Source organism: Arachis ipaensis, chromosome B3 (genome assembly GCF_059453495.1).
Source record: "Arachis ipaensis isolate K30076 ecotype BB chromosome B3, ASM5945349v1, whole genome shotgun sequence".
Classification (NCBI taxonomy): domain Eukaryota; kingdom Viridiplantae; phylum Streptophyta; class Magnoliopsida; order Fabales; family Fabaceae; genus Arachis; species Arachis ipaensis.
Window position 1 is genome coordinate 101719883 of NC_142438.1, and position 144179 is coordinate 101864061.

General features: G+C 38.8%; 5 non-coding genes and 1 pseudogene across 5 annotated transcripts; 3 read left to right on the forward strand and 3 right to left on the reverse strand.

Moving 5' to 3' along the window:
• The first annotated feature begins 6775 nt into the window (after nt 1–6775).
• On the forward strand, nt 6776–6883 carry LOC148571818 (small nucleolar RNA R71). Its single transcript, XR_015880463.1, has one exon. It is a non-coding gene; the product is annotated as a small nucleolar RNA R71 (small nucleolar RNA).
• Nucleotides 6884–11373: 4490 nt separating this feature from the next.
• On the reverse strand, nt 11374–117914 carry LOC148571819 (uncharacterized; annotated as a pseudogene).
• Nucleotides 61083–61189, forward strand: LOC148571820 (small nucleolar RNA R71). The gene has a single exon (XR_015908539.1). It is a non-coding gene; the product is annotated as a small nucleolar RNA R71 (small nucleolar RNA).
• On the reverse strand, nt 66975–67082 carry LOC148571821 (small nucleolar RNA R71). Its single transcript, XR_015880346.1, has one exon. It is a non-coding gene; the product is annotated as a small nucleolar RNA R71 (small nucleolar RNA).
• Nucleotides 85285–85388, forward strand: LOC148571822 (small nucleolar RNA R71). The gene has a single exon (XR_015908524.1). It is a non-coding gene; the product is annotated as a small nucleolar RNA R71 (small nucleolar RNA).
• On the reverse strand, nt 98918–99025 carry LOC148571823 (small nucleolar RNA R71). Its single transcript, XR_015907895.1, has one exon. It is a non-coding gene; the product is annotated as a small nucleolar RNA R71 (small nucleolar RNA).
• Nucleotides 117915–144179: the final 26265 nt, after the last annotated feature.

The following is a 144179-nucleotide window of genomic DNA, read 5'->3' on the forward strand; positions in this document are numbered from 1 at the left end:
AATCCCACCAATGAATTACATAAGTATCTTTATTTTATTTTATGTTTTATTTATCTTTTAATTTTCAAAACCGCATAACCATTTGATCATTCTCATCTAGTGCGTTATGGAAGGCAAGGACTTGTACCTTCTGGTATGCGAAATTGCTACTCAGGTTGTGAATTGTTGTTCGAAATTGATTCCCTGGAAATGGCACCAAAAACGGATGCACAGGACCATGGTCTAAACATGTCTTCACAACTTCGCATAACTAACCAGCAAGTGCACTGGGTCGTCCAAGTAATACCTTACGTGAGTAAGGGTCGAATCCCATGGAGATTGTCGGTATGAAGCAAGCTATGGTCACCTTGTAAATCTCAGTCAGGCGGATATCAAATGGTTATGAAGTTTTCGAAAATAATATAATAAAATAGGGATAGAAATACTTATGTAATTCATTGGTGAGAATTTCAGATAAGCGAATGGAGATGCTTTCGTTCCTCTGAACCTCTGCTTTCCTGCTATCTTCATTCAATCAGTCTTACTCCTTTCCATGGCTGGCTTTATGTGATACATCACCACTGTCAATGGCTACTTTCGGTCATCTCTCGGGAAAATGATCCAATGCCCTGTCACGGCACGGCTAATCGTCTAGAGGCATCACCCTTGTCAATGGCTTCATCTTATCCTCTCAGTGAAAATGGTCAACGCACCCTGTCACAGCACGGCTATTCATCTATCGGTTCTCGATCATGCTGGAATAGGATTTACTATCCTTTTGCGTCTGTCACTAACGCCCTGCAATCGCGAGTTTGGAGCTCGTCACAGTCATTCAATCATTGAATCCTACTCAGAATACCACAGACAAGGTTTAGACCTTCCGGATTCTCTTGAATGCCGCCATCATTCTAGCTTACACCACGAAGATTCCGATTAAGAGATCTAAGAGATACTCATTCAGTCAAAGGTAGAACAGAAGTGGTTGTCAGGCACGCGTTCATAGGGAATGATGATGATTGTCACGTTCATCACATTCAGAGTGAAGTACGAATGAATATCTTAGAAGCAAAATAAGATGAATTGAATAGAAAACAGTAGTACTTTGCATTAATCTTTGAGGAACAGCAGAGCTCCACACCTTAATCTATGGAGTGTAGAAACTCTACCGTGAAAATACATAAGTGAAAGGTCCAGGCATGGCCGAGATGGCCAGACCCCAAAACGTGATCAATAGATCAAAAGATAATCCAAAGATCCAAGATGGTCAAAAAGACGTCTCATACAATAGTAAAAGGTCCTATTTATAATAAACTAGCTACTAGGGTTTACATGAGTAATTAATTGATGCATAAATCCACTTCCGGGGCCCACTTGGTGTGTGCTTGGGCTGAGCTTGAGTGTTGCACGTGTAGAGGTCCTTCTTGGAGTTGAACGCCAGTTTTTGTGCCAGTTTGGGCGTTCAACTCTGGTTTTGGATCCTTTTCTGGCGCTGGACGCAAGATTTGGGCAGAAAGCTGGCGTTGAACACCAGTTTACGTCGTCTATTCTTGGCCAAAATATGAACTATTATATATTGCTGGAAAGCCCTGGATGTCTACTTTCCAACACGAGTAGAAGCGCGCCATTTCGAGTTCTGTAGCTCTAGAAAATCCACTTTGAGTGCAAGGAGGTCAGAATCCAACAGCATTAGCAGTCCTTTTTCAACCTCTGAATCTGATTTCTGCTCAAGTCCCTCAATTTCAGCCAGAAAATACCTGAAATCACAGAAAAACACATAAACTCATAGTAAAGTCCAGAAATGTGAATTTAACATAAAAACTAATGAAAACATCCCTAAAAGTAACTAAATCCTACTAAAAACATACTAAATACAATGTCAAAAAGCGTATAAATTATCCGCTCATCACAACACCAAACTTAAATTGTTGCTTGTCCCCAAGCAACTGAAAATCAATTAGGATAAAAAGAAGAGAATATACTATAAATTCCAAACTATCAATGAAACATAGCTTCAATCATATGAGCGGGACTTATAGCTTTTTGCCTCTTGAATAGTTTTGGCATCTCACTCTATCCATTGAGGTTCAGAATGATTGGCATCTATAGGAATTCAGGGTTCAGATAGTGTTATTGATTCTCCTAGTTCAGTATGATGATTCTTGAACACAGCTTCTTTATGAGTCTTGGCCGTGGCCCTAAGCACTTTGTTTTCCAGTATTACCACCGGATACATAAATGCCACAGACACATAATTGGGTGAACCTTTTCAGATTGTGACTCAGCTTTGCTAAAGTCCCCAATTAGAGGTGTCCAGGGTTCTTAAGCACACTCTTTTTTTTTTTTGCTTTGGACCTTGACTTTAACCGCTCAGTCTCAAGTTTTCACTTGACACCTTCACGCCACAAGCACATGGTTAGGGACAGCTTGGTTTAGCCGCTTAGACCAGGATTTTATTCCTTTAGGCCCTCCTATCCACTGATGCTCAAAGCCTTGGGATCCTTTTTATTTGCCCTTGCCTTTTGGTTTTAAGAGCTTTTGGCTTTTTCTGCTTGCTTTTTCTTTTTCTTTCTATTTTTTTCGCCTATTTTTTTTCTTTTTTTTTTCTGCAAGCTTTGCTCTTTGCTGCTTTTTCTTGCTTCAAGAATCATTTTTATGATTTTTCAGATTATCAAATAACATGTCTCCTAGTCATCATTCTTTCAAGAGCCAACATATTTAACATTCTTAAACAACAACTTCAAAAGACATATGCACTGTTTAAGCATACATTCAGAAAACAAGAAGCATTGTCACCACATCAATATAATTAAACTAAGTTCAAGGATAAATTCAAAACTCATGTACTTCTTGTTCTTTTGAATTAAAATATTTTTCATTTAAGAGAGGTGATGGATTCATAGGACATTCATAACTTTTAGACAGAGTAACTAATTACTAATGATCATGTAATGAAGACACAAACATAGATAAGCACATAACATAGAAAACGAAAAACAGAAGAAATAAGAACAAGGAATGAATCCACCTTAGTGATGGTGGCGTTTCCTTCTTGAGGAACCAATGATGTCCTTGAGCTATTCTATGTCTCTTCCTTGTCTTTGTTGCTCCTCCCTCATTGCTTTTTGATCTTCTCTTATTTCATGAAGCATGATGGAGTGCTCTTGATGTTCCACCCTTAGTTGTCCCATATTGGAACTCAATTCTCCTAGGGAGGTGTTGATTTGCTCCCAATAGTTTTGTGGAGGAAAGTGCATTTGAGGCATCTCCGGGATCTCATGGTGATGATCTTCATACGCCTCTTGAGCTCCATGAATGGGCTCTCTTGCTTGCTCCATCTTTTTCTTAGTGATGGGCTTGTCCTCTTTAATGAGGATATCTCCCTCTATGTCAATCCCAGCTGAATTGCATAGGTGGCAAATGAGGTGAGGAAAGGCTAACCTTGCCATAGTGGAAGACTTGTCAGCCACCTTGTAGAGTTCTTGTGGTATAATTTCATGAACTTCCACATCTTCTCCAATCATGATGCTATGGATCATGATGGCCCGGTCTATAGTAACTTCAGACCGGTTGCTAGTGGGAATGATTGAGCATTGAATAAACTCCAACCATCCTCTAGCTACAGGCTTGAGGTCCAATCTTCTTAGTTGAACCAGCTTGCCTTTGGAGTCAATCTTCCATTGAGCTCCTTCTACACATATGTCCATAAGGACTTGGTCCAACCTTTGATTAAAGTTGACCCTTCTAGTGTAGGGGCGTTCATCTCCTTGCATCATGGGCAAGTTAAACGCCAACCTCACATTCTCCGGACTAAAATCTAAGTATTCCCCCCGAACCATTGTAACATAGTTCTTTGGATCCGGGTTTTTACTTTGATCATGGTTCTTGGTGATCCATGCATTGGCATAGAACTCTTGAACCATTAGGATGCCGACTTGTTGGATGGGATTTGTTAGAACTTCCCAACCTCTTCTTTGAATTTCATGTCGGATCTCCGGATACTCATTTCTTTTGAGTTTGAAAGGGACCTCAGGGATCACCTTCTTCTTGGCCACAACATCATAGAAGTGGTCTTGATGGGCTTTGGAGATGAACCTTTCCATCTTCCATGACTCGGATGTAGAAGCTTTTGTCTTCCCTTTCCCCTTTCTAGAGGATTCTCCGGTCTTAGGTGCCATCAATGGTAATGGAAAAACAAAAAGCTTATGCTTTTACCACACCAAACTTAGAATTTTGCTCGCCCTCAAGCAAGAGGAGAAAGAATAGATGAAGAAGAAGAAGAAATGGAGGAGAGGGAGAAAGTGATGTGGTTCGGCCAAGAAGGGTGTAGAGGGGTTGTGTTGTGTGAATTTGAAGAAGAATGGAGGGCTTTATATAGGGAAGGGAGGGGGGGAAGGTTTCGGCCATATGGGTGGGTTTGGGTGGGAAATTGGTTTTGAATTTTGAAGGTAGGTGGGGTTTATGAGGTAGGTTTATGGGGAAGAGTGGATGGATGTGAGTGGTGAAGAGGTGATGGGGAAGAGAGATTGAGGTGATTGGTGAAGGGTTTTTGGGGAAGAGTGTTTATGGGGTTGTGTGAAAGAGAGTGGTGAGAAGAAATGAGTGGAGGTAGGTGGGGATCCTGTGGGGTCCACAGATACTGAGTGGATCCTGTGGGGTCCACAGATCCTGAGGTGTTCAAGGATTTACATCCCTGCACCCATTAGGCATGTAAAAATGCCTTTGCACACAACTCTGGGCGTTCAGCGCCAGGTTGGTGGCCATTTTGGGCGTTCAACGCCCATTTGTGTGCCATTTCTGGCGTTGAACACCAGAACCATGCCTGTTCTGGCGTTCAGCGCCCAGAAGCTGCCCATTTTCGGCGTTCAGCGCCAGAACCATGCTCTGTTCTGGCACTGAACGCTAGACAGATGCTCCTCCAGGGTGTGATTTTTCTTCTGCTGTTTTTGATTCTGTTTTCAATTTTTCTATTTATTTTGTGACTCCGCATGATCATGAACCTATAAAGACATGAAAAACAATGAAAATAAAAATTAGATAAATAAACATTGGGTTGCCTCCCAACAAGCGCTTCTTTAATGTCAATAGCTTGACAGTGGGCTCTCATGGAGCCTTACAGATGTTCAGAGCATTGTTGAAACTCTCCAACACCAAACTTAGAGTTTGGATATGGGAGTTCAACACCAAACTTAGAGTTTGGTTGTGGCCTCCCAACACCAAACTTAGAGTTTGACTGTGGGGGCTTTGGTTGACTCTGCTTTGAGAGAAGCTTTTCATGCTTCCTCTCCATGGTTGCAGAGGGAGATCCTTGAGTTTTAAACACAAGGGAGTCCTCATTCCATTGAAGGACTAGTTCACCTCTGTCAACATCAATCACAGCTCTTGCTGTGGCCAGGAAAGGTCTTCCTAGGATGATGGATTCATCCTCTTCCTTTCCAGTATCCAGGACTATGAAATCAGCAGGGATGTAAAGGCCTTCAACCTTTACTAATACGTCCTCTACTTGTCCATATGCCTATTTTCTTGAATTGTCTGCCATCTCTAATGAGATTTTAGCAGCTTGCACCCCATAGATTCCCAGTTTCTCTATTACAGAGAGGGGCATGAGGTTTATCCCTGAACCAAGGTCATACAGAGCCTTAAAGATCATGGTGCCTATAGTACAAGGTATTATGAACTTTCCAGGATCCTGTCTCTTCTGAGGCAATGTCAGTTGATCCAGATCACTTAGTTCATTGATGAACAAGGGAGGTTCAACTTCCCAAGTATCAATGCCAAATAATTTGGCATTCAGCTTCATAATTGCACCAAGAAACTTGGCAGTTTGCTCTTCAGTAACATCCTCATTCTCTTCAGAAGAGGAATACTCATCAGAGCTCATGAAGGGCATAAGGAGGTTCAATGGAATCTCTATGGTCTCTAGATGAGCCTCAGAGTCCTTTGGTTCCTCAGAGGGAAACTCCTTATTGATCACTGGACGTCCCAGGAGGTCTTCCTCCTTGGGATTTGCGTCTTCCTCTCCCTCTTTGGGTTCGGCCATGGTGCTTATGTCAATGGCCTTGCACTCTCCTTTTGGATTCTCTTCTGTATTGCTTGGGAGAGTACTTGGAGGGATTTCAGTGATCCTTTTACTCAGCTGGCCCACTTGTACTTCTAAATTTCTAATGGAAGACCTGGTTTCATTCATGAAACTCACAGTGGCCTTAGATAGATCAGAGACTAGATTTGCTAAATTAGAAGCATTTTGTTCAGAGTTCTCTGTCTGTTGCTGAGTGGATGATGGAAAAGGTTTATTATTGTTAAACTTGTTTCTTCCACCATTATTAAAGCCTTGTTGAGGCTTTTGATCCTTCCATGAGAAATTTGGATGATTTCTCCATGATGAGTTATAGGTGTTTCCATAAGGTTCACCTAAGTAATTCACCTCTGCTATTGCAGGGTTCTCAGGATCATAAGCTTCTTCTTCAGAAGATGCCTCTTGAGTACTGTTGGATGCAGCTTGCATTCCATTCAGACTCTGAGAAATCATATTGACTTGCTGAGTCAATATTTTGTTCTGAGCTAATATGGCATTCCGAGTATAAACCTCAAGAACTCCCTTCTTCATAGGCGTCCCATTGTTCATAGGATTCTTTTCAGAAGTGTACATGAACTGGTTATTTGCAACCATGTCAATGAGTTCTTGAGCTTCTGCAGGCGTTTTCTTTAGGTGAATGGATCCACCTGCAGAAGTATCCAATGACATCTTAGATAACTCAGACAGACCATCATAGAATATATTCAGGATGGTCCATTCTGAAAGCATGTCAGAAGGACACTTTTTGGTCAGTCCTTTGTATCTCTCCCAAGCTTCATAGAGGGATTCACCTTCTTTTTGTCTGAAGGTTTGAACATCCACTCTAAGCTTGCTCAGCTTTTGAGGAGGAAAGAACTTGGCTAGGAAAGCCTTGACCAGCTTATCCCAAGAGTTCAGGCTATCCTTAGGTTGAGAGTCCAACCATATTCTAGCTCTGTCTCTTACAGCAAATGGGAAAAGCATGAGCCTGTAGACTTCAGGATCTACTCCATTAGTCTTAACAGTATCACATATCTGCAAGAATTCAGTTAAGAACTGAAAAGGATCTTCAGATGGAAGTCCATGAAACTTGCAGTTCTGCTGCATCAGAGAAGCTAATTGAGGTTTCAGCTCAAAGTTGTTTGCTCCAATGGCAGGAATGGAGATGCTTCTTCCATGTAAATTGGAATTAGGTGCATTAAAGTCACCAAGCATCCTCCTTGCATGATTATTATTTTTGGCTGCCATCTCCTCTTCCTGTTCGAAAACTTCTGAAAGGTTATCTCTGGATTGTTGTAATTTAGCTTCTCTTAATTTTCTTTTCAGGATCCTTTCAGGTTCTGGATCTGCTTCAACAAGAATGTTCTTGTCCTTGCTCCTGCTCATATGACAAAGAAGAGGGCACAGAAAAAATAATAATAATAGAGTTCCTTTATACCATAGTATAGGGATCCCTTTGTGAGTGGAAGAAAAGAGGGAGATAAAGAATGTAGTGTAATGGAAGAAACACAACTGTGAGGAGGGTAAAGATGTGAGATGAGATGTTAGTAGATGAATAAATAAATAGAATAAGATGGGAGAGGGAGAATTTTTCGAAAATAATTTTTGAAAAAGGGTTAGTGATTTTCGAAAATAGTTTTTTTTGAAAAAGGTTAGTGTTTTTTTTTTTTCGAAAAATTTTAAAATCAAAAATAAAAATAGTTAGTTAATAAAAAAGAAATTTTTGAAAAAGAGGGAAGATATTTTCGAAAATTAGAGAGAGAGAGTTAGTTAGGTAGTTTTGAAAAAGTTAAGAAACACACAAAAAGTTAGTTAGTTAGTTGAAACAAATTTTGAAAAGATAAGAAGTTAGGAGGTTAGAAAAGATATTTTGAAACCAACTTTTTGAAAAAGGTAAGATAAGAAGATATTTTAGAAATTAGTTTTGAAAAAGATTTGATTTTTAAAATCTCAATTAATGACTTGATTCATAAGAAATCACAAGATATGATTCTAGAACTTAAAGTTTGAATCTTTCTTAACAAGCAAGTAACAAACTTCAAATTTTTTGAATCAAAACATTAATTGATTATATTATTTTCAAAAATTTGATATAAAAATAAGAAAAAGATTTTTGAAAAATATTTTTGGAATTTTCGAAAATAACTAAGAATTTTGAAAAAGATTTGATTTTTGAAAAATATTTTGAAAAAGATAAGATTTTCAAATTGAAAATTTGATTTGACTCATAAGAAACAACTTGATTTTAAAAATTTTTGAAAAAGTCAACTCAAATTTTCGAATTTGATGAGAGAAAAAGGGAAAGATAATTTTTTGTTTTTTTTTTTTTTTGATGAAGAGAGGGAAAAACAAGAAAAATGATGCAATGCATGAGAATTTTAGATCAAAACATGTGATGCATGCAAGAATGCTATGAATGTCAAGATGAACACCAAGAACACTTTGAATGTCAAGATGAACATCATAGACACAATTTTGAAAAATTTTTAATGCAAAGAAAACATGCAAGACACCAAACTTAGAATTCTTTAATGCTTACGCACTAAGAATTCAAGAATGCAGATGAAAAACACCATACAACACAAAACAAAAAATCATAAAGATCAAACAAGAAGACTTACCAAGAACAACTTGAAGATCATGAAGAACACTATGAATGCATGAAATTTTCGAAAAATGCAAGATGCACATGCAAATGACACCAAACTTATGACATGACTCATGACTCAAACAAGAAACACAAAAAATGTTTTTGATTTTCTAATTTTTTTGGATTTTTTCGAAAATTATATGAAAAAGAAAAAATAAGGATTCCAAAATTTTTAACATGAATTCCAGGAATCTTGCATTCTTAGTCTAAAGCTTCAGTCCAGGAATTAGACATGGCTCACTAGCCAGCCAAGCTTTCAATGAAAGCTCCGGTCCAAAACACTAGACATGGCCAATGGCCAGCCAAGCTTTAGCATGTAAATCAGACATGACATGCCTGACATACCCTACAGTCGTATAACAGCTGATGGTTGGAAGCCTCAGTCCAAACGAATTTAGACATGGCTTTACAGCCAGCCAGGCTTCACATGCTTCATGAAACACTAGAACTCATTCTTAAAAATTTTGAATGAAATAAAAAAAAAATACATTTTTGAAAACATTTTTTTTTCGAAAACTGATGAGAAAATTTTGAAATATTTTTGAAAAATTTTTGAAAAGAAAACGAAAAGAAAGTTACCCAATCTGAGCAACAAGATGAGCCGCCAGTTGTCCAAACTCAAACAATCCCCGGCAACGGCGCCAAAAACTTGGTACGCGGAATCGTGATTACACTTTAATTATGTAAAGTTCATTGCTCTTTCTTTCTCCAGCAACGGCGCCAAAAACTTGGTATGCGAAATTGCTACTCAGGTTGTGAATTGTTGTTTGAAATTGATTCCCTGGCAATGGCACTAAAAACGGATGCACAGGACCATGGTCTAAACATGTCTTCACAACTTCACATAACTAACCAGCAAGTGCACTGGGTCGTCCAAGTAATACCTTACGTGAGTAAGGGTCGAATCCCACGGAGATTGTCGGTATGAAGCAAGCTATGGTCACCTTGTAAATCTCAGTCAGGCGGATATCAAATGGTTATGAAGTTTTCGAAAATAATATAATAAAATAGGGATAGAAATACTTTTGTAATTCATTGGTGAGAATTTCAGATAAGCGAATGGAGATGCTTTCGTTCCTCTGAACCTCTGCTTTCCTGCTATCTTCATTCAATCAGTCTTACTCCTTTCCATGGCTGGCTTTATGTGATACATCACCACTGTCAATGGCTACTTTCGGTCATCTCTCGAGAAAATGATCCAATGCCCTGTCACGGCACGGCTAATCGTCTGGAGGCATCACCCTTGTCAATGGCTTCATCTTATCCTCTCAGTGAAAATGGTCAACGCACCCTGTCACGGCACGGCTATTCATCTGTCGGTTCTCGATCATGCTGGAATAGGATTTACTATCCTTTTGGGTCTGTCACTAACGCCCTGCAATCACGAGTTTGGAGCTCGTCACAGTCATTCAATCATTGAATCCTACTCGGAATACCACAGACAAGGTTTAGACCTTCCGGATTCTCTTGAATGCCGCCATCATTCTAGCTTACACCACAAAGATTCCGATTAAGAGATCTAAGAGATACTCATTCAGTCAAAGGTAGAACGGAAGTGGTTGTCAGGCACGCATTCATAGGAAATGATGATGATTGTCACGTTCATCACATTCAGAGTGAAGTACGAATGAATATCTTAGAAGCGAAATAAGATGAATTGAATAGAAAACAGTAATACTTTGCATTAATCTTTGAGGAACAGCAGAGCTCCACACCTTAATCTATGGAGTGTAGAAACTCTACCGTGAAAATACATAAGTGAAAGGTCCAGGTATGGCTGAGATGGCCAGCCCCCAAAACGTGATCAATAGATCAAAAGATAATCCAAAGATCCAGGATGGTCGAAAAGACGTCTCATACAATAGTAAAAGGTCCTATTTATAATAAACTAGCTACTAGGGTTTACATGAGTAAGTAATTGATGCATAAATCCACTTCCGGGGCCCACTTGGTGTGTGCTTGGGCTGAACTTGAGTGTTGCACGTGTAGAGGTCCTTCTTGGAGTTGAACGCCAGTTTTTGTGCCAGTTTGGGCTTTCAACTCTGGTTTTGGATCCTTTTCTGGCACTGGACGCCAGATTTGGGCAGAAAGCTGGCGTTGAACGCCAGTTTATGTCGTCTATTCTTGGCCAAAATATGAACTATTATATATTGCTGGAAAGCCCTGGATGTCTACTTTCCAACGCAAGTAGAAGCGCGCCATTTCGAGTTCTGTAGCTCCAGAAAATCCACTTTGAGTGCAGGGAGGTCAGAATCCAACAGCATTAGCAGTCCTTTTTCAACCTCTGAATCTGATTTCTGCTCAAGTCCCTCAATTTCAGCCAGAAAATACCTGAAATCATAGAAAAACACACAAACTCATAGTAAAGTCCAGAAATGTGAATTTAACATAAAAACTAATAAAAACATCCCTAAAAGTAACTAAATCCTACTAAAAACATACTATAAACAATGTCAAAAAGCGTATAAATTATCCGCTCATCACCTTCCACGGTTCATCAGGAGGTACATGGCTAGGGTTCATGTCCGAGGCACTCTGCCATTTCCTTATCGAATTACCCAGATGGCCTACCGAGCTCAGGTGCCTTGGGAGCTTGAGGATGAGAAGCCACCGGCTGCTGACTGCAAAAAGATTATTCCACACGGCAAGCGGTTCAAAACTCTAGGCCACAGACCACCTTCTCTTACTGCCTCTACTGACGTGGCCACATCCTCCGCAGCACCTTCAGCGCCTGCTGCACCTCCCACATCCACAGCACCTTCACCCGCTTCCTAGCCAGTCTACCATCTAGTGCACCGCCTCTTTGAGCGCATTGATCAGATGGAGCGCCACACTCAGCGGCGTATTGAGCAGTCTGAGTGTCGCAAAAAGCGATGTGATGAAGAGAATTTTTGACGGTTTAAAATTTAGCTAATGGAGTCTCGTTGTAAAGTATAGTTTCCAAACCAATCAATAATCCTTTCATGCAAAAATTTAGGTTGTCACATGTACAAACCCCAATAAGAATTAACCGAAGTATTTGAACTCCGGATCATCTCACAAGGAATTGCAATGAAGTGTATGCTTATTGGCTATGAAGGATGTAAGGGGGGGTTTTGGTTGATTAGAGGGGCAATAAAATAAAAAGACAAGAAAAGTAAATTGAGCAAGTAATTAAAGAAAGCAAGTAAAAAAGAGAGACATTCATGGCAAGAATTGAGATCATAGGCTTTCTATCCTAGTCATGCATGATTAATTCGCCTTATTTAGTTAACTCACACATCGGGAGACTGTCAAACAAGACTAATTAATCATGTCACAAATATAAACAAGAATTTATCTCATTACGTCAACTCCAACAAATAGGGAGAAAGTCTAACGAGACTAGCTAATCTCAATCCAAAAGTCCTAACCAACTTACTAATTAAATTAGCAAAAGATTAGCGTCAATGGAAACAATACTAGCTAACAACTCTAGATCACCAACATAAGTTGGGTTTTCATGACTCAACATTACCCAATCACTCTTTCCAAGCCAAGAATGCTCAAAATCTACTCTAACATCCTTCCAAGCATTTTATCAAACACTTGGAAGGCATAAAAGGAAAGCATAATAAATGGCAAAAAATAGTAAAATCTACCAACTATAATTTGCAAGAAAAGTAAATCAATAATTCAAATTAACAATAAAAGAACATCAAACATAAAATTGCATTAAAAGAAATCAAGATCCAACAAGATTCATGAACATAAAAGCAACAAAATAAAAGAAATGACAAGTAAAACTAGAAGAGTAGAGATATAACAACAAGAAATTAAAAGGAGAAACTAAATCAAAGCAAGAATTAAAACTTGGATCCAAGAAGAATTAACTAAAACTACCCTAAAATCTAGAAAGAGGAGAGAACCTCTCTCTCTCTCTAGAATTCTACCCTAAAACATGGTGAAAACTAAACTATGACTACTTTTTTCATTCCCCCTTCAATCCTTGGGTTCAATAGCATCAGAAATGGGTTGGATTGGGCCCAAAATGAGCTGCAAAATCACTGGGGGCGATTTCATAAAAGTGGGCCACGGACAGCATCGGCGCGCGTGCGCAAAGTGCTCGTGCGCGCCACTGAACGTGAAGCAACATATATCGAATTTTATATTATTTCGAAGCCCCGGATGTTAGCTTTCCAACGCAACTTGAACCGCCTCATTTGGACCTCTGTAGCTCAAGTTATAGTCGATTGAGTGACAAGAGGTCAGGCTTGACAGCTTTACGGTTCCTTAATTTCTTCATGAGTTCTCCCACTTTGTATGCTTTTCTCCTCACTTCTTCCATCCAATACTTGCCTTATGAGCATGAAATCACTCAACAAACACATCAAGGCATCAAATGAAATTAAAGTGAATTAAAATCATCAATTTTAGGGCCTAAAAAGCATGTTTTCATATTTAGGCACAAATCAAGGGAGAATTACAAAGCCATGCTAATTCATTGAATAAATGTGAGAAAAGTTGATAAAATACCCCAAAATAAGCACAAGATAAACCACAAAATCAGGGTTTATCAAATCTCCCCACACTTAAACTAAGCATGTCCTCATGCTAATATCAAGAAAGAAGCAAAGGGACATCAACATTTGAGTTGTCACAATTAACAAACCCTAATGAAAATTAACCGAAGTATTAAGACTCCGGGTCGTCTCACGAAGAGTTACAATGAAATGTATGCTTATTGGCTATGAAGGATGTAAGGGGGGTTTTGGTTGATTAGAGGGGCAATAAAATAAAAAGACAAGAAAAGTAAATTGAGCAAGTAATTAAAGAAAGCAAGTAATAAAGAGAGACATTCATGGCAAGAATTGAGATCATAGGCTTTCTATCCTAGTCATGCATGATTAATTCGCCTTATTTAGTTAACTCACACATCGGGAGAATGTCAAACAAGACTAATTAATCATGTCACAAATATAAACAAGAATTTATCTCATTACGTCAACTACAATAAATAGGGAGAAAATCTAACGAGACTAGCTAATCTCAATCCAAAAGTCCTAACCAACTTACTAATTAAACTAGCAAAAGATTAGCGTCAATGGAAACAATATTCCATAAGTCCTAATCAACTCACTAATTAAATTAGCAAAAGATTAGCGTCAATGGAAACAATACTAGCTAACAACTCTAGATCGCCAACATAAGTTGGGTTTTCATGACTCAAGATTGCCCAATCACTCTTTCCAAGCCAAGAATGCTCAAAATCTACTCTAACATCCTTCCAAGCATTTTATCAAACACTTGGAAGGCATAAAAGGAAAGCATAATAAATGGCAAGAAATAGTAAAATCTACCAACTACAATTTGCAAGGAAAGTAAATCAATAATTCAAATTAACAATAAAAGAACATCAAACATAAAATTGCATTAAAAGAAATCAAGATCCAACAAGATTCATGAACATAAAAGCAACAAAATAAAGGAAATGACAAGTAAAACTAGAAGAGTAGATATGTAACAACAAGAAATTAAAAGGAGAAACTAAATCAAAGCAAGAATTAAAACTTGGATCCAAGAAGAATTAACTAAAACTACCCTAAAATCTAGAGAGAGGAGAGAGCCTCTCTCTCTCTAGAATTCTACCCTAAAACATGATGAAAACTAAACTATGACTACTTTTTTCATTCCCCTTCAATCCTTGGGTTCAATAGCATCAGAAATGGGTTGGATTGGGCCCAAAATGAGCTGCAAAATCGCTGGGGGCGATTTCATAAAAGTGGGCCACGGACAGCATCGGCGCGCGCGTGAAAAGTGCGCGTGCGTGCCCCTGAACGCGAACCAACATATATTGAATTTTATATTATTTCGAAGCCTCGGATGTTAGCTTTCCAACGCAACTGGAACCGCCTCATTTGGACCTCTGTAGCTCAAGTTATGGTCGATTGAGTGCGAAGAGGTTAGGCTTGACAGCTTTACGGTTCCTTCATTTCTTCATGAGTTCTCCCACTTTGCATGCTTTTCTCCTCACTTCTTCCATCCAATACTTGCCTTATGAGCATGAAATCACTCAACAAACACTTCAAGGCATCAAATGAAATTAAAGTGAATTAAAATCATCAATTTTAGGGCCTAAAAAGCATGTTTTCATATTTAGGCACAAATCAAGGGAGAATTACAAAACCATGCTATTTCATTGAATAAATGTGAGAAAAGTTGATAAAATCTCCCAAAATAAGCTCAAGATAAACCACAAAATCGGGGTTTATCAAATCTCCCCACACTTAAACCAAGCATGTCCTCATGCTAAGAATAAAGAAGGACAAGAAAAGGGTATGAACATTTATTCAATGCAAGTAAACTATGTAAACTTATCTACATGCATGCAACTAAATGCAAAATGATTCTACCTACTTGGTTAAAAGTAAATCAATCCCCAAGAACATATATGAACAAGTAGGGCTAAGTAGTATGATGACTCATGAATCCTACCAATTCAAACATCAAAATGAAGTACAAGTAGATATGCAAGAAGAAAAGCTCATGAAAGCCGGGAACAAGAGATTGAGCATCGAACCCTCACCAGAAGTGTATCTGCTCTAGTCGCTCTAGTGTATAGGGTCGATCACTCAATTCTCTTCTACTCATGCTTTCCATGATTTGTTTTTCATCTAACAATCAACAATTATTCAATGCATGCATACATTCATCATGAGGACTTATTCATAGGTTGTAATGGGGCTAAGGTAAAGGTAGGGATGCATATGGTCAAGTGAGCTTGCAATTTGGATCTTTGATTAACCTAAGCTCTCACTAAACACATATAACAACCTATACAATTCTAATACAATACCTAGCTACCCATGATTCCCACTTTTTCACATACTCATGCATTCTTTTTAATTCATATTCCATATGCATTGATTTTTATTGAACTTTACTTTGGGGTATTTTTGTCCCCTTTTTATTTTTTTTCTCTTTTTTTCTTTTCCTATATATATATATATATTTTTTTTTCTTTTTGTTTACGTTTTTTTTTCACACATTTTTTTTAAAGTATATACAAACGTATCAATGCATATGGTTTTACATATTTAATGCATAAGCATGTACCCAAGTCCCAAAATTTTCAATCAAAAATATAAAATACACTTTTACCTCAACCAATGTCCCAAGTTTCCCATACCCAAATGGTACACACCCTCACTAGCCTAAGCTAATCAAAGATCCAAATTAAGGATATTTATTGTTTTTCACTTAAGGGTAGTGATGTGCTAATATTAAGAACAAAAGGGATTCAATAGGCTCAAAATTGGCTAACAATAGTTGATAAAAGGTAGGCTATTTGGATAAGTGAGCTAAATGAAATGATGGCCTCAATCATATAAATGCATGTACATATAGAATAATGGACATAAAGAATCAAACAAATCAAAGATTACAATCATAGAAAGAGAACAATGCACACAAGAATGAAAATAAGTGGTTATAAGATGTAACCACACCATAAGGCTCAAAACTCACATGCTTGTGTTCTTAGCTCAAAAACCATGTTCCAAAATAAATTCTTCAAGCAAGTTCAACAAGAAATTTTTTTTTTCAAATTGGTAGGGTGACCTAAAAAAACAATTTTTCTTGGAAAAGAAATCATCACCCTAACCAAGTAGTCCTAACATAAAAAGAAGTGGTAAAATATGTACAATTTCTAACTAGCATGCAACCTATCATGCAATGCAACAACTAACTAACAAGGACAAAAATTAAGAATTGGTGTTGAAAAAGGAAGTTGTTACCCATGGAGATCGGTCGGACGACCTCCCCACACTTAGAAATTTGCACCGTCCTCGGTGCATGCAAAGGAGAGCAAGGTGGACGGGTTGCTACAATTGATGAGCTCCTTCAAAAGGTTGTGCGGATGAACTTGTTTGTTGCCCCATTTGAAGCTTTTCATTTCTTTTCTTCTTGGTGGCCAACCTAAAAGGAGAGAAAAAGAAAGAAAATTATGCCTACAACAAAGATATCAAAGCAAATAGAACATAGGCGGGGGCTAATGCCAAAGAAGAGTAAAGTTCGCACTACATGTTAGCTACGCATGTAAGTGAGAGATCAATATAGGCAAAGGGCATATCAATTAATACTTGATGCAAGAACAAGTTATAGCATGAAGAGCATATTGAGCGTCAAGCTTAATCAATAATTGACACAAACAAGATTAGTGGTAAGCATGAGAGCATTTGGTCCCATCCTAACTCAATGATGATGAAGTATAAAAACAAGGGATCATGAGTCAGGAAGGACTAAAGCACCAATCTTGTGTGTAGAGAAAATATTACAATTAATACCAAACAAGTCACAAAGCACCAAGATTAACCAAGAAATTCTCAACAATTGAGTAAAAGAATCCAACATCATTATTAAAATAAGAAACTTAGAAAAGAAAATAAGAACAAGCTATAAAAAAAATTAAAATGCAATAGGTGATAATAGGCAAATACAATAAAAGAAAATGGAAGAAAATAAATTTTTCTTTTTTTTATTTTTTATAAATTTTTTTTTTAAAAAAATTTTCAAGAGAAGAAGAAGAAGAAAAAAGAAAAAAAGAAAAAAAAAAGTAGAAAGAAAGAAGAAGAAAAGAAGAAAGAAGGAGAAAGGGGAAAGGAGAAAAACAGGGTGCAAATCCGTGCATATGCGCCATGCGTGCTTAGGCACGGATGCAGCAGGTACAATCCGCACGCGTGCGCCATGCGTGCTTGGGCGCGGATGCGACAGGGACAACCGGCGCGTGCGCGCCATGCGTGCTTACGCGCGGATCGCCTGGCACAAAGTAGGCATAAAGTGGGCACAACTCTCTGGTTTTTGTACCAGGAGTGTGATATGCACCACCCGCGCCCGCGCGCACTGCGCGCTTGGGCGCCGATTCCCTTTTTTTTTTTTTAAAGAAGCACAGACACAGAATTTAATACTCTCCTAATCTATAAACATTCTAAAGCAAGCAAAATTCAAATTTAACAACAAATCTTTTTGGTTTTTTTTTTTTTGAAAAATTTTTAAATACACTAAAAACAAAACTTATACTACAAGCAAAATGCAATCTAACTACAACTATTCTAAGCAAAGCATGAATGCAATAAACAACCTACCAACAAAAGCAAAATGCATAAGAGTATATAAAATAAGAAAAACTACCTACAATGGCAACTCCAATCACTTTTTGACCAAATCTAAAAGAGAGTGGAAAAAGTTTACCATGGTGGGGTGTCTCCCACCTAGCACTTTTAGTTTAAGTCCTTAAGTTGGACATTTGGGAGGCTCCTTGTCATGGTGGCTTATGCTTGTATTCATCCTTGATCCTCCAAGAATGCTTGCTCCTCAATTGGTTGTCAGAATTTCCAACCATTTCCACCAAGCTTGGATGAAATTCTTCCCAAGATATGAGCTCCCAAAATTGATCTTCATATATTCCCGGATCCCAAATCTTGTTTTTGCACCCATCTTCAAGTTGATCATCATAGCTCCAATTGGGTAGTTTAGCCTTGGAATTCTCAAAGAAGCCTCCAAACAACTTCCTAGACCCATGAAATTTGGTTCTACACCAACCATTGCCATTCAACTTTGAGCATGCAACCATTATGAACTTAGAGTGATGTGTCCAACCACTACACAACTCTCTCCTACTCTTAACTCCACAAAGAGCTCTAAGTTGCCCATCATTTTCAATCAAACCATATTCAAGTGGGAAAGTAAACATTAGAGATAAGGATTTTACCCACTTGAATGTTATGTTGGATGGTGACTTAGGAAGGGATATCTCTAATGGTCTTGTAAGTTCCATTCCTTTGTGCTCTTCTTTGACTACCTCCATCTCTTTACAACTTTCCTTAACTTCAACCTCTTCCTCTTGGTGGCTTGCTTCCAATTCAATTTCTTCTTTATTGCTCACCAAGGGCATGAGAGGTTGTGCAACTTCTTCTTTGGTCTCCATGTCAAGCCCAATGGGAAGGGATTCAATTGTACATAGGAATTCCTCAATGATTGAATCCATCTCTTGGTCAACCTCTTCAAAGTTTTCCACCATGATATGCCTTGGAGGTTGTACACCCTCCTCAACATCAATATCAAGCTTCTTGGAAGAAGGCTCTATGACTTTACATTCCCATGGACTTTCATGCAAAAATTTGAGTTGTCACAATTAACAAACCCTAATGAAAATTAACCGAAGTATTAAGACTCCGGGTCATCTCACAAAGAGTTACAATGAAATGTATGCTTATTGGCTATGAAGGATGTAAGGGGGGTTTTGGTTGATTAGAGGGGCAATAAAATAAAAAGACAAGAAAAGTAAATTGAGCAAGTAATTAAAGAAAGCAAGTAATAAAGAGAGACATTCATGGCAAGAATTGAGATCATAGGTTTTCTATCCTAGTCATGCATGATTAATTCGCCTTATTTAGTTAACTCACACATCGGGAGAATGTCAAACAAGACTAATTAATCATGTCACAAATATAAACAAGAATTTATCTCATTACGTCAACTCCAATAAATAGGGAGAAAGTCTAACGAGACTAGCTAATCTCAATCCAAAAGTCCTAACCAACTTACTAATTAAACTAGCAAAAGATTAGCGTCAATGGAAACAATACTAGCTAACAACTCTAGATTGCCAAAATAAGTTGGGTTTTCATGACTCAAGATTACCCAATCACTCTTTCCAAGCCAAGAATGCTCAAAATCTACTCTAACATCCTTCCAAGCATTTTATCAAACACTTGGAAGGCATAAAAGGAAAGCATAATAAATGGAAAGAAATAGTAAAATCTACCAACTACAATTTGCAAGGAAAGTAAATCAATAATTCAAATTAACAATAAAAGAACATCAAACATAAAATTGCATTAAAAGAAATCAAGATCCAACAAGATTCATGAACATAAAAGCAACAAAATAAAGGAAATGACAAGTAAAACTAGAAGAGTAGATATGTAACAACAAGAAATTAAAAGGAGAAACTAAATCAAAGCAAGAATTAAAACTTGGATCCAAGAAGAATTAACTAAAACTACCCTGAAATCTAGAGAGAGGAGAGAGCCTCTCTCTCTCTCTAGAATTCTACCCTAAAACATGATGAAAACTAAACTATGACTACTTTTTTCATTCTCCTTCAATCCTTGGGTTCAATAGCATCAGAAATGGGTTGGATTGGGCCCAAAATGAACTGCAAAATCGCTGGGGGCGATTTCATAAAAGTGGGCCACGGATAGCATCGGCGCGCGTGCGCAAAGTGCGCGTGCGCGCCCCTGAACGCGAAGCAACATATATCGAATTTTATATTATTTCGAAGCCCCGGATGTTAGCTTTCCAACGCAACTAGAACTGCCTCATTTGGACCTCTGTAGCTCAAGTTATGGTCGATTGAGTGCGAAGAGGTCAGGCTTGACAGCTTTACGGTTCCTTCATTTCTTCATGAGTTCTCCCACTTTGCATGCTTTTCTCCTCACTTCTTCCATCCAATACTTGCCTTATGAGCATGAAATCACTCAACAAACACATCAAGGCATTAAATGAAATTAAAGTGAATTAAAATCATCAAATTTAGGGCCTAAAAAGCATGTTTTCATATTTAGGCACAAATCAAGGGAGAATTACAAAACCATGCTATTTCATTGAATAAATGTGAGAAAAGTTGATAAAATCCCCCAAAATAAGCACAAGATAAACCACAAAATCGGGGTTTATCACGATGCTATGAGCATCTGAAGCTGATGATGAGGACTAGACATACTGACATCCCCTCCAAGCCTGACACACCATCGGAGCACTCTGAGAAAGCGGAGGAGGATGAGCAGGATGAGGAGGCACAGGTGGAGGACCAGTAGCATCCACAGCAGGAGGAGCCTCAGCTTGAGCAGCCGGCAAAGCTACAGGCACCTACACAGCCAGTGCCCACAGAGCCAGCAGCACACCCTTCAAGAGGAGATGATCCCTCACACCCGGCTTGTATAGAGCATCGAGGACGATGCTGTGATCTAAGTGTGGGGAGGTCGCCATCTCTGGCGGATTCTATTATGGTGAACTATTTCATATTTTTATCCTATTTTGCTTTATTTTGTATTTTTTCTTTATTTCATTTTATTTTTTTTCTTTTAGCACTTGCACATTTTATTTTATTGTACTTCTGTTTATTTTTCACTTTGTTACATTTTGCACTTTGGGCTATATATACCTCTGATATTTAGCTTGAATTGCACATTTAGCCTGTTAGTTGTGATATAGGAAAACATGGATTATTAAGTTTAGTTTGCCCTTTTAGCATATGAGAAATTGATTTTATAGAAAATAGGGAGTAAACTAGAAATTTTTAGCTCTTCATAATCACAACATCTCAGTTAGCATATATAATAATAATAATAATAATAATAATAATAATAATAATAATAATAATAATAATAATAAGTGTTGGTCAATTGATGACATTTTCAAGAAATGTATTTATTTTTAAAAAAGGCATTTAAGATTCACATTGATTTGAGTTAAAACCTTTTGGCAACTTGCATGATATATATAATTGGAATATGGTTTTTGAGCCAAAGAACACACAATCCGTGAGTTTTTGAGCTTAATTGTATGGTTGCATTATTTAACCATAATATTTTATTCTTGTGTGTTTCTTCACCATGATTGCAGGCTTTACTTTGTTCCATTCTATATGTCCACTATTTAGTGTATTTGCATGCATACATATGATTGAGGCCATTATTTGTCATTAGCTCACTTATCCCAATTAGCCTATCCTTTCAATCAACCTTGTTTGCCACTTTGAGCCTTTTAATTCCCATTTATTCTGTATTTTACCACATCACTAGCCTTAAGCCTTAAGATAGAGATTGTGTATCAATTAAGTGTGGGAAACCGTGGGAACTTGGGTTGATAAGAAAGTATTGAATTTTATTGATAATATGTTGGGAATTTGGGTGCATACTCATGGGAGACCAGAAAGACCATGTGCATTGATATGCTATGTTTATTTTTATGTTCACAAAAAAATTCAAATAAATAAGTAATTAAATAAGGGGATAAAATTACCCCAAATGTTAAGTTTAAATAAAAGATCAATGCATATGTGGTGAAATTAAAGAAAATTTGGTACATGAGTATGTGATGCAAAAGTGGGAATTATGGGTAGCTAGGCATGATTTTAGAAGTACATAGAGTATGTGTATGTTAGGTGAGAACTTAGGCTAGTCAAGGATTCAATTTATAGCTCACTTGGCCATACATATATCCTCACCCTTACCTTAATCCCATTACAACCTTGAAAAGACCTCATGATGTTTGCATTTGTACATTAAATAGTTGTTGATTGGTTAGATGAAGAACAAAGTCTTAGAAAGCATGACTAGAGAAGAGTTGAGTTGGTTTAACCCCAAACACTGAGTGATTAGAGTGCATATACAAATCCAGTGAGGGTTCAATGGCTCATCTCCATATGTCCATATTTGATCATTGCTTGTCTTACAAGTTTGTGAACTCTTTTGTTTAACTCAACTCAATTATGAATGTGTTTTAATATGATTTAGCCCTTGATTGTGCATATATGATTTCTTGAGAATTTGACTCAATTTGACCACATGTATGCTTATATATATAGATAGATGGTAATTAGAATAGCATGATACATGTAGGTAGCTCACATTTAAATAGGTTGCATTGCATAAGTTCCACCATTCTGCCTTCACTCTTTCGGTTTTCCTGAGCTTAGCATGAGGACATGCTAATATTTAAATGTGGGGAGATTGATAAACCACTATTTTATAGTTTATCTTGTGCTAATTTGCGTGGTTTTTATCAATTCTTTGCTCACTTATTCATATAAATTGCATGGTTTTACAAATTCTTCCTAATTCTGTGATATAGTTGAAAACATGTTTCCTAGACCTTTAAACTGTCAAATTTTAATTATCCTTTATTACCATTCGATGTCGTAATCTGTATGTTGAGTGCTTTCAGGCTTTATAGGGCAGGAATGACATAGAGGATGGAAAGGAAACATGCAAAAGTGGAAGGAACGCGAAAAATGAAATTTTGAGAAGCTGCCAGCGACGCGCACGCATGGGTGACGCGTACGCGTGCCTAGCGCAGAAGCCAAGCGATGCGTACGCGTGACTGACGCATACGCGTGACAAGGAATTTCGCCAAATGCGCACGCGTGACCTACGCATACGCGTGACATGCGCCACGTGCAGAAAGTTGCAGAAAGTACATGGAGCAATTTTTGGGCTCCTTTTCGGCCCAATTCCAAGCTCGAGAACACAGAATAGAGGCTGCAGAATGGGGGGAATCACACATCATTCATTCATTCATCAATTATTCACAATTTTAGGTTTAGATGTAGTTTCTAGAGAGAGAGAGGTTCTCTCCTCTCTCTATGTTTTAGGATCCCTCTTAGTTTTAGGTTTATTTCTATTCAATTCCCGGTTCAATATTCTTTTAATTTAGTTTCTCCTCTACTTTTATTAGTTCTAGAACTTTAGCTTATCTATCTCTCTTATTGGTTTACTTATTTCCCCAATTTGGTATATGAACCTTTCATGTTAGAATTGATTTTATATTTAATACAATTTGAGGTATTTCAGATTTATGATTGTTTTTATGTTATTGATGCTTTCAATTGGTTGTTTGAATTTTACATTCCCTATTATTTTTCTATATTTTTATGTTATGCCTTCCAAGTGTTTGATAAAATTCTTAGGAATGTTTTAAATTAGCTTTTTACATTATTAGCTTGAATTGATTAATTGGATATGCTTGAGTTATCAAACTCCTTTGTTGATGGTTAATTGAAAGTTGCTGGTTGATTTGGATCCCTCTAAAGCTAGTCTTTCCTTAGGAGTTGACTAGGACTTGAGGAATCAAATTGATTCATCCACTTGACTTTCCTTCATCGTTAGAGGTTAACTAAGTAGTTGCAATGGACAATTCTCATCACAATTGATAAGGATAACTAGGATAGGACGTCTAATTCTCATACCTTGCCAAGAGTTTTCTTAATTATTAATTTACTTTCATGCAATTTATTTTTCTTGTTCCTTATTCAAAAACCCTAAAAAGATAATCTTCCATAACCAATAATAAATACACCTCCCTGCAATTCCTTGAGAGATGACTCGAGGTTTAAATACTTCGGTTTATTTTTATTGGGTTTGCTTAAGTGACAAACAAGTTTTTGTATGAAAGGATTCTTTGTTAGTTGAGAAACTATACTAGCAATGAGAATTTATTGTGAATTCTTTACTAGCAAAATTCCGATCATCAGACCCCAACAAGTTGATATCTGATTTCCTGCAGATCTGTGATACTATTAAGACGAATGGAGTGAAACTCGAGGTTTACAAGCTCATGCTCTTTCTTTTTGCTGTAAGGGACAAAGCAAAGCTATAGCTGGATTCTCAGCCTAAGAAGAGCCTAGACACATGGGACAAGGTGGTCACTGGATTTTTGACCAAGTTCTTTCCACCCCAGAAGCTAAGTAAGCTTAGAGTGGAAGTCCAGACCTTTAGACAAAAAGAGGGAGAGTACCTCTTTGAGGCCTGGGAGAGATACAAGAAGATAATCAGGAGATGCTCTCCTGACATGATTTTAGAATGGACCAGGCTGGAAATTTTTTATGATGGCCTCTCTGAAATGGCCAAGATGTCACTGGATCACTCTCCTGGTGGTTCACTACACATGAAGAAGACTGCTGAGGAGGCAACCGAGCTTATTAAAATGGTTGCTAATAACCAATACATGTAAACTTCTGAGAGAAACCCTGTGAACTCTGAGACCACTCAGAAGAGAGGAGTCATGGAAGTGGACACACTGGATTCCATATTGCCACAGAACAAGCTCATGTCCCAACAGATCAACATGATCTCTCAGTACTTGACCAGGATGTAGTTTTCAAATGTCAATACACAGGATGCGTTCTATGACATGACTGGGAGTTATATTCAAGGGAACATTTGTGACATTACTCAGAACACCATGGAGGAAGTAAATTACATGGGGAATTCCTCCAGAAATCCCAATAATGATCCCTACACAAACACTTTTAATCAGGGATGGAGTAATCACCCTAACTTTGGGTGGAGAGAGCAACAGAGGCCTCAACAAGGCTTCAATAACAATCAGGGTGGAACCAATCAAAATAGGTTCAACAACAAATAGTTCCAATCCTCTCAGCAGCAGATAGAGACGCCTCAGTAAAGCCTCTCTGACTTAGCCACAATAGGTTCTAACCTCTCCAAGATCACGCATAGCTTTATGCAAGAGACTCGATCCTCTATTCGAAACTTGGAGATACAAGTGGTCAGCTGAGCAGCCAGATACCTGAGAGACCTTCCAATACTCTTCCAAGAAACACAGAGGTAAATCCAAGGGAGTAGTGCAAGGACAAGGAGGCCAAAACCAAGGAGGAATATGCTGCTGGGGAATTGAAGGAGAACAAGTCTCAAGAAGAGACTGAGAGTGTACTCGTGAATGCCCCAATAGATATGAAGAAGCCTGAATTACAACACACTGTGAATGTGCATGAGGAGACAAAGGATGAGCAACTTTCTCAGTTCTTGGCAGTCTTCAAGAAGTTACAAGTTAACATTCCTTTTGCTGAGGTGGTAGAGAAGAAACCCCTCTATATGGCCTATCTGAAAAATTCAGTTTCTGAAAAGAAGGCCCTGAAGGGAGATGAAACTGCAGTATTAACTAAAGAGTGCAGTGCACTAGTGTAAAAGAAGCTACCTCAGAAAATGCCAGATCCCAGAAGCTTCTTGATTCCCTACACTATAGGGACCATTACATTTGAGAAGGCACTATGCGACCTTGGATCAAGCATAAATCCTATTCCTCTCTCTGTAATAAAGAAGCTGGGGATCCAAGAGGTGTAGCCCATGAAGATCTCACTGGAGATGGCAGACAAGTCCCTAAAGCGGGCATTTGGAATGGTAGAGAACGTCCTTGTAAAGGTTGAAGACCTTTATCTCCCTACAGACTTCGTGATACTTGACACTGGAGAGGACAAGAACGACTCTATCCTCTAAGGAAGGCCCTTTCTAGCCACTGGGATGGCCTTGATTGATGTCGAGAGAGGAGAGTTAGTTCTGAGGTTATGGGAGGACCATATAATGTTTAAGATGCCCAACCCTTACTCTCTCTCAAATAAAGGAGGTACTACAATACAGCACTTAGTATTTTAACCTTCTCTCTCAGTGGAAAGCCATAAAAAACCCATAGACATCAAACCTAAGTTTGGTGTTGGGCATTCACCACCAACCATTGAGGAAGGAGGCACTAAGAAGAAAGTACCCAAGGGCTGGAGGAACAAGAAGATTCCAATTGAGGACTTCTCACCTGGCATGAGAGTTGTCTTCACAAGAAGTTTAGTCATACCATATACTGTGAACCAGATCCTGTCTTTGGAGTGTGTTGAACTGATTCATGAGAGCACAGAAAAGAAGTTCACCATGAGGGGTGAAGATCTAAGAACCTATGAACCTCCGTAAAAGGAACTGTCCGTCAAGCTAACGACGGTAAAGAAGCGCTTGTTGGGAGGCAACCCAACCATACGTATCCTAGAGCTTACTTTTACTTTCTTTTATGTTATTTTTGTTTATTTGAATTTGATTTCATATCATTTTATTTTCTATTGATTTTCATAGTTTTTCTCATTTTTTTAACGTTTGTGATCATCTGTAGTACTTAGAATAGAAATAGAAAAGCACAGCAGGACAAACAGAATACCATGGAGGATACCCCTGTTGGCATTGAACGCCAGATCTAACGTTCAGCGCCAGAGGGGGGATGCAAAGTTGGACATTAAATGTCCAAATGGGAGTGGCCCCAAGCCAAATTTTTATCCCCCTAGGGCGTTCAACGCCGATTCTTGGCGTTGAATGCTCTAAAAAAAATTTGGGGATCCCCCTCTGGCGTTCAACACCAATACTGGCGCTGAACGCCCATGGGGGAGGCAGCAAGGGAGTTCGAATTTTGAAGCTCCCTCTATCTATTTTTTGTCCTTTCTTTACTTTTTCTTTTCTTTCTTTTTGCTCGGGGACGAGCAAAGTTTTTAAGTTTGGTGTTGGAAGCTCTCCACTTTTTGCTTCTTATTTCTTACCTCCATGGCACCAAAAACCGACGAGCCCTCAAGGAAAAGAAAAGGGAAAGCCCCCGCTTCTGCTTTCAAGCCATGGGAGACCATAAGATTCCTCACCAAGGCCCATCAAGACCATTTTTATGACGTGGTAGGGAAGATGAGGGTGATTCCCAAGGTCCCCTTCAAGCCGAAAGTTGATAAGTACTTGAAAATCTTATACGAAGTTCTAAGACGGGATTGGGAAGTTCTGGCCAATCCCAAAACCAAGGTGGGAGTATTAATGGTGTAGGAATTCTATGCCAATTCCTGGATCACAAAGAAGCATGATACAAGCGTGAATCTGGAGCCAAAAAACTGGCGCACCATGGTCAGAGGACAAATGATAGATTTTAGCCCTGACAGTGTGAGGGTGGCAGTACAGTTGCCAGAGCCACGTAATGACCCTCACTCATACATTCGAAGGGTCAACATTGACCAAAGGTTGCATCAAGTTATTGCTGATATTTGCATGCCTAGAGCTCAGTGGAGGAGGGATGCTCAAGGTCAGCCTTACCAACTGGGTAGGCTTGACCTCAAGCCAGTGGCTAGGGGATGGTTGGAGTTTATCCAACGTTTGATATTCCCTATGAGTAACCGCTCTGAGGTTACAGTCAAGCGGGTAGTGATGATTCACTGTATTATGCTCGAAAATGAGGTGGAGGTACATGAGGTGATCCCACAGGAGCTTTACATAGTAGTTGATAACCCTCCACTCAAGCAAGGCTAGTATTCCCTCATCTCATTCACCACTTATGTGCAGCAGCTGGAGCTCACATAGAGGGAGATACCCTGATTGACAAGGAGAGATGATGCACCACTATTTCGTGGTACATTTTATGCTAAATTGAGTGGATTTTATCAACTCTTCTCACATTTATTCAAGAAATAGCATGTTTTGTAATTCTCCCTTAATTTGTGCTTAAGTATAAAAACATGCTTTTTAGGCCTTTAATTTGCTACTTTTAATTCACCTTTGATTCTACTAGATGCCTTGATGTGTTTGTTAGTGAATTCGGGTTGAAAAGGCTAGGAATATATCAAAGGAGTGAAGAGAAAAGCATGCAAAGTGGAGAGATCATGGAAAATCAAGGATTTGGAGTGCATTCATCGACGCGCATACGTGAATATGAAATCGCATGGAAATGTGTACGCGTGACATAACGCGTACGCGTGGAAAGTAAAAATGCCAATCGACGCGTACGCGTGACCCATGCGTACGCGTCACTACTCGCACGTGACCTCATTAAAGTGAAAATGTTGGGGGTGATTTTTGAGCTTCCCAGGCCCAGATCCAACTCATTTTCTGGGCCTATTACATGAAGAATTCAAGAGGAGTCAGGGGGGAGCACATAGTTTTAGTTTTATCATGCTTTAGTTAGTTTCTAGAGAGAGAAGCTCTCTTTTCTCTCTAGAATTAGGTAAGATGTAGATTTGGATTTCTTAGATCTAGGTTTAATCCATACTTTGATTTACTTTTCCTTTCTAATTTCTTGTTCCTTTATCTTTGCTTTCCTAGTTTAGTATCTTACTCTTTGTATTTGTTTACCTTGTTGTTGATGCACTCTTGTTTCTTCTATTTTTCTTTAATGCAATTTATGTTTGATTTCTTCCATTATTGACTTGAGTTGTTGTTGTTGTTGTTTCCCTTGCTTTGGGTAGTTGTAGATTTATCTTTCTTGCAATCTTATCTTACTTTCCTTTTATGCCTTCCAAGTATTTGATTAAATGCTTGGAAGGATGTTAGAGTAGATTTTTGTGTTCTTGGCTTAGGATGGTAACTTAGGTAAATTTGAGTTACTAATGTCCAAGTGTTGATAATTGGTGTCCATTGACTCTAGCTTCCACTAAGTTAATTAGTGAGGTGGCTAGGACTTATGGATTAGGATTGATGTAGCTCATTTGACTTTTCTTCACTTGTTAGAGGATGACTTAATGAGATTGATCCTTACAATTATCATGTTGTGGTTAGTAACAAGGATAAAGATCTTTAACCATCAATGATGGGTGGAAATCAAATTCCACACCAAAATTCACCGGCAAGTGTACCGGGTTGCATCAAGTAGTAAAACTCACTTAGAGTGAGGTCGATCCCACAGGGATTGATGGATCAAGCAACTTTAGTGGGTGATTAGTCTAGTCAAGCTAACAGTGGTGAATTTGATGAAAATTTGATAACAGAATGTAAAGTAAAGGGAATTTAAAGTTGCAGAAGGTAAATTGCAGTGAAAGTAAAGAACATAATGTAAATTAGCTGAAGCTTAAATGACAAGGAAAGTAAAATTGCATCAGATCTCACTTGCAGGAAGTAAATTGACAGAACCTTAAAGAACAAGGAATGTAAATTGCATCAAATGTAAAAGGGGCTGGGTGCTAGAAATTAAATGAAGCAGTAGATCTTGGAACAATTGCAGAGGAATTAAATGTGCAGGAAATGTAAATCAAGCTCACAGCAAACTCAAACATAAATTGCAGAGGAATTAAATTGCATAAAAGTAAATTGAGAGCAATGAGAACAGAAATCAATGAGAACATAAGATTAAAATCAAGCTCATGTAAATTGAATTTTAAAATTGCAGAAAGGGAAATTCGTAGCAGAGAAGGAATTTGAAATTTGCATAAGCCAATTTGAATTCAATACTTGAAATGTAAAAGTGCAGAAAATAAAAGTGTTTCGAAGAGAACTTCCTATTCTACCCTACTCCTATTGCTCTCTAGCAGAGCCAGCCTTCCTAATGAAATGGAATTAATGCCTTTATATAGGCTTTACAAAATGAAAATGAAATTGAAATTAAAAACAATTTACAATTTAAATGAAATTCCTATTCTAACTATCTCTTGTGCCTTTGAATAATGATAATGGGCTTTTCTTGCTTTGGATTTGAAGAAGAGTGGATCCGGATGGCTTGGTTCAAGTGGCATGGGTCAGGGTTGCTTGGTTCAATTGAGTCAAGGTGTGTGGGAACCTTCCAGGGGAGCGCTCCGCTTGAATTCTTGAGTGCTACTCCTCCTTGTGTGCCTCGTCCGTGTCATGGCATTCACCTAGCGCTCACATTTTGAGTGCTACGCTCACTCTTTGAGCGCTACACTTTATTACTTCCTTGGGCCAGCTTTGAACCCAGCTATCCTTGCCAAGAGAGCACAAAAATGCTCACACTTGTGAGCATAGTGCTCACTTCTTTGAGCGCTCCTTGCGTGGGCCTTAGTTGAGCGCTCCTTGCTTTCCTCTTGGTGCCCCTCTTCGAGCCTTGGTGAGAGCACTTGTTTGGTTGGTTTTTGGATCTTAAAGATGCCTATCACTTATATTTTAATTTCATGCCAAATATAGACTGCTATATATCATTGCAAAGCTCTGAATGTCAGCTTTCATTGCAACTGGAAGCGCATCAATTAGACATTTGTAGCTCAAGTTATGGCCCTTTGAAGAAGGCATGGTCATGCTGTCACAAGGCTTAAAGAAAAGCCCGAAAATGCTCACACTTGTGAGCATAGCGCTCACTTTTTTTAGCGCTTAGCCTTTGTTTCTTTCATTCATTGGCTTTAATACTCAAATGTTTCATGGTCATGGTCCACGCTTTCAAAAGCGTGGCCTAAGGTTTTAAAGTGTGCTAAATCTTCAAAGTGTGCCCAAAATTCCTCTTTTCTTCTTTTTAGCTTTTGTGCTTTTTTTGCTTCTTTTTCTTCTTATTTCCTACAAAGTTTATAAAATCAAAAGATCAAAGAAATATATCATTTAAGCACAAAAGAATACATAATTAAGCACTAATCATCAATTTCTTGTATGAAAAAACATAGAAAATATGACATGATGACATGTCATCACAACACCAAACTTAAACCTTGCTTGTCCCCAAGCAAGAAAAGAATCATGCAGTAGAGATTGACAATCCAAGGTAAGAAAAATAGCAACTCAATGTTCATGGTTGGCTAGTTTTCTATGCATTCCACAATCACAAAAGAAATATAAATGATTGATGCTCCTATCTAGCTCATTATATGAAATCTTTTCCTTATATTTCTTCCTTGAAACAAGCTTTTCATTTTCTTATTAGCTTCTCCTTTTGGGTGCTTTGCCCCATGAATTGATAATAAAGCTACGACTTCTAAATGATTTATTTTCAAGTATTACCACTTGATACATAAGCACTACAAGCATTTAATTAGAGGTCTTCTTTAAGCTCGTTTGTTTCTTTTCTTAACTCTTTAATCATTGATGCTCAGAGAATTGAGCTTTGAGGGAGTGCATTTGTACTTGAGTCTAACCTTGACTCTAAGTGTTTTGTTTTCAAGCTTTTTGCTTGATATATAAACACCACAAGTACTTAACAATTGAATTGTCATTGGTACTCAGAGCCTTCAGCTTTCTCATTCTTTCCCCTTTTCTTTCTTGCCTCAATTTGCAATTGCTTCTTCAAGGTTTTCATGATTTCAAAAGATTTCACAAAATATCCTAGATGAAAACTTCAATTAAATACATTCAAATGCAATTGAGCAACAATTAATCATTCTAGCCTTCCAATACTTGTATGCACATGCTAAGTTCTTCTTTAATTCTTTGTTTGTTTATGATCATGATACTTTATTACTTTTGAATTCACAAAACTCAAGTTGGTAGTCATAATGTCACAGCAACATGTTACAAATCAAGATTCAGGCTATGCTTATTCATACCACACATGCATACGGAGAAGATAAAGACAATCATGCAATTTAAAGTGCTGGAAACAAAGGAAAGGAAAAGAAACTTTACAACCTTGTAATTCATCTTCTCTATTGTTGTCATTTTCCTCCCATTCTTCCTCTTCCCTTGCCAAACTCAGAATGCTTGTTCATCCTCAAGCAACAATTAGAACAATGGCTATGGGGCTAAGATGGATCATGAATGTCTTTGGTGCGCAGAAATTGTGATTACACTTTGATTATGTAAAATTCATCGCTCTTTCTTTCCCTGGTAATGGCGCCAAAAACATGATGCCAATACCATGGTTCACAACTTCGCACAACTAACCAGCAAGTGCACTGGGTCGTCCAAGTAATACCTTACGTGAGTAAGGGTCGAATCCCACGGAGATTGTTGGTATGAAGCAAGCTATGGTCACCTTGCAAATCTCAGTCAGGTAGGGTTAAATGTGATTGGATTAGATAATTAAAAGATAAATAATAAAGGATAGAAATACTTATGTAATTCATTGGTGAGAATTTCAGATAAGCGAATAGAGATGCTTTCGTTCCTCTGAACCTCTGCTTTCCTCCTATCTTCATCCAATCAGTCTTACTCCTTTCCATGGCTGGCTTTATGTGATACATCACCATTGTCAATGGCTACTTTTGGTCTTCTCTCGGGAAAATGATCCAAATACCCTGTCACGGCACGGCTAATCGTCTGGAGGCATCACCCTTGTCAATGGCTTCATCTTATCCTCTCAGTGAAAATGGTCAACGCACCCTGTCACGGCACGGCTATTCATCTGTCGGTTCTCGATCATGCTGGAATAGGATTTACTATCCTTTTGCGTCTGTCACTACGCCCTGCAATCGTGAGTTTGAAGCTCGTCACAGTCATTCAATCATTGAATCCTACTCAGAATACCACAGACAAGGTTTAGACCTTCCGGATTCTCTTGAATGCCTTCATCATTCTAGCTTATACCACGAAGATTCCGATTAAGAGATCTAAGAGATACTCATTCAATCGAAGGTAGAACGGAAGTGGTTGTCAGGCACGCATTCATAGGGAATGATGATGATTGTCATGTTCATCACATTCAGGTTGAAGTGCGAATGAATATCTTAGAAGTGAAATAAGATGAATTGAATAGAAAACAGTAGTACTTTGCATTAATCTTTGAGGAACAGCAGAGCTCTACACCTTAATCTTTGGAGTGCAGAAACTCTACCGTTGAAAATACATAAGTTAATAGAGGGTAAGCATGGCCGAATGGCCAGCCTCCCATGGAGGTCTAGAGATCTAAAAATGATCAAAAGATATCAAATACAATAGTGAAATGTCCTATTTATAATAAACTAGCTACTAGGGTTTACAGAAGTAAGTAATTGATGCATAAATCCACTTCCGGGGCCCACCTGTTGTGTGCTTGCGCTGAGCTTTAACTTTCCACATGCAGAGGCCATTTGTGGAGTTGAACGCCAGGTTTTGATCCATTTCTAGCGTTCAACTCTGGTTTTTGATCCCTTTCTGGCGCTGAACTCCAGAATTGGGCAGAGAGCTGGCGTTGAACGCCAGTTTGCGTCATCTAAACTTGGGCAAAGTATGGACTATTATACATTGCTGGAAAGCCCTGGATGTCTACGTTCTAACGCAATTGGAAGCGTGCCATTTCGAGTTCTGTAGCTTCAGAAAATCCACTTTGAGTGCTGGGAGGTCAGAATCCAACAGCATCAGCAGTCCTTCTTCAACCTCTGAATCTGATTTTTGCTCAAGTCCCTCAATTTCAGCCAGAAAATACCTGAAATCACAGAAAAACACACAAACTCATAGTAAAGTCCAGAAATGTGAATTTAACATAAAAACTAATGAAAACATCCCTAAAAGTAACTAGATCCTACTAAAAACATACTAAAAACAATGCCAAAAAGCGTATAAATTATCCGCTCATCACAACACCAAACTTAAATTGTTGCTTGTCCCCAAGCAACTGAAAATCAAATAGGATAAAAAGAAGAGAATATACTATAAATTCCAAACTATCAATGAAACATAGCTCCAATCAAATGAGCGGGACTTATAGCTTTTTGCCTCTTGAATAGTTTTGGCATCTCACTTTATCCATTGAGGTTCAGAATGATTGGCATCTATAGGAACTCAGAGTTCAGATAGTGTTATTCATTCTCCTAGTTCAGTATGATGATTCTTGAACACAGCTTCTTTATGAGTCTTGGCCGTGGCCCTAAGCACTTTGTTTTCCAGTATTACCACTGGATACATAAATGCCACAGACACATAATTGGGTGAACCTTTTCAGATTGTGACTCAGCTTTACTAAAGTCCCCAATTAGAGGTGTCCAGGGTTCTTAAGCACACTCTTTTTTTTTTTTTGCTTTGGACCTTGACTTTAACCACTCAGTCTCAAGTTTTCACTGGACACCTACACGCCACAAGCACATGGTTAGGGACGGCTTGGTTTAGCCGCTTAGACCAGCATTTTATTCCTTTAGGCCCTCCTATCCACTGATGCTCAAAGCCTTGGGATCCTTTTTATTTGCCGTTGCCTTTTGGTTTTAAGGGTTATTGGATTTTTGCTCTTGTCTCTTGGTTTTACGAGCTTTTGGCTTTTTCTGCTTGCTTTTTCTTTTTCTTTCTATTTTTTTTTTCGCCTTTTTTTTTTCTGCAAGCCTTGTTCTTTGCTGCTTTTTCTTGCTTCAAGAATCATTTTTATGATTTTTCAGATTATCAAATAACATGTCTCCTTGTCATCATTCTTTCAAGAGCCAATATATTTAACATTCTTAAACAACAACTTCAAAAGACATATGCACTGTTCAAGCATTCATTCAGAAAACAAGAAGCATTGTCACCACATCAATATAATTAAACTAAGTTCAAGGATAAATTCAAAACTCATGTACTTCTTGTTCTTTTGAATTAAAACATTTTTCATTTAAGAGAGGTGATGGATTCATAGGACATTTATAACTTTAAGACAAAGTTACTAACTACTATTGATCATGTAATGAAGATACAAACATAGATAAGCACATAACATAGAAAACGAAAAATAGAAAAAATAAGAACAAGGAATGAATCCACCTTAGTGATGGTGGCGTTTCCTTCTTGAGGAACCAAAGATGTCCTTGAGCTCTTCTATGTCTCTTCCTTGTCTTTGTTGCTCCTCCCTCATTGCTTTTTGATCTTCTCTTATTTCATGAAGGATGATGGAGTGCTCTTGATGTTCCACCCTTAATTGTCCCATGTTGGAACTTAATTCTCCTAGGGAGGTGTTGATTTGCTCCTAATATTTATGTGGAGGGAAGTGCATCCCCTGAGGTATCTCAGGGATCTCTTGATTTGCAGCCACATGTTCTACCACTGAGCTATAGACCCTTGAGATGAATCTTTCCATCTCCCATGACTCGGAGGTGGAAGCCTTTGTCTTCCCTTCCCCTCTTTTAGAGGTTTAGGTGCCATCAATGGTAATGGAAAAACAAAAAGCTTATGCTTTTACCACACCAAACTTAGAATGTTGCTCGCCCTCGAGCAAAAGAAGAAAGAATAGAAGAAGAAGAAGATATGGATGAGATGGAGGGATGTGTGTATGGATGTGAGTGGTGAATAGAAAACAGAAGGGATGGTCATGAATGGAAAAAGAGAGGGTGAGGTGGGTAGGGATCCTGTGAGGTCCACAGATCCTGAGGTGATCCTGTGGGGTCCACAGATCCTGAGGTGTCAAGTATTTACATCCCTGCACCAACTAGGCATGTAAAATGCCTTTGCACACAACTCTGGGCGTTCAGCGCCAGGTTGGTGCCCATTTTGGGCGTTCAACACCCATTTGTTGCCATTTCTGGCGTTGAACGCCAGAACCATGCTTGTTCTGGGCGTTCAGTGCCAGGATGCTGCCCATTTTGGGCGTTCAGCGCCAGAACCATGCTCTGTTCTGGCGTTGAACACCAGACAGGTGCTTCCTCCAGGGTGTGATTTTTTTCTGCTGTTTTTGATTCCGTTTTTAATTTTTGTATTTATTTTGTAACTCCACATGATCATGAACCTATAAAGACATATAACTAAGAAAAATATAGTTAGATAAAAATTGGGTTGCCTCCCAACAAGCACTTCTTTAATGTCAGTAGCTTGACAGTGGGCTCTCATGGAGCCTCACAGATGTGCAGAGCTTTGTTGAGACTCTCCAACACCAAACTTAGAGTTTGGATGTGGCCTCCCAACACCAAACTTAGAGTTTGACTGTGGGGGCTTTGTTTGACTCTGCTTTGAGAGAAGCTTTTTCTGCTTCCTCTCCATAGATGCAGAGAAAGATCCTTGAGTTGTAAACACAAGGTTGTCCTTATTTAATTGAAGGATCAATTCTCCTCTGTCCACATCAATCACAGCTCTTGCTATGGCTAGGAAAGGTCTTCCTAGGATGATGGATTCATCCTCTTCCTTTCCAGTATCCAGGACTATGAAATCAGCAGGGATGTAAAGGCCTTCAACCTTTACTAACGCGTCCTCTACTTGTCCATAAGCCTGTTTTCTTGAATTATCTGCCATCTCTAATGAGATTCTAGCAGCTTGCACTCCATAGATTCCCAGTTTCTCTATTACAGAGAGGGGCATGAGGTTTATCCCTGAACCAAGGTCACACAGAGCCTTAAAGATCATGGTGCCTATGGTACAAGGTATTATGAACTTTTCAGGATCCTGTCTCTTCTGAGGCAATGTCAGTTGATCCAAATCACTTAGTTCATTGATGAACAAGGGAGGTTCAACTTCCCAAGTATCAATGCCAAATAATTTGGCATTTAGCTTCATGATTGCACCAAGAAACTTGGCAGTTTGCTCTTCAGTAACATCCTTATTCTCTTCAAAAGAGGAATACTCATCAGAGCTCATGAATGGCATAAGGAGGTTCAATGGAATCTCTATGGTCTCTAGATGAGTCTCAGATTCCTTTGGTTCCTCAGAGGAAATCTCCTTATTGATCACTGGACGTCCCAGGAGGTCTTCCTCCTTGGGATTCACGTCCTCCTCTCTCTCATTAGGTTCAGCCATTTTGGTTATGTCAATGGCCTTGCACTCCCCTTTTGGATTCTCTTCTGTATTGCTTGGGAGAGTACTAGGAGGGATTTCAGTGATCCTTTTACTCAGCTGGCCCACCTGTGCTTCCAAATTTCTAATGGAAGACCTTGTTTCATTCATGAAACTTACAGTGGCCTTGGATAGATCAGAGACTAAGTTTGCTAAGCTAGATGGATTCTGCTCAGAATTATCTGTCTATTGCTGAGTAGATGATGGAAAAGGCTTGCTATTGCTAAACCTGTTTCTTCCTCCATTATTAAAGCCTTGTTGAGGCCTTTGATCCTTCCATGAGAAATTTGGATGATTTCTCCATGATGAGTTATAGGTTTTTCCATAAGGTTCACCTAAGTAATTCACCACTGCTATTGCAGGGTTCTCAGGATCATAAGCTTCTTCTTCACAAGAAGCCTCTTGAGTACTGTTGGATGCAGCTTGTACTCCATTCAGACTCTGAGAGATCATATTGACTTGCTGAGTCAATATTTTGTTCTGAGCCAATATGGCATTCAGAGTATCAATTTCAAGAACTCCCTTCTTCATAGGCGTCCCATTACTTACAGGATTCCTCTCAGAAGTGTACATAAACTGGTTATTAGCTACCATGTCAATGAGTTCTTGAGCTTCTGCAGGCATTTTCTTTAGGTGAATGGATCCACCTGCAGAAGTATCCAATGACATCTTTGATAATTCAGACAAACCATCATAGAATATATCCAGGATGGTCCATTTTGAAAGCATGTCAGAGGGACACTTTTTGGTCAACTGTTTGTATCTTTCCCAAGCTTCATAGAGGGATTCACCATCTTTCTATCTGAAGGTTTGAACATCCACTCTAAGCTTGCTCAGCTTTTGAGGAGGAAAGAACTTGGCTAAGAAAGCCTTGACCAGCTTATCCCAAGAGTTCAGGCTATCCTTAGGTTGAGAGTCCAACCATACTCTAGCTCTGTCTCTTACAGCAAAAGGGAAAAGCATGAGCCTGTAGACTTCAGGATCTACTCCATTAGTCTTAACAGTATCACATATCTGCAAGAATTCAGTTAAGAACTGAAAAGGATCTTCAGATGGAAGTCTGTGAAACTTGCAGTTCTGCTGCATCAGAGAAACTAATTGAGGTTTCAGCTCAAAGTTGTTTGCTCCAATGGCAGGAATGGAGATGCTTCTTCCATGTAAATTGGAATTTGGTGCAGTAAAGTCACGAAGCATTCTCCTTGCATTGTTGTTGGGTTCGGCTGCCATCTCCTTTATTTGTTCGAAATTTTCAATCAAGTTGTCTCTGGATTGTTGTAATTTAGCTTCTCTTAATTTCCTCTTCAGAGTCCTTTCAGGTTCTGGATCAGCTTCAACAAGAATACCTTTTTCTCTGTCCCTGCTCATAAGAAAGAGGAGAGAAAAAGAAAAGAAGAGGAATCCTCTATGTCACAGTAAAGAGGTTCCTTATTGTTAGTAGAAGAAAAGAAGAAGAGAAAAATCTGAACTCAGAAAGAGAGAGAGAGGGTTTGGATTTTTGGTGGGTGAGGGAGAGATGTTAATAGAGAATAAATAAATAGAATAATATGAGAGAGGGGAAATTTCGAAAATAATTTTTGAAAAAGAGTTAGTGATTTTTGAAAATAGTTTTTGAAAAAGGTTAGTAGTTTTTTTCGAAAATTCAAAATAAAAATAAAATAATTAGTTAATTAAAAAGAAATTTTTGAAAAAGGGGGAAGATATTTTCGAAAATAGAGAGAGAGAGTTAGTTAGGTGGTTTTGAAAAAGGTAAGAAACAAACAAAAAGTTAGTTAGTTAGTTGAAACAAAAATCAATTTTGAAAAGATAAGGAGTTGGGAGGTTAGAGAAGATATTTTGAAATCAAATTTTTTTTGAAAAAAGATAAGATAAGAAGATATTTTTGAAAAGATATGATAGAAATTAGTTTTTGAAAAAGATTTGAATTTTTAAAATCACAATTAATGACTTGATTCACAAGAAATCACAAGATATGATTCTAGAACTTAAAGTTTGAACCTTTCTTAACAAGCAAGTAACAAACTTGAAATTTTTGAATCAAAACATTAATTGTTATTGTTATTTTCGAAAATATTGATATAAAAATAAGAGAAAGATTTTTGAAAAATATTTTTGGAATTTTCGAAAATAACTAAGAAATTTGAAAAAGATTTGATTTTTGAAAAAGATTTTGAAAAAGATAAGATTTTCAAATTGAAAATTTGATTTGACTCATAAGAAACAACTTGATTTTAAAAATTTTTGAAAAAGTCAATCCAAATTTTCGAATTTGATGAGAGAAAAAGGGAAAGATATTTTTTTGATTTTTGAATTTTTTTATGATGAGAGAAAAACATGAAAATGATGCAATGCATGAGATTTTTAGATCAAAACAATGAATGCATGCAAGAATGCTATGAATGTCAAGATGAACACCAAGAACACTATGAAGATCATGATGAACATCAAGAACATATTTTTGAAAAATTTTTAATGCAAAGAAAACATGCAAGACACCAAACTTAGAATTCTTTAATGTTTAGACACTAAGAATTCAAGAATGCATATGAAAAACAAGAAAAGATACAAAACATGCAAATGCAAAGATCAAACAAGAAGACTTACCAAGAACAACTTGAAGATCATGAAGAACATTATGAATGCATGAGAATTTTCGAAAAATGCAAGATGCACATGCAATTGACACCAAACTTATAACATGACTCAAGACTCAAACAAGAAACACAAAAATTATTTTTGATTTTTATGATTTTCTATATTTTTTTTTGTATTCTCTTTTAATTTTTTTTCGAAAATCATTTTGAAAAAAAGAAAAATAAGGATTCAAAGTTTTTAATATGAATTCCAGGAATCTTGCATTCTTAGTCTAAAGCTTCAGTCCAGGAATTAGACATGGCTCACTAGCCAGCCAAGCTTTCAATGAAAGCTCCGGTCCAAAACACTAGACATGGCCAATGGCCAGCCAAGCTTCAGCAGATACCTCTCATGCATACAACAGCAAATTTTATTGGCAACAACTAGCTTGCTCTTGTGATGATGGTTTGGAAGCCTCAGTCCAAAAGAGTTTAGACATGGCTTTGCAGCCAGCCAGGCTTCAACATGCTTCATGAAAAACTAGAATTCATTCTTAAAAATTCTGAATAATTTTTTGAAAACAAAAGAAAACATTTTTGTTTTAAAATTTTTTTTTTCGAAAACAAAGGAGAAATTTTTGAAAAATTTTTGAAAACTTTTTGAAAAGAAAACAAAAAGAAAATTACCTAATCTGAGCAACAAGATGAACCGTCAGTTGTCCAAACTCGAACAATCCCCGGCAACGGCGCCAAAAACATGATGCCAATACCATGGTTCACAACTTCGCACAACTAACCAGCAAGTGCACTGGGTCGTCCAAGTAATACCTTACGTGAGTAAGGGTCGAATTCCACGGAGATTGTTGGTATGAAGCAAGCTATGGTCACCTTGCAAATCTCAGTCAGGTAGGGTCAAATGTGATTGGATTAGATAATTAAAAGATAAATAATAAAGGATATAAATACTTATGTAATTCATTGGTGAGAATTTCAGATAAGCGAATAGAGATGCTTTCGTTCCTCTGAACCTCTGCTTTCCTGCTATCTTCATCCAATCAGTCTTACTCCTTTCCATGGTTGGCTTTATGTGATACATCACCATTGTCAATGGCCACTTTCGGTCTTCTCTCGGGAAAATGATCCAAATGCCCTGTCATGGCACGGCTAATCGTCTGGAGGCATCACCCTTGTCAATGGCTTCATCTTATCCTCTCAGTGAAAATGGTCAACGCACCCTGTCACGGCATGGCTATTCATCTGTCGGTTCTCGATCATGCTGGAATAGGATTTACTATCCTTTTGCGTCTGTCACTATGCCCGGCAATCGCGAGTTTGAAGCTCGTCACAGTCATTCAATCATTGAATCCTACTCAAAATACCACAGACAAGGTTTAGACCTTCCGGATTCTCTTGAATGCCACCATCATTCTAGCTTATACCACGAAGATTCCGCATAAGAGATCTAAGAGATACTCAATCAATCGAAGGTAGAACGGAAGTGGTTGTCAGGCACGCGTTCATAGGGAATGATGATGATTGTCACGTTCATCACATTCAGGTTGAAGTGCGAATGAATATCTTAGAAGTGAAATAAGATGAATTGAATAGAAAATAGTAGTACTTTGCATTAATCTTTGAGGAACAGCAGAGCTCTACACCTTATTCTATGGAGTGCAGAAACTCTACCGTTGAAAATACATAAGTGAATAGAGGGTAAGCATGGCCGAATGGCCAGCCTCCCATGGAGGTCTAGAGATCTAAAAATGATCAAAATATATCAAATGCAATAGTGAAATGTCTTATTTATAATAAACTAGCTACTAGGGTTTACAGAAGTAAGTAATTGATGCATAAATCCATTTCCGGGGCCCACTTGGTGTGTGCTTGGGCTGAGCTTTAACTTTCCACGTGCAGAGGCCATTTGTGGAGTTGAACGCCAGGTTTTGATCCATTTCTAGCGTTCAACTCTGGTTTTTGATCCCTTTCTGGCGCTGAACTCCAGAATTGGGCAGAGAGCTGGCGTTGAACGCCAGTTTGTGTCATCTAAACTTGGGCAAAGTATGGACTATTATACATTTCTGGAAAGCCCTAGATGTCTACTTTCCAACGCAATTGAAATCGCGCCATTTTGAGTTCTGTAGCTCCAGAAAATCCACTTTGAGTGCAGGGAGGTCAGAATCCAACAGCATCAGCAGTCCTTCTTCAACCTCTGAATCTGATTTTTGCTCAAGTCCCTCAATTTCAGCCAGAAAATACCTGAAATCATAGAAAAACACACAAACTCATAGTAAAGTCCAGAAATGTGAATTTAACATAAAAACTAATGAAAACATCCCTAAAAGTAACTAGATCCTACTAAAAACATACTAAAAATAATGCCAAAAAGCGTATAAATTATCTGCTCATCAGTCTTACATAATGAAATGTTAGTAGTACATGTGTTCTAAGAAAGCAAAATTAAAGATAACAATCAAGGCACAAGAGACAGAGACATTGTGATTGCAAACATAAGAGGGTGTGCATGATACATGACATAAAAGATAAGTGGCACACCAAACTTAGTGTGACACTTTCACTTAGAATTGATGCAAGTATCTAGTAAGGATTGGAACCAAATTTTGTTGGATAGCAACACCAAACTTAGAATGCAATCGTATGTCAATTTATTTGAACTAAAACTAAGCAAATGAAACTGTTATATGTTAAGTACAATCACCAAGCCAAGAATCTGTCATGAATAAGGATCTCTTGGTGATGTATTAAAAAAACAGTTACTAAAAGAAAACATTAAAAACAAGTAAATGACTAAAACAAAGAGAAAACTAAAATTGTCCAACTAAGAAGAAAAATAATAATGCAAAGAGGCATTCTGATTATGCAGACAAGTGGTGTTGCTGAATGAATTGCATAGAAAATTAAGTGGCACACCAAACTTAGAATCTTAGTGTGACACTTTCATTTTTTATGCAATCATCCAGAAAGATTGAAAACAAATTGTTGCAGGGCAACACCAAACTTAGGATGTAATCATATGCCAATTTATTGAAATTTAAACAAAGCAAAGAAAGAAAATAAACTTAGCAAAGAAATGAAATGTTACCTAAGGTTGGGTTGCCTCCCAACAAGCGCTCTTTTAGTGTCATTAGCTTGACATGTTGTTCTTCACTTTTTTCCTCTTCTTCTAGTTTGTTAAGAGGAATGACTTCAAGGAGGGAGAGGATTTAGCTATTGCCCCCTGTCTTGGTCTCTCCTCAGAAAGCTTTCTTTTGTTAATGGCTTGATTGAGCTTGCTTGCTGGATCAGGGGTGGGATTGGTGCTCTTGTTAGTTGCCTTCACTTCTTGGTTATCAGTACTTGGTGGTTGTGTGATTGTTAGAGTGTTTTCTTCATCAAGAGCCTCTTGAATTGGTGGTTCAATGATCCCTTCATCTATGTAATTCCCTGCTCCACTTGAGTTTGGACTTTGTTAATTGTCCTTCTCACTTTCTTGTTCTTCCACTTCCTCTTTTACTCTCGACATTTATTTTAATAATACTTTGATAGAAGAGGTTTATTTTTCTTCCCATGATTTCTTCATCTCCTCTTCAGATCTTTCAATCACAGATTCAAGTGTTGAGCATCTTTGGTTCAGGGAAGTTTGTAAGGGTTGTGAGTTTTCATGTTCTCTTGTCATCTCAAGTGCAGTTTCAGTTTCAACCACCTCATTCTTCACTGAAAGGTTGCTTGACACAGGGACCTCTTCATCTTGCCTTTCCACTTCCTCCTTCACATCCACTAATTGTTCTTCATCTTCCTTGCTTAACAGTTCTGAGTGTTTCCTGATTTTCTCCAAGTGCTCCTCCATCTTTTGGAGGAGAATTTCTTGTTCTCTCCATGATTGTTCTTGCTTTTCCAATAATTCTCTGGATTTTTGAAGGGGATCCTTAACTGCTAGCTCAAAAGATGAAGATTGAGAGAAATTTTTTGGATATGGATGTGTTGTGGTGAGGTTGTTTTGAGTGGTATGGAATGAATCTGGTGAGTTGTGGAATGAATTTTATGAATGTTGAAATGAGTCTTCTGTGTAGTGAAATGAATCTTGTGGTTGATGAGATGAGTTATATGGATCTTGGAGGAAACTTTGTGTTGAGGCAAAATCAAGTGATGGAAAGTTTTCAAGTGAAAAATTGGGAGGTGAGGTTGGGCAATTTTGCATAAATGAGTTGAAGGTTTGCTCAAGTGAAGATGTCTCTTGATGAACAACGTATGGATCACTAAGATTTCTTTGATTTTGACTCTCCCAGCCACAATATGAGTAGTTGTTAGACTCATCAAAATCTGGATCATATTGTGTCTCTGGGAGGTGTCCCATTTCAACTGATTGTTCACTCTCTTGTTGACATGTCCAGATACCATGAGGGTAATGACACAAATCACGTTCTGGATCATATCTTATGTGAATTGCTTCATCATCTATCATTTCTTGGTGATATTCCCATCCATCATAATGACTTGAATCATTTTGTGGTGGTGGAAAATATCCCATATGATTCTCTTGCTCATCTTGTGGTTCTGAGACATATCTCCATGGATTGGAGTGCTCAGGATCTGTAATTTGTTGGTGATATTTCCAGCCATCATTAGAAATTGGTGATGGTGGGTAATTGATGAGAGGATAATTTATACTCTTTTTGGCATTGTTTTTACATAGTTTTTAGTATGTTTTAGTTACTTTTATTATATTTTTATTAGTTTTTATTCAAAAATCACATTTCTGGACTTTACTATGAGTTTGTGTTTTTCTGTGATTTCAGGTATTTTCTGGCTGAAATTGAGGGACCTGAGCAAAAATCTGATTCAGAGGTTGAAAAAGGACTGCAGATGCTGTTGGATTCTGACCCTCCTGCACTCGAAGTGGATTTTCTAGAGTTACAAAAGCTCAATTGGCACGCTCTCAAGTGCGCTGGAAAGTAGACATCCTAGACTTTCCAGCAATATATAATACTCCATACTTTGCCCGAGATTTGATGGCCCAAACTGGCGTTCAAAGACAGCCTAAAACATCTTGACGTAAAATGCCCAAACTGGCACCAGAATTGGAGTTAAACGCCCAAACTGGCACTAAAGCTGGCGTTTAACTCCAGGAATAGCCTAAGCACACACCAAGTGGGCTCCGGAAGTGGATTTCTGCACTATTTGCAGTTAGTTACTCATTTTCTGTAAACCCTAGGTTACTAGTTTAGTATAAAAACTACTTTTAGAGATTTATTTTACATCTTATGTTCGTGTTTTGATCATTGTTCACGTTTGGAGGCTGGCCTCACGGCCATGCCTAGACCTTTTTCACTTATGTATTTTCTACGGTGGAGTTTCTACATCCCATAGATTAAGGTTTGGAGCTCTGCTGTTCTTCATGAATTAATGCAATTACTACTGTTTTCTATTCAATTCACGCCTACTTCTTCTCCAAGATATACTCTCGTACTTAATTCAGTTAAGTTAGAATGAAGGGGTGACCCGTAACAATCACCCAATCTTCGTTACTCGCTTAGCCAAGATCGCGTGCCTGACAACCACAAAGCGGTCTACATGATGTTCAATGTAGTTATTGGACGACAGCCGGAGTATATTCTCTTGGATATCTAATACACGGACCGAGTCCGTGAGATTAGTATCTTCGTGGTATAGGCTAGAATAATTGGCAGCCATTCCTGGGATCTGGAAAGTTTAAACCTTGTCTGTGGTATTCCAAGTAGGATCCGGGAAGGAATGACTGCGACAAGCTTCAAACCTGCGAATGTTGGGCGCAAGTGACACTGTGCAAAAGGATCAATGGATTCTATTCTGATGCTAGCGGGAACCGACAGATGATTAGCCATGCGGTAGCTGTACCTGGTATTTTTCATCCGAGACGAAAAATCCGACAGTTGATTAGCCGTGCAGAAATTGTAGAGGACCATTTTCACTGAGAGGATCCTACAGCTTGCCATGGAAGGAAGTAACGCATCGTTGGAAGAAGGCAATAGGAAAGCAGAGGTTCAGAAGCAACAAAGCATCTCCATACCCTTATCTGAAATTCCCACCAATGAATTACACAAGTAACTTTATCTTATTTTATGTTTTATTTATATTTTAATTATCAAAACCTCATAACCATTTGAATCCACCTGACTGAGATTTACAAGATGACCATAGCTTACTTCAAGCCGACAATCTCCGTGGGATCGACCCTTACTCACGTAAGGTTTATTACTTGGACGACCCAGTGCACTTGCTGGTTAGTTGCGCGAAGTTGTGAGAAAAGTGTGAAATAACGATTCTGCGTACCAAGTTTTTGGCACCGTTGCCAGGGATTGTTCGAGTTTGGACAACTGACGGTTCATCTTGTTGCTTAGATTAGGTAATTTTATTTTATGTTTAAACTTTTTATTTTAATTTTTGAAAAATTCAAAAAAAAATTAATAAATATATTTCTTCTTCAGAATTTTTAAGAATGAATTCTAGAGTTTCATGGGATATGTTGAAGCCCGTCTGGCTGTTTAGCCATGTCTAATCTTTTTGACTGAGGCTTTCACTTCTCATTGACATGCTTGTATGTTTTATACTAAAGCTTGGCTGGCTATTTGGCCATGTCTAATTTTTTTGGACCGAAGCTTTCACTCAAAGCTTGGCTGGCCATTTGACCATGTCTAATTTTTTGGACCGGAGCTTTAGACTAACATTGCATGATTCCTAGAGTTCTTATTAAAAATTTTGTATTTCTTTTAGTCTTTTTCCAAAATAATTTTCAAAAAATCCAAAAAAATTTTATAAAATCATAAAAACCAAAAATATTTTGTGTTTCTTGTTTGAGTCTAGTGTCAAATTTTAAGTTTTGTGTCAATTGCATCTTTTTAATTTTCTTAAATTTTCAAAAAATATATGCATTGTTTTCTTCATTGATCTTCAAGTTGTTCTTGATGACTCTCTTTGTTTGATCTTTAATTTTTCTTGTTTTGTGTCTTTTCTTATTTTTCATATGCATTTTTGAATTATTAGTGTTTAAAGTTTAAAAAATTTTTAAGTTTGGTGTTTTGCATCTTTCTTTTCTTAAAAATTTTCAAAAATATGTTCTTGATGTTCATATTGACCTTCAAAGTGTTCTTGGTGTTCATCTTGACATTCAAAGTGTTCGTGCATGCATTATTAGTTTTGATCTTAAATTTTTATGTTTTGTGTCATTCTTATGTTTTTCTCTCTCCTCATTAAAAATTCAAAAATAAAAAAAAATATCTTTTCCTTATTTTGCTCATAATTTTTGATATTTTAGATTGATTTAGTCATAAAGTTTTAAAATTTAGTTGTTTCTTGTTAATCAAGTCAAAATTTCAAATTAAAAAAATTCTATCTTTTTCAAATCTTTTTCAAAATCAAATTTTTTCAATTTCCTTTCATGTTTTTCGAGAATTTTAATTTTAATTTTCAAAATCTTTTTCTTATTTTATTTCATATTTTCGAAATTAATGCTAACAATTAATGTTTTGAGTAAAAAATTTTCAAGTTGTTACTTGCCTATTAAGAAAGGATCAATCTTTAAATTCTAGAACCATATCTTTTAGTTTCTTGTTAGTCAAGTAATCAACTTTAATTTCAAAAATCAAATATTTTTAATTTCCTTTTGAAATCTTTTTCAAAATAGATTTCAATCATATCTTTTTCAAAACTTAATGTCAAAATCTTTTTCTAACCTCTTATCTTTTCAAAATTGATTTTCAAATCTTTTTCAATTAACTACTTGACTTTTTGTTTGATTTTAAAAGTTTACTAATTCTTATCTTTTTCAAACCACCTAACTACTTTTCTCTCTCAAATTTTTGAAAATCACTAACTCCTTTTTCAAAATTCTTTTTAATTAACTAATCGTTTTAAATTCTAATTTTATTTTATTTCTTTTAATATTTTCGAAACTAACTTAATTAATTAAATAAAAATAAAAATATTTTTTTATTTTAATTTTCGAATACTCCTTCTCTCTCATCTCTTTCTATTTATTTATTTATTTACTAACACTTCTCTTCTTCTTATAATTCGAACCCTCTCCCTCTCTCTGTGTTCGAATTCTTCTTTTCCCTTCTTCATTCTATCTCTTCTATTCTTCTACTCACATAAAGGAATCTCTATACTGTGACATAGAGGATTCCTATTCTTTTCTGTTCTCTTCTTTTTCATATGAATAGGAACAAGGATAAGAACATTCTTGTTGAAACTGATCCTGAGCCTGAAAGGACTCTAAAGAGGAAGCTAAGAGAAGCTAAAGCACAAAACTCTGGAAAGGACCTAATAGAAATTTTAGAAAAAGAAGAAGACATGGCAGCCGAAAATAATAACAATGGTGGAGATGCAAGGAAGCATCTCAATTCCTGCAATCGGAGCAAAGAACTTTGAGCTTAAGCCTCAATTAGTTTCTCTAATGCAACAGAATTGCAAGTTTCATGGACTTCCATTGGAAGATCCTCATCAATTCTTAGCTGAGTTCTTATAAATCTGTGACACTGTTAAGACTAATAGGGTTAATCCTGAAGTCTACAGACTTATGCTTTTCCCCTTTGCTGTAAGAGACAGAGCTAGGACATGGTTGGACTCACAACCTAAAGAAAGCCTGAACTCTTGGGAAAAGTTGGTCAATGCCTTCTTGGCCAAATTCTTTCTACCTCAAAAGTTGAGCAAGCTTAGAGTGGAAGTCCAAACCTTCAGACAGAAGGAAGGTGAATCCCTCTATGAAGCTTGGAAAAGATACAAGCAATTGATCAGAAGGTGTCCTTCTGACATGTTTTCAGAATGGAGCATCTTATGTATATTCTATGATGGTCTGTCTGAATTGTCTAAGATGTCAATGGACCACTCTGCTGGTTGGTCTCTTCATCTGAAGAAGATGCCTGTAGAAGCCCAGGAACTCATAGAAATAGTTGCAAATAACCAGTTCATGTACACTTCTGAAAGAAATCCTGCGAATAATGGGACAACTCAGAAGAAAAGAGTTCTTGAGATTGATACTCTGAATGCATTATTACCTCAGAATAAAATATTGACTCAGTAAGTCAATATGATTTCTCAGAGTCTGACTGGAATGCAAGCTGCATCCGTCAGTACTAAGGAAGCTTCCTCTGAAGAAGAAGCCTATGACCCTGAGAATCATGCAATGGAAGAGGTGAATTACATGGGAAAATCCTATGGAAATACCTATAACCCTTCATGGAGAAATCACCCTAATTTCTCATGGAAAGATCAATAGAAGCCTAATCAGAGCTTCAATAATAATGGTGGGAGAAATAGGTTTGGCAATAGCAAGCCTTTTCCATCATCTTTTGAGCAACAGCTAGAGAATTCTAAGCAGAGCCACTCTAACTTAGCAACCATAGTCTCTGATTTATCTAAGACCACTCTTAGTTTCATGACTGAAACAAGGTCCTCCATTAGAAATTTAGAGGCACGAGTGGGTCAACTGAGTAAAAGAATTACTGAAACTCCTCCTAGTACTCTCCCAAGCAATATAGAAGAGAATCCAAAAAGAGAGTGCAAGGTCATAAACACGTCCAACATGGCCGAACTTGTAGAGGAGGGAAAGGCAGTGATTTCCACTGAGGAAGGCCTCAATGGACTTCCACTGACCACTAAGGAGTTCCCTACTGAGGAACCAAAGGAATCTGAGGCTCATATAGAGACCATTGAGATTCCACTGAACTTACTGTTGCCATTCATGAGCTCTGATGAGTATTCTTCCTCTGAAGAGGATGAAGATATTATTGAAGAGCAAGTTGCTCAGTATCTAGGAACAATCATGAAGCTGAATACCAAGTTATTTGGTAATGAGACTTGGAAGGATGAACCTCCATTGCTCATCAATGAACTGAATACCTTGGTTCAACAGAAATTACCTTAGAAGAAACCAGATCCCGGAAAGTTCTTAATACCTTGCATCATAGGCACCATGAACTTTAAGAAGGCTCTGTGTGACCTTGGTTCAAGTATAAACTCATGCCACTCTCTGTAATGGAAAAACTAGGGATCTTTGAGGTACAAGCTGCAAGAATCTCACTAGAGATGGCAGACAATTCAAGAAAACATGCTTATGGACTTGTAGAGGATGTCTTAGTGAAGGTTGAAAGCTTTTACATCCCTGCTGACTTCATAATCCTAGACACTGGAAAGGATGAAGATGAATCCATCATCCTTAAAAGACCCTTTCTAGCCACAGCAAGAGTTGTGATTGATGTGGACAGAGGGGAGTTAGTCCTTCAATTGAATGAGGATCTTCTTCTGTAACCATGGAGAGGAAGCATGAAAGGCTTTTCTCAATACAGAGCCAAATGGAGCCCCGACACTCAACTTCTAAGTTTGGTGTAGGGAGGCCATCATCAAGCTCTGAATCTCTGTGAAGCTCTCTAAGAGCTCACTGTCAAGCTATTGACATTAAAGAAGCGCTTGTTGGGAGGCAACCCAATGTTATTTAACTATATTTATTTATTTTCTATTGTTATTTTATGTTTTCTTTAGGTTGATGATCATGTAAAGTCATAAAAACAGCTGCAGAATTAAAGCAAAATGAAAAACAGCATAAAAAATAGAACACCTTAGAGAACAGGCTTACTGGCATTTAAACGCCAGTAAGGATAGCAGAATGGGCGTTTAACGCCCAGCCTGGCAGCATTCTGGGCGTTAAACGCCATAATGGGCCAGAATGGGCAGCACTCTGGTCGTTTAACGCCAGAAATGGGCATCTGGCTGGCGTTAAACACCAGAAATGGGCAGCAGACTGGCGTTTAACGCTAGGAAAGGTAGCAGAGTGGTGCACGAATTGTGAATCACACTTTTCACAACGCGTACAACTAACCAGCAAGTGCACTGGGTCGTCCAAGTAATACCTTACGTGAGTAAGGGTCGAATCCCATGGATATTGTTGGTTTGAAGCAATCTATGGTTATCTTGTAAATCTTAGTCAGGAAGTCAATTATGTTTATCAATTGAATTGTGAGTAACCAGTAGAGCATAAATTAAAAGTTACTTGTTGTGCAGTAATGGAGAATATGTTGGAGTTTTGGAGATGCTTTGTCTTCTGAATCTCTGCTTTCCTCTGTCTTCTTGTTCACGCACGCACGTTCCCCTATGGCAAGCTGTGTGTTGGTGGATCACCGTTGTCAATGGCTACCTTCCATCCTTCCAGTGAAAACTACGCTCACGTGCTCTGTCACAGCACGGCTAATCACCGGTTGGTTCTCGATCCGGTTGGAATAAGATTTACTATCCTTTTGCATCTGTCACTAACGCCCAGCCTTCAGGAGTTTGAAGCTCGTCAAAGTCATTCAATCCTTGAATCCTACTCGGAATACCACAAACAAGGTTTAGACTTTCCGGATTCTCATGAATGCTGCCATCAGTTCTAGCTTATACCACGGAGATTCTGATTAAAGAGATCTCAGAGATACTCATTCAATCAGATATAGAACGGAGGTGGTTGTCAGGCACACGTTCATGGTTTGAGGAAGGTGATGAATGTCACTGATCATCACCTTCATCACAGTTAAGCGCGAATGAACATCTTAGATAGGAACAAGCGTGTTTGAATAGAAAACAGAAATACTTGCATTAATTCATCGAGACACAGCAGAGCTCCTCACCCCCAACAATGGGGTTTAGAGACTCATGCCGTCAGAGAATACAAAGTTTAGATCTGAAATGTCATGAGATACAAAATAAGTCTCTAAAAGTTGTTTAAATACTAAACTAGTAGCCTAGGGTTACAAAATATGAGTGGACTATGATGGATGATGCAGAGGTCCACTTCTGGGGCCCACTTGGTGTGTGCTGGGGCTGAGATTTAAGTGAATCACGTGCAGAGGCCATTTGTGGAGTTGAACGCCAGTTTTTATGCCAGTTTGGGCGTTCAACTCCAGTTTTTGATCCTTTTCTGGCGCTGGACGCCAGAATTGGGCAGAGAACTGGCGTTGAACGCCAGTTTACGTCGTCTATCCTTGTCCAAAGTATGGACTATTATATATTGCTGGAAAGCCCTGGATGTCTACTTTCCAACGCAATTGTAAGCATGCCATTTCGAGTTCTGTAGCTTCAGAAAATCCACTTTGAGTGCAGGGAGGTCAGAATCCAACAGCATCAGCAGTCCTTTTTCAGCCTGAATCAGATTTTTGCTCAGCTCCTTCAATTTCAGTCAGAAAAATACCTGAAATTACAGAAAAACACACAACTCATAGTAAAGTCCAGAAATATGAATTTTTCCTAAGAACTACTAGAAATAGACTAGAAACTAACTAAAACATACTCTAAACTATATGAAATTATCCCCAAAAAGCGTATAAAATATCCGCTCATCACAGAGCTGGTGTTAAACGCCAGAATTGGCACACTGAGGGTGTTTGAACACCAGAATGCTGCAGGGAGCAGAATTCCTTGATATCTCAGGATCTGTGGACCCCACAGGATCTCCACCTACCCCACCTCTTCTTCTCTCCTCTTCACACCTTTCTATAACACTCTTCCCCAAATACCCTTGACCAATCACATCAATAACTCTTCCCTAAATAACCCTCCTCACTACCTCAACTTTCACACATCACAAACACTTCTTCCCCCTTGGCCAAACCACTCACCTCCCTCCATCTCCTCTATTTCTTCTTCTTCTACTCTTTTCTTTCTTCTTTTGCTCGAGGACGAGCAAACCTTTTAAGTTTTGTGTGGAAAAAGCTCTACTTTTCTATTTTTCCATAACCATTAATGGCACCTAAGGCCGGAGAAACCTCTAGAAAGAGAAAAGGGAAGGCAATTGCTTCCACCTCTGAGTCATGGGAGATGGAGAGATTCATCTCAAAAGCCCATCACTAAAAAGAGGATGGAGCAAATAAGAGAGCCCACTCATGGACCTCAACAAGAGCATGAGAAAATTTTTCATCAAGAAATCCCTGAGATGCCTCAAGGGATGCATTTTCCTCCACACAACTATTGGGAGCAACTCAACACTTCTTTAGGAGAATTGAGTTTTAACATGGGGCAACTACGGGAGGAGCAACAAAGGCAAGGAAGAGACATAGAGGAGCTCAAGCACTCCATAAGATCTTCAAGAGGAAGAACTAGCCGCCATCACTAAGGTGGACCCGTTCTTTGATTTCTTTGTTCTTATTTTTTCTTTTTTTCAAAAATTATGCTTTATGTTTTGTCTATGTTTGTGTCTTTATTACATGATCATTAGTGTCTAGTGTCTATGTCTTAAAGCTGTGAATGTCCTATGAATCCATCACCTCTCTTAAAAGAAAAATGTTTCTATTTGCAAAAGAACAAGAAGTACATGATTTTAAATTCTATCTTGAAATTAGTTTAATTATTTTGATGTGGCGGCAATACTTTTTGTTTTCTGAATGAATGCTTGAACAATGCATCTTTTTGAATTTGTTGTTTATGAATGTTAAAATTGTTGGCTCTTGAAAGAATAATGAAAAAGGAGAAATGTTATTTGATAATCTGAAAAATCATAAAATTGATTCTTGAAGCAAGAAAAAGCAGTGAATAGACAAAGCTTGTGAAAAAATATGAAAAAAATGCGAAAAAAAAAGAGAGAAAAAGAAAGAAAAAGAAAAAGCAAGCAGAAAAAGCCAATAGCCCTTTAAACCAAAAGGCAAGGGTAAAAAAAGGATCCAAGGCTTTGAGCATTAATGGATAGGAGGGCCTAAAGGAATAAAATCCTAGCCTAAGCGGATGAATCAAGCTGTCCCTAACCATGTGCTTGTGGCATTGATGAGCGGATAATTTATACGCTTTTTGGCATTGTTTTTAGTATGTTTTTAGTAGGATCTAGTTACTTTTAGGGATGTTTTTATTAGTTTTTATGTTAAATTCACATTTCTAGACTTTACTATGAGTTTGTGTGTTTATCTGTGATTTCAGGTATTTTCTGGCTGAAATGAGGGACTTGAGCAAAAATCAGATTCAGAGGTTGAAGAAGGACTGCTAATGCTGTTGGATTCTGACCTCCCTACACTCAAAGTGGATTTTCTGGAGCTACAGAACTCCAAATGGTGCGCTTCCAATTGCGTTGGAACGTAGACATCCAGGGCTTTCCAGCAATATATAATAGCTCATACTTTGCTCGATTTTAGATGACGCCAAAGGGCGTTGAATGCCAGTTCTACGCTGTAGTCAGGAGTTAAACACCAGAAACACGTCACGAACCAGAGTTGAACGCTAGAAACACGTTACAAATTGGCGTTCAACTCCAAGAATGACCTCTCCACGTGTAAACTTCAAGCTCAGCCCAGGTACACACTAAGTGGGCCCCGAAAGTGGACTTATGCATCAAATACTTATTTCTGTAAACCCTAGTAACTAGTTTAGTATAAATAGGACTTTTTACTATTGTATTTAGATATTTTTGGATTATCTTTTGATCTATTGATCACGTTTGGGGGCTGGCCATTCGGCCATGCCTGAACCTTTCACTTATGTATTTTTCAACGGTAGAGTTTCTGCACTCCATAGATTAAGGTGTGGAGCTCTGCTGTTCCTCATGATTTAATACAAAGTACTACTGTTTTTCTATTCAATTCAACTTATTCCGCTTCTAAGATATCCATTTGCACCCAAGAACATGATGAATGTGATGATCGTGACAGTCATCATCATTCTCAACTTATGAACGCGTGCCTCACAACCACTTCCGTTCTACCTTAGATTGAGTGGATATCTCTTGGATATCTAATACAGGGGACCGAGTCCGAGTTATTAGCGTCTTCGTGGTATAATTTAGAACCCATGGATGGCCATTCCTGAGATCCGAAAAGTTTAAACCTTGTCTGTGGTATTCCGAGTAGGATCTGGAAAGGGATGGCTGTGACGAACTTCAAACTCGCGAGTGCTGGGCGTAGTGACAGACGCAAAAGGAGGGTGAATCCTATTCCAGTATGATCGAGAACCTCCAGATGATTAGCCGTGCCGTGACATAGCATTTGGACCTTTTTCACAGAGAGGATGGGACGTAGCCATTGACAACGGTGATGCCCTATATAAAGCTTGCCATGGAAAGGAGTAGGAATGATTGGATGAAGACAGTAGGAAAGCAGAGGTTCAGAAGAACGAAAGCATCTCTATACGCTTATCTGAAATTCTCACCAATGAATTACATAAGTATTTCTATCTTTATTTTCTGTTTATTTATTATTATTATTCGAAAACTCCATAACCATTTGATATCCGCCTGACTGAGATTTACAAGACGACCATAGCTTGCTTCATACCAACAATCTCCGTGGGATCGACCCTTACTCACGTAAGGTTTTATTACTTGGACGACCCAGTGCACTTGCTGGTTAGTTGTATCGAAGTTGTGACAAATTATGAATTAATATTAGAGCACCAAGTTTTTGAAGCCATTACCAGGGATCACAATTTCGTTCACCAAGTTTTTGGCGCCGTTGCCGGGGATTGTTCGAGTTTGGACAACTGACGGTTCATCGTGTTGCTCAGATTGGGTAATTTTCTTCTTATTTTATTTTCAAAAAGTTTTCAAAATTTTTCAAAAATATTTTCTTCTTTTTCGTTTTTCCCAATTAATATTCGAAAAAAAATATTTTCAAAAAAAAATATATTTTTCTTCAGAATTTTTAAGAATGAATTCTAGTGTTTCATGAAGCATGTAGAAGCCTGGCTGGCTGTAGAGCCATGTCTAAATTCATTTGGACTGAGGCTCCCAAGTCATCATTACAAGAGCAAGCTAGTTGTTGCTAATCAAATTTGTTATTGTATGACTGATTTGTATCTTCTAAAGCTTGGTTGGCTATTAAGCCATGTCTAACCCTCAGATTGGAGCTTTAGACTAAGAGTGCACGGAAAACTTGATGCACGGAAAACTTGTCTCATAACAAATTTCCTTCGGCAAGTGTACCGAATTTGTCGTCAAGTAAAAACTCACAATAGAGTGAGGTCGAATCCCACAAGGATTGATTGATCAAGCAACTTTAATTAGAGGAATGTTCTAGCTGAGCAAATCCAGGATTTGAGTTTAGAATTGCAGAAAATAAAATGGCGGGAAAGTAAATGGCAGAAAAAGTAAATGCTAGAATTAAAGAACTGAAAGTAAATGACTGAAAGTAAATTGCAGAATTGTAAATGAGAATGGGGGAATCGCTCATAAGAGTAAATAACAGAAATTAAAAAGAATGGGTAAGATCAGAAATGGGGAGTTCATTGGGCTTAGGAGATGTTGCATTCTCTGGATCAATTTCATTTTTATATCTTCCTCAATCAATGCACTCATTGATCTCCTTGGCAATCTTAAGTGATTGAATTACAATTTCTTGTAATTCAATCTCTCAAATCTTGATCAATAGCCAATTCCTTGGTCAATTACTCATGAGAAGAGATGAAGTATGATCACTGATTATACCACATGCATTTCCCAAATCAAGTGTTGAGAGGATTATAGTCACATATCCATCCAAACCCAATTTGGTCCAGCATGAGAAAGCATTTCTAGCTTGATCTCTTCATTCCTCTTTCAAGGTTCAGAAGAGATCCAAGTATGAATAGCTTCTTTTCCAAGATAACTACCCAATTGAATGAAGATCGAAAGCTTTCAAGTAAAATCAAGAGAAAAGATAGAAGAAGAATAATAAAAACTAGTATTGATCCATCAAATTACAACAGAGCTCCCTAACCCAATGAAAGGGGTTTAGTTGTCCATAGCTCTGGAAAATGAAAACAAAGATGGAGAATACATGATGAAAACTAGAAGTGTAGAGAAAGTAAATACAGAGAGTAATTCTATGCCCAGAGGCTCCCTATATTCTCCAACTCCCTAATTAATTCAAAGCTACTCCTATATATACTACTCTTCTACTCTTCTAGTTGGTTCTTCAAGTCTTGGGTCTGGGCATTTGGATCTTGAGTTTGAAGCAGTTATCTTCTTCATTGGGCTTGGCTTTACTTGCAGAGAGAAATTGTAAAGTGGGCAGAGACTTTTGCTCAGGACGTTAGTGGTGTTAACGTTCAGTGAAAATATGGGTTCGAGAACGTTAGTGACATTCAACTTTTTCACTAACGTTCCTTACCCAAGTAAGAGCCACGTTAACCTCAACGTTAGTGGCACAAACGTTGCCACTAACGTTGCCCCTTTGTCCTTCGCGCACGTTATTGGGACTCAACTTTCCCAATAACGTTGAGAAGCCTCCCCCTTCCCTACGTTAGAGTCCACGTTAACTTAGTTAATGTGGCTCTTTTTAACGTAGGCTTGCCAACCTTCGAGAACGTTAGTGACACTTAACATTGTCACTAACGTTCCAATGTGCCCCTTAGCTCCCACGTTAGAGTCCACGTTAACTAGGTTAACGTGGCTTTTAACGTGGCCATGCTAGCCATCTCCAACGTTAGTGACAAAGTTGAGTGTCACTAACATTGGCTCAACATTCCCTTATCCACGTTAGCTTCCACATTAACTAAGTTAACGTGGCTCATGGTGGCATGTGTGGGCTCCTTCCAACGTTAGTGACAATGTTGGGTGTCACTAACGTTGGCGTCACCTCCCTTCTTCACGTTAACTCCCACGTTAACTTGGTTAACGTGGGAGTTAACGTGGCCTAGTGTGACTTGGCCAACGATAGTGATAATGTTGAATGTCACTAACGTTGGCTTCCCCCCTTTCTTCTTAACGTTAGAGGCCACGTTAACTAAGTTAACGTGGACTCTAACGTGGCCACTTATGAGCTTCGTCCAACGTTAGTGATAATGTTAAGTGTCACCAACGTTGGCTCCATTTCCTTTCTTCCACGTTAGAGTTCACGTTACTTAGTTAACGTGACTCTTATCGTGGGCAATGATGGCTTCGAGAGCGTTATTGGCAATCACTTTTCTCATTAACTTTACAAGTTACTCCCATTCCACGTTAGTGTTAACGTTAGTGTAACTAACGTAGCCACTAATGTGGTTCTTCTTTGCTTCCTTTGTCCTGAAATCAAGCAATAAAGTGCATCAAAGTTCTAGTCCTAGTCAATGGAAATGCAACATCCAATTTGTCCTTAAATTCATGCAATATCCTCATGAAATCATGTAAAGTGCACAATGTATGCTTGAATCAAGATGTAAGTGAATATCTACCCAAAACTAGCTTATTTCCTAAGGAAATGCATGAAACTACCCTAAAAACAGTAAAGAAAAGGTCAGTGAAACTGGCCAAAATGCCCTGACATCACAACACCAAACTTAAAGCTTGCTTGTCCCTAAGCAAGTACTGGAACAAGAGAATGATGAATGGAATGCCAAGAGAAATGAGTCATTCTTGTGGAAGTTATGTCCCTGGTTTTATGGTGGTTTCATGCATAGCAACTTAGGTTCATTCCTGGCTTTCAGACCTTTATCATGTCCTAGAATACTCACTGTGATTGCATCCCATGAAACTTTTATTTAGTGATCCTTTTTGTTGTTATTTCAGGGCTTATTTGTGTTTTTAGGCTAAGTGTTCTGTAAGGGGGCAACTCTTTAAAATAAGCTTTCAGCCAACACTCCCGAACCAGTTGGTTCAAGGTGCTAGGTGTTGAAGCACCCCTAAGGACTTACTTGCTCAAGTCTCTCCCCCATACATACACACCACAGGCATATAGTTTATTTATTTTATTTTCTTGAGACCTTGGTGTCCAGCACCTCTTTGGGTTACTAAATGCTCTGTAGTGAGGGTTACTCTTGATTGTGGACTTTCAGCTGATAATCCCGAGTTAGTTAACCCAAGTTACCAAGTGATAAGGCACCCCTAAGAGCTTATTCATCCAAGTAGATCCCTCACACAGGAACACCACAGACACATGCCTCAAGATTAAAACCATTGGTGCCTAGCCTTATTGCTTACTCTTTTTCTTTTATTCCTCAACTTTGATTGTTCTTTCCCTTTTTCTTATTAGGATCTTCTTATTTAGCTAGTCTCATGGGGTGTGTTTCAAGCATAGCATTCCTGATAGATAGTTGTCTTCCCACCTTATGGTTGAACCAACTTAGCTAACTTATGACCATACCACAAACTCATGAACTTATTCCATAGTATGAACTCCTCTCTGGTCTTTAAAAGCACTCATTCTCTTTTCGTTTGATTTAAAGGGACAAACATACAAGTAAGCAAAGTAAGGATGCAGTGACATAGAGACCAGCAAACATAGACCTTTTCAACAAAAACTTAAAAGACAAAATTTAAAAAAAAATTTAAACTAACATGGAAGCAAGTTCTATTTCATATAAGATCTTCCTTATTTAGAGCATAGAGAAAGATGGACCAAAGAAGGAACTCCACCACCTTTTACTCATGTGGTTGCCCATGCTCTCCTTCTTGCTTGTCCTCCTAATGTTTTTCTTGATTGCTTGTGCTCCCACTTCCCTTGCCTTTTCCAAGCAGCTTTTTCCAGAAACCACCATCTTCTATCTTCTTCTTGAGTGTTTCCTTCTGCTGTTTCACCTTCCTCTCTTCTTGTTCTACAAAATCTTTTTGGACCTCATCATATGTAGGGATGGCATAGTGTAGATGATGCATATTACTGGACATGTAGTTCAACTTGGCTTGAGTGTTGACGTTGAAATTCTCCCTATGTAGTTGCCGCCCTTCATTAAGTACAGTGAACTCATTGAATGCTTTCATCTGGGCTATTTGTCGCTAATTGAATTCCTACAAATGCTTATCTTGACGTTCTTGCCTCTTAGTAACTTGGTGGATGGTTTGAGTGAGCTGGGAGTATTGTTCCTGTTGTTGCTCCATTTGTTGTTTCTGCCACTCTTCTTGTTGGCTCATCCGGTTTAGTATTTGCTCTTGTCCTTCCATATGTCTCATCCCCAAATCTTCAATAGCTCTTAGAAGGTGATTCATATTCAAGTCGGCTGGGTAAGGATGCTCTCCTTGTTGATATTCTTCCTGATGAGATTCCTCTTGGTGAGCTCCTTCTTTTGCTTTTAGTTTCCCTATTTGTGGCCTTCTTTGTTGCTGAGCAAGTGTAGTATAGGCCATACGTTGGGTTGTCATTAGCCTCCCAGGGTTCACCCAGTCTGGATTGCTGTCCTCAAAGACCACCTTGGCCTTTGTGCACAATCGGAGAATGGTGCTGGGGTACCAAAGCCTGGCACCTGATTCAAGCTTCTCAGCTGAATCTTGAATTCCCTCAGCTATAAGTTCATGCACATTGATTTCTCCACCTTGTACTAGGCAATGTACCATATTTGCTCGATTAATATTTACCTCTAAATTATTTGCGGCTGGGAGAATAGACCTCCTCACGAGTTCAAACCACCCCTTGACTTCTGGGCTAAGGTCTCCCCTCTTGATGAATCGGGGTCTCCCATCTCCATACCTCTCCCAGTCAGCTGCTATAACATAGATATCAGTCACAATCTCAGTGAGCTCATCATTGTCTTGGCTTTTACTTATCCTTGCATGATAGCTGGGCTCATCAAAATGTGGTGATTTCAGGTGAAGAGTTCTTATTATAGCATTTGGGCTGAAGTCCACCTCCTTTCCTCTTACATAGCTTTTGAAGATTGGGGCCCTTGTTTTGTCTTCTCTGACCACATTTGCGTAGAACTCTTTGATGAAGTTTGCATTGATCTTCCCCTCTGGATTGGTGAGCATTTGCCACCCTCTTTCTTCAATCTTTTCCCGAATCTGTGGGCATTCATCTTCATTGATTTGGAAGGTTAACTTGGGCAGTATCTTTTTGAGCTTTATCCGCTCGAATTCTCGTTCATGGAAGGCAGTCTTGAATCTCTTCTCGTCGAAAGGGATGTTCTCCATTGGTTCCTTCCTCTTCTGCCTCTTGGAGCTTGATGATGCCATGAACGAATTTAAAGCAACAAGGGTGTAGTGAAGGGAAGAAATGTGGGATTTAGAGAGTGGGAAGTTGAAGAACTAGTTGCTGGAAAGTGAAGTGCAAGGGGTATGAATTTCGAATGTGGAGATGGTGCGGATTGGATCCACTTATATAGAGAAGTGATGAAGAGATGAAAGGTGTGGATTGATGGGGTTGGTATATGATGAACGGATGGGGTTTTGTATGATGTAAGCACGAGGATTACCAACTTTATGATGGAGTTGGTTCAGTTTCCAAGTTTGTTCTTCCTCCAATGTTGCATGGCAACCATTCCCAATTCATTCCCCCTTGAGGCACGTGTGTAGTACCCTCTTCATGAAGTGGCCGAACCTTTCTCATTAAATTGTCCAATCAATCTCCTTCAATGCTCCTTTCGTTTCCCTATAAAGATCAAATAAGAAAAGTAAGAAATATCAAAAAAATCAATTTAAATTTTGCGGCTAGAATAATAAAGAGAAGAAAAGATTTTGTTTATTCATGAACTCCAACTAACTAACTAACTGTGTATCCTTATATGCACATTGGTGGCACCATGGGGTGACACCAAACTTAGTTTGGAGCACTGTGATGAAAAGTTCTGTTCAAAGCTCCAAGACTAGCATGCTCTCAGTTGCATTCATGCTTTCTTGGCATGCTTTGAACACCAAACTTGTTCTTCACTATACACTGCAATATAAGGACTTCACCAAGTTTTTGTCAAGTTTGGGTTGGAATTCATGAATATTGACTTATTCACTAGTAAAAGCTAATAAAACATGGGTTGCCTCCCATGAAGCGCTTCTTTAGCGTCACTAGCTTGACATTTCTCCTTCATCAAGGAGGTTGATAATGCTTCAAGTCCTCCCCTCTTGCCTTGGACTTATATCCTTGGACTTCATCAGCAGAGCATCTACATTGTTTAGCTCCATTACTCCTTTTGTGTTCCCTCTTTCGGAAGCATAGAAATAGTCATTCTCTGCTACTGTTTCAATGACATCTATGGCCTCCTCAATGGTCTTCTTCTTGTTCAAAGATCCTCCGGATGAATGGTCTACGGCCTTCTTTGACTCATAAGAGAGCCCTTCATAGAAAATGTGCAGCTGCACCCATTCATTGAACATATCGGGTGGGCACCTCCTTGTTAGGTCTTTAAACCTCTCCCATGCTTCATATAGAGTCTCACCATCTTGTTGCCTGAAAGTTTGGACCTCAGCTCTCAGCCTATTGATTCGTTGAGGAGGGTAAAATCTTGCTAAGAATTTGTTCACCACATCTTCCCAAGTTGTCAAGCTCTCCCTTGGGAAAGACTCCAGCCACTTGGCTGCGTTATCCTTGAGTGAGAATGGAAATAAGAGCAGTCTATAGGCATCAGGATGAATACCATTAGACTTCACTGTGTCACATATTCTCAGGAAGGTGGTTAGATGTTGATTGGGGTCCTCTTGGACACTTCCTCCGAACGAACAGTTGTTCTGAACAAGGGTGATGAGCTGTGGTTTTAGTTCAAAATTGTTGGCATGGATGGTTGGCTTTTGAATGCTACTTCCACAGTTTCCTGGGTTTGGATTGATGTAAGAGCCTAAAACTCTTCTATCCTCCCCAGCATGATTTGCTCGACCTCTTCCGCCATGGTTGTGAGCCTCTTCCTCACGATGGTTTTCCATGTTTTCTTCCATGTTTGGTTCAAAGTATTCCTCAAAGTGTTCCTCCTTTTCTTCAGCACCAACTACACGTTTTTCTCTTGCCTCCCTCCTTAGTCTAAGGAAGGTTCTCTCAGGTTCAGAATCAAAGGAAGTTGAAGCCCCGCTTCTTCTCCCTTTCATACAACCAACAAGTACAAGCAAAGAGAACAGGTGCAAAAAATATTTCTGTCAGAATTACTGTTAGTGTGAGTGATGCAATATATCAAACAGTTAGTGGGTTAGTGAGATGAATGGTAAATAACAAAGAAAAAGTAAGGGGAATGGAAGAAATTAACTAAAACAGGAAGTAAATGACTCAAACAGAAAATTAAATCAAACAAAAATAAATGCTCAATCTAGTTATCCTCCAATCTAATAATTGTTGATGCACAATCAATCCCTGGCAACGGCGCCATAAACTTGATGCACGGAAAACTTGTCTCATAACAAATTTCCTTCGGCAAGTGTACCGAATTTGTCGTCAAGTAAAAACTCACAATAGAGTGAGGTCGAATCCCACAAGGATTGATTGATCAAGCAACTTTAATTAGAGGAATGTTCTAGTTGAGCGAATCCAGGATTTGAGTTTAGAATTGCAGAAAATAAAATGGTGGGAAAGTAAATGGCAGAAAAAGTAAATGCTAGAATTAAAGAACTGAAAGTAAATGACTGAAAGTAAATTACAGAATTGTAAATGGGAATGGGGGAATTGCTCATAAGAGTAAATAACAGAAATTAAAAAGAATGGGTAAGATCAGAAATGGGGAGTTCATTGGGCTTAGGAGATGTTGCATTCTCCGGATCAATTTCATTTTCATCTCTTCCTCAATCAATGCACTCATTGATCTCCTTGGCAATCTTAAGTGATTGAATTACAATTTCTTGTAATTCAATCTCTCAAATCTTGATCAATAGCCAATTCCTTGGTCAATTGCTCATGAGAAGAGATGAAGTATGGTCACTGATTATACCACATGCATTTTCCAAATCAAGTGTTGAGAGGATTATAGTCACATATCCATCCAAACCTAATTTGGTCCAGCATGAGAAAGCATTTCTAGCTTGATCTCTTCATTCCTCTTTCAAGGTTCAGAAGAGATCCAAGTATGAATAGCTTCTTTTCCAAGATAACTACCTGATGAGCGGATAATTTATACGCTTTTTGGCATTGTTTTTAGTATGTTTTTAGTAGAATCTAGTTACTTTTAGGGATGTTTTCATTAGTTTTTATGTTAAATTCACATTTCTGGAATTTACTATGAGTTTGTGTGTTTTTCTATGATTTCAGGTATTTTCTGGCTAAAATTGAGGGACTTGAGCAAAAATCAGATTCAGAGGTTGAAGAAGGACTGCTGATGCTGTTGGATTCTGACCTCCCTGCACTCAAAGTAGATTTTCTGGAGCTACAGAACTCGAAATGGCGCGCTTCCAATTGCGTTGGAAAGTAGACATCCAGGGCTTTCCCGCAATGTGTAATAGTCCATACTTTGCCCAAGTTTAGACGACGCAACCTGGTGTTCAACGCCAGCTCTCTGCCCAATTCTGGAGTTCAGCGCCAGAAATGGATCAAAAACCAGAGTTGAACGCCAGAAATGGATCAAAACCTGGCGTTCAACTCCACAAATGGCCTCTGCACGTGGAAAGTTAAAGCTCAGCCCAAGCACACACCAAGTGGGCCCTGGAAGTGGATTTATTCATCAATTACTTACTTCTGTAAAACCTAGTAGCTAGTTTATTATAAATAGGACATTTCACTATTATCTTTTGAACCATCTTTGAATCTTTGGATCATTTTTAGATCTCTAGACCTCCATGGGAGGCTGGCCATTCGGCCATGCTTACCCTCTATTCACTTATGTATTTTCAACGGTAGAGTTTCTACACTCCATAGATTAAGGTGTGGAGCTCTGCTGTTCCTCAAAGATTAATGCAAAGTACTACTGTTTTCTATTCAATTCATCTTATTTCGCTTCTAAGATATTCATTCGCACTTCAATCTGAATGTGATGAATGTGACAATCATCATCATTCCCTATGAACGCGTGCCTGACAACCACTTCCGTTCTACCTTCGACTGAATGAGTATCTCTTAGATCTCTTAATCAGAATCTTCGTGGTGTAAGCTAGAATGATGGCGGCATTCAAGAGAATCCGGAAGGTCTAAACCTTGTCTGTGGTATTCCGAGTAGGATTCAATGATTGAATGACTGTGACGAGCTTCAAACTCGCGATTGCTGGGCGTAGTGACAGACGCAAAAGGATAGTATATCCTATTCCAGCATGATCAAGAACCGACAGATGAATAGCCGTGCCGTGACAGGGTGCGTTGATCATTTTCACTGAGAGGATAAGATGAAACCATTGACAAGGGTGATGCCTCCAGATGATTAGCCGTGCCGTGACAGGGCATTTGGATCATTTTCCCGAGAGAAGACCGAAAGTAGCCATTGACAATGGTGATGTATCACATAAAGCCAGCCATAGAAAGGAGTAAGACTGATTGGATGAAGATAGCAGGAAAGCAGAGGTTTAGAGGAACGAAAGCATCTCTATTCGCTTATCTGAAATTCTCACCAGTGATTTACATAAGTATTTCTATCACTATTTTATTAATTATTTTCGAAAACCCCATTACTATTTTATATCCGCCTGACTGAGATTTACAAGGTGACCATAGCTTGCTTCATACCAACAATCTCCGTGGGATTCGACCCTTACTCACGTAAGGTATTACTTGGACGACCCAGTGCACTTGCTGGTTAGTTGTGCGAAGTTGTGAACCATGGTATTGGCATCATGTTTTTGGCGCCATTACCAAGGAAAGAAAGAGCGATGAATTTTACATAATCAAAGTGTAATCACAATTTCTGCGTACCAAGTTTTTGGCACCGTTGCCGGGGATTGTTCGAGTTTGGACAACTGACGGTTCATCTTGTTGCTCAGATTAGGTAATTTTCTTTTTGTTTTCTTTTCAAAAATTTTTCAAAAATATTTCAAATTTTCTCACATGTTTTCGAAAAAAAAATGTTTTCAAAAATATATTTTTCTTCAGAATTTTTAAGAATGAATTCTAGTGTTTCATGAAGCATGTGAAGCCTGGCTGGCTGTAAAGCCATGTCTAACTTCATTTGGATTGAGGCTTGCAATTTGTTATCAAGAGCAAGCTAGTTGTTGCTAATCCACCTGCTGCTGTTCCTGATTTACATGCTGAAGCTTGGCTGGCCATTGGCCATGTCTAGTATTTTGGACCGGAGCTTTCATTGAAAGCTTGGCTGGCTAGTGAGCCATGTCTAATTCCTGGACTGAAGCTTTAGACTAACATGGCAAGATTCCTGGAATTCATATTAAAAATTTTGGAATCCTTATTTTCCTTTTTCAATTAATTTTTGAAAAATCCAAAAAAAATTAGAAAATCATAAAAATCAAAAATATTTTTCTGTTTCTTGTTTGAATCTTGAGTCATGTTATAAGTTTGGTGTCAATTGCATGTGCATCTTGCATTTTTCGAAAATTCATGCATTCATAGTGTTCTTCATGATCTTCAAGTTGTTCTTGGTAAGTCTTCTTGTTTGATCTTTGCATTTGCATGTTTTGTGTCTTTTCTTGTTTCTCATATGCATTCTTGAATTCTTAGTGGCTAAGCATTAAAGAATTCTAAGTTTGGTGTCTTGCATGTTTTCTTTGCATTAAAAATTTTTCAAAATTATGTTCTTGATGTTCATTATGATCTTCATAGTGTTCTTGGTGTTCATCTTGACATTCATAGCATTCTTGCATGCATCACATGTTTTGATCTAAATATTTCATGCATTGCATCATTTTACTTATTTTTCTCTCTCATCATAAAAATTCAAAAATAAAAAAAAATATCTTCCCCTTTTTCTCTCATCAAATTCAAAAATTTGGATTGACTTTTTCAAAAATTTTTAAAATCAAGTTGTTTCTTATGAGTCAAATCAAATTTTCAATTTGAAAATCTTATCCTTTTCAAAATCTTTTTCAAAAATCAAATCTTTTTCAAATTTCTTAGTTATTTTCGAAAATTCCAAAAATATTTTTCAAAAATCTTTTTCTTATTTTTATATCAAATTTTCGAAAATAACAATAACAATTAATGTTTTGATTCAAAATTTTTAAGTTTGTTACTTGCTTGTTAAGAAAGATTCAAACTTTAAGTTCTAGAATCATATCTTGTGATTTCTTGTGAATCAAGTCATTAATTGTGATTTTAAAAATTAAATCTTTTTCAAAAACTAATTTCAATCATATCTTTTCAAAAACATCTTCTTATCTTACCTTTTTCAAAAAAAAAAAAAAGTGATTTCAAAAATATCTTTTCTAACTTCCTAACTTCTTATCTTTTCAAAATTTGTTTCAACTAACTAACTAACTTTTTGTTTGTTTCTTATCTTTTTCAAAACTACCTAACTAACTCTCTCTCTCTCTCTCTAATTTTCGAAAATATCTTCCCCTTTTTTCAAAAATTTCTTTTTTATTATTTTAATTTTTTATTTTTATTTTCGAAAAACCACTAACCTTTTTCAAAAACTATTTTCAAAAATCAACTAACTCTTTTTCAAAAATTATTTTCGAAATTTTCCCTCTCTCATCTTATTCTATTTATTTATTCATCTACTAACATCTCTCCCTCACCCACCAAAAATCCGAACCCTCTCTCTCTCTTTCTGAGTTCAGATTTTTCTCTTCTTCTTTTCTTCTACTAACAATAAGGAACCTCTTTACTGTGACATAGAGGATTCCTCTTCTTTTCTTTTTTTCTCTCATCTTTCTTATGAGCAGGGACAGAGAAAAAGGCATTCTTGTTGAAGCTGATCCAGAACCTGAAAGGACTCTGAAGAGGAAATTAAGAGAAGCTAAATTACAACAATCCAGAGACAACTTGATTGAAAATTTCGAACAAGTAAAGGAGATGGCAGCCGAACCCAACAACAATGCAAGGAGAATGCTTGGTGACTTTACTACACCAAATTCCAATTTACATGGAAGAAGCATCTCCATTCCTGCCATTGGAGCAAACAACTTTGAGCTGAAACCTCAATTAGTTTCTCTGATGCAGCAGAACTGCAAGTTTCATGGACTTCCATCTGAAGATCCTTTTTAGTTCTTAACTGAATTCTTGTAGATATGTGATACTGTTAAGACTAATGGAGTAGATCCTGAAGTCTACAGGCTCATGCTTTTCCCTTTTGCTGTAAGAGACAGAGCTAGAGTATGGTTGGACTCTCAACCTAAGGATAGCCTGAACTCTTGGGATAAGCTGGTCAAGGCTTTCCTAGCCAAGTTCTTTCCTCCTCAAAAGCTGAGCAAGCTTAGAGTGGATGTTCAAACCTTCAAACAAAAAGAAGGTGAATCCCTCTATGAAGCTTGGGAGAGATACAAAGGACTGACCAAAAAGTGTCCTTCTGACATGCTTTCAGAATGGACCATCCTGGATATATTCTATGATGGTCTGTCTGAGTTATCTAAGATGTCATTGGATACCTCTGCAGGTGGATCCATTCACCTAAAGAAAACGCCTGCAGAAGCTCAAGAACTCATTGACATGGTTGCAAATAACCAGTTCATGTACACTTCTGAAAGGAATCCTGTGAACAATGGGACGCCTATGAAGAAGGAAGTTCTTGAAATTGATACTCTGAATGCCATATTGGCTCAGAACAAAATATTGACTCAGCAAGTCAATATGATCTCTCAGAGTCTGAATGGAGTGCAAGTTGCATCCAACAGTACTCAAGAGGCTTCTTGTGAAGAAGAAGCTTATGATCCTGAGAACCTTGCAATAGCAGTGGTGAATTACTTAGGTGAACCTTATGGAAACACCTATAACTCATCATGGAGAAATCATCCAAATTTATCATGGAAGGATCAAAAGCCTCAACAAGGCTTTAATAATGGTGGAAGAAACAGGTTTAACAATAATAAACCTTTTCCATCATCCACTCAGCAACAGATAGAGAACTCTGAACAAAATACTTCTAATTTAGCAAACTTAGTCTCTGATCTATCTAAGGCCACTGTAAGTTTCATGAATGAAACAAGGTCTTCCATTAGAAATTTGGAAGCACAAGTGGGCCAGCTGAGTAAAAGGATCACTGAAATCCCTCCCAGTACTCTCCCAAGCAATACAGAAGAGAATCCAAAAGGAGAGTGCAAGGCCATTGACATAAGCAAAATGGCCGAACCCAAAGAGGGAGAGGAGGACGTGAATCCCAAGGAGGAAGACCTCCTGGGCGTCCAATGATCAATAAGGAGCTTCCCTCTGAGGAACAAGGGACTCTGAGGCTCATCTAGAGACCATAGAGATTCCATTGAACCTCCTTATGCCATTCATGAGCTCTGATGAGTATTCCTCTTCTGAAGAGAATGAGAATGTTACTGAAGAGAAAACTGCCAAGTTTCTTGGTGCAATCATGAAGCTGAATGCCAAATTATTTGGTATTAAAACTTGGGATGATGAACATCCCTTGTTCACCAATGAACTAAGTGATTTGGATCAACTGACATTGCCTCAGAAGAGACAGGATCCTGGAAAGTTCATAATACCTTGTACCATAGGCACCTTGATCTTTAAGGCTCTGTGTGACCTCGGTTCAGGAATAAACCTCATGCCACTCTCTGTAATAGAGAAACTGGGAATCTATGGGGTGCAAGCTGCTAAAATCTCATTAGAGATGGCAGACAATTCAAGAAAACAGGCTTATGGACAAGTAGAGGACGTGTTACTAAAGGTTGAAGGCCTTTACATCCCTGCTGATTTCATAGTCCTGGATACTGGAAAGGAAGAGGATGAATCCATCATCCTAGGAAGACCTTTCCTGGCCACAGCAAGAGCTGTGATTGATGTGGATAGAGGAGAATTGATCCTTCAAGTAAATGAGGACAACCTTGTGTTTACAACTCAAGGATCTCTCTCTGCATCCATGGAGAGGAAGCATAAAAAGCTTCTCTCAAAGCAGAGTCAACCAAAGCCCCCACAGTCAAACTCTAAGTTTGGTGTTGGGAGGCCACAACCAAACTCTAAGTTTGGTGTTGAACTCCCATATCCAAACTCTAAGTTTGGTGTTGGAGAGTCTCAACAATGCTCTGAACATTTATGAGGCTCCATGAGAGCCCACTGTCAAGCTATTGACATTAAAGAAGCGCTTGTTGGGAGGCAACCCAATTTTTATTTATCTAACAATATTTTTCTTAGTTATATGTCTTTATAGGTTCATGATCATGTGGAGTCACAAAATGAATATAAAAATTGAAAACGGAATCAAAAATAGCAGAAGAAAAATCACACCCTGGAGGAGCATCTGCCTGGCGTTCAACGCCAGAACAGAGCATGGTTCTGGCGCTGAACGCCCAAAATGGGTAGCATCCTGGCGCTGAACGCCCAGAACAAGCATGGTTCTGGCGTTCAATGCCAGAAATGGCCAACAAATGGGCGTTGAACGCCCAAAATAGGCACCAACTGGCGCTGAACGCCCAGAGTTGTGTGCAAGGGCATTTTACATGCCTAATGGGTGCAGGGATGTAAATCCTTGACACCTCCGGATCTGTGGATCCCACAGGATCGTCTCAGGATCTGTGGACCCCACAGGATCATCTCAGAATCTGTGGACCCCACAGGATCCCCACCTACCTCCACTCACTTCTTCTCACCCCTCTTTCACACAATCCCATAAACACTCTTCCCCATCACTTCTTCACCACTCACATCCATCCACTCTTCCCCATAAACCTACCTCATAAACTCCACCTACCTTCAAAATTCAAAACCAATTTCCCACCCAAACCCACCCATATGGCCGAAACCTTCCCCCACCTCCCTCCCCTATATATAGCCCTCCATTCTTCCTCATTTTCACACAACACAACCCTCTCCTCTCTACTTGGCCGAAACACACTTCACCCCTCTTCTCCATATTTTCTTCTTCTTCTTCATCTATTCTTTCTTTTATTGCTCGAGGGCGAACAATATTCTAAGTTTGGTGTGGTAAAAGCATAAGCTTTTTGTTTTTCCATTACCATTGATGGCACCTAAGATCGGAGAATCCTCTAGAAAGGGGAAAGGGAAGACAAAAACTTCCACCTCCGAGTCATGGGAGATGGAAAGGTTCATCTCCAAAGCCCATCAAGACCACTTCTATGATGTTGTGGCCAAGAAGAAGGTGATCCCTGAGGTCCCTTTCAAACTCAAAAGAAATGAGTATCCGAAAATCCGACATGAAATTCAAAGAAGAGGTTGGGAAGTTCTAACAAATCCGATCCAACAAGTCGGCATCCTAATGGCTCAAGAGTTCTATGCCAATGCATGGATCACCAAGAACCATGATCAAAGTAAGAACCCGGATCCAAAGAACTATGTTACAATGGTTCGGGGAAAATACCTAGATTTTAGTCCAGAAAATGTGAGGTTGGCGTTTAACTTGCCTATGATGCAAGGAGATGCACGCCCCTACACTAGAAGGGTCAACTTTAATCAAAGGTTGGACCAAGTCCTTATGGACATATGTGTGGAAGGAGCTCAATGGAAGATTGACTCCAAAGGCAAGCCGGTTCAACTAAGAAGATTGGACCTCAAGCCTGTGGCTAGAGGATGGTTGGAGTTCATTCAATGCTCAATCATTCCCACTAGCAACCAATCTGAAGTTACTGTAGATCAGGCCATCATGATTCATAGCATCATGATTGGAGAGGAAATAGAAGTTCATGAAGTCATCTCTAATGAACTCTACAAAATAGCCGAAAAGTCATCCCCCATGGCAAGGCTAGCTTTTTCTCATCTTATCTGCCATCTATGTTACTCAGCTGGAGCTTTCATAGAAGGAGACATTCCTATTAAGGAAGAGAAGCCCGTCACTAAGAAAAAGATGGAGCAAGCAAGAGAGCCCATTCATGGAGCTCAAGAGGCGCAAGAAGCTCATCACCATGAGATCCCGGAGATGCCTCAAATGCAATTTCCTCCACAAAACTATTGGGAGCAAATTAACACCTCCCTAGGAGAATTAAGTGCCAACATGGGACAACTAAGGGTGGAACATCAAGAGCACTCCATCATCCTTCATGAAATAAGAGAAGATCAAAAAGCAATGAGGGAGGAGCAACAAAGGCAAGGAAGAGACATAGAAGATCTCAAGGACATCATTGGTTCCTCAAGAAGAAAACGCCACCATCACTAAGGTGGACTCATTCCTTGTTCTTACACTCTCTGTTTTTCGTTTTCTATGTTATGTGCTTATCTATGTTTGTGTCTTCATTACATGATCATTAGTAGTTAGTAACTATGTCTTAAAGTTATGAATGTCCTATGAATCCATCACCTCCCTTAAATGAAAAATGTTTTAATTCAAAAGAACAAGAAGTACATGAGTTTCGAATTTATCCTTGAACTTAGTTTAATTATATTGATGTGGTGACAATGCTTCTTGTTTTCTGAATGAATGCTTGAACAGTGCATATGTCTTTTGAAGTTGTTGTTTAAGAATGTTAAATATGTTGGCTCTTGAAAGAATGATGACAAGGAGACATGTTATTTGATAATCTGAAAAATCATAAAAATGATTTTTGAAGCAAGAAAAAGCAGCAAAGAACAAAGCTTGCAGAAAAAAAAAGAGAAAAAAATAGGCAAAAAAAAAAATATAGAAAGAAAAAGAAAAAGCAAGAAGAAAAAGCCAATAACCCTTAAAACCAAAAGGCAAGAGCAAATAAAAAGGATCCCAAGGCTTTGAGCATCAGTGGATAGGAGGGCCTAAAGGAATAAAATCCTGGCCTAAGCGGCTAAACCAAGCTGTCCCTAACCATGTGCTTGTGGCGTGTAGGTGTCAAGTGAAAACTTGAGACTGAGCAGTTAAAGTCAAGGTTCAAAGCAAAAGAAGAGTGTGCTTAAGAACCCTGGACACCTCTAATTGGGGACTTTAGCAAAGCTGAGTCACAATCTGAAAAGGTTCACCCAATTATGTGTCTGTGGCATTTATGTATCCGGTGGTAATACTGGAAAACAAAGTGCTTAGGGCCACAGCCAAGACTCATAAAAAAGCTGTGTTCAAGAATTATCATACTGAACTAGGAGAATCAATAACACTATCTGAACTCTGAGTTCCTATAGATGCCAATCATTCTGAACTTCAATGGATAAAGTGAGATGCCAAAACTATTCAAGAGGCAAAAAGTTAAAAGTCCCGCTCATATGATTGAAGCTCTGTTTCATTGATAGTTTGGAATTTATAGTATATTCTCTTCTTTTTATCCTATTTGATTTTTAGTTGCTTGGGGACAAGCAACAATTTAAGTTTGGTGTTGTGATGAGCGGATAATTTATACGCTTTTTGGCATTGTTTTTGGTATGTTTTTAGTAGAATCTAGTTACTTTTAGGGATGTTTTCATTAGTTTTTATGTTAAATTCACATTTCTGGACTTTACTATGAGTTTATGTATTTTTCTATGATTTCAGGTATTTTCTGGCTAAAATTGAGGGACTTGAGCAAAAATCAGATTCAAAGGTTGAAGAAGGACTGCTGATGCTGTTGGATTCTGACCTCCCTGCACTCAAAGTGGATTTTCTGGAGCTACAGAACTCGAAATGGTGCGCTTCCAATTGCGTTGGAAAGTAGACATCCAGGGCTTTCCAGAAATATATAATAGTCCATTCTTTGCCCAAGTTTAGACGACGCAAACTGGCGTTCACCTCCAGCTCTCTGCCCAATTCTGGAGTTCAGCGCCAGAAATGGATCAAAAACCAGTGTTGAACGCCAGAAATTGATCAAAACCTGGCGTTCAACTCCACAAATGGCCTCTGCACATGGAAAGTTAAAGCTCAGCCCAAGCACACACCAAGTGGGCCCCGGAAGTGGGTTTATGCATCAATTACTTACTTCTGTAAACCCTAGTAGCTAGTTTATTATAAATAGGACATTTCACTATTATCTTTTGAACCATCTTTGAATCTTTGGATCATTTTTAGATCTCTAGACCTCCATGGGAGGCAGGCCATTCGGCCATGCTTACCCTCTATTCACTTATGTATTTTCAACGGTAGAGTTTCTACACTCCATAGATTAAGGTGTGGAGCTCTGCTGTTCCTCAAAGATTAATGCAAAGTACTATTGTTATCTATTCAATTCATCTTATTTCGCTTCTAAGATATTCATTCGCACTTCAATCTGAATGTGATGAACGTGACAATCATCATCATTCCCTATGAACGTGTGCCTGACAACCACTTCCGTTCTACCTTCGACTGAATGAGTATCTCTTAGATCTCTTAATCAGAATCTTCGTGGTGTAAGCTAGAATGATGGCGGCATTCAAGAGAATCCGGAAGGTCTAAACCTTGTCTGTGGTATTCCGAGTAGGATTCAATGATTGAATGACTGTGACGAGCTTCAAACTCGCGATTGCTGGGCGTAGTGACAGACACAAAAGGATAGTAAATCCTATTCCAGCATGATCGAGAACCGACAGATGAATAGCCGTGCCGTGACAGGGTGCGTTGATCATTTTCACTGAGAGGATAAGATGAAACCATTGACAAGGGTGATGCCTCCAGATGATTAGCCGTGCCGTGACAGGGCATTTGGATCATTTTCCTGAGAGAAGACCGAAAGCAGCCATTGACAATGGTGATGTATCACATAAAGCCAACCATGGAAAGGAGTAAGACTGATTGGATGAAGATAGCAGGAAAGCAGAGGTTCAGAGGAACGAAAGCATCTCTATTCGCTTATCTGAAATTCTCACCAGTGATTTACATAAGTATTTCTATCCCTATTTTATTAATTATTTTCGAAAACCCCATTACTATTTTATATCCGCCTGACTGAGATTTACAAGGTGACCATAGCTTGCTTCATACCAACAATCAACGTGGGATTCGACCCTTACTCACGTAAGGTATTACTTGGATGACCCAGTGCACTTGCTGGTTAGTTGTGCGAAGTTGTGAACCATGGTATTGGCATCATGTTTTTGGCGCCATTACCAGGGAAAGAAAGAGCGATGAATTTTACATAATCAAAGTGTAATCACAATTTCTGTGCACCACTATCCAATTGGATGAAGATCGAAAGCTTTCAAGTAAAATCAAGAGAAAAGATAGAAGAAGAATAATAAAAACTAGTATTGATCCATCAAATTACAACAGAGCTCCCTAACCCAATGAAAGGGGTTTAGTTGTTCATAGCTCTGGAAAATGAAAACAAAGATGGAGAATACATGATGAAAACTAGAAGTGTAGAGAAAGTAAATACAGAGAGTAATTCTATGGCCAGAGGCTCCCTATATTCTCTAACTCCCTAATTAATTCAAAGCTACTCCTATATATACTACTCTTCTACTCTTCTAGTTGGTTCTTCAAGTCTTGGATCTGGGCCTTTAGATCTTGAGTTTGAAGCAGTTATCTTCTTCATTGGGCTTGGCTTTACTTGGAGAGAGAAATTGTGAAGTGGGCAGAGACTTTTGCTCAGGACGTTAGTAGTGTTAACGTTCAGTGAAAATATGGGTTCGAGAACGTTAGTGACATTCAACTTTTTCACTAACGTTCCTTACCCAAGTAAGAGCCATGTTAACCTCAACGTTAGTGGCACAAACGTTGCCACTAACGTTGCCTCTTTGTCCTTCGCGCACGTTATTGTGACTCAACTTTCCCAATAACGTTGAGAAGCCTCCCCCTTCCCTACGTTAGAGTCCACATTAAATTAGTTAACGTGGCTCTTTTTAACGTAGGCTTGCCAACCTTCGAGAACGTTAGTGACACTTAACATTGTCACTAACGTTCCAATGTGCCCCTTAGCTCCCACGTTAGAGTCCACGTTAACTAGGTTAACGTGGCTTCTAACGTGGACATGCTAGCCATCTCCAACGTTAGTGACAAACTTGAGTGTCACTAACGTTGGCTCAACATTCCCTTATCCACGTTAGCTTCCACGTTAACTAAGTTAACATGGGAGTTAACGTGGCTCATGGTGGCATGTGTGGGCTCCTTCCAACGTTAGTGACAATGTTGGGTGTCACTAACGTTGGCGTCACCTCCCTTCTTCATGTTTACTTCCACGTTAACCAAGTTAACGTGGGAGTTAACGTGGCCTAGTGTGACTTGGCCAACGTTAGTGATAATGTTGAATGTCACTAACGTTGGCTTCCCCCCTTTCTTCTTAACGTTAGAGGCTTAGTTAACGTGGACTCTAACGTGGCCACTTATGAGCTTGGTCCAATGTTAGTGATAATGTTAAGTGTCACTAACGTTGGCTCCATTTCCTTTCTTCCACGTTAGAGTTCACGTTACTTAGTTAACGTGACTCTTAACGTGGGCAATGATGGCTTCGAGAGCGTTATTGGCAATCACTTTTCTCATTAACTTTGCAAGTTACTCCCATTCCACGTTAGTGTAAACGTTAGTGTAACTAACGTAGCCACTAATGTGGTTCTTCTTTGCTTCCTTTGTCCTGAAATCAAGCAATAAAGTGCATCAAAGTTCTAGTCCAAGTCAATGGAAATGCAACATCCAATTTGTCCTTAAATTTATGCAATATCCTCATGAAATCATGTAAAGTGCACAATGTATGCTTGAATCAAGATGTAAGTGAATATCTACCCAAAACTAGCTTATTTCCTAAGGAAATGCATGAAACTACCCTAAAAATAGTAAAGAAAAGGTCAGTGAAACTGGCCAAAATGCCCTGGCATCACAACACCAAACTTAAAGCTTGCTTGTCCCTAAGCAAGTACTGGAACAAGAGAATGATGAATGGAATGCCAAGAGAAATGAGTCATTCTTGTGGAAGTCATGTCCCTGGTTTTATGGTGGTTTCATGCATAGCAACTTAGGTTCATTCCTGGCTTTCAGACCTTTATCATGTCCTAGAATACTCACTGTGATTGCATCCCATGAAACTTTTATTTATTGATCCTTTTTGTTGTTATTTCAGGGCTTATTTGGGTTTTTAGGCTAAGTGTTCTGTAAGGGGGCAACTCTTTAAAATAAGCTTTCAGCCAACACTCCCGAACCAGTTGGTTCAAGGTGCTAGGTGTTGAAGCACCCCTAAGGACTTACTTGCTCAAGTCTCTCCCCCATACATACACACCACAGGCATATAGTTTATTTATTTTCTTTTCTTGAGACCTTGGTGTCCAGCACCTCTTTGGGTTACTAAATGCTCTGTAGTGAGGGTTACTCTTGATAGTGGACTTTCAGCTCATAATCCCAAGTTAGTTAATCCAAGTTACCAAGTGATAAGGCACCCCTAAGAGCTTATTCATCCAAGTAGATCCCTCACACAGGAACACCATAGACACATGCCTCAAGATTAAAACCATTGGTGCCTAGCCTTATTGCTTACTCTTTTTCTTTTATTCCTCAACTTTGATTGTTCTTTCCCTTTTTCTTATTAGGATCTTCTTATTTAGCTAGTCTCATGGGGTGTGTTTCAAGCATAACATTCCTGATAGATAGTTGTCTTCCCACCTTATGGTTGAACCAACTTAGCTAACTTATGACCATACCACAAACTCATGAACTTATTCCATAGTATGAACTCCTCTCTCGTCTTTAAAAGCACTCATTCTCTTTTCGTTTGATTTAAAGGGACAAACATACAAGTAAGCAAAGTAAGGATGCAGTGACATATAGACCAAAAAAAATTGACCTTTTCAACAAAAACTTAAAAGACAAAATTTTAAAAAAAATTTAAACTAACATGGAAGCAAGTTCTATTTCATACAAGATCTTCCTTATTTAGAGCATAGAGAAAGATGGACCAAAGAAGGAACTCCACCACCTTTTACTCATGTGGTTGCCCACGCTCTGCTTCTTGCTTGTCCTCCTGGTGTTTTTCTTGATTGCTTGTGTTCCCACTTCCCTTGCCTTTTCCAAGCAGCTTTTTCCAGAAACCACCATCTTCTATCTGCTTCTTGAGTGTTTCCTTCTGCTGTTTCACCTTCCTCTCTTCTTGTTGATGCGGGGAAAACTTGTCTCTCAACAAATCTTCCTTCGGCAAGTGTACCGAAGTTGTCGTCAAGTAAAAACTCACAATAGAGTGAGGTCGAATCCCACAGGGATTGATTGATGAAGCAACTTTAATTAGAAGAATATTCTAGTTGAGCGAATCCAGAATTTGGGTTGAGAGTTGCAGAAAATAAAATGGCGGGAATGTAAATAACAGAAAAGTAAATGCTAGAATTAAATGAATGGAAGTAAATGACTCAAAATAAATTGCAGAATTATAAATAGGAATGAGGGATTTGCTCATAAAAGTAAATCGCAGAAATTAAAGAGAATGGGTAAGATTAGAGATGGGGAGTTCATTGGGCTTAGGAGATGTTGCAATTCTCCGGATCAAGTTCATTTTCATCTCTTCCTCAATCAATGCACTCATTGATCTCCTTGGCAATCTTAAGTGATTGAATTACAATTCCTTGCAATTCAATCTCTCAAATCTTGATCAATAGCCAATTCCTTGGTCAATTGCTCATGAGAAGAGATGAAGTATTGTCACTGATTATACCACATGCATTTCCCAAACCAAGTATTGAGAGGGTTACAGTCACATACCCATCCAAACCCAATTTCGTCCAGCATGAGAAAGCATTTCTAGCTTGATCTCTTCATTCCTCTTCCAAGGTTCAAAAGAGATCCAAGTTTGAATAGCTTCTCTTCCAAGATAACTACTCAATTGGATGAAGATCGAAAGCTTTCAAGTAAAATCAAGAGGAAAGATAGAAGAAGAACAATGAAAATTAGTATTGATCCATCAAATTACAACAGAGCTCCCTAACCCAATGAAAGGGGTTTAGTTGTTCATAGCTCTTGAAAATGAAAATAAAGATGGAGAATACATCATAAAACTAGAAATTGCAAAGAAAGTAAATACAGAGAGTAATTCCTCAGCCTCCAGAACTATTTTACAATTCAAAGCTACTCCTATATATACTACTCTTCTCAGCTTCTAGTTCACTCTTCAAGTCTTGGGCCTTTGGATCTTGAGTTTGAAGCAGTTCCTTTCTTTATTTGGGCTTGGCTTTACTTGCAGAGAGAAAGTGCAGAGTGGGCAGAAACTTAAGATCAGGGCGTAAGGAGTGTTAATTATTTAGTGAAAGTCCAAGTTCGGGAACGTTAGTGACACTTAACATTGTCATTAACGTTCCAATGCACCCCTTTGCCTCACGTTAAAACCCACGTTAACTAGGTTAACGTGACTTTTAACGTTGCCTTGTCATCCTTCGAGAATGTTAGTGACACTCAACATTGTCACTAACGTTCCAGTGTGCCCCTTCTTGCTTCACGTTAAAGCTCACGTTAACTAGGTTAACGTGGCTTCTAACGTGGCCTTTGCCATCCTTCGAGAACGTTAGTGACATTCAACATTGTCACTAACGTTCCAATGTGCCCCTAGGTCTCACGTTAGAGTCCACGATAACTAGGTTAACGTGGCTTCTAACGTGGCCATCTTTTAGTCATCCCAACGTTAGTGACAATGTTGAGTGTCACTAACGTTGGCTCATCCTTCATTTCTCATCGTTAGCTTCCACGTTAACCAAGTTAACGTGGAAGTTAACGTGACTCTTGGGGGTTGTGTGGTTGCTTCAATGTTAGTGACAATGTTGAGTGTCACTAACGTTGTCGACAACTCTTCATCCTCTACGTTAGTTCCCACGTTTACCAAGTTAACGTGGGAGTTAACGTGGTACTTAACACCATAGGCCAACGTTAGTGACAATGTTGAGTGTCACTAACGTTGGCTTCTCTCCCTCCCCCTTAACGTTAGAGGCCATGTTAACCTAGTTAACGTGGCTTCTAACGTGGCCACTTATGAGTAATTGCCAACGTTAGTGACAATGTTGAGTGTCACTAACGTTGGCTCAACTTCTTTTCTCCACGTTAGAGTTCACGTTAACTTGGTTAACGTGACTCTCTAACGTGGGCATTGATGGCTTTTTGAGAGTGTTATTGGCAATCACTTTTCTCATTAATCTTTGCAAGTTACCTCCCCTTTTCTTGCTCTTTTTTGGTCCTGAAATCAAGCAACAAAGTGCATCAAAGCTCTAGTCCAAGTCATGAGTAATGCAACATAATATTTGTCACTAAACTTATGCAAAATCCTCATGAAATCATGTAAAATGCACAATGTATGCTTGAGTCAAGGCATAAGTGAATATTTACCCAAAACTAGCTTATTTCCTAAAGAAATGCATGAAACTAACCTAAAAACAGTAAAGAAAAGGTCAGTGAAACTGGCCAAGATGCCCTGGCATCACAATACCAAACTTAAAGCTTGCTTGTCCCTAAGCAAGTACTGGAACAAGAAAATGATGAATGGAATATCCAGAGGAATGAGTCATTCTTGTGGAAGTCATATTACTGATTTTATGGTGGTTTCATGCATAGCAACTTAGGTTCATTCCATTACTGGCTTTCAGACCTTTATCATGTCCCTAAACACTTACTTTGTTTATATCTCATGAGACTTTTATTCATTGATCCTTTTATTGTTATTTCAAGGGTTATTTGTGTTATTTAGGCTAAGTGCTCTGTAAGGGGGCAACTCTTTAAGATAAGCTTTCAGCCAACACTCCCGAACCAGTTGGTTCAAGGTGCTAGGTGTTGAGACACCCCTAAGGACTTACTCCCTCAAGCCTATCCCCCATACATACACACTACAGGCATTTAGTTTATTTATTTTCTTTTCTTGAGACCTTGGTGTCCAGCACCTCTTTGGGTTACTAAGTGTTCTGTAGTGAAGGTTACTCTTGATAGTGGACTTTCAGCTGATAATCCCGAGTTAGTTAACCCAAGTTACCAAGTGATAAGGCACCCCTAAGAGCTTATTCATCCAAGTATATCCCTCACACAGGAGCACCACAGACACTTGCCTCAAGCTTAAAACCATTGATGCCTAGCCTTATTGCTTACTCTTTTTCTTTTGTTTTTCACTTCCATTGTTCTTTCCCTTTTCTCTTCTTAGGATCTTGTTATTAACTTAGTCTCATGAGTGTATCCAAAGCAAAGTATTCAGGATAGATAGTTGTCCTCCTAGCCTTGTGGTTGAACTAACTTAGCTAACTTATGACTACCCCAAAGATTCATGAATGCACTTCCACATTAGGAACCCTACTCTGGTCTTTTAAGAACATAAACATTCTCTTCTTCATTTGATAAAAAGGGACAAGCTTACAAGTAAATAAGAGAATGATGCAGTGACATTTAAACCAGAAATCATAGACCTATTCAGAAGGAAAACTTTAAAAGACAGAATTTTAAAAAAAAGTTCAACTGCAAGTAACTACAAATCAAAAATGCAATTCGGACCTCCAACTTTCAACAATTCTAAGTACAATGGAATCAGGTAACAATACAACCTTCGGGTGATGATCTCTGGTCCCCCTCTCTCTTTGTCATCCTCCTAGTTTTTGTTGCCTCGCTTCTTTGGGTGACGGTGCACCATTTTCTTATAAGATTCCTACAAGGTCACTGGAAGTTGCTTGTTCCCAAAGAACTTGAGACATAGTTAGCTTATAAGTATGCTTGTGCCTCTTGAACTCAGTTTGGTGTGTGAACACCAAACTTAGTTCTTTGCCCAGTGCACAACATTGCATATATGCAGAGACCCTCATATCTTGTTATCAACAAAGCAATGATCACCTATAGTCTAACTACACCTAAGTGGTTTCTCTTGGTTGGATGGAGCTAGCAATGTTCTTTTAGGAGTGGGGTGTAATTCTAACCAATGTTCTTTAGTGGAACACCAAACTTAGAATTACACCATCACTCTTGGATTGTTCTAGTGTGGAACACCAAACTTAGCTCCTTTCAATACAGGGGAAACCACTTGTGACTTTATTGAAATAAGGATGAAATTGAAACTACCTGAGGTTGGGTTGCCTCCCAACAGAGCGCTCTTTTATCGTCGCTAGCTCGACGAGTTCTTAATTATTTGAGATGGTACTTTACTCTGGGGTCTTCCCCCATGTTGCCCAGATAATGCTTGAGTCTTTGTCCATTCACTGTAAAAGTCCTCTTGGAACCTTCATCCGTGATTTCGATATGGCCATATGGTGATACTTTTGTAACCAAGAAAGGTCCGGACCACCTTGACTTGAGTTTCCCTGGGAACAGCCTTAATTTAGAATTGTAAAGGAGTACTTGCTGCCCTTTTTCGAAACTCCTGGGTGCCAAGTGCATGTCATGTTTTCTTTTTGCCTTCTCTTTATACATCTTAGTGTTTTCATAGGCTTGTGACCTGAATTCCTCCATCTCTTGCAGCTGCAAGATTCTTTTTGCACCAGCAGCAATGCTGTCAAAATTTAGTATCTTGATAGCCCAAAGAGCTTTATGTTCCAGCTCCAGTGGTAAATGACAAGCTTTCCCATAGACTAATTGATATGGAGACATTCCAAGTGGGGTTTTGAATGCTATTCTATATGCCCACAGAGCATCATCCAACTTTTTTCGACCAATCCTTTCTAGATGCGCCCACAGTCTTTTCCAGGATCCTCTTCAGCTCTCTGTTGGATATCTCAGTTTGCCCACTTTTTTGAGGGTGGTAAGGTGTGGCTACTTTGTGTTTTACCCCATATCGTAAGAGGAGAGCTTCTAATGATTTGTTACAAAAGTGGCTCCCTCCATCACTGATGAGGGCTCTTGGGACTCCAAACCGGCTAAAGATATTCTTCCTGAGGAAGTTCATGACTACCTTGTTATCATTAGTTGGGGTTGCAATAGCCTCTACCCACTTGGAAACATAATCTACTGCTACCAGGATGTAATTGTTTGCATATGAGGTTGGGAATGGTCCCATGAATCAATTCCCCACACATCAAACAGTTCAAGTTCCAAGATGAAATTTTGTGGCATGGTGTTTCTTTTGGGCAGGTTTCCAGATCTTTGGCATTCATTGCAACTTTTTACTAGCTCTTTGGCATCCTTGAAAAGAGTGGGCCAAAAGAATCCGCTTTGTAACACCTTTGCCGCAGTTCTGTCCCCTCCAAAGTGCCCGCCATAGCATGAACCGTGGCAGTTCCACAGGACTTCTCTCCCTTCCTCTTCCGAGACACATCTTATAAGAATTCCATCTGAACATTTCTTGAAGAGATATGGCTCGTCCCAGACAAAGTATTTTGCATCATTCATGAGCTTCCTCTTTTGATGTTTATTGATCCCTGGTGGTAATGCTCCAGTTGCCTTGAAATTTGCAATATCTGCGAACCATGGTGCTTTATGAACTGTCATCAACTGCTCATCAGGGAAGAGCTCGTTAACACTTGTATCATTTTCTCCACCTTGATCATGAGGGATTCTAGATAAGTGATCTGCCACCTTGTTCTCCACTCCCTTCTTGTCTCTGATTTCAATATCGAATTCCTACAACAGTAAGATCCACCTTATTAGTCCTGGCTTCGATTCTTGCTTGGCAAACAAATATTTATGTGTTGTGTGATCTGTAAAAACGATCACTTTAGCACCAATGAGGTATGATCTAAATTTGTCAAATGCAAAAACTATTGCTAGCAACTCCTTTTTAGTAGTGGTATAATTTCTTTGAGTTTCATTAAGGACTTTGCTAGCATAGTATATCACACGAACTAGGTTATCTTTCCTTTGTCCTAACACTGCCCCAACTGCAAAATCAGATGCATCGCACATCAATTCAAATGGTAGGTTCCAATCAGGTGGGGAAATGATAGGAGCAGAGGATAACCTCATTTTCAAATGTGCAAATGCTAGCATGCAGGTTTCATCAAAGATGAATGGTGTATCAGATACGAGGAGATTACTTAAGGGCTTGGCTATCTTTGAAAAATCTTTAATAAATCTTCTGTAAAAAGCAGCATGCCCTAAAAAACTTCTAATTGCCTTGACATCACTGGGTCGGGGTAGTTTTTCAATAAGTTCCACTTTAGCTCTATCAACCTCAATGCCTTGGTGAGAGACTTTGTGACCAAGGACTATTCCCCCTGTCACCATGAAGTGGCATTTTTCCCAGTTCAAGACTAAATTGGTCTCTTGGCACCTTTTCAATACCAAGGCGAGGTGATGTAGGCAACTAGGAAAAGAATCTCCGAATACCGAGAAATCATCCATAAAAACTTCAATGAATTTTTCTATCATATCTGAAAAGAAAGCATGCAGCGTTGGAAAGTTGCAGGGGCATTACATAACCCAAATGGCATGCGCCTATAGGCAAACACTCCATAAGGACAAGTAAATGAGGTTTTCTCTTGGTCTCTTGGATCAACCACTATTTGGTTGTATCCTGAATAACCGTCGAGAAAACAATAATAAGCGTGCCCTGCAAGTCTTTCCAACATCTGATCCATGAATGGAAGGGGAAAATGGTCCTTTCATGTAGCCTCATTGAGCTTCCTATAATCTATGCACATCCACCATCCTGTGATGGTCCTTGTAGGTATGAGCTCGTTCTTCTCATTGGTAACCACAGTGATCCCTCCCTTCTTTGGTACAACATGTATGGGGCTAACCCAAGGACTGTCCGAAATTGGGTATATGACTCCTCCTTGCCAAAGCTTCATAACCTCTTTCTGTACCACTTCCTTTATGATTGGGTTCAGCCTTCTTTGGGATTGAATGGATAGCTTGGCATCATCTTCCAACAGTATTTTATGCATGCATATGGCTGAACTGATTCCCTTCAAGTCAGCAAGGGTCCATCTAATGGCATCCTTATGCTCCCGCAGCACCTTGAGTAGCTCGTCCTCTTGATCTTGACTGAGGGATGAATTTATGATTACTGGGTAGTTTTCATTTTCTCCTAGATATGCATATTTGAGAGTGGGTGGCAATGCTTTGAGTTCAAGTTTGGGTGCTTCTGATTTTTCGCTCCCTTCTTTTGGTGCATCTAGTATGTGTGTTTCTGTTGTAGCTACCTCTTCACTTGATTCAGATTTTTCCTCCACCAATCTCTCGTTCTCTTCAGGTTCATCTTCTTCAAAATTCTCCTGCACTTCATCCTCAAGTGCATCTAACCTCATGCATTCCCCCAATTGTTCCGGTGGATAACTCATGGCCTTGAACACATTGAATGTCATCTTTTCATTGTGTAATCTAAGGATGAGGTCACCCTTTTGAACATCAATGACAGCTCCAGCAGTAGCCAAGAATGGCCTTCCCAAAATGATGGAGGTTTTGGCGTCTTCCTGCATGTCCAGCACTACAAAATCTGCTGGGAATATGAAATCTTCTACTTTTACTAGCAAATCCTCCACTATCCCGTGAGGGAATTTGAACGATCGGTCTGCCAGTTGTAGAGCCATTTTTGTTGGTTTAGCCTCCTCAATTTTCATCTTTCTCATCATAGCTACTGACATCAAATTGATGCTGGCCCCTAAGTCACAAAGAGCCTTTTCTACTGTGATTTCTCCTATAATGCAAGGGATCTGAAAACTTCCAGGATCCTTCAGTTTCTGAGGTAGTTTATGCTGAATGATAGCACTGCACTCTTCAGTTAGTATCACAGTCTCATTGTTCTTCCAGCTTCTCTTCTTAGTCATTAGCTCCTTCAAAAACTTGGCATAAAGTGGCATTTGTTCTATGGCTTCAGCAAATGGTATGTTGATTTGTAGCTTCTTGAAGATTTCCAAAAATTTCAAGAACTGGTTGTCATCTTCCTTTTTCTTCAATAGCTAGGGGTATGGAGCTCTTGAGACGTTGAGTTGGGGTATCTTTTTCTCTTTCTGCAAACTTGGCGTGGGGGGTTGCATTCCATCTAGCTCCTCTTCCTTTTCAATTGAGCTTTCTTCTAGTGGTTTTTGGGGATGTTCCTTTAGTTCCTTCCCACTCCTAAGTGTGATAGCTTGACACTCCTCCCTTTTGCTTGAATGGGCATCATAGAAAAAATTGTGGTTCGGAAGCTACTTAAAAAGATAGCTGATTTGTGTCTCCAGTTTTGTGATGGCAGCATTTTGATTCTACATGTTTGACTGCACTTCCTCTCTGAATGCTTTACTGTCTTGAATGTCTCTACATATTCCTTCGATGAAGGTTTCAATCTTAGAGAGCTTGTCATCAATTGATGAGTGATTCGGAGCAGATGTGCTATTTTGGTTTTGATAAGTGTGTGGAGAAGTGTTGCTGTGGGGGTGTTGAGATGTCCTCTGGGTGAATTGCTGGTGAGCTGCATTGTTGTTGGAGTTGTAACGTCTCTGGTCTTGGTTTTGATCTTGCTCACTTCCCCACCCAAGGTTCGGGTGATTTCTCCATCCAGAGTTGTAAGTCTTGGAGTATGGATCATAGTTTTTCCTTGGTGAATTCCCAATGTAGTTGGCTTGCTCCTGACTCCCTTCTGCTTCTTGGTTTACTCCTTCTTGTGTTGTTGATGAAGTGGAGATTGCTGCTACTTGGTTCATCTCCATCTTCTTGGTGATGTCAGCCAGCTGCTGGGTAATGAGCTTGTTTTGGGCAAACAGAGCATCTACATTGTTTAGCTCCATCACTCCTCTTGTGTTCCCTCTTTCGGAAGCATAGAAGTAGTCGTTTTCTGCTACTGTTTCAATAACATCTATGGCTTCCTCAATGGTCTTCTTCTTGTTCAAAGACCCTCCAGATGAATGGTCTACTGCCTTCTTTGACTCATAAGAGAGCCCTTCATAGAAAATGTGCAGCTGGACCCATTCATTGAACATGTCAGGTGGACACCTCCTTGTTAAGTCTTTGAACCTCTCCCATGCTTCATACAGAGTCTCACTATCCTCTTGCTTGAAGGTTTGAACCTCAGCTCTCAGCCTATTGATTCGTTGAGGAGGGTAGAATCTTGCTAAGAATTTGTTCACCACATCTTCCCAAGTTGTCAAGCTCTCCCTTGGGAAGGATTCCAGCCACTTGGCTGCCTTGTCTCTGAGTGAGAAGGGAAATAAGAACAATCTATAGGCGTCAGGATGAACACCATTAGATTTCACTGTGTCACATATTCTCAGGAAGGTGGTCAAATGTTGGTTGGGATCTTCTTGAACACCTCCTCCAAACGAACAGTTGTTCTGAACAAGGGTGATGAGCTGTGGTTTAAGTTCAAAGTTGTTGGCATGGATTGTTGGCTTTTGGATGCTACTTCCACAATTGCCTGGGTTTGGATTAATGTAAGAGCCCAAAACTCTTCTATCCTCCCCAGCATGATTTGCTCCACCTCCTCTGCTATGGTTGTGAGTCTCTTCTTCATGATGATTTTCCATGTTTTCTTCCATGTTTGGTACAAAGTATTCCTCAAACTATTCCTCTTCTTCTTCAGCACCAACTACTCGTTTTCCTCTTGCCTCCCTCCTTAGTCTAAGGAAGGTTCTCTCTGGTTCAGAATCAAAGAAAGTTGAAGCCCCGCTTCTTCTCCCTGTCATACAACCAACAAGTACAAGCAGAGAAAATAGGTGCAGACAGTATTTGTGTCAGAGTTATTGTTAGTTGTGGGTGATGCAATATATCAAATAGTTAGTGGGTTAGCAAACAGAATTGAAAATAACAAAGAAAAACAAACGGGTAGAGGGAGAAGGGAAGAAGTTTAACTAAAACAAAAAGTAAATCACTCAAACAGAAAAATGAAATTCACAAAATAAAATGCTCAATCTAGTGATCTTCCAATCTAATCATTGTTGATGCACAATCAATCCCCGGCAACGGTGCCATAAACTTGATGCGGGGAAAACTTGTCTCTCAACAAATCTTCCTTCGGCAAGTGTACCGAAGTTGTCGTCAAGTAAAAACTCACAATAGAGTGAGGTCGAATCCCACAGGGATTGATTGATCAAGCAACTTTAATTAGAAGAATGTTCTAGTTGAGCGAATCCAAAAATTGGGTTGAGAGTTGCAGAAAATAAAATGGCAGGAATGTAAATAACAGAAAAGTAAATGCTAGAATTAAATGAATGAAAGTAAATGACTGAAAATAAATTGCATAATTATAAATGGGAATGGGAGATTTGCTCATAAAAGTAAATCGCAGAAATTAAAGAGAATGGGTAAGATTAGAGATGGGGAGTTCATCGGGCTTAGGAGATGTTGCAATTCTCCGGATCAAGTTCATTTTCATCTCTTCCTCAATCAATGCACTCATTGATCTCCTTGGCAATCTTAAGTGATTGAATTACAATTTCTTGCAATTCAATCTCTCAAATCTTGATCAATAGCCAATTTCTTGGTCAATTGCTCATGAGAAGAGATGAAGTATGGTCACTGATTATACCACATGCATTTCCCAAACCAAGTATTGAGAGGGTTACAGTCACATACCCATCCAAACCCAATTTGGTCTAGCATGAGAAAGCATTTCTAGCTTGATCTCTTCATTCCTCTTCCAAGGTTCAAAAGAGATCCAAGTTTGAATAGCTTCTCTTCCAAGATAACTACTCAATTGGATGAAGATCGAAAGCTTTCAAGTAAAATCAAGAGGAAAGATAGAAGAAGAACAATGAAAATTAGTATTGATCCATCAAATTACAACAGAGCTCCCTAACCCAATAAAAGGGGTTTAGTTGTTCTTAGCTCTTGAAAATGAAAATAAAGATGGGGAATACATCATAAAACTAGAAATTGCAAAGAAAGTAAATACAGAGAGTAATTCCTCAGCCTCCAGAACTATATTACAATTCAAAGCTACTCCTATATATACTACTCTTCTCAGCTTCTAGTTCACTCTTCAAGTCTTGGGCCTTTGGATCTTGAGTTTGAAGCAGTTCCTTTCTTTATTTGGGCTTGGCTTTACTTGCAGAGAGAAAGTGCGGAGTGGGCAGAGACTTAAGCTCAGGGCGTAAGGAGTGTTAATCATTTAGTGAAAGTCCAAGTTCGGGAACGTTAGTGACACTTAACATTGTCATTAACGTTCCAATGCACCCCTTTGCCTCACGTTAAAACCCACGTTAACTAGGTTAACGTGACTTTTAACGTTGCCTTGTCATCCTTCGAGAACATTAGTGACACTCAACATTGTCACTAACGTTCCAGTGTGCCCCTTCTTGCTTCACGTTAAAGCTCACGTTAACTAGGTTAACGTGGCTTCTAACGTGGCCTTTGCCATCCTTCGAGAACGTTAGTGACATTCAACATTGTCACTAACGTTCCAATGTGCCCCTAGGTCTCACGTTAGAGTCCACGTTAACTAAGTTAACGTGGCTTCTAACGTGGCCATCTTTTAGCCATCCCAACGTTAGTGACAATGTTGAGTGTCACTAACGTTGGCTCATCCTTCATTTCTCATCGTTAGCTTCCACGTTAACCAAGTTAACGTGGAAGTTAACGTGACTCTTGTGGGTTGTGTGGTTGCTTCAACGTTAGTGACAATGTTGAGTGTCACTAACGTTGTCGACAACTCTTCATCCTCTACGTTTGTTCCCACGTTAACCAAGTTAACGTGGGAGTTAACGTGGTACTTAGCACCATAGGCCAACGTTAGTGACAATGTTGAGTGTCACTAACGTTGGCTTCTCTCCCTCCCCCTTAACGTTAGAGGCCACGTTAACTAGGTTAACGTGGCTTCTAACGTGGCCACTTATGAGTAATTGCCAACGTTAGTGACAATGTTGAGTGTCACTAACGTTGGCTCAACTTCTTTTCTCCACGTTAGAGTTCACGTTAACTTGGTTAACGTGACTCTCTAACGTGGGCATTGATGGCTTTTTGAGAGTGTTATTGGCAATCACTTTTCTCATTAATCTTTGCAAGTTACCTCCCCTTTTCTTGCTCCTTTTTGGTCCTGAAATCAAGCAACAAAGTGCATCAAAGCTCTAGTCCAAGTCATGAGTAATGCAACATAATATTTGTCACTAAACTTATGCAAAATCCTCATAAAATCATGTAAAATGCACAATGTATGCTTGAGTCCAGGCATAAGTGAATATTTACCCAAAACTAGCTTATTTTCTAAAGAAATGCATGAAACTAACCTAAAAACAGTAAAGAAAAGGTTAGTGAAACTGGCCAAGATGCCCTGGCATCACTTGTTCTACAAAATCTTTTTGGACCTCATCATATGTAGGGATGGCATAGTGTAGATGATGCATATTACTGGACATGTAGTTCAACTTAGCTTGAGTGTTGACATTGAACTCCTCCCTATGTAGTTACTGCCCTTCATTAAGTACAGTGAACTCATTGAATGCTTTCATCTGGGCTATTTGTCGCTGATTGAGTTCCTGCAAATGCTTATCTTGACGTTCTTGCCTCTCAGTAACTTGGTGGATGGTTTGAGTGAGCTGGGAGTATTGTTCCTGTTGTTGCTCCATTTGTTGTTTCTGCCACTCTTCTTGTTGGCTCATCCGGTTTAGTATTTGCTCTTGTCCTTCCATATGTCTCATCCCCAAATCTTCAATAGCTCTAAGAAGGTGATTCATATTCAAGTCAGCTGGGTAAGGATGCTCTCCTTGTTGATATTCTTCCTGATGAGATTCCTCTTGGTGAGCTCCTTCTTTTGCTTTTAGTTTCCCTATTTGTGGCCTTCTTTGTTGCTGAGCAGGTGTAGTATAGGCCATACGCTGGGTTGTCATTAGCCTCCCAGGGTTTACCCAGTCTGGATTGCTGTCCTCAAAGACCACCTTGGCCTTTGTGCACAATCAGAGAATGGTGCTGGGGTACCAAAGCCTGGCACCTGATTCAAGCTTCTCAGCTAAATCTTGAATTCCCTCAGCTATAAGTTCATGCACATTGATTTCTCCACCTTATACTAGGCAATGTACCATAGTTGCTCGATTAATATTTACCTCTGAATTATTTGCGGCTGGGAGAATAGACCTCCTCACGAGTTCAAACCACCCCTTGGCTTCTGGGCTAAGGTCTCCCCTCTTGATGAACCGGGGTCTCCCATCTCCATACCTCTCCCAGTCAGTTGCTATAACACAGATGTCAGTCACAATCTCAGTGAGCTCATCATTGTCTTGGCTTTTACTTATCCTTGCATGATAGCTGGGCTCATCAAAATGTGGTGATTTCAGGTGAAGAGTTCTTATTATAGCATTTGGGCTGAAGTCCACCTCCTTTCCTCTTACATAGCTTTTGAAGGTTGGGGCCCTGATTTTGTCTTCTCTGACCACATTTACGTAGAACTTTTTGATGAGGTTTTCATTGATCTTCCCCTCTGGATTGGTGAGCATTTGCCACCCTCTTTCTTCAATCTTTTCCCGAATCTGTGGGCATTCATCTTCATTGATTTGGAAGGTTAACTCGGGCAGTATCTTTTTAAGCTTTATCCGCTCGAATTCTCGTTCATGGAAGGCAGTCTTGAATCTCTTCTCGTCGAAAGGGATGTTCTCCATTGGTTCCTTCTTCTTCTGCCTCTTGGAGCTTGATGATGCCATGAACGAATTTAAAGCGACAAGGGTGTAGTGAAGGGAAGAAATGTAGGATTTAGAGAGTGGGAAGTTGAAGAACTAGTTGCTGGAAAGTGAAGTGCAAGGGGTATGAATTTAGAATGTGGAGATGGTGCGGATTGGATCCACTTATATAGAGAAGTGATGAAGAGATGAAAGGTGTGGATTGATGGGGTTGGTGTATGATGAACGGATGGGGTTTTGTATGGAGTAAGCACGAGGATTACCAACTTTATGATGGAGTTGGTTCAGTTTCCAAGTTTGTTCTTCCTCCAATGTTGCATGGCAACCATTCCCAATGCATTCCCCCTTGAGGCACGTATGTAGTACCCTCTTCATGAAGTGGCCGAACCTTTCTCATTAAATTGTCCAATCAATCTCCTTCAATGCTCCTTTCCTTTCCCTATAAAGATCAAATAAGAAAAGTAAAAAATATCAAAAAAATCAATTTAAAATTTGTGGCTAGAATAATAAAGAGAAGAAAAGATTTTGTTTATTCATGAACTCCAACTAACTAACTAACTGTGTATCCTTATATGCACATTGGTGGCACCATGGGGTGACACCAAACTTAGTTTGGAGCACTGTGATGAAAATTTTTGTTCAAAGCTCCAAGACTAGCATGCTTTCAGTTGCATTCATGCTTTCTTGGCATGCTTTAAACACCAAACTTGTTCTTCACTATACACTGCAATATAAGGACTTCACCAAGTTTTTGTCAAGTTTGGGTTGGAATTCATGAATATTGACTTATTCACTAGTAAAAGCTAATAAAACATGGGTTGCCTCCCATGAAGCACTTCTTTAGCGTCACTAGCTTGACATTTCTCCTTCATCAGGGAGGTTGATAATGCTTCAAGTCCTCCCCTCTTGCCTTGGACTTATATCCATTGGTTGTATCAATGATCTCTACATGTTCCAAGGAGAGAACTCTGTTGATAGTGAAAACCTTAGGTAACTGAGATGGTACAGTGGGGAGATTAGGGGGGATATCTGGGAAGTAAGCTGAGATCACTTTATCTCCTGGAGAGAAGTCTTCCGTAGGGATCTTCTTGTTCCTCCACCCCCTTGGTACCTTCTTCTTTGTCCCTTTTGATGCTGCCTTGCTCTTGGCGACTCCTTCTTCTAAGGGAATTTTGTTGTTGTGTTCACATGTCTCTGGTGGTTTAGGTTCCTCCAGCTTCTCCTTGAGCTGTGACAATTGCTGTTTGCCTTGTTCATCATTCAGTGGGGTTCTCAGATGTGTTGGTTGTGCTTCAGTGCTTGTTTCCTCTGTCAGCATCTCATTATGATCATTGCTTGGTTCTTTGTTTTCTTGGTCTGCTTCTTGTGAGAGTTTGAAGATATTAAAGCTGAGTCGTTCATCGTGGATCCTCAATATTAGCTCTCTTCGCTCCACATCTATGAGTGCTCTGGCTATAGCTAGGAATGGTCTTCCCAATATGATTGGGTGAGTGTGACTCTCTTCCATGTCCAAGATGACAAAGTCTATGGGGAGAAAATATTTCCCCACCTTTAACAACACGTTTTCCACCACTCCTCTTGCTTGTTTTTGAGTTTTGTCAGCCAGCCTGATGACTACATATGTGGGCAATATCTCATTGATCTGCAGCCTCTTCACCAGGGATAAGGGCATTAAGTTGATGCTTGCTCCCAAATCGCAGAGTGCTCTATCAAACATTGTTTCCCCTATGGCACAGGGGACATGAAAACTCCCTGGATCTTTTCTTTTCGTAGGCAACTGCGGTTGAATGAGGGCACTGCACTCCTTGTTCATCACTATAGTTTGGCCTCCCTTGAGTGAGCTTTTCCTGGGAAGCAGCTCCTTCATATACTTGATGTATGCAGGCATTTGTTGGATAGTCTTGATGAACGGTATGTTCACATGCAAAGATGCAAACAAGTCAAGAAATCTTGAGTATATTCTCTTCTCCACAGCACCATTGAGCAGTTGGGGAAAGGGTGCATAGAGTCTCAGCAGCTCCTGTTTTGAGATTTTTGGTTCTTGGTATTCTTTTTCCCCTCCTCTACTGAGGTATCTTCAAGTTGTTCTGACAGTTTGTTGGGCTTGTCCTCAGTCTCCTTATCACTTATAGTGACCATCTTGCAATCTTCCCATCTTACTTTCTTTGTTTCACCTCTCGGATTATTCTCTGTGTCACTTGGGAATCCATCTGTGGGTTTGGGAATTTGCTAAGAGAGATACCCCACTTGAGATTCCAACCTCTTGATTGTGTCTCCCTGGTTCTTGAAACTGGCTCGCACTTCCTCCTTGGGAACACCTTGTTGTCTTGAATCTCCTTGCTTATTCCTTCAAGTAGATTCTCAATCCTTGAGATTCTTTCATCAAATGATGAGAGGTCAGGCTGAGGAGGGTTATTCTGGCCTTGATATGAATGTGGAGAGGTGTTGTTATGGGGGTGTTGATATGGTCTAGATGTGAAGTGTTGGGTGGCTGCATTGTTTGGATTTGGGCGTCTTTGATCAAGGCTTTGGTCTTGTTGATTTCCCCACCCAAAGTTTGGGTGATTCCTCCATCCAGGGTTGTAGGTCTTGGAGTATGGATCATGGTTTTTCCTAGGTGAATTCTCAATGTAGTTGGCTTGCTCCTGACCACCCTCTGCTTCTTCATTCACTCCTTCTTGGGTTGTTGATGAAGTGGAGATTGCTGCTACTTGGTTCCTCTCCATCTTCTTGGTGAGGTCAGCCAGCTGCTGGGTAATGAGCTTGTTTTAGGCCAGCAGAGCATCTACATTGTTTAGCTCCATTACTCCTCTTGTGTTCCCTCTTTCGGAAGCATAGAAATAGTCATTCTCTGCTACTATTTCAATGACATCTATGGCCTCCTCAATGGTCTTCTTCTTGTTCAAAGATACTCCGGATGAATGGTCTACGGCCTTCTTTGACTCATAAGAGAGCCCTTCATAGAAAATGTGCAGCTGCACCCATTCATTAAACATATCGGGTGGGCACCTCCTTGTTAGGTCTTTAAACCTCTCCCATGCTTCATATAGAGTCTCACCATCTTGTTGCCTGAAAGTTTGGACCTCAGCTGTCAGCCTACTGATTCGTTGAGGAGGGTAAAATCTTGCTAAGAATTTGTTCACCACATCTTCCCAAGTTGTCAAGTTCTCCCTTGGGAAAGACTCCAGCCACTTGGCTGCCTTATCCTTGAGTGAGAATGGAAATAAGAGCAGTCTATAGGCATCAGGATGAACACCATTAGACTTCACTGTGTCACATATTCTCAGGAAGGTGGTTAGATGTTGATTGGGGTCCTCTTGGACACTTCCTCCGAACGAACAGTTGTTCTGAACAAGGGTGATGAGCTGTGGTTTTAGTTCAAAATTGTTGGCATGGATGGTTGGCTTTTGAATGTTACTTCCACAGTTTCCTGGGTTTGGATTGACGTAAGAGCCTAAAACTCTTCTATCCTCCCCAGCATGATTTGCTCGACCTCTTCCGCCATGGTTGTGAGCCTCTTCCTCACGATGGTTTTCCATGTTTTCTTCCATGTTTGGTTCAAAGTATTCCTCAAAGTGTTCCTCTTCTTCTTCAGCACCAACTATACGTTTTTCTCTTGCCTCCCTCCTTAGTCTAAGGAAGGTTCTCTCAGGTTCAGAAACAAAGGAAGTTGAAGCTCCGCTTCTTCTCCCTGTCATACAACCAATAAGTACAAGCAAAGAGAACAGGTGCAGAAAGTATTTCTGTCAGAATTATTGTTAGTGTGAGTGATGCAATATATCAAACAGTTAGTGGGTTAGTGAGATGAATGGTAAATAACAAAGAAAAAGTAAGGGGAAGGGAAGAAATTAACTAAAACAGGAAGTAAATGACTCAAACAGAAAATTAAATCAAACAAAAATAAATGCTCAATCAAGTTATCCTCCAATCTAATCATTGTTGATGCACAATCAATCCCCAGCAACGGCGCCATAAGCTTGATGCACGAAAAACTTGTCTCATAACAAATTTCCTTCGGCAAGTGTACCGAATTTGTCGTCAAGTAAAAACTCACAATAGAGTGAGGTCGAATCCCACAAGGATTGATTGATCAAGCAACTTTAATTGGAGGAATGTTCTAGTTGAGCGAATCCAGGATTTGAGTTTAGAATTGCAGAAAATAAAATGGCGGGAAAGTAAATGGCAGAAAAAGTAAATGCTAGAATTAAAGAACTGAAAGTAAATAACTGAAAGTAAATTGCAGAATTGTAAATGGGAATGGGGGAATTGCTCATAAGAGTAAATAACAGAAATTAAAAAGAATGGGTAAGATCAGAAATGGGGAGTTCATTGGGCTTAGGAGATGTTGCATTCTCCGGATCAATTTCATTTTTATCTCTTCCTCAATCAATGCACTCATTGATCTCCTTGGCAATCTTAAGTGATTGAATTACAATTTCTTGTAATTCAATCTCTCAAATCTTGATCAATAGCCAATTCCTTGGTCAATTGCTCATGAGAAGAGATGAAGTATGGTCACTGATTATACCACATGCATTTCCCAAATCAAGTGTTGAGAGGATTATAGTCACATATCCGTCCAAACCCAATTTGGTCTAGCATGAGAAAGCATTTCTAGCTTGATCTCTTCATTCCTCTTTCAAGGTTCAGAAGAGATCCAAGTATGAATAGCTTCTTTTCCAAGATAACTACCCAATTGGATGAAAATCGAAAGCTTTCAAGTAAAATCAAGAGAAAAAATAGAAGAAGAATAATAAAAACTAGTATTGATCCATCAAATTACAACAGAGCTCCCTAACCCAATGAAAGGGGATTAGTTGTTCATAGCTCTGAAAAATGAAAACAAAGATGGAGAATACATGATGAAAACTAGAAGTGTAGAGAAAGTAAATATAGAGAGTAATTCTATGCCCAGAGGCTCCCTATATTCTCCAACTCCCTAATTAATTCAAAGCTACTCCTATATATACTACTCTTCTACTCTTCTAGTTAGTTCTTCAAGTCTTGGGTCTGGGCCTTTGGATCTTGAGTTTGAAGTAGTTATCTTCTTCATCGGGCTTGGCTTTACTTGCAGAGAGAAATTGTGAAGTGGGCAAAGACTTTTGCTCAGGACGTTAGTGGTGTTAACGTTCAGTGAAAATATGGGTTCGAGAACGTTAGTGACATTCAACTTTTTCACTAACGTTCCTTACCCAAGTAAGAGCCACGTTAACCTCAACGTTAGTGGCACAAACATTGCCACTAACGTTGCCTCTTTGTCCTTCGCGCACGTTATTGGGACTCAACTTTCCCAATAACGTTGAGAAGCCTCCCCCTTTCCTACGTTAGAGTCCACGTTAACTTAGTTAACGTGGCTCTTTTTAACGTAGGCTTGCCAACCTTCGAGAACGTTAATGACACTTAACATTGTCACTGACGTTCCAATGTGCCCCTTAGCTCCCACGTTAGAGTCCACGTTAACTAGGTTAATGTGGCTTCTAACGTGGACAAGCTAGCCATCTCCAACGTTAGTGACAAAGTTGAGTGTCACTAACGTTGGCTCAACATTCCCTTATCCACGTTAGCTTCCACGTTAACTAAGTTAACGTGGCTCATGGTGGCATGTGTGAGCTCCTTCCAATGTTAGTGACAATGTTGGGTGTCACTAACGTTGGCGTCACCTCCCTTCTTCATGTTAACTTCCACGTTAACCAAGTTAACGTGGGAGTTAACGTGGCCTAGTGTGACTTGGCCAATGTTAGTGATAATGTTCAATGTCACTAACATTGGCTTCCCCCCTTTCTTCTTAACGTTAGAGGCCACGTTAACTAAGTTAACGTGGACTCTAACGTGGCCACTTATGAGCTTGGTCCAACGTTAGTGATAATGTTAAGTGTCACTAACGTTGGCTCCATTTCCTTTCTTCCACGTTAGAGTTCACGTTACTTAGTTAACGTGACTCTTAACGTGGGCAATGATGGCTTCGAGAGCGTTATTGGCAATCACTTTTCTCATTAACTTTGCAAGTTACTCCCATTCCACGTTAGTGTTAACGTTAGTGTAACTAACGTAGCCACTAATGTGGTTCTTCTTTGCTTCCTTTGTCCTGAAATCAAGCAATAAAGTGCATCAAAGCTCTTGTCCAAGTCAATGGAAATGCAACATCCAATTTGTCCTTAAATTTATGCAATATCCTCATGAAATCATGTAAAGTGCACAATGTATGCTTGAATCAAGATGTAAGTGAATATCTACCCAAAACTAGCTTATTTCCTAAGGAAATGCATGAAACTACCCTAAAAATAGTAAAGAAAAGGTCAGTGAAACTGGCCAAAATGCCCTGGCATCACAACATCAAACTTAAAGCTTGCTTGTCCCTAAGCAAGTACTGGAACAAGAGAATGATGAATGGAATGCCAAGAGAAATGAGTCATTCTTGTGGAAGTCATGTCCCTGGTTTTATGGTGGTTTCATGCATAGCAACTTAGGTTCATTCCTGGCTTTCAGACCTTTATCATGTCCTAGAATACTCACTATGATTGCATCCCATGAAACTTTTATTTATTGATCCTTTTATTGTTATTTCAGGGCTTATTTGTGTTTTTAGGCTAAGTGTTCTGTAAGGGGGCAACTCTTTAAAATAAGCTTTCAGCCAACACTCCCGAACCAGTTGGTTCAAGGTACTAGGTGTTGAAGCACCCCTAAGGACTTACTTGCTCAAGTCTCTCCCCCATACATACACACCACAGGCATATAGTTTATTTATTTTCTTTTCTTGAGACCTTGGTGTCCAGCACCTCTTTGGGTTACTAAATGCTCTGTAGTGAGGGTTACTCTTGATAGTGGACTTTCAGCTGATAATCCCGAGTTAGTTAACCCAAGTTACCAAGTGATAAGGCACCCCTAAGAGCTTATTCATCCAAGTAGATCCCTCACACAGGAACACCACAGACATATGCCTCAAGATTAAAACCATTGGTGCCTAGCCTTATTGCTTACTCTTTTTCTTTTATTCCTCAACTTTGATTGTTCTTTCCCTTTTTCTTATTAGGATCTTCTTATTTAGCTAGTCTCATGGGGTGTGTTTCAAGCATAGCATTCCTGATAGATAGTTATCTTCCCACCTTATGGTTGAACCAACTTAGCTAACTTATGACTATACCACAAACTCATGAACTTATTCCATAGTATGAACTCCTCTCTGGTCTTTAAAAGCACTCATTCTCTTTTCGTTTGATTTAAAGGGACAAACATACAAGTAAGCAATAAAGTGTTAACGTTAGTGTAACTAACGTAGCCACTAATGTGGTTCTTCTTTGCTTCCTTTGTCCTGAAATCAAGCAATAAAGTGCATCAAAGTTCTAGTCCAAGTCAATGGAAATGCAACATCTAATTTGTCCTTAAATTCATGCAATATCCTCATGAAATCATGTAAAGTGCACAATGTATGCTTGAATCAAGATGTAAGTGAATATCTACCCAAAACTAGCTTATTTCCTAAGGAAATGCATGAAACTACCCTAAAAACAGTAAAGAAAAGGTCAGTGAAACTGGCCAAAATGCCCTGGCATCAATCTTCCCCTTTTTCTTCTCATAAATTCGAAAATTTGAGTTGACTTTTTCAAAACTTTTTAAAATTTAGTTGTTTCTTATGAGTCAATTCAAATTTTCAATTTAAAATTCTTATCTTTTTCAAAAATCAAATCTTTTTCGTTTTTCTTATTTATTTTCGAAAATTTTAAAAATATTTTTTAAAAATATTTTTCTTAATTTTACATCATATTTTCGAAAATATCATCAACAATTAATGTTTTGATTCAAAAATTTCAAGTTTGTTACTTACTTGTTAAGAAAGATTCAAACTTTAAGTTCTAGAATCATATCTTGTGATTTCTTGTGAATCAAGTCATTAATTGTGATTTTAAAAATCAAATCTTTTTCAAAACTAATTTCAATCATATCTTTTCAAAAATATCTTTTTATCTTATCTTTTTCAAATACCTTTTCTAACTTCTTATCTTCTTATCTTTTAAAAATTGAATTTCAAATCTCTTTCAACTAACCACTTAACTTTTTGTTTGATTTTTATCTTTAGTAAAACTGCCCAACTAACTTTTTACCTTTAATTTTTGAAAATTCCTTCCCTCTTTTTCAAAATTTCTTTTTAATTAACTAATTATTTCAATTTTTGATTTTAATTTTATTTCATTCCTAATTTTCAAAAACTACTAACCTTTTTCAAAAACTATTTTCGAAATTTAACTTTAAATTTTAATTTTTATTTTTCGAATTCTCTCACCTCCCATCTCCTTCTATTTATTTATTCATTTACTAACACTTCTCTTCATCTCATATCTCTGCTCTCCTCACCCTTCTGTTTGGATTCTCCTTTCTTTTCTCTTCTACTCTTCTTTTCTTCTACTCACAACAAGGGAACCTCTATACTGTGGTAAAAAGGATCCCTATTATTATTTTTCTGTTCCCTTCTCTTTCATATGAGCAGGAGCAAGGACAAGAACATTCTTGTTGAAGGAGACCCTGAACCTGAAAGGACTCTGAAGAGGAAACTAAGAGAAGCTAAATTACAACAATCCAGAGATAACCTTACAGAAATTTTCGAAAAGGAAGAGGAGATGGCAGCCAAAAATAATAATAATGCAAGGAAGATGCTTGGTGACTTTACTGCACCAAATTCCAATTTACATGGAATAAGCATCTCCATCCCTACCATTGGAGCAAACAATTTTGAGCTTAAGCCTCAACTAGTTTCTCTGATGCAACAAAACTGCAAGTTTCATGGACTTCCATCTGAAGATCCTTTTTAGTTCTTAATTGAATTCTTGTAGATATGTGATACTGTTAAGACCAATGGGGTTGATCCCGAGGTCTACAGGCTTATACTTTTCCCATTTGCTGTAAGAGACGGAGCTAGAGTGTGGTTGGACTCTCAACCCAAAAATAGCCTGAACTCTTGGGATAAGCTGGTCACGGATTTCTTAGCCAAGTTCTTTCCTCCTCAAAAGCTGAGTAAGCTTAGAGTGGATGTTCAAACCTTCACACAGAAAGAAGGTGAATCCCTCTATGAAGCTTGGGAGAGATACAAGCAACTGATCAAAAAGTGTCCTTCTGACATGCTTTCAGAATGGACCATCCTGGATATATTCTATGATGGTCTGTCTAAATTAGCTAAGATGTCATTGGATACTTTTGCAGGTGGATCCATTCACCTAAAGAAAACGCCTGCAGAAGCTCAAGAACTCATTGACATGGTTGCTAACAACCAGTTTATGTACACTTCTGAGAGGAATCCTGTGAGTAATGGGACGCCTCAGAAGAAGGGAGTTCTTGAAATTGATACTCTGAATGTCATATTGGCTCAAAACAAAATATTGACTCAGCAAGTTAATATGATTTCTCAGAGTCTGAATGGAATGCAAGCTGCATCCAATAGTATTCAAGAGGCATCTTCTGAAGAAGAAGCTTATGATCCTGAGAACCCTGCAATAGCAGAGGTGAATTACACGGGTGAACCCTATGGAAACATCTATAATCCCCCATGGAGAAATCACCCAAATTCTCATGGAAGGATCAACAAAAGCCTCAACAAGGCTTTAATAATGGTGGAAGAAACAGGTTTAGCAATAGCAAGCCTTTTCCATCATCCACTCAGCAACAGACAGAGAATTCTGAGCAGAATCCATCTAGCTTAGCAAATTTAGTCTCTGATCTATCTAAGGCCACTGTGAGTTTCATGAATGAAACAAGATCCTCCATTAGAAATTTAGAAGCACAAGTGTTTGCCAGCTGAGTAAGAAGATCACTGAAACCCCTCCTAGTGCTCTCCCAAGCAATACAGAAGAAAATCCAAAAGGAGAGTGCAAGGCCATTGATATAACCATCATGGCCGAATCCAAGGAGGAAGGGGAGGACGTGAATCCCAAGGAGGAAGACCTCCTGGGACGTACAATGATCAATAAAGAGTTTCCCTCTGAGGAACCAAAGGAATCTGAGACTCATCTAGAAACCATAGAGATTCCATTAAACCTCCTTATGCCATTCATGAGCTCTGATGAGTATTCCTCTTCTGAAGAGAATGAGGATGTTACTGAAGAGCAAGTTGCCAAGTTCCTTGATGCAATCATGAAGCTGAATGCCAATTTATTTGGTAATGAGACTTGGGGAGATGAACCTCCCCTGTTCACCAATGAACTAAATGCATTGGATCAACTGAGATTGCCTCAGAAGAAACAGGATCCTGGAAAGTTCCTAATACCTTGTACCATAGGCACCATGACCTTTGAGAAGGCTCTATGTGACCTTGGGTCAGGGATAAACCTCATGCCACTCTCTGTAATGGAGAAACTGGGAATCTTTGAGGTGCAAGCTGCTAGAATCTCATTAGAAATGGCAGACAATTCAAGAAAAGAGGCTTATGGACAAGTAGAGGACATGCTAGTAAAGGTTGCAGGCCTTTACATCCCTGCTGATTTCATAATCCTAGATACTGGGAAGGATGAGGATGAGTGCATCGTCCTTGGAAGACCTTTCCTAGCTACAGCAGGAGCTGTGATAGATGTTAACAGAGGTAAATTAGTCCTTCAATTGAATGGGGACTCCCTTGTGTTTAAAGCACAAGGTTATCATCCTGAAAACATGGAAAAGAGGCACGATAAGCTTCTCTCACTGCAGAGTCAACCAGAGCCCCACAGTCAAACTCTAAGTTTGGTGTTGGGAGGCCACAACCAAACTCTAAGTTTGGTGTTTAACTCCCATATCCAAACTCTAAGTTTGGTGTTGGGAAGTCTATAAAATTGACCTGATCACCCGTGTGGCTCCATGAGAGCTCACTGTCAAGCTATTGACATTAAAGAAGCGCTTGTTGGGAGGCAACCCAATTTTTATTTATCTAAATTTATTTTTATTTTATTGTTCTTTCATGTTTTATTAGGTTCATGATCATGTGGAGTCACAAAATAAATACAAAAATTAAAAACAGAATCAAAAACAACAGAAGAAAAATCACACCCTGGAGGAAGGGCTTACTGGCGTTTAAACGCCAGTAAGGAGCATTTGGCTGGCGTTCAACGCCAGAACAGAGCATGGATCTGACGTTGAACGCCCAAAACAAGCAGCATCCTGGCGTTCAGATGCCAGAAATGCACACTGAGGAAAGCTGGCGCTGAATGCCAGAAACAAGCATAAACCTGGCGTTCAACGCCAGAAACATGCTACATCTGGGCGTTGAACACCCAGAACAAGTACCAATTCGGCGTTTAAACACCAGAATTGCATGCAAAGGCATTTTACATGCCTAATTGGTGCAAGGATGCAATTCCTTGACACCTCAGGATCTGTGGACCCTACAGGATCATCTCAGCATCTGTGGACCCCACCTACCTCCACTCATACTCTTCCCTCTTCTCATTCATCCTCTCTTCCCAATAAACACCCTTGATGGGATATTTTGTCAGAAAAACGAATTTCTCCAAAACACCCAAAACTAACCGGCAAGTGCACCGGGTCGCATTAAGTAATAATAACTCACGGGAGTGAGGTCGATCCCACAGGGATTGAAGGATTGAGCAATTTTAGTTTAGTGGTTGATTTAGTCAAGCGAATCAAGATTTGGTTGAGAGATTTGTGATTTGCAGAATTGAAATTGCATAGAAAGTAAAGGAAATGGGTAAATTGCATGAAATTAAAGAGAACTGGAATTTAAAGTGCTGAATTTTAAAGAGCAAGAAATTAAATGGCAGAAACTTAGAACGCAAGAAATGTGAATTGCAGAATCTTAAAGTGCAAGAAATGTAAATGGCTTGAATTGTAAAGGGAATTGGGAATTGGATTTGCAGAAATTAAACAAGGAAATGTAAAATTGCAACAAGCAGAGAAATAGAAGAAGACTTGGATTGAACCGGATCTAAAAACAGAATTGTAAATGAGCATGAAAACAGTAAACAGGGAATGGGAAATGGGAAATCCGGATCTCAGGACCCAAGAGACTAGAAAACCAAGTCTAGATCTCAATGCCTTCCTAGATCCAACAAGAACAATTGCAAAGGAAATGTAGATTGCAAAGAAAGTAGATGAAAAGTAATTAACCGAAACTGAAATTCAATTAAGCAGAAAATTTAACAAGATCCCAAGGTGAGATTAAAACAGAAGTTCTTCAATTCTCCACCCAAGATCCAAGACAAGAAAAGTAAAGAGTGCTGGGAAAGAACAAGGAAGAAGAGAGATCAATTCTCCTCCTAAATTCTCTTGAATGAAAACAACAATGCTAAGAAATGTAAAAGTGAGCTCTAAGCAAACCGAAAAGAAAGCTATTCTGAAAACTAAAAAGGGAAGCTCTCTAAAAACTTAAATCCTATGCTATTTATACACTTTCTTCAAATGGTCTTCAAGCCTTCAATTGGGCCTTTGCTCTTGATGGAATTGGGTTGATAGAGGCCTTGGTTGATTGCTCTTGGAGTTTGGAGAAGAACCGAATTGAACCGGGTTTGAAATCATGAAAGCTTGAGTAAAAGTTGGAGTAAAAGTTTGAGGCTAACTTTTACTCCAACTTTTCACATTAGCACCCTTCTTTGCTGATACAAACGTTGGGGCAAAAGTTAGGGGTCTAACTTTTGCTCCAACGTTGGCCTCCCCTTGCATACTCATGGCGCCAACGTTAGCCAAAAAGTTAGGGGCTAACGTTGGCGCAAACTTTTGCTCTCCAGGGTGTGTTTTGTGATGCCAAAAGTTAGCCAAAAAGTTTGAGGCTAACTTTTGCTCCAGCTTTTTGCTTCCTGGTTCATTTTCAATTAATCCAAAAGTTTGAGCTAAAGTTTGAGGCAAACTTTTGCTCAAACTTTTTGTCCTCTCTTCCTCCTAGCCATTCCTCCTTGCTTCAACCTTTCTCCAAGCTTTCTTCACCTATCATTAATCAACCAAACACATCAAAGCTATGCTCAAAATCATGAGATATTCATTCTTTCATAATATGTGACAATTATAACATAAAACCTCATGAAATAGCATGAATTCATACATGGTTGATTAAGTCAAAGGAAACATGAAAATCTACCCAATTGGCTTGCTTATGGCTCAAGAAAGTGCATAATTCAGTTGAAAACAAAAGAAAAAGGCTAGTGAAACTAGGCTAAGATGACTTGTCATCACAACACCAAACTTAAAGCTTGCTTGTCCCCAAGCAAGAAGTGAATTTTTCTCATAGGTTCTTTCACTTAAGACGGATTGAAGAATAAATTGTAAGGTCCTGTGAGTGAAGTGATTAAGTGTCAATGGGGTGAACTCTAAATCATATGCTCTTGCAAGGGCTTCAGTGCTCACTAGTCCTCACATATTGGGAGTCTTAGGTCTTAGGATTTTCATCCAAATGGTATCATGGAGATCTCTTTATATGTAGTCACCTTGAAGCAGCTTATAGTTTCTTTGCTTTGGCCTTGACTCTAAGTGTCATGTCTCAAAGCGGCTCTTTAAATAAGCTTTCAATCAATACTCCTAAACCAGTTGGTTTTAAGGTATTAGGTGTTAAAGCACCCCTAAGGATTTACTTGCTCAAGCCTCTTTCTTTGACACAACTCAACCACAAGCATTTACTAGGCTAACAACTCTTTGAGTCATTGTTTCTTCTTTCTTTTCTGCCTAGTAATTGATGCTCAGAGCCTTGGGCCATGTTTTTTTGTTTTTGTATTTTCTTTTCTTTCTTTTGTTTTGTTTGCTGCTTCTTGGATCAATAGATTTTTGAGAATCTCCACAATACTTCTTTGAACTTCATGTCCTGCCTATGAGATCCCATGCAAGTTTTCACAAGCATGCAACCTCAATACATAATCATACAACTAGAACCACCACTTCTCCTAATCTTTTGCTTGCCTCAAAATTGTTTGATTCCTCAATCCTTCTTTTCAAAGAACTTTCATGTGATGCATTTTTTTTGAACATTGAGTGCAAAAAAGTTTTGAAGAGAAAAATGTTGTGAATGATCAAGCATCTTGCTTATTGAATTATAGAGAACTATACTATGCAGACAGGCAGGGGTATTATATCACTTTCAATCATAGCAATGTTTGATGTAAAATAATCACTTAACAATACAACCTTTTGGAGTTCGCTTGCTTTCCTTCTTCTCATCATCATCATTGCTGGCCTTTAGGTTCATCTTTTGTTTCTTTGGTTGATGATGCTTAATCCCTCCAAAAGCTTGTATGACATTCTGCAATGAGATTGAAAGTTGCTTGTTCCCCAAGCACTTGGAAACAATGGTTTGTCTGGCTGATTTATTTATGGGCTTTTGAACTTACTTTGGTGTGGGAACACCAAACTTAGTACCTTGCCAATGGTTTTCATGCATCAAATTAACCATGTGTGATAAAAAAATTTTTTTCTTCTTTTTCAAAAGCAATAAAACTGAAAACTAGGAAACAGCAGAATAGTTAACTAGTTCATCCAACATGCTTGAAGCCAGCATTATGCAGAAAGTGAGAATGTGTGTTTATGATGGGATTTTGGTGGAACACCAAACTTAGAATTCTTCATTCTCCTTTAGATTGTTTTGGTGTGCAACACCAAACTTAGCTTCTTGCAATATAGATAAAACTAATTAACCTTTTTATTAAAATAGATATGAAGAGATGGTTACCTCAGGTTGGGTTGCCTCCCAACAAGCGCTCTTTTATTGTCACTAGCTTGACATCTTGCTCTTTGATTATGGAGGCTGGAAATCATAATGCCTCAGTTTTTCTTCTCTTGCTGTAGGATTCCTTTCCTCCATGACCTGCACAATCACAAACAATCCAAATGAAAATTGGATATTCTCATGCCAGAATGTAGTCAGAGGATTAGTTGACACCATGTGTCAAACAGTTGGTAAACTTGAGAGATGAATGAAAATCACTTCTCTCGTTTATTTATCAAGCTATGAGAATCATATTCAGCAAGATAAACCAAGAAAACTTCACTCTATTGCTAAAGTGAGGTTTCAATTAGCTCAGGCAAAAATTCAAACAGTTAGTGTGTCAATCAAAAATTAAAGAAAAAGTGCTTGATCTAAATTGCCACCTCACTTAATCATTGTCAATCTAATCAATCCCCGGCAACGGCGCCAAAAAGTTGATGGGATATTTTGTCGGAAAAATGAATATCTCCAAAACACCCAAAACTAACCGGCAAGTGCACCGGGTCGCATCAAGTAATAATAACTCACGGGAGTGAGGTCGATCCCACAGGGATTGAAGGATTGAGCAATTTTAGTTTAGTGGTTGATTTAGTCAAGCGAATCAAGATTTGGTTGAGAGATTTGTGATTTGCAGAATTGAAATTGCATAGAAAGTAAAGGAAATGGGTAAATTGCATGAAATTAAAGAGAACTGGAATTTAAAGTGCTGAATCTTAAAGAGCAAGAAATTAAATGGCAGAAACTTAGAACGCAAGAAATGTAAATTGCAGAATCTTAAAGTGCAAGAAATGTAAATGGCTTGAATTGTAAAGGGAATTGGGAATTGGATTTGCAGAAATTAAACAAGGAAATGTAAAATTGCAACAAGCAGAGAAATAGAAGAAGACTTGGATTGAACCGGATCTAAAAATAGAATTGTAAATGAGCATGAAAACAGTAAACAGGGAATGGGAAATGGGAAATCCGGATCTCAGGACCCAAGAGACTAGAAAACCAAGTCTAGATCTCAATGCCTTCCTAGATCCAACAAGAACAATTGCAAAGGAAATGTAGATTGCAAAGAAAGTAGATGAAAAGTAATTAACCGAAACTGAAATTCAATTAAGCAGAAAATTTAACAAGATCCCAAGGTGAGATTGAAACAGAAGTTCTTCAATTCTCCACCCAAGATCCAAGACAAGAAAAGTAAAGAGTGCTGGGAAAGAACAAGGAAGAAAAGAGATCAATTCTCCTCCCAAATTCTCTTGAATGAAAACAACAATGCTAAGAAATGTAAAAGTGAGCTCTAAGCAAACCGAAAAGAAAGCTATTCTGAAAACTAAAAAGGGAAGCTCTCTAAAAACTTAAATCCTATGCTATTTATACACTTTCTTCAAATGGTCTTCAAGCCTTCAATTGGGCCTTTGCTCTTGATGGAATTGGGTTGATAGAGGCCTTGGTTGATTGCTCTTGGAGTTTGGAGAAGAACCGAATTGAACCGGGTTTGAAATCATGAAAGCTTGAGTAAAAGTTGGAGTAAAAGTTTGAGGCTAACTTTTACTCCAACTTTTCACATTAGCACCCTTCTTTGCTGATACAAACGTTGGGGCAAAAGTTAGGGGTCTAACTTTTGCTCCAACGTTGGCCTCCCCTTGCATACTCATGGCGCCAACGTTAGCCAAAAAGTTAGGGGCTAACGTTGGCGCAAACTTTTGCTCTCCAGGGTGTGTTTTGTGATGCCAAAAGTTAGCCAAAAAGTTTGAGGCTAACTTTTGCTCCAGCTTTTGCCCAAAAGTTAGCCAAAAAGTTTGAGGCTAACTTTTGCTCCAGCTTTTTGCTTCCTGGTTCATTTTCAATTAATCCAAAAGTTTGAGCTAAAGTTTGAGGCAAACTTTTGCTCAAACTTTTTGTCCTCTCTTCCTCCTAGCCATTCCTCCTTCCTTCAACCTTTCTCCAAGCTTTCTTCACCTATCATTAATCAACCAAACACATCAAAACTATGCTCAAAATCATGAGATATTCATTCTTTCATAATATGTGACAATTATAGCATAAAACCTCATGAAATAGCATGAATTCATACATGGTTGATTAAGTCAAAGGAAACATGAAAATCTACCCAATTGGCTTGCTTATGGCTCAAGAAAGTGCATAATTCAGTTGAAAACAAAAGAAAAAGGCTAGTGAAACTAGGCTAAGATGACTTGTCATCAACCCTTCCCCAAAACCCTTCACCAATCACCTCAAGCTCTCTTCCCCAAAACCCTTCACCAATCACCTCAAGCTCTCTTCCCTACTACCCCCTCACCACTCATATCCATCCACTCTTCTCTATAAACCTACCTCATAAACCCCACCTACCTTCAAAATTCAAAATCACTTTCCCACCCAAACCCACCCTAAATGGCCGAACCTAACCCCTCTCCCTCCACTATATACACCCCTCCATTCTTCTTCATTTTCACACAACACAACCCTCTCTTCCTCTTCTTGGCCGAAACACAAACCTCTCTCCCTCTCCTCCATTTCTTCTTCTTCTTCATCTCTTCTTTCTTCTCTTGCTCGAGGGAGAGCAATATTCTAAGTTTGGTGTGGTAAAAGCACAAGCTTTTTGTTTTTCCATTACCATTGATGGCACCTAAGACCGGAGAATCCTCTAGAAAAGGGAAAGGGAAGAAAAAGCTTCCACCTCCGAGTCATGGGAGATGGAAAGATTCATCTCCAAATCCCATCAAGACCACTTCTGTCATGTTGTGGCCAAGAAGAAGGTGATCCCCGAGGTCCCTTTCAAACTCAAGAAAAATTAGTATCTGGAGATCCGACATGAGATCTAGAGAAGAGGTTGGGAAGTTCTAACAAACCCATCCAACAAGTCAGAATTCTAATGGTTCAAGAGTTCTATGCTAATGCATGGATCACTAGGAACCATGATCAAAGTAAGAACCCAAACCCAAAGAATTATCTCACCATGGTTCGGGGGAAATACTTAGATTTTAGTCCGGAAAATGTGAGGTTGGCGTTCAACTTGCCAATGATGGAAGAGAACGCACGCCCCTACACAAGAAGAGTCAACTTTGATCAAAGGTTGGACCAAGTCCTCATGGACATATGTGTGGAAGGAGCTCAATGGAAGATTGACTCAAAAGGCAAACCGATTTAACTGAGAAGATTGGACCTTAAGGGTGTAGCTAGAGAATAGTTGGAGTTCATTCAACGCTCAATCATTCCCACTAGCAACCGGTCTGAAGTTACTATAGATCGGGCCATCATGATCTATAGTATCATGATTGCGGAGGAAGTGGAGGTTCATGAGATTATACCTCAAGAACTCTACAAGGTGGCTAACAAGTCCTCCACTATGGCAAGGTTAGCTTTTTCTCACCTTATTTGCCATCTATGCAATTCGGCTAGGATTGACATAGAGGGAGATATCCTCATTGATGAGGACAAGCCCATCACTAAGAAAAGGATGGAGCAAACAAGAGAGCCTATTCATGGATCTCAAGAGACGCATGAAGAAGCTCATCACTAAGAAATCCCTGAGATGCCTCAAGGGATGCACTTTCATCGACAAAACTTTTGGGAGCAAATCAACACCTCCCTAGGAGAGCTGAGTTCCAACATGGGACAACTAAGGGTGGAATATCAAGAGCACTCAATCATCCTCCATGAAATTAGAGAATATCAAAAAGCTATGAGGGAGGAGCAACAAAGACAAGGAAGAGACATAGAAGAGCTCAAGGACATCATTGGTTCCTCAAGAAGAAAATGCCACCATCACTAAGGTGGACTCATTCCTTGTTCTCAAATTTTCTGTTTTTCATTTTCTTTATGTTAAGTGCTTATCTATGTTAGTGTCTTATTACATGATCATTAGTATTTAGTAACTTTGTCTTAAAGTTATGAATGTCCTATGAATCCATCACCTCTCTTAAATGAAAAATGTTTTTAATTCAAAAGAACAAGAAGTACATGAGTTTCGAATTTATCCTTGAACTTAGTTTAATTATATTGATGTGGTGACAATACTTTTTGTTTTCTGAATGAATGCTTGAACAGTGCATATGTCTTTTGAATTTGATGTTTAAGAATGTTAAATATGTTGGCTCTTGAAAGAATGATGACAAGGAGACATGTTATTTGATAATTTGAAAAATCATAAAAATGATTCTTGAAGCAAGAAAAAGCAGTGAATACAAAGCTTGCAGAAAAAAAATGGCGAAAAGAAAAAAAATAGAAAGAAAAAGAAAAAACAAGCAGAAAAAGCCAAAAGCTCTTAAAACCAAAAGGCAAGAGCAAAAAGCCAATAACCCTTAAAACCAAAAGGCAAGGGTAAATAAAAAGGATCCCAAGGCTTTGAGCATCAGTGGATAGGAGGGCCTAAAGGAATAAAATCCTGGCCTAAGCGGCTAAACCAAGCTGTCCCTAACCATGTGCTTGTGGCGTGAAGGTGTCAAGTGAAAACTTGAGATTGAGCGGTTAAAGTCAAGGTCCAAAGCAAAAGAAGAGTGTGCTTAAGAACCCTGGACACCTCTAATTGGGGACTTTAGCAAAGCTGAGTCACAATCTGAAAAGGTTCACCCAGTTATGTGTCTGTGGCATTTATGTATCCGGTGGTAATACTGGAAAACAAAGTGCTTAGAGCCACGACCAAGACTCATAAAGTAGCTGTGTTCAAGAATCAACATACTGAACTAGGAGAATCAATAACACTATCTGAACTCTAAGTTCCTATAGATGCCAATCATTCTGAACTTCAATGGATGGAGTGAGATGCCAAAACTATTCAAGAGGCAAAAAGCTACAAGTCCCGCTCATCTGATTGGGGCTATGTTTCATTGATATTTTGGAATTTATAGTATATTCTCTTCTTTTTATCCTATTTGATTTTTAGTTGCTTGGGGACAAGCAACAATTTAAGTTTGGTGTTATGATGAGCGGATAATTTATATGCTTTTTGGCATTGTTTTTAGTATGTTTTTAGTAGGATCTAGTTACTTTTAGAGATGTTTTTATTAGTTTTTATATTAAATTCACATTTCTGGACTTTACTATGAGTTTGTGTGTTTTTCTGTGATTTCAGGTATTTTCTGGCTGAAATTGAGGGACTTAAGCAAAAATCAGATTCAGAGGTTGAAGAAGGACTGCTAATGCTGTTGGATTCTGACCTCCCTGCAATCAAAGTGGATTTTCTGGAGCTAAAGAACTCCAAATGGCACGCTTTCAATTGCGTTAGAAAGTAGACATCCAGGGATTTCTAGCAATATATAATAGTCCATACTTTGCCCGAGTTTAGATGACGCAAAAGGGCGTTGAACGCCAGTTCTACGCTGCAGTCTGGAGTTAAACGCCAGAAACACGTCACGAACCAGAGTTGAACGCCAGAAACACGTTACAAACTGGCGTTCAACTCCAAGAATGACCTCTCCACGTGTAAACTTCAAGCTCAGCCCAAGCACACACCAAGTGGGCCCCGGAAGTGGACTTATGCATCAAATACTTATTTCTGTAAACCCTAGTAACTAGTTTAGTATAATAGGACTTTTTACTATTGTATTTAGATATTTTTGGATTATCTTTTGATCTATTGATCACGTTTGGGGGCTGGCCATTCGGCCATGCCTGAACCTTTCACTTATGTATTTTTCAACGGTAGAGTTTCTGCACTCCATAGATTAAGATGTGGAGCTCTACTATTCCTCATGATTTAATGCAAAGTACTATTGTTTTTCTATTCAATTCAACTTATTCCGCTTCTAAGATATCCATTCGCACCCAAGAACATGATGAATGTGATGATCATGACAGTCATCATCATTCTCAACTTATGAACGCGTTCCTGAGAACCACTTCCGTTCTACCTTAGATTGAATGGATATCTCTTGGATATCTAATACAGGGGACCGAGTCCGAGTTATTAGCGTCTTCGTGGTATAAGTTAGAACCCATGGATGGCCATTCCTGAGATCCGGAAAGTCTAAACCTTATCTGTGGTATTCCGAGTAGGATCTGGGAAGGGATGGCTGTGACGAACTTCAAACTCGCGAGTGCTGGGCATAGTGACAGACGCAAAAGGAGGGTGAATCCTATTCCAGTATGATCGAGAACCTCCAGATGATTAGCCGTGCCATGACAGAGCATTTGGACCTTTTTCACAGAGAGGATGGGACATAGCCATTGACAACGGTGATGCCCTATATAAAGCTTGCCATGGAAAGGAGTAGGAATGATTAGATGAAGACAGCAGGAAAGCAGAGGTTCATAGGAACGAAAGCATCTCTATACGCTTATCTGAAATTCTCACCAATGAATTACATAAGTATTTCTATCTTTATTTTCTGTTTATTTATTATTATTATTCAAAAACTCCATAACCATTTGATATCCGCCTGACTAAGATTTACAAGACGACCATAGCTTGCTTCATACCAACAATCTCCGTGGGATCGACCCTTACTCACGTAAGGTTTTATTACTTGGACGACCCAGTGCACTTGCTGGTTAGTTGTATCTAAGTTGTGACAAATTATGAATTAAGATTAGAGCACCAAGTTTTTGGAGCCATTACCAGGGATCACAATTTCATGCACCAGGCGTGAAGGTGTCAAGTGAAAAGTTTGAGACTCAGCGGTTAAAGTCGTGGTCCAAAGCAAAAAGAGTGTGCTTAAGAGCTCTGGACACCTCTAATTGGGGACTCTAGCAAAGCTAAGTCACAATCTGAAAAGGTTCACCCAGTTATGTGTCTGTGGCATTTATGTATCTGGTGGTAATACTGGAAAACAAAATGCTTCGAGTCACGGCCAAGACTCATAAAGTAGCTGTGTTCAAGAATCAACATACTGAACTAAGAGAATCAATAACACTATCTGAATTCTGAATTCCTATAGATGCCAATCATTCTGAACTTCAACGGATAAAGTGAGATGCCAAAACTGTTCAGAAGCAAAAAGGCTACAAGTCCCGCTCATCTAATTGAAGCTAATCTTCATTGATAAGTTTGGAATTCATTGTATATTCTCTTTTTTTTATCCTATTTTGTTTTTAGTTTCTTGGGGACAAGCCACAATTTAAGTTTGGTGTTGTGATGAGCGGATAATTTATACCCTTTTTGGCATTGTTTTTACATAGGTTTTAGTTATTTTTTATTATATTTTTATTAGTTTTTATTCGAAAATTACATTTCTGGACTTTACTATGAGTTTGTGTGTTTTTCTATGATTTCAGGTATTTTCTGGCTGAAATTGAGAGACCTGAGCAAAAAGCTGATTCAAAGGCTGAAAAGGGACTACAGATACTGTTGGATTCTGACCCTCCTGCACTCGAAGTAGATTTTCTGGAGCTACAGAAGCCCAATTGGCACGATCTCAATTGTGATGGAAAGTATACATCCTGAGCTTTCCAATAATATATAATAGTTCATACTTTGCCCGAGATTTGGTGGCCGAAACTGGCGTTCAAAGGCAGCCTAAAACATTTTGGCGTAAAACACCCAAACTGGCACCAGAATTGGAGTTAAACGCCCAAACGGGCACCAAAGCTGGCGTTTAACTCCAGGAATAGCCTATGCATGAGAAAGCTTCAATGCTCAGCCCAAGCACACACCAAGTGGGCCCTGAAAGTGGATTTCTGCACTATTTACATTTAGTTACTCATTTTCTGTAAACCCTAGGTTACTAGTTTAGTATAAAAACTACTTTTAGAGATTTATTTTACATATTATGTTCCTGTTTTGATCATTGTTCACATTTGGAGGCTGGCCTCACGGCCATACCTAGAAGGCAATAGGAAAGCAGAGGTTCAGAAGCAACAAAGCATATCCATACGCTTATCTGAAATTCCCACCAATGAATTACACAAGTAACTTTATCTTATTTTATGTTTTATTTATATTTTAATTATCAAAACCTCATAACCATTTGAATCCGCCTGACTGAGATTTACAAGATGACCATAGCTTACTTCAAGCCGACAATCTCTGTGGGATTGACCCTTACTCACGTAAGGTTTATTACTTGGACGACCCAGTGCAGTTGCTGGTTAGTTGTGCGAAGTTGTGAGAAAAGTGTGAAATCACGATTCCGCGTACCAGTAATATCCCATAAAATTTGTTTGATCATAAGATGAGTTGAACTCCATTTGAATTTTGTAAAACACAACACCAATGAAAATTAAAATTCATGTCTCAGAGAAGAATTTCTTAGTGAGGCAATAACTCAAACACCTTGATGTCAATTTAAAACAGAGAACAAAAATAAAGTAAATGCTTAATCTAGACTTCTCACCCACTTAATCATTGTTGATCTAAATCAATCCCCGACAACGGCGCCAAAAACTTGATGGGTAGAAATCAGATAAATCCCAATCGATGCGTACGCGTGACCCATGCGTATGCGTCACTACTCGCACGTGACTTCATTAAAGTGAAAATGTTGGGGGCAATTTTTGAGCTTCCCAGACCCAGATCCAACTCATTTTCTGGGCCTATTACATGCAGAATTCAAGAGGAGTTAGGGGGAGCACATAGTTTTAGTTTTATCATGCTTTAGTTAGTTTCTAGAGAGAAGCTCTCTTTTCTCTCTAGAATTAGGTTAGATGTAGATTAGGATTTTTTAGATCTAGGTTTAATCCATACTTTGATTTACTTTTCCTTTCTAATTTCTTGTTCCTTTATCTTTGCTTTCCTAGTTTAGTATCTTACTCTTTGTATTTGTTTACCTTGTTGTTGATGCACTCTTTTTTCTTCTATTTTTCTTTAATACAATTTATGTTTGGTTTCTTCCATTGTTGATTTGAGTTGTTGTTGTTGTTTCCCTTGCTCTGAGTAGTTGTAGATTTATCTTTCTTGCAATCTTATCTTACTTTCCTTTTATGTCTTCCAAGTGTTTGATTAAATGCTTGAACGGATGTTAGAGTAGATTTTTGTATTCTTGGTTTGGATGGTAACTTAGGTAAATTTGAGTTACTAATGTCCAAGTGTTGATAATTGGTGTCTATTGACTCTAGCTTCCACTAAGTTAATTAGTGAGGTGGCTAGGACTTATGGATTAGGATTGATGTAGCTTATTTGACTTTTCTTCACTTGTTAGAGGATGACTTAATGAGATTGATCCTTACAATTATCATGTTGTGGTTAGTAACAAGGATAAAGATCCTTAACCATCAATGATGGGTGGAAATCAGATTCCACACCAAAACTCACCGGCAAGTGTACCGAGTCACATCAATTAGTAAAACTCACTTAGAGTGAGGTCGATCCCACAGAGATTGATGGATCAAGAAACTTTAGTGGGTGATTAGTCTAGTCAAGCTAACATTGGTGAATTTGATGAAAATTTGATAACATAATGTAAAGTGCAGGGAATTTAAAGTTGCAGAAGGTAAATTGCAGTGAAAGTAAAGAACAGAATGTAAATTAGCTAAAGCTTAAATGACAAGGAAAGTAAAATTGCAGCAGATCTCACTTGCAGGAAGTAAATTGACAAAACCTGACGTGGTGGAAATTGGCGGATTAAGAAATTAACATAAGAGATACGTTGCAAGTACAGTTCTTAACCAACAAAAATTTGCTTATCAATTTAGAAGGGTTGTCACAAAATTAGAATTAAAATATTGGGAGTATGAATTCCAGGTCGTCTCCCAACGAGTTGCAAAAAGATGTGCTATTTTATTAATCAGATATTTTCAAAAATATTTTTGAGTTTGATAAATAGGAAATTAAATCAGAGAATTTATGTAATTTAAATACAAATCTTGACCGGGAGTAGATTAGTCGGAAAGTCTATCCTTGTTGGAGTTCTCCCAAGATTAATTGATAATTGAAGGTTGTTCTGCTTAGTTATTCTTTACCAGGTAGAGGAAAGTCAAGCAAGTTGGAAGTCTATTTTTATTCACAAGTTCTAATCCTCTCCCTTGGGAAGGATTAATGTCAGTGACTAGAGGGTGATCCAACAATAAACCTAATTACAATTTTAGTCTTGAGCATTCCAACTCAAGGTTCTCCTTTCAATCAACTCCCAATCAAGTTATGGAACTACTCGCTCATTATGAATGTAAACTTCACAAAATAAGAAAGGGAAATAAAGGAAGACATGATAAATAATAATCCAAAAGACCAATTAAAAATAAAAATAGTTCTTTTATTAATAAATTCTAAAAATAATCCAATAGTAATTCTAAACAAATTAAGGATATGAAAGAGTAAGTGACAAGTAAGGAAAACAAACTAGAATAATGAAGTCTTGGCGGAGGTAATAACTCTTCTCAATATCCCAATCCAAAAAGCAATAAAAACAAAATCCTAAGAACTATGAATGTGTGGAGAGAAAACCTAGAGTAGGAGTAAAGTCAGATCTAAAACTGAAAATTATGCGGAATGAATGTCTCTCTTTTGTTCTCTGCATGTTTCCTGGCTCTAATCTGCTTTTCTGGGCCAAAAACTGGGTCGAAACATGGCCCAAAATCGCCCCCAGCGAATTCTGCAAATTCTGCAGATCACGCACATCACGCGATCGCATCATCCAGCGTTTTGCCTTGCCACGCGTGCGCGTCGTCCACGCATTTGCGTCACTTGTGCAGTTTCCAATCCATGCGTTCGCGTCAGGCACGCGAGCGCGTCACTGCAATTTCCTCTATTTCATGCGGTCACGTGAGCCATGCGCCCGCGTCACTTCTCGCTGGTCATCTCCTCAATTTCTTGTATTCCTTCCATTTTTGCAAGCCTCCTCTCCAATTTCCAAGTCATTCATGTCCTATAAAACCTGAAACACTTAACACACGGATCACGGCATCGAATGGAATAAAGGAGAATTAAAATACATAATTAAAAGTCTCTAGGAAGCAAGTTTTCAACCATGGAGTAATTTTGGGAAGGAATTGTAAATACATGCTAATCATATGAATAAGTGGGTAAAGATTTGATAAAACCACACAATTAAACACAATATAATCCATAAAATAATGGTTTATCAGTACTCACTCTATCCTTCTCTAATCATGCTTTCTAATTTTTGTTCTTCACCTAATCAATCAACAACATTTAATGTACCAATGCAAAGATCATGAGGTCTTTTCAAGGTTGTAATGGGGCTAAGGTAAAGGTAGGGGTACATATATGGCTAAGTAAGCTTATAAATTGAATCTTTAATTAACCTAAGCTTTCATCTAACACATATATATTCTATATAACTTTAAATTTCATACCTAGCTACCCAAAAATTTCCCTTTCACATTCCATACTCATGTATCAACTTTATTTTAATTTTATCATATCTGCATTGATCTTTGAAATTTAACTTAGCATTGGGGTAATTTTGTCCCCTTATTTATTTATTGAATATTTTTCGGATTTTTTTTTTGAAAATAAAAATAGACATAGCTTATCAATGCACATAAATTTTTAATTTTCTTTTATAGTTTCACATGAGTAGGTACCCAAATTTCCATTATATTATCATGACACATTCCCTTATTACCTTTTGTTCCCACAATCTTCCCATACTCAATTAACACACAATTCATTCTCAAGCTAACCAAAGATTCAATTGGGATATATAATTGTTTTTCCGCTTATGGTTAGTAATTTGGTAAAATACAGAACAAATGGGATTTAAAGGCTCAAAGTGGCTAACAAAGGTAACTTAAGGGGTAGGCTTAATTGGGTTAAGTGAGCAAAACAAATAATGGCCTCAATCATATGCAAGCATATAAATATATTAAACATTGGACATATAGGATAAAACAAAATATAGATTACAATCATAGAGAAGTAAACACATAAGAATAAAATATTTATGGTTAAATAATGTAACCATGTAGCTAAGCTCAAATCTTACGGGTTGTGTGTTCTTAGCTTTTTAAACTATGTTCCAAATACAACTCCAAGAAAATTTAACATAAAAGTTTTGATTAAAATTAGTGAAATTTTATTCTAAAAAAGCAGGGTCTTAGAAGAAACTTATTATCTTTTCAATCAAGTGGAACATGCATGCAACTGACCTATTACTATGCAATTTATCCTATTCTACAAAAGAAAAACTAACTAAATATCCTATTTTATTGGTGTTAAGAAAGAGAAATTACCTCCGAAAGTCAGGTATTGACCGACCTCCCCACACTTAAGGCTTTGCACCGTCCTCGGTGCCATCTGTCAGGAATAGAGGGGGGCTGGTAGCAGTGTCTCCACAGTCGGGACCGTCATGGCTCCCTGTGCTGGTAAAGAAAGTGGAGTCCGGGGTGTCTGGTTCTTTGTAGTTTCCCATAAGTAGCTCCTTGAGGTATGTGAATCGGCGCTTGTTACGGCGCTCTCGTAGCTTTGCTTTGTGTTCCTGCCGATCCAATCTTTCAAGTATCTGATGGAGCAGTTGGTTTGTTGTGGGTGCCTGTGGTGTTGAAGGAGGAATGTCTTTAGCCGGTTCAGTAGGTTGGCTTGTAGTGGCTGCTGGAGGCCTGATATATTTCCCGTTAGGGACGTATTGATCATCCCGTGGAAGCATGGCTTTGGTGTCTCCAGCTCTGTAGGAGACTCCGGCTGCTGAGACGAGATCTGAAATAAAGGCGGGAAAAAGTAAGTTGTCCGTAATTTGGACGTGTCCCATGGCAGTCCGGATGTGTCTTGGTAGGTTTAGAGGCTGGTCTGTAAGGATGCACCATAGTAAGACAGCCATGTCTGCAGTGAAGGAGGACTCGTGGGTGCTTGAAAAGGCATAATGGGACATGATCTGTGCCCATACGCGAGCCTCCAAGATAAGTGCAGAAGCCGATATTTCCTTAGGTCAGGAACGATGGTATCCATAAATCCATCTCCTGCCAGGTAGTGTGATAACTCTGAGAACAGCGTCCCAATCAAATTGGTACGTCTGGCATTTGAATGCGGCCTCTTGAAATGTGTCCAATCCTTTTGGAGTAGGGGGAAGATCTAGAGCTTGTTGAATGGCCTCTTCTGTAATGGGGACTTGCTTCTGACGGACATAGACAGACTGCAGGGTTGGCAGGTGAAAATTAGAGTAGAACTCGACTACCCAGGAAAGATTAACCTGCTGTGGCTGTCTCTGTAGGAATCTCCATTGTCGTCGCTCAATTCGCGGCTCAACAAATTCAGCAATATGGGTCGGGAGGATAAGAAGGTATTCGTTGTTGTAACTCCTTTCTGCCAGGATGGGGAACATCTGCTCACAGTAACGGTTGGTAAATCGCGCAGTGTGCTTTGCTGGGAAGGCTTTCTCTTTTTCATCAACCTTTATAATCCTCTTAATTCTTTTTGTTGAGGGCTTAACTGTAGTTGAAGATGGCTCTGCCACTAATGCTCTTTTTGGTCCTTTTCTTGCTGGTGGTTTGGGGGTAGCTGTTTCTTTTCCTTTCTTGGTGGCCATCCTAAAAGAAAGAAAAGAGAAAGTATGTTAAAATTCAAGGGTTAGAGCAAGGAAGGGAACGGGAAAGGTGGTAATCAATGCACATTAAAGATGAATGATGTTAACACATGGTCATGACTACATGTGAAAAATTATCAATGGAAATATAGCAAGTGCATATGATGACAATTAAATGCAAGGTGTTTATTGGCATGCTGGCAAAGGCATGAGTAGCATAGATCAAGCATTCAATGTCCAAGTTAGATTACCAAGCCTTTCAAACTAATAACCTGTTTGTAATAACAATTATATTTAAATAATATAATATAAAAAGAGTTTTGTGAAAAGCAAGCATTTAGAGTAGTAGATTAAAGGAAATAAAAAAACAGTGCACAATGCCATACGGGCGTTTTCACAAACACATAGCATGCATGGTAAATAAGCTATTGAAAGTATTAAATTGAACATGCAAGCAACCCTATAAGATTAATATATAATTGCCAAACAACTCCTTAACAATCCACAAACAAATCATAATGAATAATAATGACCCAAATAAATTTCCAACACCAATTAAAAGAAAAAGAAAGAAAAAGAAAACATGGATAATGAAAGTAAAAAGAAAAAAGAAAAGAAAAAGAAAACATAAAAACAAGAAGAAGAATAGAAAAGTAAAGAGGGAAGAAAGAAAAGAAAAAACCTTGATGATGGTGGTGAGAAAGAGAAAGTAGAAAGTGAGAAAGAAGGAAGAAGGAAGAAAGGGGAAGAAAGAAATAAGAAGGGAAAAGAAAAAGTAGGATTTGGGGAAGAGAAAGATAAGATATGTTGACAGATATGGATATGTTGTACGGCGCAGGCGAAGCGGACGCGTGGGGTACGCGTTCGCGCGAATGGCGCTTAAATGAATTGACGCGGACATGTTGGTCACGTGGACGCATGACTCGTTCTGTGCTACTGGCGCGAGGGCAGCCTCGCGCTCGTACAACTCTCTGTTCGAAACTCATTGTTGCCAAATTTCAGGGTGACGCGTTCGCGTGGTGGACGCGATCGCGTGAATGACCAAGATTGGAATACGACGCGGATGTGTGGGGCACGCGTTCGCGTGGAAGGGCTTGTGCGTCTAGCGCCATTCCAGACCCACTCCATCACAACTTGCTGCCATGCACCCTTTCTTACGTCAATTTTTAGGGCACGCGTTCGCGTGGTTGACGCGGATGCGTGGGAGGCATTTTTCCCACATGACGCGGACGCGTCAACGATACGGTCGTTTGGATCAAATTGTGCCAAAGGCACGCCTCCAGCCATGCTCTCGCATGACTTTCTGTTAAGTTTGCTTTTTCTTCCCAGGGCCAATACGACGCGGACACGTCGGTGACGCAGTCGCGTCGCATGCCGCTTTCCTCCTCTCTCTTCGCTTTTTTTTTTATGCAATTATGCAAATGAAGATGCAAACTATATGTGCTAATAATGAGAAGAGTTATTGAAAGAGAAAACTAAGAAGAAAGAAAGGAACGATCATACCATGGTGGGTTGTCTCCCACCCAGCACTTTGCTTTAACGTCCTTAAGTTGGACGCTCCACTAGCTCAGTCTTCTACTGTTGGTGGATCCTCCAAGAGGAAGATCTCTAGCTCCTTGTTTTTCGTCACCTTCTCACCATGATATAGCTTTAAGCGATGTCCATTAACTTTGATGAATTCAGAGCTTGAAGGATGACTCAGGTGGAAAACTCCGTATGGCTCGGCCTTCTCTACTCTATATGGACCTTCCCATCTTGATCTCAACTTGCCTGGCATGAGCCTCAGTCTAGAGTTGTAAAGGAGGACTAAGTCCCCAGGTTGGAACTCTCTCCTCTTGATGTGCTTATCATGCGCAGCCTTCATCTTTTCCTTGTACAACCTTGAGTTCTCATAAGCTTCTAGGCGAAGGCTTTCTAATTCTTGCAGTTGCAACTTCCTTTCAGCTCCGGCTTTCTCAAATCCCATGTTGCACTCCTTTACTGCCCAAAAGGCTTTGTGCTCTACCTCAACTGGGAGGTGACAGGCTTTTCCATAAACTAAGCGGAAGGGACTCATCCCAATGGGTGTCTTGTAAGCCGTTCTGTATGCCCAGAGTGCATCTTGTAGCCTGGTGCTCCAATCTCTTCTATGAGGTTTGACTATCTTCTGCAATATACGCTTTATTTCTCTGTTTGACACCTCGGCTTGCCCATTAGTCTGAGGATGGTAGGCTGTTGCCACTTTATGAATTATCCCATGCTTCTTCAGTAATCCCGTTAGTCTCCTGTTACAAAAATGGGTGCCTTGATCGCTCACGATTGCTCGTGGTGATCCAAAGCGACAAATAATATGGTTTCTAACAAAGGAAACAACAGTGTTAGCATCATCAGTGCGGGTAGGAATTGCTTCCACCCATTTAGAAACGTAATCTACAGCTAACAATATATAAAAATAACCATTAGAATTTGGAAATGGACCCATGAAGTCAATGCCCCAAACATCAAAAATTTCACAGAAAAGCATAATCTGTTGAGGCATCTCATCCCTTTTGGATATATTACCAAACCTTTGGCATGGGGAACAAGATTTACAAAATTCAACAGCGTCTTTTAAAGAGTAGGCCACCAGAATCCACAGTCTAAAATTTTTCTAGCTATTCTTTGAGGGCCAAAATGTCCTCCACTCTCAGATGAGTGACAGGCCTCTAAAATGGACTGGAATTCTGATTGAGGCACACGCCGTCTAATTGCCTGGTCAGCACCACATCTCCATAAATATGGGTCATCCCATATATAATATTTGGACTCGTTTTTCAGCTTGTCTCTTTGATGCTTAGTAAAGTCTGGAGGAAAAGTGCAGCTAACTAGATAATTAGCTACAGGTGCATACCAAGGGACTACTTCAGATACTGCTTGTAGGTTATCAAATGGGAAATTATCATCTATAGGACTGGAGTCATCCCTAATGTACTCAAGGTGACTCAAGTGGTCTGCTACTAGATTCTGGTTACCACTCCTATCCTTAATTTCTAAATCAAATTCTTGTAGTAGCAGTATCCAATGTATAAGCCTTGGTTTGGATTCCTTTTTAGCTAATAAATACTTTAGAGCTGCGTGGTCTGAGTACACTACTACTTTAGCACCAAGTAAATAGGCTCGGAATTTATCCAGAGCAAAAACAATAGCAAGAAGCTCTTTCTCAGTAGTAGTGTAATTAGACTGAGCGGCGTCTAAAGTCTTAGATGCATAAGCAATTACAAAAGGATCCTTACCTTCACGCTGAGCCAGCGCCGCTCCTACTGCATGTTTGAAGGCGTCGCACATGATTTCAAATTGCTGGCTCCAGTCTGGTCCTCTCACAATTGGAGCTTGAGTCAAGGCGGTCTTCAGCTTATCAAATGCTTGTTTGCAATCCTCACTGAACTCGAACTCAATATCTTTCTGCAGTAGTCTGGATAAGGGTAGTGCTACCTTACTGAAGTCCTTAATGAATCTCTGGCAAAAACCTGCATGGCCAAGGAACGAACGGACTTCCCTCACAGAGGAAGGGTAAGGTAAACTAGAAATAATGTCCACTTTTGCTGGATCTACAGAAATGCCAGTATTAGACACAACATGTCCTAGTACAATCTCTTGTTTTACCATAAAGTGACATTTTTCAAAATTCAATACAAGGTTCGTACTAACACATCTATCTAACACTCTAGATAAACTATCTAAGCAAATGCTAAATGAATCACCATAAACGCTAAAATCATCCATAAAAACCTCCATACAGTTCTCAATAAGGTCAGAGAAAAGACTCATCATGCACCTTTGAAAAGTAGCTGGTGCATTGCATAAGCCAAAGGGCATTCTTTTATAAGCATAAGTTCCAAAAGGACATGTAAAAGTGGTAATTTCCTGATCTTCAGGAGCTATATGAATTTGAAAATAGCCTGTATAACCATCTAAAAAGCAATAATGGGATTTACCTGACAGGCGATCAAGCATCTGATCAATGAATGGCAAGGGGTAATGATCCTTGCGAGTGGCTTGGTTGAGACGCCTATAGTCAATGCAAACTCTCCATGAATTCTGCACTCTAGTTGTCAGAAGCTCTCCATGCTCATTTCTTACTGTTGTGATTCCAGACTTCTTGGGCACCACTTGTACTGGACTGACCCATTCGCTATTTGAGATGGGGTAAATAATATCTGCCTCAAGTAGTCTGGTCACTTTTTTCTTGACAACTTCTAAGATGGTGGGATTCAATCTTATTTAAGGTTGACGGACAGGCTTTGCTCCCTCTTCTAAGAATATTATGTGCTCACAAACTTGAGGGTTGATGCCTACTATATCCTCTAGGCTCCATCCAATTGCTTTCTTGTGTTTTCTCAGCACACTGAGTAGCTGTTCTTCTTGTTGGGAAGCGAGTTCCCTCTCAATGATAACTGGAAACTTCTGCTCGTCCTCAAGGTAAGCATACTTGAGGTGTGGAGGGAGGGGTTTTAATTCTAATTTCTGCTCATGGCCATGCTCTAGATTATCTAGAGCTGGTGATAATGGTGAAGTGCTCTCATTGTCCTCTGAGAATGTCCCCACACTTGGACCTTGTCCTATGTACTTCTCTTCTAATTCGTCCTGGTGAATTTCAGCCATAGTTTCATCTATTATGTCACACTGGGAGATAGAAAGATCATCCGGAGGGTGCTTCATAGCTCCACTTAAACTGAATTTCACTATTCTGCCATCTATTTCAAAAGAATAAGTTCCTGAAAATGCGTCCAGCTTGAACTTTGAAGTCTTCAGGAATGGTCTTCCAAGCAGGATTGCTGATGGCCTTCCTGAGTCATTAGGGGGCATTTCCAGGATATAGAAGTCAATGGGAAATGTGAGCCCCTTAATGCTCACTAATACATCTTCAGCAATTCCAACCACTGTAATAATGCTTTTATCTGCTAACACAAAATGAGCTGCCGACCTTTTTAAGGGAGGGAGCCTCAAGGTATCATATATAGACAAAGGCATTATACTGACACACGCTCCTAAATTACACATGCAGTTAGAAAATATCACACCTCCAATAGTACAGTTAACCATACATGGACCTGGATCACTACACTTTTCAGGTATACCTCCCATTAAAGCAGATATAGAACTACCTAAAGGAATAGTTTCTAATTCATTAATTTTGTCTTTATGTATACATAAATATTTTAGAAACTTTGCGTATTTAGGTACTTGCTGAATAACATCAAAAAGGGGAACAGTTACCTCAACCTTTTTGAATATTTCTACTATTTTGGGATCAAGTTTCATTTGCTTTCTGGGCTTCCTTGCAATTTGTGGAAATGGAATAGGGAGGGCGTTTTCTGCAGCGTCTGCATCCTTTGGTGCTTCTTTCTGTGGTTGAGCTTCTTCTTCTTCAACCATGTCTTTTATGTCCTCTTCCTCTTTAGCATCTTCTACTTCCACCACCTCTTCAGCTGGGGCGTGTTCTGGTGGGTTTGGCTCCTCCTGATTCCTCTCTTGCAGTGTGGTTCCGGACCTTAGGGTGATGGCATTGATTCCACCCTTTGGATTGGGTAAGGGTTGAGAAGGAATTCCATTGGAGCTTGCATGTTGAGTGTTTGAAGTATTGGATGATCCCATCTGAGAGATGAGAGCTTGTATAGCGGATGTTAGACCGTTAAGTGAACTTTCCATGTTCTTTTGTCCTTGCACAATGGATTGAAACATCTCGTCATTCGGAGAGGAATTAGAATAAGTTATCTGAGGAACTTGTTGTTGGTTGTGCTGTGGTCCTTGGGATTGCCTCAGGTGAGGTGCTCTGTAAGGCTAGTTTTGGTTCTGCTGTCTGTTGTTGTTATTATTCCACCTCTGATTTCCTTGATTGTCTCTGCCTCCTCAGTTGTTGTTGTCTTTCCAGCCCTGGTTAGAATTATCTCTCCAACCTTGGTTGGAATTATCCTTCCATCCATGGTTGTAGCTGCCACCTTGATTGTATCCTTGATTGGGGTGGTCATAAAAGTTATGAGTGGCTGCTACAGTATTGACTTCCTGTTGGAGCTGCGGATATTCATCAGTATAATGACTATAATCAGCACAGATTCCGCACACTCTATGTGGAACCAATTGTTGGCTTTGCTGTGGTGGAGAGGGCTGAGCTTGCTGAGCTTGTTGTTGACTCAACTGCATCTGCTTCAGTAAGTTGGTCATTTCACATATACTATGAGTTAGGGCAGTAGTCTCTCTGCTAGAGGATACCTCTGCAACAGCTTTTGACTGGCTTTGCTTTTTCCTGTGATTCTGAGTAGATTCAGCTAAGTCGGTGATCAATTGCCATGCCTCACCAGTGGTCTTGTACTTTTTCATAGACCCATTGCTAGCACTTTCCAATGTGGTCTTATCTTGAGGCCTCATGCCCTGTGTGACGTAGCCGAGCAATACTATCTTGTCAATCATATAGTGGGGACATGCTTCCAGAAGATTGTTGAAGCACTCCCAGTATTCGTAGAGAGTCTCGGATTCATCCTGAACAATTATGGAAATGTCTTTCCTCAGTTTATCAGTAACTTCAGCTGGAAAGAATTTTTCCAAAAATTCTCTTCTAAGCGTATCCCAGTTAGAAACAGTTGCTGCGGGTTGAGTGTAGTACCGCTCTCTCGCCTTTCCCTCAAGAGAAAATGGGAAGGCTTTTAACAAAATAGAAATTTCATCTGCACCATCACGCCTGACAGTAGAACAGGCTGCCTAGAAATCCCTAAGGTGCTTGATAGGCTCTTGAGCAGGTAAAGCCATGAAACTTAGGCGTCAAGTTGAGTAGTGCAGTCTTGAGTTCAAAATCTACAGCCACCGCTGGGTGATGCGCTTGATATGGTTGCAGTGTAAAATCAGGGGCTCTAGCTTCCTGGATAGTAACTCTCCTAGGTGCTGCCATGTCACCTGCACGTAAATCAACTGAATCAGTAGAAAGGGAGCTTGTTTCTTCCTCAAGTGACGTTTCAGATTCGCCCTCGGAGAGGACTAACCGACACCGAGCTTGCCTTATACGTGAAATAGTTCTTTCAATCTCAGGATCAAATACTGGCAAGCTTGGATCAGGAAGTGAACGCGTCATTTAATGAAAGAAACATAGAGCTCATAGTAGCAAAATAAAATAAAATTCAAATAAATAAATTCCAAACAGTAACTTAGCACTCTATTGCAACTCCCCAGCAATGGCGCCAAAAATTGACGTGGCAGAAATTGGCGGATTAAGAAATTAATGTAAGAGATACGTTGCAAGTACAGTTCTTAACCAACAAAAATCCGCTTATTAATTTAGAAGGGTTGTCACAAAATTAGAATTAAAATACTGGGAGTATGAATCCCAGGTCGTCTCCCAACGAGTTGCAGAAAGATGTGCTATTTTATTAATCAGATGTTTTCAAAAATGATTTTGAGTTTGATAAACAGGAAATTAAATCAGAGAATTTATGTAATTTAAATACAAATCTTGACCGGGAGTAGATTAGTCGGAAAGTCTATCCTTGTTGGAGTTCTCCCAAGATTAATTGATAATTGAAGGTTGTTCTACTTAGTTATCCTTTACCAGGTAGAGGAAAGTCAAGCAAGTTGGAAGTCTATTTCTATTCACAAGTTCTAATCCTCTCCCTTGGGAAGGATTAGTGTCAGTGACTAGAGAGCGATCCAACAATAAACCCAATTACAATTTTACTCTTGAGCATTCCAACTCAAGGTTCTCCTTTCAATCAACTCCCAATCAAGTTATGGAACTACTCACTCATTATGAATGTAAACTTCACAAAATAAGAAAGGGAAATAAAGAAAGACATGATAAATAATAATCCAAAAGACCAATTAAAAATAAAAATAGTTCTTTTATTAATAAATTCTAAAAATAATCCAATAGTAATTCTGAACAAATTAAGGATATGAAAGAGTAAGTGACAAGTAACGAAAACAAACTAAAATAATGAAGTCTTGGCGGAGGTAATAACTCTTCTCAATATCCCAATCCAAAAAGCAATAAAAACAAAATCCTAAGAACTATGAATGTGTGGAGAGAAAACCTAGAGGAGGAGTAAAGTCAGATCTAAAACTAAAAATTATGCGGAATGAATGTCTCTCTTTTGGTCTCTACATGTTCCCTGGCTCTAATCTACTTTTCTAGGCCAAAAACTGGGTCAAAACATGACCCAAAATTGCCCCCAGCGAATTCTGTAAATTCTACAGATTGTGCACGTCACGCGATCGCGTCATCCACACGTTCGCGTCATCCAGCGTTTTGCCTTGCCACGCGTGCACGTCGTCCACGCATTCACGTCACTTGTGCAGTTTCCAATCCATGCGTTCGCATCAGGCACGCGAGCGCGTCACTGCAATTTCCTCTATTTCGCACGGTCACGTGAGCCATGCGCCCGTGTCACTTCTCGCTGGTCATCTCCTCGATTTCTTGTGTTCCTTCTATTTTTGCAAGCCTCCTCTCCAATTTCCAAGTTATTCATGCCCTATAAAGCCTGAAACACTTAACACATGGATCACGGCATCGAATGGAATAAAGGAGAATTAAAATACATAATTAAAAGTCTCTAGGAAGCAAGTTTTCAACCATGGAGTAATTTTGGGAAGGAATTGTTAATACATGCTAATCATATGAATAAGTGGGTAAAGATTTGATAAAACCACACAATTAAATACAATAAAAACCATAAAATAATGGTTTATCAGAACCTTAAAGAACAAAGAATGTAAATTGCATCAAATGTAAAGGGGGCTGGGTACTAGAAATTAAATGAAGCAGTAGATCTTGGAACAATTACAGAGGAATTAAATGTGCATGAAATGTAAATCAAGCTCACAGCAAACTCAAACATAAATTGCAGAGGAATTAAATTGCATAAAAGTAAATTGAGAGCAATGAGAACAGAAAGCAATGAGAACAGAAGATTAAAATCAAGCTCATGTAAATTGAATTTTAAAATTGCAGAAAGGGAAATTGGTAGCAGAGAAGGAATTTGAAATTTTCATAAGCCAATTTGAATTCAAAACTTGAAATGTAAAAGTGCAGAAAATAAAAGTGTTTCGAAGAGAACTTCCTATTCTACCCTACTCCTATTGCTCTCTAGCGGAGCCAGCCTTCCTAATGAAATAGAATTGATGCCTTTATATAGGCTTTACAAAATGAAAATGAAATTGAAATTGAAAACAATTTACAATTTAAATGAAATTCCTATTCAAACTATCTCTTGTGCCTTTGAGTGATGATAATGGGCTTTGCTTGCTTTGGATTTGAAGAAGAGTGGATCCGGATGGCATGGTTCAAGTGGCATGGGTCAGGGTTGCTTGGTTCAATTAAGTTAAGGTGTGTAGGAACCTTCCAGGGGAGCGCTTCGCTTGAATTCTTGAGCGCTACTCCTCCTTGTGTGCCTCGTTCGTGTCATGGCATGCACCTAGCGCTCACATTTTGAGCGCTATGCTCACTCTTTGAGCGCTACACTTTATTGCTTCCTTGGGCCAGCTTTGAACCCAGCTATCCTATCCAAGAGAGCACAAAAATGCTCACACTTGTGAGCGTAGTGCTCACTTCTTTGAGCGCTCCTTGCTTTCCTCTTGGTGCCCCTCTTCGAGCCTTGGTGAGAGCACTTGTTTGGTTGGTTTTTGGGTCTTAAAGATGCCTATCACTTGTACTTTAATTTCATGCCAAATATAGACTGCTATATATCATTGGAAAGTTCTGAATGTCAGCTTTCTAACGCAACTAGAAGTGCATCAATTGGACATCTGTAGCTCATGTTATGACCCTTTGAAGGAGGCATGGTCATGCTGTCACAAGGCTTAAAGAAAAGCCCGAAAATGCTCACACTTGTGAGCATAGCACTCACTTTTTTGAGCGCTTAGCCTTTGTTTCTTTCATTCATTGGCTTTAATACTCAAATGTTTCGTGGTAATGGGCCACGCTTTCAAAAGCGTGGCCTAAGGTTTCAAAGCGTGCTAAATATTCAAAGCGTGCCCAAAATTCCTCTTTTCTTCTTTTTAGCTTATTTTGTGCTTTTTGTTGCTTCTTTTTCTTCTTATTTCCTACAAAGTTTATAAAATCAAAAGATCAAAGAAATATACCATTTAAGCACAAAAGAATGCAATAATTAAGCACTAATCATCAATTTCTTGTATGAAAAAGCATAGAAAAACATGGCATGATGACATGTCATCAATTAACCCTTGCCAAGACCTTTTTATCATTTGAGTTTTATTTACTTTCTTGCCATTTATTTTTCTTGTTTCTTATTCAAAACCCCAAATTACTTTGCCATAACCAATAATAAGAATACTTCCCTGCAATTTCTTGAGAGATGACCTGAGGTTTAAATACTTTGGTTTATACTTTTTTTGGGGTTTGTACTTGTGACAAACAAATTTTTTATTGAGGAATTGTTTGTTGGTTTAGAACTATACTTGCAACGAGATTTTATTTGTGAAATTCTTTACCGATAGATAATTTCCGTTCATCAAAATGGCGCTATTGCCGGGGAATTGCAAATGTGTGCCTTGTTATTGGTTATTGTACATATGTTAATACTGTGAATAGTTGCTCTTTTGTTGGTTTGCTTGTTTAAGTTAGTAGTTAGATTTTATCTCCTTGTTTTTGTGCTTTTTGTTTTTATCTTTGCTATCATGAATTCTCACCTATTTGGCTCTGAGTTTGGTTACAACTATGTTGTAGGAAGTGGAGATTACAATGAAGATATGTATCAAGGATGGAACAATCAAAGCTGGAAGGAGCCTCAAGCTTATGGACAACCTTCTTGGCAACAACCTCCTCTGGTCTCTTATAGGTATAATTCCACTCCTTATGTATATCAATCTAATGGATGTGGTAATCTTCATTGTACTTGTCAACAACCACCACCACATGCCTATGAACCCCCTCCTCAACATAGACCTCAACCATACTCACAAGCCCCTCTTTACCAAATACATTCTTATGACCCTCATCCATCATACAACCAATCACCTTTACCTCATCATTATGACCACTATGAGAGAAAACCCATAGAACCACCCATATTCCAATACAACTACTCCCAAGGACCACAAATTCTATACGCACCACCTCCATACCCTTACCAAGAATAACTACCCTCCTATTATGAACCCCTCCTCCAAAATAATAAATCCTCCTATCCACCCTAATCTCCAATAGATGAAACCCTTAGCCTCATTCTTCAAGGGCAAAGAGAAATATAAAGGGAGGTACTAGAATTCATGGCCGCCTTGGACGAGGTGGTAAACCGATTAGCCTCCCAATGCTTGAACACTCAAGGAACTCCCATGGCCGCATGTGGAGAATCCATTGAAGACTATAGCATGAAGGAGAGATTGCAAACTCCGGTGGAAAATAAGGAATGTTGCTTTGTGTTAGAACAATTGGAGGAACCTATAATTGTTGAAGAAGAGGAAGAAGTGGTTGAAGACTTAGGAGATGTGGAACCTTCATGGGAACCTAGAGTTAAGGGAAATCCCTCCAAGAAGATTGAAGTTGATGTTAAGGAGGAAAGTGCACAACCTCCAAAGCATATTCCATATGAATAATTGGACGGGATAGAGCAAGAATTGAGTTCCCTTGGTGATAAAGATCAAGAATCAAACCTTCTTGGTGGTGAATCTTTTGAACTTGAAGAACCTTCTCCTGATGAGATAGAAAGCAATGTGGAGGTAGATTTCTCTCATCCTCCCATTTATGAATTGAGTGATAGAGAAGAGTTAGATGAAATTTATGAACAAAGGATTGAGTTTGAGAAATCTTGTGCAGAGGTGGAGGTCCTTAGAAAAGAAGGACGGGAGTTGAATACGCTTTGTCAAGATCCTTGGAAGCTTCTTTGCCTAGGTTGTCATCTACTCCTACATTTGAGTGGGTAAAATTCATCTCTATTAGCTTTATTGTCCCACTCGAGTATGGCTTGCTTGAAACAGATAGTCAACTTAGGGAACTTTGTGGGATGAAGCATAAGAGAAGGATGTTTCATGGTTGGTGTTGCAAATCAAGGCACATTTTGGTTGACACATCAAAGATGAGATACAAAGGTTGGACTAGTGCTCAATTAGGTGGATCTAGAAGGAGAATTTGGTACTTCATTGAGAATTCATCTTGCTTGCCACCCGGATGGATTAATGATAATCAATTTGAAGACGGGTGTAGAAATAAGGTTTGGGATCCGGGAATACATGAGGATCAATTTTGGGAGCCTTTAGCTTGTGCAAAACTCCATCAAGGCTTGGAGGCATTAATTTTGAAGAATGGAGCTTATTGGAAGTCCAAGCATTGGTGGATGTTCAAGGATGGCTTCAAGCACAAGCCACCTTGATGAGGAGCTCCCTATAAGTCCAACTTAAGGACAATAAATAAAAGTACTAGGTGGGAGACACCCCACCATGGTAAAATCTTTTTATTTTTCTCTTTTGTGATTATTGGTAAAATTAGTTTAATTTCATATTTTGATTGGTTTGTTGAGTTTAGTTAGTAGTCTAGTATGTTAAATAAGGTTTTATGGTGTTTTGGTAGCTGTTTGGAGGTTTGAAATGCTTCGTTTGGTGCAAGAACATGGAAAAATTTTGAAAAACAGAACACCAACCCACGTGTACGTGTCCCCCACGTGTACGCGTGACCCCAAGCTTTTCAACCATCCACGCGTACGCATGGATCCAAAATTTTCACCTCTATACAAAATCCAGAGAGTTGTACGAGATTTGGGCTAGAATTGTGCCTTTCGCACAAGGCTACCCACGCGTACGCGTCGCCGCTCTAAATAACCCATCACGCGTACGCGTGACCCACGTGTACACGTCGCTCCCATTTCATCTCACCACGTGCACGCGTCACTCCACGTGTACGCGTGGATAGCCCTATTTCACCACTTTCTTTTCTCATCTTCTTTCCATTTTTTTCCTTCTTCTCTCTTCTTCTCTTTTCTTTTCCTTCTTCAACCATCATCCAACACTACCATACACCATCAACCATTAGTCAGTTTAGTTAGTTAGCTATTTAGTTATTCTCATTTTTGTTTAATTTTTGTTTTCATGATAAATGTTGAATTATTAATTTTGGTTGTTATTTATTGCTGCCTATTGTTAACTTGATGCTTTTTTAGCATAATTGTTTTTGTTATTCGTTGTTGGGTTTTCTTGTTGAGGTTACAATTTATTACTTGAATTTTTCATGCTTAACCTTTGTGAACACCAAGTACATGAGAATTGCCTCTAACGAATGTTAAATCTTTCTGAATTGCATGATTTGGCCACTATGTGATTTGAATTCTTTTCTTTGAGTAGGCAATTTCTTAATGGATGTTGCGCATTTATCTTAATGCATTGTGTTTCTTGATCATATGCATCCATATGTTTTTGGCTTGAATACTTTCATACTTCTTTATGACTTGTTTGTTGGTCTTAACTAGCATCTCAAGCACACTAGAATGAGTGAAGTGCATGTTCCTTTTTATGTAACTGTGACATAGCTTTTTATGCTAGTGTGTGGTCTAAAACCGCACGCAACTTAAAATGCACACTTACTTTTTATCCATGTCGCACATTGGGTCACTCACTTCATTCTAGTGATTATTACCTCATTCCAACAATATATGCTTCCTTGCTTTTACATTTACTTGTTTTCTTATCTGGTTTCTATCTTTCGTGGAGGATGCACCATAAGCGAGAACGGAAGCAGAAGAAAGAACATGCAGCAACCGGTTGATCCACCGGCTGAAGGTGGCAATCCGTGCAGTCGCCGTACCCCCTTGCTCATCTTTGAATGCACCGAGGACGGTGCAAACTTTTAAGTGTGGGGAGGTCGTTCGACCGAATCGGCATTTTTGGGTGATAAATTTCTAATCCTAACACTTTTGCATTTCATTTTAGATCTTTTAGGATTTTTAGTCGTATTTTCTTATTTTTGCATATATATACATAATAAGCTCAGTCAAGTAATGAAATTTTTCAAGAAATCTATCTATAGGGCCCCAATTGATTTGAGTAAAAAATTTTTCATTGAACTTTCTTGAATTATATCTTGTGGAACATGTTTTGAGCTAAGAACACAAGCATGTGAGTTTTGAGCCTAATTGTGTGGTTACATCTTATAACCAATATTTTTCCTTCTTGTGTGATTATTCTCTTTCTATGATTGTGATCTTTGGTTTGTTTGATTCTCTATGTCCATTATTTTGTGTGTACATGCACTTATATGATTGAGACCATCATTTTCATTTAACTTATTTATCCAAATAGCCTACCTTTCATCAACCATTGTTAGCCAATTTTGAGCTTATTTTAATCCCCCTTTGTTCTTAATTTCAGCACATTACAAGCCTTTAAGCGAAAAACAATAAATGTTATTTATTTGGATCTTTGATTAGCTTAGGCTAGTGTGTGTGTATCATTCAAGTGTGGGGAAACTTGGGACATTTGTTGAGGTAAAAGTGTATTTGGTAGTTTTGTTCAAAACATTGGGAATTGGGTACATACTCATGCGTTAAGTAAATATAAAACCATATGCATTGATACTTTTGTATATACTTTATTGCAATATATATATATATATATATATATAAGTTTCTATTGCTCCTTTACTTTTTTTATACATATTACCAGATAAAAAAAGAATGGAAACATAAATAGAATTCGAAAAAACGGAAAAATGATAACAAAAGACTACAAAAAAAGTAGTCTAGGAAATTTCTCCTTTGGGCGGATGTAGCCAAGTGGATCAAGGCAGTGGATTGTGAATCCACCAGTAGGAATAGCACTTCAAGTTTCAAATTTTTATTCATCGAGATCTGATTATGAGTTATTAAAAGGTAAACTGAATAAAAATTTGAAACTTGAAGTGCTATTCCTCCAATCAGACCATTTATATTTACTTCAACAAAAGAAGCACGGTATATATATATATATATATATATATATATATATATATATATATATATATATACAAAATAAAGAAAAATATATATCAAAAGAAAAACATATATAGAAAGAGAAAAAAAAAAGAAAGGAATAAAAAGGGGACAAAATTCCCCAAAGTGAAGCAATAAAAATCAATGCATATGTGTAGTGATTAAAATAGAGAATGCATGAGTGTGTGAAAAAGTGAAGAATGGGTAGTTAGGTTTGTTTAGAATTGTATAGGTTGTTATATAGGTTAGGTGGAAAGTTTAAATTAATCAAAGATTCAAATTTATAGTCCACTTAACCATATACAATCCTACCTTGACCCTAGCCCCATTACAACCTATGGATAAGTCCTCATGATATTTGTATGCATGCATGAAATAACTGTTGACTGTTAGATAAAAAACTAATCTTGGAAAGCATGATTAGGGGAGAATTGAGTGAATCAACCCTATACACTTGAGTGACTAGAGCGGATACACATCCAGTGAGGGTTCGATTGCTCAATTACATGTTTTCACCTAGAATCATCACTTTTCTTGCAAGTTTGTAAAACCTTCAATAACTCAATTCAATTTTGGATTTGATCTCATTGAGATATCTTTAGCCCTTATGCTTACATATGTTTTCTTGGAAGTGGATTTATTTTAACCAAGTAATTGCATTCATTTAGATAGATTGCATGTAGGTAGATTGCATTTAGATAGGTTGCATTGAATAAGATACACTTTGTTTCCTTCTTGGTTTAGCATGAGGACATGCTTGGTTTAAGTATGGGGAGATTTGATGCACCACTATTTCGTGGTACATTTTATGCTAAATTGAGTGGATTTTATCACCTCTTCTCACATTTATTCAATGAAACAGCATAGTTTTGTAATTCTCTCTTAATTTGTGCTTAAGTGTGAAAACATACTTTTTAGGCCTTTAATTTGCTAGTTTTGAATCACCTTTGATTCTACTAGATGCCTTGATGTGTTTGTTAGTAAATTTAGGTTAAAAAGACTAGGAATGGATCAAAAGAGTGAAGAGAAAAGCATGCAAAGTGGAGGGATCATGGAAAATCAAGGATTTGGAGTGCATTCATCAATGCGCACGGGTGGAACAATGCGCACGCGTGAATATGAAGTCGCATGGCGACGCGTACGCGTGACATGACGCGTACACGTGGAAAGTAAAAATGCCAATCGATGCGTAGTCACTACTCGCACGTGACCTCATTAAAGTGAAAATGCTGGAGGCAATTTCTGAGCTTCCCAGGCCCAGATCCAACTCATTTTCTGAGCCTATTACATGCAGAAATCAAGAGGAGTCAGGGGGAGCACATAGTTTTAGTTTTATCATGCTTTAGTTAGTTTCTAGAGAGAGAATCTCTCTCTTCTCTCTAGAAATAGTTTAGATGTAGATTAGGATTTCTTAGATCTAGGTTTAATCCATACTTTGATTTACTTTTTCTTTCTAATTTCTTGTTCCTTTATCTTTGCTTTCCTAGTTTAGTATCTTACTCTTTGTATTTGTTTACCTTGTTGTTGATGCACTCTTGTTTCTTCTATTTTTCTTTAATGCAATTTATGTTTGATTTCTTCTATTGTTGATTTGAGTTGTTATTGTTGTTTCCCTTGCTTTGAGTAGTTGTAGATTTATCTTTCTTGCAATCTTATCTTGCTTTTCTTTTATACCTTCCAAGTATTTGATTAAATATTTAGAAGGATGTTAGAGTAGATTTTTGTGTTCTTGGCTTGGATGGTAACTTAGGTGAATTTAAGTTACTAATGTCCAAGTGTTGATAATTGGTGTCCATTGACTCTAGCTTCCACTAAGTTAATTAGTGAGGTGGCTAGAATTTATGGATTAGGATTGATATATCTCATTTGACTTTCCTTCACTTGTTAGAGGATCACTTAATGAGATTGATCCTTACAATTATCATGTTGTGGTTAGTAACAAGGATAAAGATCCTTAACCATCAACCCTTGCCAAGACCTTTTTATCATTTGAGTTTTATTTACTTTCTTGCCATTTATTTTTCTTGTTTCTTATTCAAAACCCCAAAACACTTTGCCATAACCAATAATAAGAACACTTCCCTGCAATTCCTTGAGAGATGACCCGAGGTTTAAATACTTCGGTTTATATTTTTATTGGGGTTTGTACTTGTGACAAACAAATTTTTAATTGAGGAATTGTTTATTGGTTTAGAACTATTGATGTGTAAAATTTGGAAAACGAATTCCAAACACACAACTCACCAGCAAGTGTACCGGGTCGCATCAAGTAATAATAACTCACATGAGTGAGGTCGATCCCACAGGGATTGAAGGATTGAGCAATTTTAGTTTAGTGGTTGATTTAGTCAAGCGAATCAAGTGTTGATTTGAGTGATTTGTAATTGACAGAAGCTAAAGTGCTTGAAATGTAAAGGGAGAAGCTAAATTGCAGTAAATTAAAGAGAAAAGCAAATAAAAGTGCTGAATCTTAAAGAACAAGAAATTAAATGGCAGAAACTTAGGACGCAAGAAATGTAAATTGCAGAATCTTAAAGTGCAAGAAATGTAAATGGCTTGAATTGTAAATGGGTCAGGGATGTGGGATTGCAAGAATTAAACAAAAGAACAATAAATCTCAACACATAGAAGAGTAGAAGATGACTTGAATTGAAGCGGATCTAAAATAGAAATGTAAATGAACTTGAAAAGCATTCAACAGAGAAAATAAAATGATAACTCCAGATCTCAGGACCCAAGAGACTAGATAACCAAGTCTAGATCTCAATGCCTTCCTAGATCCAAATTTAGAATTCAATTACAAGAAAAGTAAATATCAAGCAGTAGAAGAAAGGAATTCAAATATTGATTTCTCAAAAAGTGCAGTAAATCAAATAGAGAGATCTCAGGGTGAGATTGAAACAGAATTTCTTCAATTCTCCAAACCCCCAAGATTTAAACAAAGTGTGTAGAAAAGAAATAAAAAACAACCCAGGGAAGGGAATTCAATTCTCCTTCCCAGGAACTCTCAAATTCTAAAAGCAACAACTCCAAAATGTAAAGATGAGCTCTCTACTGTAAGTATTAAAAATTCTAAAAAGGGAAGCTCCCGAAAAACTTAAATTCTAATATATTTATACACTCTCTTCTAATGATCTTCAAGCCTTCAATTGGGCCCTTGGTCTTGATGGAATTGGGTTGATAATAGCCTCTGTTGATTGCTCTTGGTGTTGGGAAGAAGTCCACCTGTGAACCGGGCCATGAACCATTCACGTTTGAGTCAACGTTTGAGGCAAACGTTGACTCAAACGTCTTCGTGTGTGACATTATGCAGCTCATCCCCTTGCTGTCATCCACGTTTGAGCCAACGTTTGAGGTCAAACGTGAGCTCAAACGTGGCCCTTCCCAAGCAGCTCTTCTAGCCAACGTTTGGCCCAACGTTTGAGGCAAATGTTGGCGCAAACGTGGCTCAATTAAACCATCAAACAGGGGTGTTTATTCATTCTCTTATGGAGCCAACGTTTGACCTCAAGTTTGAGGCAAACGTTGGCGTAAACGTTGCCAAGCTCTAGGGGTGATTTTCCTTGCTGAGATGTGGCCAACGTTTGACCTCAAGTTGGAGGCAAACGTTGGCGCAAACGTTGCATAGCTCCAGGGGTATTCATCCTTGTTCTTGTGGCACCAACGTTTGACCTCAAGTTTGAGGCAAATGTTGGCGCAAACGTTGGTTTGCTTCCAGGGTGTGGTTGCACTCTTCCTCACGTTTGAGTCCAAGTTTAAGGCAAACTTGAGCTCAAACGTGAGTGCCTCTTCTTGCCCCTTGCTATCCCCTTTTCTTCAACCTTCTTCCAAGCTTTATTCCACCTATCATCAATCAACAATTGCATCAAAGCCATGCTATAATCATGAGAGTTATTCTTCTTCTTGTCATCTAAGCAATTATGGCACAAAACTCATGAAAATGCATCAATTCATCCATGGTTGATTGAATCTAAAGAAACATGAAATTCCATCTAATTGACTTACTTGTGGTCCAAGAAAGTGCATAAAACCTATTGAAAATCAAAGAAAAAGACTAGTAAAACTAGGCTAGGATGACTTGTCATCACAACACCAAACTTAAAGCTTGCTTGTCCCCAAGCAAGAAAAGAATTATTGAGAAGAAAGAATGAAAAGGAAGTAAATGTTCATGCTAGCGTAGTATTATTGGTAGCTCATGGGGTTTTATGCTGATATGTAACTACTCACTTCTTATTGACATCTAGGCATAGAAAGTCTCCTCCAAGCATCACTTAACACACTGCTATGACCTCTCATTATTTATTTGTCCTTGATGTTTGTTTCTCTTTATTTTCCTTTTCTGTAACATCCAGCTCAGTGTCATGTGTGCAGCAATTCTTTTTTTTTTACTTTATTTGTGCTCAACACATTATTCACTATAAACACTTGGCTTACATTTCTCTTAGAACATTGATGCCCAGCACCTCTTTAGGTCACTAAATGTCTTGTAGCTAAGTTGCTTTTGATAGTGGATTTTCAGTTGATAACCCCGGGTTAGTTAACCCAAGTTACCAAGTGTTGATGCACTCCAAAGAACTTAATAATCCAAGCAGATCCTAGTACAAAGACACCACAGGCATATATTCTAAGGTTCAAGCTATTGGTGTTTAGCTTTATTCTATTTTCCTCTTTTGTTTTCTTTGCTGCCAGTTTTAGCTTTTCTCATTCTACTTATTTTTTTTCTTTTCGACCAAGGACTTTTTATTTTTGAGATTCATAGACAGTGAGCTAGTTTACACTTAGAAAGAAGACAATCTATTCCTGTTATTTACTATAAGTGAGCTACCACACAATCACACATAAATACCACCACTTACTATTATTGTACTTCCAGCTAGCAAGGAACTATCTTACTTCATGTTCCAAACATTTCTTTTATTGAATTAAAGATGCAGGGGACAAAGCATACATTTAGTTAAGTGAAAGTAAACACACAAGCACATACTTAGACTAGCTTACTTATTGCAAAGTTAAACAGGCAGGATGCATAATTACTAAACTAATGGTTACTGTTAAGATGGGCCTATTCAAACTTCCAATTTAGAGTAATTCAATGCTGATAGAGTTAAGTGACAATACAACCTCTCGGTAGCTCTTTCTTCCTGCTCTAAGCCAATGGTGTGTAGCCCTCCCAAGAGAGTGATTGAATTCCTGCAGAGTTAATGGAAGTTGCTTGTTTCTCAAGCCCTTAAGTAATTGGTTAGTGTGCAAGACTTTATTGTAGGCTTTTAAAATTACTTTGGTGTGTGAACACCAAACTTAGTCCCTTGCCACTGTCTCTGATGCATCAAGTTAACTATATGTAAAATCTTGTGTCCTTGCTAAAGGTTATGGAGTTAAAACTAGAAAGCAGTTAAATGGTTGAATAATTTATCTGATTGCTTGGAGCTAGCATTGTGCCAGAAGTGAGAATGTGCTTTGAAATGAGATTTTGGTGGAACACCAAACTTAGAATCCTTCATTCTCCCTTAAATTGTTTTGGTGTGCAACACCAAACTTAGCTCCTTGCAATACATACCAATTATTCAATCACTTTTTTATTGAAATGGATATGAAAAGGAAACTACCTCAGGTTGGGTTGCCTCCCAACAAGCGCTCTTTTATTGTCACTAGCTTGACATCCTCTGTGTTTGTTCAGTTCAGATACTAAACTTCCTTTTCCTTGTCCCATTGTTCTCCTAAATAAGGCTTTGCTCTATGCCCATTTGCTGTGAAGTGGCTCTGTGTAGCTTCATCTAGCAGCTCAAGGCTTCCATAAGGAAAAACTTTTGTTACTAGATACGGACCTGTCCATTTGGACTTGAGCTTGCCAGGGAAGATCTTGAGCCTTGAGTTATACAGGAGCACTTGCTGTCTTGGCTTGAACTCTTTTTTTGATATCTTCTTGTCATGCCACCTCTTAGCTTTCTCCTTGTATATCTTAGCATTCTCATAAGCTTCTAGTCTAAACTCATCCAACTCATTTAGTTGTAGCAGCCTCTTTTCTCCTACTGCTTGAGAATCAAGGTTGAGGAGTTTAGTGGCCCAAAAAGCTTTATGTTCAAGCTCCACAAGGAGGTGACAAGATTTTCCATATAATAGCTGAAATGGGAACTTTTCAATGGGAGTTTTGAAAGCTGTCCTGTATGCCCAGAGTGCATCTTCTAACTTCCTGGCCCAATCTTTCCTTGTGCTTCCCACTGTTTTTTCTAAAATTCTCTTCAACTCTCGATTTGCTAATTCAGCCTGGCCATTAGTCTGAGGATGGTATGGTGTGGCTACTTTATGGATTACTCCATACTTGTGGAGGAGTTTCTCCATTTGTTTGTTGCAGAAGTGACCACCACCATCGCTGACAAGACCCTTGGGCACTCCATATTTAGTGAAGATATGCTTCTTAAGGAATTGAAGGACAATTTGTGCATCACAAGTGGTTGTGGCTATGGTTTCCACCCATTTTGAGACATACTCTACTGCCACCAAGATGTATCTAAAAGAATAAGACAGGGGAAAAGGTCCCATGAAATCAATGCCCCAGAGGTCAAATAGCTCAACTTCCAAGATGAAATTCTGAGGCATCTCATTCCTTTTTGTCAATCCTCCAGCTCTTTGGCATTCATTGCATTGGTGAACAAACTTTCTGGCATCTTTGAAGATAGTTGGCCAATAGAAACCACTTTGTAATACCTTTGCAGCTGTTGTCTCTGGTCCGAAGTGTCCACCGTATGCTGAACCATGACAATGCCACAATATGTCCCTCATTTCATTTTCATGGACACACCTCCTAATCATTCCATCAGAGCACCTCTTGAATAAAAAGGGTTCATCCCACAAGACCTTCCTTGCTTCATTGAGCAGCTTCTTTACTTGTTGTTTAGAACATTCTTGAGGTATCTTTCTTTCCACTTTGTAATTTGCTATGTCAGCAAACCAAGGTGTTTGTTGAACTTGGAACAGGTGCTCATCAGGGAAGTTCTCATTTACTTGTTGTGGCCTATCTTGACAGGCTTCTTGTGGTACTCTTGATAAATGATCTGCTACTTGATTTTCACTTCCCTTTCTATCTCTTACTTCAATATCAAACTCTTGAAGTAGCAGTACCCACCTAATAAGCCTTGGCTTTGAATCCTGTTTAGACATTAAATACTTGAGAGCAGCATGGTCAGTGTATACTATAACTTTTGAGCCAATCAAGTATTGCCTAAACTTATCAAATGCATAAACAATTGCCAAAAGTTCTTTCTCTGTGGTGGTATAATTTTTCTGTGTTTCATTTAACACTTTGCTGGCATAATATATGACATGGTGCAATCTATCTTTCTTTTGTCTAAGCACAGCACCAATGGCAAGGTCACTTGCATCACACATAAGTTCAAAAGGCAAGTTCCAATCAGGGGGTGTGATGATTGGTGCTGCGATGAGTTTTCTCTTTAAGGTTTCAAAGGTATGCTTACAGTTGTCATCAAAGATGAAAGGGTTGTCAATCACTAGCAAATTGCTCAATGGCTTTGCTATTTTTGAGAAATCTTTGATGAACCTTCTGTAGAAACCAGCATGCCCAAGAAAACTCCTTACTGCTTTTACATTAACGGGTATAGGAAGTTTTTCAATAATTTCTATTTTAGCTTTATCAACTTCTATATCTCTGCATGACACTTTATGCCCAAGAACTATCCCTTCAGGAACCATGAAATGGCATTTTTCCCAGTTTAAGACCAAGTTAGTTTCTTGGCATCTTTTCAAAACAAGAGTTACATGATGCAAACAGGTGTTAAATGAATTGCCAAAGACAGAAAAATCATCCATGAAGACTTCTAAAAATTTTTCAACCATATCCAAGAAGATAGAAAGCATACACCTCTGAAATGTGGCTGGGGCGTTGCACAGCCCAAAGGGCATCCTCTTGTATGCAAAAACTCCAAACGGACATGTGAAGGCATTTTTCTCTTGATCTTTAGGATCCACCACGATTTGATTGTAACCAGAATACCCATCTAAGAAACAATAATAGGCATGACCGGCTATTCTTTCCAGCATCTGATCAATGAATGGGAGAGGGAAATGGTCTTTCCTTGTGGCATTATTCAATCTTCTATAGTCTATGCACATCCTCCACCCAGTCACTGTCCTAGTAGGGATCAACTCATTCTTCTCATTGGTAATGACCGTCATTCCTCCCTTTTTTGGTACAACTTGAACCGGGCTCACCCATGAGCTGTCAGAGATTGGGAAAATTATTCCAGCATTCCACAACTTCATGATTTCTTTTTGAACTACCTCCTTCATGGCTGGGTTGAGCCTTCTTTGGGGTTGAACCACAGGCTTTGATTCTTCTTCCAGCAAAATTTTATGCATACAAATGGCTGGGCTAATACCTTTGATATCGTCAATTGTCCAACCCAAGGCTGCTTTGTGAGCTTTCAACACTTCAATCAGCTTTGTTTCTTCTTCCATATTCAAGGAGGAGTTAATGATCACTGGTAGGGTCTATTCTTCTCCCTGGAACACATATTTGAGGTGAGGGGGAAGAGGTTTCAATTCCTGTTTTGGCTTCTCTTTCTCCTTGTCTTCATTAGAGATTTCTACCACTTCTTCTTCCTGTTGCTCATGACAAGTGGCTTCTAACATTTCCTCCACCAAACTTTCTATCATGTCCACCTTCATGTAATTTTCTTGTTCAAGAGGGTGTTGCATTGATTTGAAGACATTGATGACCATTTGCTCATTATGTACTCTAAAAATCATCTCTCCCTTCTCTACATCAATAATGGCTCTGGCTGTGGCTAAAAATGACCTTCCCAAGATGATTGAGTTATTTCTTTCTTCCTCTGTATTCAGAATTACAAAGTTTGTTGGGAAGATAAACTCCCCAACCTTCACTAACAGGTTTTCCACAATGCCATTGGGTGTCTTGATTGATCTGTCAGCCATCACCAAAGACATCTTGGTAGGTTTGAGTTCTTCTATGGCAAGCTTTCTCATCATTGATAACGGCATCAGATTGATGCTAGAACCAAGGTCACAGAGAGCTTTGTCTAGGGTCATTTTGCCTATGGTACATGAAACTACAAAGCTCCCTGGATCTTTGAGCTTTGGTGGGATAACTCCTTGAATCACAGCGCTACATTCTTCAGTGAGAAGTATAGTTTCCTTCTCTTGCCAACTCCTCTTCTTGTTGATGAGTTCCTTCAAGAATTTAGCATACAGGGGCATTTGCTCAAGTGCTTCAGCTAAGGGAATATTGATCTCCAACTTCTTGAAGACTTCAAGAAATTTTAGGAAGTGGTCCTTAGTCTCCTTGTTGAACCTTTGAGGATATGGCAAAGGTGGTGTGAAGTTCATTCCCTGCCTTTGTTCCTTGGTTGGCTCTCTCATCGCTTCCTTCTCTTTCCTTGATTTTTGTGGCTGATCTTCCCTTTCTTTGAGCTCCTCTGAGGTCTGCTTGCTTGCTGTCTCCTCCTTGTCATTGGGTGCCTCTTCTTCAGCTTGTTTCTTGTCACTTTCTTTTGGCTTCTTAGTTACTTCTTCATTTTTCACCAGGATCTTTCCACTCCTTAGTTGTATTGCTTTGTACTCCTCTTTTAGATTAGGAATGGTGTCACTTGGTAGTGAACTTGATGGTCTCTCTGTTGCAAGGTGTTTAGAAAGCTGACCAATTTGCCTCTCCATATTCTTTATGGAGGCTTCTTGGTTCTTGGCTGTCGTTTCTTGGTGTTTCCATATTTTGTCTATCAAGGTTTCCAGGTTAGTGATTCTTTGAGATTCTGGTGATGTCTGTGGTTGGTTGTGAGATGTGGATGGTGGATGGTAGGCATTTTGGTTGGTGGGTTGGTTATTGGATGGATAATGGTTGGAGTTGGGGTAGTTGTTTTGGGGTTTTCTGTAAGGGTTTTGGTTAGTTTGCTGCTGGTTGTGGTTTTGGTTGTTTCTTGAAGTGTTTTGATTTGAGTTCCTCTGCCATGGTTGTTGGTTCTGGTTGTGATTGTCTCCCCTCCTAAGGTTTGAGTGGTTCTTCCAAGAGGGGTTGTAAGTATCACCATAGACTTCATTTGATCCAGAATTTTGGTTGTGCATGTACTGGACTTGCTCTTGCTGCTGCTCCTCTTGAGTTTCTTCATTTTGCCCCCATGTGGTTGATGGTTGGTTTGTGTTGACTGCTGCAACTTGGAAATTATCAATCCTCTTGGCCATTTGCTCAAATTGTTGTTGAATTTGCTGCTGCATCATTTTGTTTTGAGCTAGGATTGAGTCCACTCCTTCCAACTCCATCACTTCCTTCCTCTGTGATGGTTGGCGTTGCCTTTGGTGAGCAAAGAAATATTGGTTGTTGGCCACCATATCAATGAGATTTTGGGCTTCCTCTGCCATTTTCATTAGTTGTAAAGAGCCTCCTGCTGAATAATCCAAAGCCTCTTGAGATTTCAGTGTCAAGCCTTCATAGAAATTCTGCAATCTGTCCCACTCACTGAACATTCCCGGTGGACACTTCCTGATTAGAGCTTTGTATCGTTCCCATGCCTCATATAAGGGTTCAACCTCCATTTATGTGAATGTTTGCACTTCAGTCTTCAATCTAATAACTCTTTGAGGTGGGTAAAACTTGGCAAGGAACTTGGTTACTAGATCATCCCAATTGTTGATGCTGTCTCTTGGGAAGGATTCCAACCATTGAGTGGCTTTGTCTCTGAGAGAAAATGGAAATAGCAGTAGCTTGTAACTGTTAGGGTGCACACTATTGGTTTTGATAGTGTCACAAATCCTCAAGAAAGTAGACAAGTGTTGGTTTGGATCTTCAAGTGGTCCTCCTCCATAAGAGCAATTGTTTTGAACCAAGGTGATGAGTTGTGGCTTTAGTTCAAAGTTATTTGCATTAACATTTGGGGTGAGAATGCTACTCCCACAATGTCTAGGATCTGCACATGTGTAGGAAGCCAAAACTCTTCTCTGTGGCAGATTATTGTTGTTATTGGCTGCTCCTTCTGCTCCATTTGGTGGATTTGTTAAGTGTTCCTCCATATCTTGGAATTCTTCTTCTGACTCCTCTTCTCCAACAATGTTTTTCCCTCTTTTAGCTCTTCTTAATCTTCTGAGGGTTCTTTCGTTTTGTTCACAAAAAGTGGGTATAATTCTCCTTGTACCTGACATACAACTAAAGCATAAGAATCACACAACACCAGAAAGGCAATAACACTTCAATCCATTGCTGAAGTGAAATGTTAGTTGGCTTAAGCAAAAATTCAAACAGTTAGTGTGTTAGTCAAAAATTAAAGAAACAGAAAATAAAAAGTGCTTGATCTAGATCTCCACTTCACTTAATCATTGTCAATCTAATTCA